Raw genomic sequence first — 140,022 nt, 5'->3', positions numbered from 1 at the left:
GTGTGTGAAACACTGGCTTCAAGTCCTCAACACCATGAAAGGAAAGAAAAACCCCAGTGAAATTCAGGTAGGAGACACACTTTCTAAATACACAGTGCTGGAGCACCGTATGGGAGAAAGTCAACCTTTGTTCTTACCTCACATGGGCCTGGAAAGATGGCTCACTAGTTAAGAGCATTTACTGATCTTCCAGAGGACCTGGGTGTAATTCCCAGCACTACATAGAGGCTCACAACCACTTGTAACTTCAGTTCCAGGGGATCTGATGTGGTATACACATATATTAGGCAAAATACCTATATATACAATGGATAAGTAAACTGTAGAGAACTGGGAAGTAGTGGCCTTTAATACCAGCACTCAGGAGGCAGAGGCTGGCAGATCTCTGAGTTCAAGGCCAGCCTGGTCTATAGAGTTTCAGGACAGCCAGGGCTACAGAGAGAAACCCTGTCCCACAGAAAAACCAAAAATAAACTGTTGAACACTCATACAATAAAATGTTATATAGTATTCAAAAAGAAATTGCTGATACCTCCAACTACATGGAAGACTCATAGATAGTGAAAAAAGCCAAAAAAGCTTAGTGGCTTCATTAATAGGAAGTGCATATGCAGGCAGATGGTCTAGGGAGGAACTGACTAGGAAAAGGCACAAGGAGAACATTTAGGGTAACCATGTTTTACACCTGGACCAGAATTGAGTCCATAGATGTACATTCAAGATTCATGGCAAGATGGCTCATTAGATAAAAGTACTTGCCCGCCAAGTTCAATTGCAGAGCCTGCATAACTGGAAGGAGGGAGAACCAACTCCCACAAATTGTTCTCTGACTTCCACTTGCATGCTGTGCTGTGTAAACACACAAATATACACATATAAAATAAATATAAATTAAAATTTTTAAAATTTGAATTTTACTAGGTTTGTAGTTCTATCTAAGCTATATAGACTTAGAGGTACAGCTGACTTTAAAAAAATAGCTCAAGTGTATCAAATTGTTCATATAAAATACTTCAATGTCTCTAGTGTTGTATTAACCTCTTAGTATACAATACAGCTCAGTCTTCAAAATAACGTGCTAATGGTCCTATGTGGTAGATACTGTTATCATGCCCATCCTGCAGATATGTAACTAGTAGGTTTACTTAGGACCAAATACTTCAAAATGTCTTTGAATAGCATAAAAAATATCAACTGCAAGGAAACATTGTATATCAACACTTGTTTCAACTTCAAAAGGACTTTTTTCAGACTGCTTATTAACACATTGTATCAAAACACAAATACAGGGCCCTTCCATAGCTCAGCCAATAAAGATCACTGTGACCAGACATCATCTTTTGGGTCCATCCCTGGGACCTACATGGTGGAAGGAGAGAACCAACTTCCTCAAGTTGTCCTCTCACTTCCAAATGTGCAGTGACATCTTGTCTGTACATTACATATGCACACACATTGGGGTAAAACTATATGCACACATATACTATGTAGCTCTGGCTGTTCTTGAAATCAGATTCACCTGCTTCTGTCTCCTGATTGCTGTGGTCAAAGGTGTGTACCATTACTTCTGGCTAATAAATGTAATTTTTTAGAAAAGGGATAGGTGATATTGTTTCTGTGATGTTAATGGAGGCTACTTTATGTTTTTCTAAGTATTTTGTTTATTTTTTGAGGTAGAGTTTTTCTGTTTGCTCTGGCTGTCCTAGAATGCACTCTGTAGACCCAGGCTGGCCTCAGACTCACACATCCACCTCTATCTGCCTCCCAAGTACTGGGATTAAAGGTGTACACCACCACGCCCAGCTGCTTTTCTAAGTCATAGTTCATTTTGTGCTGCTATAACGTAACATCTAAGACTAGGTGAGTGGAAATTTATTTCCCATATATGGAGGCTGGGATGGTCGTGATAAAGAGCGGTTGGGTAGTCTGGTGAGGGCCTCATGCTGCAGAGCAGCAGAATGCTGCTGTTCTTTCTAGAAGGCAGAAGAGCAGGATAGCCCACTACTGCTAAGAGTTGAGTCTCTTTCATAAGAGCTGGAATTTGGATGAGACAGGTAGGCGCCCTAGCTGCCGTGGTAAATAACACCTGACTTTTGGAGAGGCATTATGGCATTGCACCCTCTCACTTTGTGGGAGTTGTAATTTGGCCTGCATCACAACATAAAGTTGTATAGTGAGAAGCTCATTAACAGATTTTTGGTGTGCTTAATTGTAGTGGATAATTATTTGGCTAGCATTCTACCCTAATATTGCCAGGTATACTTACTGGTTCTAGCACAGTAATTCTAAATATCTTTAGCAAAAATTTCCTTTTAGGTTCCATGAAACCATTATCAGTAGGATTAAAATTAGGAAAAGGAGATTGGGGGAAAACTGGTAAAGGTTGGACTTGTCAGAAGAACCTAACTTTGTAGAGGTTGCAAACCCTCCTGAGCTGGTAACCCTGAGTAGCTGGTAACTGAAGCTTCAGTGCCCACAATCTCAAGTCAGGGAGGTACTTGGGTGGTTTCCAAATGCTAGTTTTTCTGCTCTTGCTTTCCCATAATGGTTTACTTCAGGAATATATACAGACACACAGTATACACACATATCTTTATATAGCATGCTAAAAAGCATATTTATTATATACAGCATTATACTTATATGCTTAGCGTGTTTAGTAAAGCTTCATGTGTATCCTGCCATCCAATACCTTTCCCAAAGGAAAGCAATATACAGCTGTCTGTATTTGTTTGTTTGCTTGCTTGTTTTTTTTGGGACAGGGTTTCTCTGTAGCTTTGGGGGCTGTTCTGGAACTTGCTCTGTAGACCAGGCTGGCCTTGAAATCACAGAGATCTGCCTGCCTCTGCCTCCCAAGTGCGATACTACCACCTGGCCAGCTGTCTGTATTTTATGGACCAGTGTTTGTTCATTCTTGTTGCTGTAGCTCAGGTAATCTTAGGGCAGTGTTCTCAACCTTCCTAATGCTGAGACCCTTTAGTACAGTTCCTCATGTTGTGGGGACCCCCAACCTTAACATTTTCATTGCTTCTTCATACTTTGCTACTGTTCTGAATTGTAATGTAAATATATATATTTTTAAAATTTATTATATATATATAGTGCTCTGCCTACATGTATGCCTGCAGGCCAGAAAAGGGTACCAGATCTCATTACAGATGGTTGTGAGCCACCATGTGGTTGCTGGGAATTGAACTCAGGTCCTTTGGAAGAGCAGCCAGTGCTCTTAACCTCTGAGCCATCTCTCCAGCCCTAATGTAAATATTTTTGGAGATAAATTTTTTTTTTTAAAGATTTTATTCTGTATACAACATTCTGCTTCCATGTATATCTGCACACCAGAAGAGGGCACCAGATCTGATAATGGATGTTTGTGAGCCCCCATGTGGTTGCTGGGAATTGAACTCAGGACCTCTGGAAGAGCAGTTGGTGCTCTTAACCCCTGAGCCATCTCTCCAGCCCCAGAGATAAATCTTTTTTGGTTGTAAATCTGTATGTGCACCTTCTACCTTGAGACAGGTTACTTTGTTGTTAGATGCTGTGTACACCTGACTAGCTGCTCCATAAGCTGGGGATTCTCCTGTCTACCTCCAATCTCACAGTAGTAACATCGGGATAGTAGACACTTGCCACTCTTGGAACTGAATGTGTTCTGCACATTTTGAACTCAGGCCCCCCTTCATGTTTTCACAGCAGCAAGTACTTTCCCCACTGCACCATCTTCTCAGCAGAGAGAGAGAGAGAGAGAGAGAGAGAGAGAGAGAGAGAGAGAGAGAGAGAGAGAGAGTGTGTGTGTGTGTGTGTGTGTGTGTGTGTGTGTGTGTGTGTGTGTGTGTGTGTGTTAAGGTGATTTCTCTGTGTAGCCTTGGCTATCCTGGAGCTCACTTTGTAGACCAGGCTGGTCTAGAACTCAACTCACAGACATCTGCCTGCCCCTGCCTCCCAAGTGATGGGATCAGAGGCGTGTACCACCACACCTGGCCCCAGCCCCTCTTGTGTTTTTTGAAGTGTATTGTTGCCAGTAGAGAATAGTCTTTAGATTTAAAGAAATTCAGAAATAAAAGTAACAATTTTATTAATTTCATACTAGTATAAAATGCTTTGCTGAAATTGTTTTTATTTCTACCCAGACTGATACTTTATTAATATTTGGGAGAGTGGAGTTTCAATTAGTGTCTGTGAATATACCCTTTTAAACATGTCAGGGCCTGTGAGCCCATTGTCTGACTGACTGTTCTTTCTGTGTGCAGGTATGTCATTGATGGTGCCACTGCTCTTTGGTGTGCTGCAGGAGCTGGACATTTTGAAGTTGTTAAACTTCTTGTCAGCCATGGAGCCAACGTGAACCACACCACAGTCACTAACTCAACCCCACTTCGGGCAGCATGCTTTGATGGCAGACTGGACATAGTGAAATATTTGGTCGAAAATAATGCCAATATCAGCATTGCCAACAAGTATGACAACACCTGCCTAATGATCGCAGCATATAAGGGGCACACTGATGTGGTCAGATACCTTTTAGAACAGCGTGCTGATCCCAATGCTAAAGCACACTGTGGAGCCACAGCATTGCACTTTGCAGCTGAAGCTGGTCACATTGACATTGTGAAAGAGCTGATAAAATGGCGAGCTGCAATAGTGGTGAATGGCCATGGGATGACACCGTTGAAGGTAGCTGCCGAAAGCTGTAAAGCTGATGTTGTTGAACTGTTGCTCTCTCATGCTGATTGTGACCGCAGAAGTCGGATTGAAGCCTTGGAGCTTTTGGGTGCCTCCTTTGCAAATGACCGTGAGAACTATGACATCATGAAGACATACCACTATTTATATTTAGCCATGTTGGAGAGGTTTCAAGATGGTGACAACATTCTTGAAAAAGAGGTTCTCCCACCCATCCACGCTTATGGGAACAGAACTGAGTGTAGGAACCCCCAGGAACTGGAGTCCATTCGGCAAGACAGAGATGCTCTTCACATGGAGGGCCTGATAGTGAGGGAGCGGATTTTAGGTGCTGACAACATTGACGTTTCCCACCCTATCATTTACAGAGGGGCTGTCTATGCTGACAACATGGAGTTCGAGCAGTGCATCAAGTTGTGGCTTCACGCTCTACACCTCAGGCAGAAAGGTAATAGGAACACCCACAAGGATCTGCTTCGATTTGCTCAAGTCTTCTCACAGATGATACACCTCAATGAAGCTGTGAAGGCCCCAGACATAGAATGTGTTCTGAGATGCAGTGTTTTGGAAATAGAGCAGAGCATGAACAGAGTTAAAAATATCTCCGATGCTGATGTCCACAGTGCCATGGACAACTACGAGTGTAACCTCTATACTTTTCTGTACCTGGTGTGCATCTCCACCAAGACACAGTGTAGTGAAGAAGACCAGTGCAGAATTAACAAGCAGATCTACAACCTGATTCACCTGGACCCCAGAACACGGGAAGGTTTCACCTTGCTACACCTGGCTGTCAACTCAAACACACCAGTTGATGATTTCCACACCAATGACGTCTGCAGCTTTCCCAACGCACTGGTCACGAAGCTCCTTCTGGACTGTGGTGCTGAGGTGAATGCCGTGGACAATGAAGGGAACAGTGCCCTCCACATCATCGTCCAGTACAACAGGCCCATCAGTGACTTTCTGACCTTGCACTCCATCATCATCAGCCTTGTGGAGGCCGGCGCTCACACTGACATGACAAACAAGCAGAATAAGACTCCACTAGACAAAAGTACGACTGGGGTGTCTGAAATACTACTTAAAACTCAGATGAAGATGAGCCTCAAGTGCCTGGCTGCCCGAGCAGTTCGGGCTAATGACATTAACTACCAAGACCAGATCCCCCGGACTCTGGAAGAGTTTGTTGGATTTCATTAAGTGACTGGATGTGTAAAATCGTTTAATGTGGTGCTAAAAAGTAAAGGACTTTAATCACAGACAATAGAAGTATGTGTTCATAAATTGTCCTTTTCTTTCCACTACCCTTTCAGCCTATCCGTCCTTGGTTCCGTTTGGCTCTTGTCTCATGTATTGATTTCAGCACACTAAACAGAAGCAGCACTGTTGAGGTGTAACTGGAAGGTGTTTGGACATTTCTTTGTTTCTTTTTCTTTTTTTTTAAGGAATGAATGTAAGATATTTTGTGTAATAGGGGGCATTTGTGATTTAAAATTGATGTTTTAAACAGCTGCCTACAAAAGTATTTCTGTTAAGCTGGTGTCAGCATGTCATCTGTGCAGCAGTTTTGAGGATTTCATGAAGAAAATGAACTAAAAAGGAACACTGAGAGCAATGGGAGATGCTCGTGCTCTGCGTGGATGGTTCTCACTCTCACTGTGCGTGCAGAGTGATACAGCACATTTTATACCAGGAGGACTTGAAACACGTAGCTACTGATTAATAATCTGGAAATTATGTGCAGTTATTGTTGGAAAGTTGAATTCATGAAAATAATTGCATTATTCTGGGTAGTGTCTTCTAACTGGCAATCTTAGCTCAACCTTGTGGACATTGCTAGACTCTATCCTTAGGCTTGAGTTCTTCTGGTCTCTGTTTTAATGATGGATCTAAATTGCAGTCATGCATTTGATTTTTGGCTCACAGACCTAAATAAGCTGTATTATGAAACATTGTCATAGTATAGCTAGATATTCTATTTTTTCCCTTTTTAGCCCTTTCCTCTTGTTTTGTATCTTTAAAATTTGGAAACTGCCTTTCCAGAGGGCATTTATTTCTGTATCCCTGTTAGGTGTAAGATGAACAAAGACACACTTCTGTCGTTTTTTACTTAGTCCATTGTGAGATGTAGGAAAACCAGGAGTTAGGGTATAGGAAATGAAGTATTCGATGAGGAAAATGATTCTCAATGCCACATGGAAGGTATGTCTCAGAGCTGCAGACTTTTCTACCACAGAATGTGGTACTGAGGTCTTCGTTTTTTGCTTTCTTGTATCAGCAACATTTCAATTCTCGAGTATTCTGTGATTTTTCTCTTAAGCATCACAGAAATTCAAGTTAAGGAACACTTGCTTCTACTGATGCTGGGAATGATAATGAAAGTAAAACTAGTTGTTCCTGTAATTTTTCTCTAGTGCCAAATGAATGCCCGAGCTACCCCTAGTGCATGGTACCATAAGTGGAGACCCGCAGCTTCTTGTTTTCCTTTAGTGAAAAGCATTGCCATGATGCAACATCAGATATAAACTTTAAACAACCTGTAAGATTTCACAAACATTTTACCTGTGGATATTGCTTTTTAAAATATATGAGGAAGGTTGCAGTTGGAGCAGTATAAAAAACTACAAGCCAAAATCAGCACCTAGGGCCTTAACAGAGATATACCACAAAATGAAATACCTGGGAGGCTGAAGAGACTTGAAAAACTTCCTGCTCCAAGGGTGTGAGACACAGTTGCTGTAGTTGTGCTTTGTATGTGTTCTTGCTTCAGTTAGGAATGTTTAATGGTGAATTCTTTCATGGTAATATATTTCTATTTTCCTAACTTGAGAGTTTACAAGGAATGATGGTTTAAAGGGAGGTGTTGGAATGACCCCAATTTGGGAACTTCTGACCTTAACCCTCCTGACATGACTCAATCACTCATGTCTCACCTTGCTCTGGCAGCTCTCAGTGGCCTAGAAGAGATGACCCACTGCACAGGTGAGTCAGTCCTGCCTCTGCCCAGGTTCAGGTCAGGTTTTTCCTTTTTGGACTCTAAGGCCCAATATGGACAGTGAGGAATAGCTGTGACACTTAGTATTCAGTTGGTTCCGTTTTTTAATATGTGTGGTTTTTAAGCACCTAAACTTAAAATATCAGATAATGTTGCATGTTTTAAAAACATTTTTCCCCTTCGTTACCCAGGACCAACACTGTTCTAGACATTATTTATATATGAGGATAATGATAATATGTGCATATTCAGAGATAGAATTTGAGGACAGCTTTGAAGGGGGGAAGACAGTGCTGATGAAGGTTGAGCAAACTGAACTATGCTGGTAGTAAACTGGCTAGATTTATTTAAATTGTAGTTGCACATTGTGCACTCTAGCTGAGAGTCTAATTCTGTGTCTAACGTCACTCCAGATTTGCATTGGGGAACACCTGTATAAAGCCATTATTGGAAGAAGTGATCTTCATGCCTGGTTTTTCCATTATTTTGTTTTTGGTAGAATTCTTTAAAAATAAGCTCAGCCAAATGTTCCATAAACTTCTGTTTTTAAAGAAAAATGAATAGGTGTGGAAGGTGGTAGCTTTATAGCTAGCTCACTGGGCTGTCTCCTGCAGCCATGTCTGTCATTTGATGTTTGTTATTGGTAGAATTATGCTTTGAATTGTAACTCTTCCTTGGCAGTGTTAGTGATTTCCCAGAACACTTTGTCGTGTAAGTTGTCACATAAATTTGGTTGAGCCAGGAGTGCAGAAGGGTGCTTTCCACTTTTTATGTAGTTAGGAATTGAACACTTGGTGTCAGTGACTAACTCCAGTCTGGGCAGCAAACCCATCCCCTTACTTGCTGAAGAAGGGGCAACTGACTCTGACACCATGGCTTTTTACAGTTCATCCTGATTGCTCTCATAGCCAAAGGTTCTCCACTGTGGGAACTTTAAACATGCAAACCCAAAAGCGGCCAGCCCATCTGCCAAGCTTTGGTTTTGCTAGTTTCTGAGAAGGGTTTTGATCTCATTATACTAATAGTTGATAAATGGTGATTGTGAGGACTTAAGCATGGCAGCATTGTTTGACTGACATAAACTATAATTTGGGAGCAATGCCTCCCTAAAGGCAACACTGTATTAGACAATTGTTTCTGAAAATTCAAGTTCCAGAGAGCAGTTCTGTGTTAACAGCATTTTTCTTAGTTGAGGGAACTCCTTGAAATCAGGCTGCTTTGTATAATTCAAGCTGAAGAGCTTCCTTCTTGGAATAGGGCAGTCAGAGCAGAGTTGTCTGTCCTTTGCTGGTTGAGAAGTGGCCAGTGGCTGGACTCTGAGTAGGTGGATGAAAACGTCTGTGCTTGATTATGACAGTTACAAAAATCCGAAGTGTTCTTTATCAGCTATCTGGATGCCAGTGCTCTCAGTAGTGCACCCTTCTCACTGACAAGACTTCCTGCAACAGTAATAGGGAGGAGTAAAACCTTCAACTCTGCCTTTTGCTCTCTGATTTCAGTCCAGATTCTAAGCTGTGCCCACTCCCACTTTGAAAGTACACAGCTCCTTTCTGGATATCATCTGACAGCCCCTCACTATGTACATACACATAGGGGCTTCCTTAGACGTTTCCGGTAGACCTGCCCAAACTTTGAGATGGGACAGGACATACAACATCCCTTTCTCAACCCTGGGATCTGGAACAAATCCTCCAGTGACTGTGCTGATACATTGACTTTTACAGATGTAAAGTAAATGTGGTCTCTAGTCCTAGGCCTGTGGAGTGTACCTTTGTGTTAGTGTATTGGGAAGGAGCAGTGACTTGATGGTTCTGGGGACTATATCTTTGATGTGTGCAGGGGTGACTACTGTTAAATTACTGTCAGCTTTCCTTTAGAGGTGAATCATGGGATGAATGGCCTCATCAGAAAAATGAAGGCATGAGGATATAAGCCTGCAAGGTGAGGAAACAGACAGGTTTTGTATCCCTTTCTTATTGGGTGTTGTAAAATGTGTGCATGGCTTTTTGTTGTTGTTGCTCAGTAATTGGTAGAGGAGAAAAGATGAAGGGACCCTCCCTGTCAGCTTTTCTAACCAGTCTTTTCAGAGGTACATAGCTGGGGAGTAAAATCTGGCCTTAACCTATTGGCAAGACCCTGTCCTTTGTAATGTTCACCGCTGTCCTCGGTGCCAGGAGCTAGGTAGTTGTAGTCTAGTAGTAATTCACCATGGTTTATTACAAGCCAGTGATGTCATTCTATCGTGCACTCTTGTCAAGCCATTTATGTGACTTTAATAAGCATAGTAACCTTGCTGACTGCACCCGAGGTCTATCAGTGATTTATATATTGCATGATGTCTTCTGTTTGAGTTTGACATGTAGAATCACTTTTGATTTCATGGCAATTGACAGTCCTAATGGCTCAGCTAATTTGAAACTAACAACTTTGCTGTGTAAAAGGAAAAATGGTGTTGTGTTCAGTAAATGTTTGAAAAAAAGTATCTTGAACTTTGTGTCTTTATTGTTCAATGTGAGATCTTTTGTTGAGTTTCTTCTAGAAGGGATGTTGAAGTTATATGTGTGTGTGTGGGGAAATCCTATATTAAAGAAAAGCTCAAATAGTAAAGCCAAGCTCTCCCTGTGTCCCATTTGGACTCTGTAGAGCCAGTCATTAAAAAACATCTTTTGAGTAGCTTCCTGTAAGTTTTCTGTGTGTGTGTGTGTGTGTGTGTGTGTGTGTGTGTGTGTGTGTGTGTGTGTGTAATTTCTTTTCAATTGAAAATGCAGATGGACTTACGTTTATTTAATATATTAAGCATGTTTTCATTTCCATATATATACATTTAAAAAACACAACTTAATAGCATTTACTCCAGTATATGGTCTTAAAGTTTGTTTATCCAGATTTTATTGGTGGGCATTTAGGTTTTCAATTTTCTAAGTAATGTGATAGAGAATACTCATGACTTACAGCCACGTAAGCTCATTGCTAGCATTGGATCTTCTGCTTTAAGTGTCTAAATGTATTTACAGTTCTGGCAGATTGTTAAATTGCCCACCATCTCCCCTGTTCCTATATTGACAGACACTAGGTATTACCCCATTTAGTTTTTGCCAGGGTGACTAATGAGGAACAGTTTCATTTGGTTTTTATGTGTGCTCCTTTAACACAGCCTTTCCCTTGTGTTTGGGCTGTGGCCATTTAGTGTTTGTTAGAAAGTCTGAACTTTACATTTTAAAAGTACATTTATTTTACATGCTTGTGTGCATTTGAGTGTGTGTGGTGTAGATTTTAACTGACTTTCAGAAGTCAGTAATCTCTTTCTGCCATGTGAGGGTTGAGCTCAGGTCATCAGGTTTGGAGGCAAGTATCCTTATCCACTGAATTAGTCCAAAATTTACAGTTTTATTTTGCCAAATTTACCTTGGTTTTTTTTTTTTTTTTTTTTTTTTTTTTTTTTTTTTTTTTTTTTTTTTTTTTTTGGTAAACGAATTCTGGGTTTTGTATCCTGCCTGTCAGGCTGTCGTCATTCTACGATCAGAACATTTTTTTTTTAAATTTGTATTTTCTCTGTTTGAACTACACAAGCTTTTATGACTTTTCTTTCCTCCTTCCTCCTTTTTTAAATTTAAACTTTTAAGAGACCTTAAAATTTTTATGTGTATGTGCCTGGGTGAATTATATGTACTATATTCATATGGTGCCCAAGGAAGCCAGAAGAGGGTGGTGGATCCCCTGGGACTGGAGTTCCAGGTGGTTGTGAGTCATCCAGTGTGGGTGCTGGGAGTCACACCTAGGCTCTCTGCAAGAACAGTAAGCATTCTTGACTGCAGAGCCATCTCTCCAGCTCTTTGACTTAAATTTTTGATCTACCAGGAATTTACGAAAGTATTCTGCTGATCAAGGAAATATTTTCCATAGAAAGTAAATTCCTGTAAAATAGTTGGGTCTTTTCACTTCCTCTTCTGCTGTGCTGATCTGGAAGCACAGGCAGCTCTTAGGACTGTTGACTTCTTCCTACTGTGGCCGTGCAGGAGGTACTTATGCACAAGCCTCAGGTTTTGTAAATTGGGGCAGTAATATTACCTAACTTGTACTGGAGTGATCCAATGAGACAGTTAAAATGCCTGGCAGATAAATGACAAGTGTTTTTAGATAGGATAGTGTCTCTTCATTTCTTCTGTGTGTGTGAGGGATGAACTGCCTTTTCATTGTTGTATGCTTATTTTTCCACATGAACATCAGTGTCGTGTTAAAATTTAAACTTCCACATTGACTTACTCTGTCAGTGTGTGCTCCTAGGCATATGTGTCATGCTGTGTGTGGAATCAGGAACTTGCAATAGGAGTTGTTTCTCTTTACCATGTGAGCTTCAGGGATCCAACTCAGGTTGGCAGGCTTGCTAGCTGGCACCTTTCTTTACCTGTTGAGCCAAATATATCAATGGCCCCTTAGAAGATTATTTTGTTGGGGCTGGAGAGAAGGCTCTGATAACAGCTTAAGAGCATTTGCTATTCTTGCATAGCCCCTGTGTGGTTCCTAGTACTCATGTGGTGGTTCACAAGCCTTAGTACCTTTATTTTCAGATGATCCAAAGCCTGACTTCTGAGGTCACCAGGCATGCCTGTGGTACACATACATACACACAGGCAAACCACTCATACACTTACGATAAAAAATACATCTTTAAGAAAGGATCATTTCGTTTAGCACTGAGTTAGTGGTCATTTAGAAAGTTGGGTTTGTAATTCTAAGCTTCCCGTCCATAACTCTGTTTCGGAGTCTCATGGAGACCCAGTAGTTGGTCTCAAACTCAGTATGTAGTGAGGATGGCCTGGAGCTTTCACTCTTCCCTCCACCTCCCAAGTGCTAGGGTGATAAGTAGATATATGACACCACACCCGGTCAGTTCCTGTGTTGCTATGCATCAAATCCAAATCTTCCTCCATGTTAGGCAAGCACCTGACTAACTGAGCCACATCTCCAGCTCGGTTTTTATTTTATTTTTATGTTGTTCATTTTTAATTGTGCCTATGCATGTGGACATGTGTACGTTGTGTATGTGCCCATGGACTCCCGAAGAGTGTCAGATCCTCTGGATCTGGTGTTACAGGTGCTTGTGAGTGCCTAGTGTGGGTTCTGGGAACCAAACTCCAGTCCTCCGCAAGAGCAGCAAGTGCTCTTAACCTCTGAGCCATCTCTGTGGTGCTCCTCAGCTGTACTTGAGATAGGGCCTCTTACATAGCCCAGGCTAGCCTAGAACTGTAGTAAGAGTTCCCACAGAGTTTTGCAGCTGGTTTGATTCTGAGCACCTGGGCTTTGATCTGCCTTTTGTGACCGCTACCTTTGGTGTCTACTACCTTCTGTTTGAAGTATGCATATCTTATCTGAGTTTCCTAAAGGTTCAAAGCCCATGCACAACTTGGTTACAGAAGAACTCAGAAAACCGAGAGGTTCTGTGGCTGAGAATTGCTTTGGCATTTGTCTCTTTGGGGAGCTTTAGATAAGAGGTTTTGGTATGTGGAAACTGACTTGCTAAGGTGTACATTGTGTAACAATAAAAAAGCCTTTTGTAAAGCTTCAGCCAGTTCACCAGCAGCTGAGTCCCTGGGGCTACAAAGGCTAAAATTCATCCTAGAGTGACTCTTCCACTGACCTGTGTGAACCAAACACCTGACACGACCTAGAACTCTTCATCCTGCCTCTGTCTTCTGAGAACTGGGATTGTGGATGCATGCCACCATACCTGGCACAATTATGAGCCCCCACCCAAAGAAAGATCCATCTCTTTAGTTGAGTCATAAAAATGTCTTTATGTACTGAGGTTTTAAAAACTTGCTTTTTAAGTTTTTACTTTTTCAGGACCAGGTGAACCAGGGTCTCATGCTGTAAGCAAGGTTACCACTGAGTTATATATTCCCAGCCTTCTTTTTTCTTTTATTTGAATGACCTTACTAGGTTGCCCAGGTAATCCTTAAACTTGGGTTCCTCTTGCCGAAAGAGTAGCTGAAATAGCAGGTCTATGCCATTAAGCCCAGTTTCTTGTTCTTTTCTTTCTTTCTTTCTTTCTTTCTTTCTTTCTTTCTTTCTTTCTTTCTTTTTAAAGAATTTATTTATTTATTATGTATACAACATTCTGCTTCCATGTATATCTGCACACCAGAAGAGGGCACCAGATCTCATAACGGATGGTTGTGAGCCACCATGTGGTTGCTGGGAATTGAACTCAGGACCTCTGGAAGAGCAGTCAGTGCTCTTAACCTCTGAGCCATCTTTCCAGCCCCAAATTAGGCATAGTGGGTTTTTGTTTGTTTGTGTTTTGTTTTTTTTTGTTTTTTTGAGACAGGGTTTTTCTGTGTAGCTTTGGAGCCTATCCTGGCAGTCGCTTTGGAGACCAGGCTGGCCTCGAACTCACAGAGATCTGCCTGCCTCCCGAGTGCTGGGATTAAAGGCATGTGCCACCAATGCCTCCTTTTCTTTTCTTTTCTTTTCTTTTCTTTTCTTTTCTTTTCCCTCCCTCCCTCCCTCCCTCCCCCCCTCTCCCTTCCAAGCCTAACAAGCATATTCCATTTATTATATAATTATATATACACACTTCTAACTGTTAATATTTTAGAGGACCAGATTTAGATTTGGGGTGGCTACCCTAACCTATAGAGGTCTGAAAAGATTACTTAGTGCAACCCTTTCATTTCATGATTGAGGATTCAGGCCCAGACACTTTTTATCCCTAGTTACAACTGTCAGGGTGGGAAGCTTGGCCCATGGTGCCGTACTTGCACTGACACTGGCTGTGGATGCCCCGATGCTTTCTGTGGGGCTGCTGCGGGTTTGCAGTGTGCCCCTGGCCTGAAGAATCCAGGTGGCTGCTCCTGAAGACCACAATCGTACACAACACCCAGGTCATAAAGTCTCCACTTGGGGACGGGGTTAAGATAGAGTTGGGCTCTCCAGTCTGTCTGTGTTTGTTAAATTTTGGTGTGTTCATACACCAGAGCAGATACGGGCTTTTCTCCTATATCAGGACCCACTAACTGCAGATGGTACCTTTGTGAGGGAGAGAGACCTGGCTATCCCTTATTTGGTAGATGAAATTGGCAGTGACTCATGCCAGGAAGGGGCACGATGAAGTCAGCTGTTTGTGTCATACACTGGCATCTTGGAACTTGAAGCCAGGGGACTGACTCAACTCCAGTGTCTTATTCTTGGAGAATATTGAGTGATTGTCTTCCTTGTGCTGACCTCTCGGGAGGGAGAGGTCTTTACCTTCTCAGCTGCACTCCCATGTTGCCTCTCTATAGCCTCTCTCCATGTGTCCTGCTTGTACTTGGCCCCTCCCAAGAACCACCACCTTTCTTAGCACAAGTAATGCCCACTGTATGTACCAGAAGGACAACTCGTAGGGCTTTTATAGACCATTGTGTCCCCAAGTTAGGTTTGGAGAGAAAGCTGAATGCCACAAGGGCAGGTTGTGTAGGAAACAGACACTGAATCAGGGAATAAATGCTGACTAGATGGCTAGGGAGAGCTCCGTGTACAAAGAATCATCTCACAGCACTGCATCTGTGAGGCCTGGGACTGAGGCCACTCTGGGACCACATTGAAACTCAGCCTGGACAACCTGCCTTGTGAGACACAAGGCACACTTCACCCTCAGCCCACAGGCCTCAGCATCTAATGCCAGGAAGTTTTCCTGACTGGCTTCCTCCTTTCAGCTCACAGCACACCTAACTGAGGTGCGCTAAATGATACCCACTCCCCAGAACATTACAGAAGTTTCTTCCAGTTTCTTCCAAGTTTACCCAGAGCTGACCCTCAGCTTCTGCGTCATCTCTGAGGGATGTCCCCATCAGGACAAGGGAGTGTTCTCCTCAGGGAACACCTCAAGTTCCCCCTGGCATGTCTGGCCCCTCTGCTTCTCAGCTACTTGCAGCTGTTTACTAGGTAGCAAGCTGAGACCTCAGAAATCCTGACAGCTGTGGAATAGCATCTATACCTCCCCCACCGCCTCCATGGTAATTTGGTGTAGAAGCCATCCTTGATTTTACTGCAGACTTACATATCCACACATGCTATTTAGAGTGGTGCTCGGGTTGCACACATAATGCTCTCCCTTCAAGGAACTGTTTTTTAGGTTAGTTTTATTTCCTGTTAACTTATCTGAATTTTATTTTTTGTGGTACTGGGGATTGAAGAATTGAACTTGGGACCTTGAATGTGCTTGGTAAGTACTCTACGCTGGTCTATATGACCAGTGTGGCAAAAGTTTTTTGGGATGGTCTTCTGTGTTGCTTAGACTGTCCTTGAACTTGCGGACTCAGCCTCCCAAGTGCTGGTAGTACAGTTGTATACACCCCTGAATGCAAATAATTATGAATTAGCAGCCAGAACACAGTTATTAACTCCCACCTGTGAGCTATTCAGTGTTTTTGTTGTTGTTTGGAGACAGGCTCTCACTATGTAGCTCTGTCCTGGAACTCCCTCTGTAGATCAGGCTTTCCTTGAACTCACAGAGATCCCCTGCCTCTGCCTCTGGAGTGCTGGGATTAAAGGTGTGCTCCACTATGCCTAGCTTCAGTGTTTCATTTAGATACAGGGTCTTATTTAGCCCAGGCTGGTCTTAAATTTACCTACCTTGACCTGTTAGTTCTCCTGCCTTCACCTTATGGTGCTAGGATTACAGGCATTTGCTACCATGCCACTATAATAGGAATTTCATGGTTGATTCCAGGTTGCATTTGAGGTTGTCACTAGCATGGTGGTCAGTCTCTTCCCAGTCAGCAAATGTGCCCAAACCCTTTCAGTGTTACTGGGGTTCTCAGGACCTTGAAGGGGCGAAATGATCACAAACCCCACCCTAGAGACTTACTGTAAGTAACCACAAAGCCTTCCAGATTAGGCTAGGGCTAGGCTAACATGACCAACCTTGAGCATGAAACAGTTTCCAGTATCCATCACAGAAAGTCTGTGTGTGATGAATTCCCTATTCCCTGCTTTGCTGTCTGTCATGTCACTTGCTTGGGAATTCAGCTCAGTACAAGCCACCCACAGAAGCTTTGCTCCCCAGATGATATCCTGGATCAGAATCCCCAGGGACCATGGCTCTTGCCTCCTAGATGAGGCTTTGTTCCCTCTCAAGTGCAGGCACTCTTGTGGTCATGCTTGGATGTTTCTGCTAAGAGCAAGCAGATTTGGAAAGGTAGAATTAAGAAAAAGGAGAGAGTGTAAAGTCTGAAGGCTGAGGAGGAACAAGTGGGCCTGATTCATTTGCCTTTTGGCCATTTAGTTGGTCTGGGGGTAGGCAGGGGACATGAGGAGATGGGAGTCCTGGGACTATCTGTCCCAGAGGTTATGACTGGAGCAGTTTAACATCACAGTAGCACAGGTGTCAGTCTCCAAAAATATGCCAAACTGTTGGTGTCAGGCAGTGCTCTGGTGAGATCTGACTGATGGTGTTGGAGAGAAGACATGCTGAGTCCAGTAACACACTTTTTGTTTTGTTTTTCAAAACAGTTTCTCAGTGTAACAGCCCTGGCTGTCCCGGAACTCAATCACAGAGATCCACCTACCTTGCCTCCTGGGTGCTGGGATTAAAGGTGTGCATCACCACTCCCGGCTTGATAACATGGTTGTGAGTGTGGGTTTTTTCATTCTCTTTTCCCCAGTGACCTCATTCATAAGGACAGCCACTGATATTCTGTTAGAGGGAAGTGGGCTTCCAAGTTCAGGGTTTAGTTTCACTGATTTACCTTTGGCTCTCGGTTTAGCCCATCTGAAGCTGGGGAGATGGCATTCCTGGCTTGAGTCTTGATTTTGCCATGGAGAATGGTGCCACTGCCGCCCTCTTTTGGCCTCCTTGGGCACCTATGTGATTCTCTCTCTCTCTCTCTCTCTCTCTCTCTCTCTCTCTCTCAAAAAAAAAAAAAAAACAACCCAAATAATTTCTGGGTTATTTGTTGGGGTTGTGAAAAGTGAATAGCACAAGAATAGAATGGAGATGCTTTGGCTTAAGAGTGGCCCCTCTCTAAAAAAGAAACACGAGTCAGTATGTGGGAGGGTTGACACTGAAGGCCCAGCCTGGAGGAACTGGGAACCTGTGAGGGGAGAGCACCTAGTCAAAGATGGGGTGGGTGATGGTGGTGGGGGGAGAAGCTCACTACTACCATGATACATAGATATCCTGGCAAGTGAGGCCAGATAGTCCTTGGGAGAGAGAGATGGCCACACAATGGATAAGACTGTCCCCAATATTTAGATAGAAGCAGACACCCAACTCCCTTTCCTCTTTAAGGCAGAATTCAGCCTTGCTCTGTCACAGAATGGAATGTCTATTGTTGGTTGTTTTTAAATGCCTTTTAGAAAATTTTCTTAAATAGATTTCTGACAGTAAAGGTTGTACTGCACAGGGAAGCAGATGGCTTTGATGTGTCCATTTCCATCTCAACACAAGAGCTAAGGCATAAATTACTCTGCTGGGCACCCAGCATGCCCCTTGTCTTTGGGGCTTGTCCTGAGAGCTGGCAGGTGAGATACCTGTCTGCCTCTGAGGTTTAAGGTTCTGAGGGGCCTTGCATGGGCTTTGTTCAGTGCATGCCAAAGAGGCCCCCCCCCCCGTAGTGCCCCTACAGGAGCCCTTCTCCCACATGTATGTGGGTGGGAGGTGTGTACCTGCATACTTGTGTATGCGTGTATGTGCATCTGTGTGTGTGTGTGTGTGTGTGTGTGTGTGTGTGTGTGTGTGTGTAGGAGCTGATGCAAGGAACAGAGGCTCCCAACCTCAGTGCATCTGTGCCAGGGACAGGCTGCAGCTGTAAGACAAGTGGATATGGAGAGCCATGGATTTATATCATCCACAGGCTCCCTTTGAGTTGCCTAGCAACCAAAGCAGCTGGAAGGAACTGCAGGGGAGGCAGGAGGGCAGGGCTGTGTGGGTGGTGGTCATTGCTGGAGAGCTCCGCTGCCTTCTGATGTTTGGAAGGTACCCAGCATCCTGGCTCCCACCTGTCCATCTGGCACAGTCCTTGAATGTCTGCTTTCACCAGTGGCCTGCAGTTGTCACATCAAGCCACACAACTTTGGTTCACTCATGGAGAACCTTGGGGTTTGTCTGGAGAAGGGGTAACTGTGGCTTGGAAGTCAAGTGCAGGGGTGAGGGGGAAGTTATGCTGCCAGTCTTTGGAGTCCTGAAGCTACAGGTCCAGGTGGAGCGTGCACAGTGGGCTTGTATTTGCCCTCTTCCCCTTGTGTTTCTTCAGAGATGGGCATGATAACAGAGCCCTAGCACCTTAGTGTTTGGGGCAGCAGAGTCCCTCCACAGAGCCTGGGTCTTGGAGCAGTCTTTAAGTCCTTAGGGATTGGTACTGGAGACATCTCAACCTCTAGGAGAGAAGTTGCTGCAAGCACGGGCTTGAGGTCCATCCCACAGGGATCAGGCACCGTCTCGCCAGAGATGAGCTCAACACAAAGTCCACAGGCATCTTCTTCGCTCCAGCTCTGTGGGGCCACAGGCCTGGGCCTGCACACCCCTGGACCGGTGCCTGACCCCGATCAACTTGAAGCCTCCAATAGTTCCTCACTCCAGTTCTTTGGGGACTGGGCCCAGTTTAGGCTCCCTCTTGCGCCTGGCACTTTTAAAGAAACCGAGCTGTGGGGTGGCAAAGGTGGACAGTTTCAGAGGTGGACAGACTAGGTGACATTTGTGTCACCTCCTACTGTTGCTGCACTAGCCCCCTGAGGTTTGCTCCCTAAGAGGGCATTTCTAAATACCCCAGCTCACTCTGAGTACCCCTACTCCCAAATTCAGTGTGTGGATTTGAGCCAGGTGGGTGGAGTCCTGGGCAGGGGACAAGAAGTCATGCTGTGTCACCCAGCTCTAGTTAACATCCCTTTCTGGGGCCTCCCTCACTTGATCTGTAACAGAAAGAGGTTGAGCCCAAGTTCTTAACCGGAGCTTCAGAGATGGAGGAAATTTTGTGCAGTTTCATTGCGTATTTATCTGTTTGTTTTCTGGTATGAGGAACCCCAAAGGCCTGCAACCATATTTTAAGTGGCCTCTGTGGAAAGGGCTTGGTGCCATGGGAACAGGCAAGCATTTGGAGGAGGCTGGGCAGTGTCGGCTTCCAGGGATGGGAGAATATAACAATAAGCACAGGGCCTAGAACTTTGAGATCACACAGGGATACCGTCCCTGTCCCCACCTGCAGGAGCCTCACCTTCCACAGTGCCAGGACCAGCAGGGCCAGCAGCAAGAGGCCCCCTAAAGTGCTGCCCACGATGATCCAGATGGGGACCTGCCAGTCTTCTTGCTTGGAAATTTCAAACGTGACCTGCAAGGGAAGGGGGCCAGGGCAATACTGTCACAACTGCAGGGCTTAGGCAGCCCAGGGCAGGAGGTGGCACACCTGCAGAAGGGAGCTGCATCTGCTCCTTTTGGACCTGTAGGGAGGGACAGGTGGTACAGCTGGCCAAGGTCTCTGAACAGCCAGCTCTACCCAGTGGGCGTCTAACTGGGTGAATGGTCTCCATGAACCATGCTCCTATTGGCATTAGCCGGCTGCTCCCTCTGATTCTCCTACATACAAGCTGCTCTTTGCTAGTCCTCCTGGTACTCTTAGTTTTCCAGTGTTGGTCTATGGCATGTGTGGTTTCTGAGCCCCAGGGTCACTTGAGGAACTCAGGGTTATGTATAGGAAGCTTGGGAAGCTGTTCTAATTGTTTTTTTCCTTCCTTCCTTCTTTTTTTTTTTGAGGCAGGGTCAAAGTGACCTTAAACTTTCTATGTAGCCAAGGATGACCTTGAACTACCTTTTAAAATATAAATAAAAAAATTGTTTTAACTTAAAATTACACTGCCTCGCCGGGCGTTGGTGGCACATGCCTTTAATCCCAGCACTCGGGAGGCAGAGGCAGGTGGATCTCTGTGAGTTCGAGGCCAGCCTGGTCTCCAGAGCAAGTTCCAGAGCAATACAGAGAAACCCTGTCTCAAAAAACAAAACAAAAAACAAACAAACAAAAAAGAAATTACACTGCCTCCACCCCTACAGTTTAGGCCAGCATTTCTGAGATACAGCCAGTGGGGGGCAGCAGAGGCCTATGCCCAGCTGCTCTATTTCCATGAGACTGATTTTTCTCTTAAGACTCTTGTTTAGAACAGCAGCAGTCTCCCAGAGTCTCACCTCCTTTTCTCTACCTTGAAGTCAAGGCCTTCCAGGTTTATGTGGTCCTGCCTATTTAAAAAGGAGCCCGGAAGCCTCTCACCCTCCACCTCCATTGCCACCCATTGCTGCTTGCACTTCATTAGCGCTGAGGTTCCAGGCTAGGGGAGGCAAAGGTGGGAAGATGGCCTAGGCTCCTCCATGCCCAAGACTGTGGAGCAGCCCATTAGGGAGCCACCCTTAGGTACATGGGTGTGGTTGTCCGGTCTCAGTGTCCTCTGTGTGAAACTCTGTGTGAGACACACAGAGTTCCTTCTTATCCAACACAGGTGTGTGTGTGTGTGTGTGTGTGTGTGTGTGTGTGTGTGTGTGCTTTTAGGACATGTCTTCAAGTCCCGAATGCTGGCATTACAAATGATCACACCTGACTTCTTTCTGTGGGTTTTGAGTGTGGGATTCAGATCTTCATGCTTGCACAGCTGAAGCCCCCGCTGAGCCCCCTGCCTTGGTTTCCCCCCCTTCTCAGAGGGGTGGACTTCCTGGGCTGGCTCACCTGGCGGCTGGGGTCCTCCTCTCGGAAGATGAAGGGGCTATGGAATTGCCTCTGCAAGGCCGCGTTGACAGTGATCTTCATAGATCTATACTTGAGCTGCACAAACAGGGCTTCCTCAGAGATGGCTCTGAGAGTCTTTGTTCCTTTCCCTCCCAGGCAGCCCCAGGCAGGAGACACCTGCTGAAGGGGTCTAACTTACTGCTTTCAGAGACCTCAGCCACAGGTTCCCTGTCAGGTAGAAGCTGATTTCCTGGTTGGGGGCCAGTCTCACATTGCAGATGATGGAGACCACATCGGAGTTGCTGTGGTTCTGGAAGAGAATTGTTGGGGGTGTGCAGGGGTCTGTGGGGACAGGGCTTGTGACCCGGAATGTGAGCAGGAGCTTGGGCCATCAGACAGACCCAAGGCTGGACCAACTGGGAGAGAGACGCGGATGGCAGGGACAAGGATAGTATAGCGATGTATGTGGGAAGAGAAAGGACACCGGGGAACAAACCAAGGAGCTGTATTTGAAGTTCCCTTTGAAGTTGTACATAATGACCAGTGTTCCAGGAACAGAGTCTCTGCTCAACTTTAAGGATTTGGTATTATCACCATATAAACAGGTTAATAGATGATACTGCAGCAGATCACCACAATAGATACAGAAAAAGCACTGCAGGAAGTCAAACTTCCTGATGCAAACCCCCAGAGAGCGTCTTAATCACCCAATCAAGCAGTCAATCAGTCAGTCAGTCAGTCAATCAATCAACCAATCACTCTCTCTCTCCATATGTACACACATACACACACCCATAGCATGTATCATATTCAGGATCAAGACTATCCTGACCACCCTGCCACTCCTATTTCCACTGCCCTGGTGATCAGAGCCAGAGTGATATGACAAGAAAAGCCATTTGTAAGGATTGCATGGAAAAAGTAACAGATGGATCAAATCATGGGTAAAGTGCAACAGGCTTCAAAAGATTGTTCAGTGGGCAGAGGTATTTGCAAGCCAGAACATCACCAAATCTGATGGCATGAGTTTGAACCCTGGAACCCACATGGTGGAAAGAGAGAAGTGACTCCTAAAAGTTGTCTTCTGTTCTCCACATGGGTGCCATAGTGCACATATACCTATGGGCGCACGCGTGCGCACCCACCTACCTACCCACCCACACACACACAGCAGAAAATGAAAGAATGGATGTGAAAAATTTTTAGTACTTCTTGTAAGAAATGTGTTTGAATAAATAAGCGATAACTCACTGAGAAAAGCTACCGAGCACATCTAGGAATTCAGAAAGCCCCCTCCCCCGATATTCGGGATGTTTGTATTTTGCCCAGCTGATCCTCCTGCCCGACCCTACCTGGTACTGGGACTACAGGGAGGTGCCATCACATCCTAGCACGTGGTCTAGAGATTGAGTCCAGGGTTCCATGCATCACATCCAGCTTAGTAAATTAATTTGAAAAATAATTCACACTAGGTGTGGTGGCTCATGCCTTTAATACCAGCATTTGGGAGACAGAGGCAGGCAAATCTCTGAGAGTTTGAAGCCAGCCTGGTCTACATAGTGAGTACCAGGACAACCTGAACTACATAGTGAGACCCTGACTCTGGAAAAAAAAAGTTTTTCACTAGCATATATTATTACACATTATACTGGGTTTCATCATGACTTTTACATACATGCACATAATGTATTTGGGTCATAGTCACTCCATATTACCCTCTCTTGCCCTCTTAAGACTATTGCTAACTCCTTCCCAATTTCAGACCATTAAACCATTTTTTTTTCTTTTTGAGACAGGGTTTCTCTGTGGCTTTGGAGGCTGTCCTGGAACTCGCTCTGGAGACCAGGCTGGTCTCAAACTCACAGAGATGCGCCTATCTCTGCCTCCCGAGTGTTGGGATTAAAGGCTTGTGCCACTACCACCCAGCCCATTAAACCATTTTTAATTACATTTTAAAGTGTATGTGTATGTGTTCGAAGGATGGAACTCAAGCCATCAGCTTGGCATGGTCCTTTACCCCTGGGCCATATCACTGATGGCTACTCACTCCTCAATAACTCTTAATGATACACACTTGGCTAAGAGAGAAGCCCCCTGGAATGAGGAGGCACTCTAACTCCATGCCTTGGCTCCTAGTTGGAAGACACTCACCTGCTGTGGGGCACGACTCAGGTCTTCCTCAATTGGGGCACTCCGGTACTCTGTGCTGTTCCCCCAGATGTTACAGGATGTGTTGACCTGTGTGGAGGGCACACACGCACACACACATAAACAATTCTGAACATCACCCAAGCTCCCCCTTTTCTTCCTCCACTCAGAGAGGCCCAGTGCCCTGGGAGCACCTAGATGGTGGGGGAATTGTTTGGAATGTCTGTTTCCTTCTCTCTCTCCCCCAGCTTGGCTCCTAAGGAACACAGCTACCTGGTTGGTGAAGAATTCCCTCAGCATCAGCAGGCGGTTGCCACCTCTGGTGGCAATGGGCACAGTGATCTTCATCATCACCCCATGGATGGGGAAAAAGCCCAGATTCTGCACCTGCAGCCAGAGGAGAGTCAGCACATGGCAGTTGAGGGATAGGGACAGAGAGCCTTCAGGGACCAGTTAGCCCTGAGGACAGGCCTCAGCAGGCTCTGGGTGTTAGCAAGACAGTACTGACAGGATGGGTTCTGGGACCCTGGCATATGCTCAGTGGGCACTGAGCTTGCAGACCAAGGACCTCCACTGCCACAGAATCCTCTTGGCCAGGGGGACTTGGTGGAGACTAAAGATATGATGTGATCACTGATCATGGAAGGAAGTCAGACTGAGAGTGTTGTCTACCTGGCAGGAACACATTCAGGGGACTTTGAGTTGGGCTTTGGGGGGGTCAAGAGGCTGCTAGATGGCTCTGGGCTTCCCCTGGATCAGCTGTGTGGCCTTGAGCAAGACAAGCCATGTGGGTGTCTGGGTGCAGCCCAGTTTTCAAGTTTTCAGCCATTAGCCTACTCCAGCCCTCATGCAGCTTCAGAGAAGCAGACACTCATGTTCAGGGTGAGGAAACCCAGAGTCCTCTGTGGCAGAGGCTGCTCAGTGACTCCCTAACTGTCATTCTCCCTTCTCATTTAGTAACAGAAGCAAGATCAAGAGCCACCCTTTCCAGCTTCCCTCGCAGCTAAACACCGTGTTATGGACGTAAGAGGTAACTGCAGATATGGGATGAAGCCGGTTTCTCTGGGTAGCCCTGGCTGTCCTGGAACTTACTCTGTAGATCAGACTGGCCCTGAACTCACAGAGATCGGGGCCTCTGTCTCCCGAGTGCTGGGACTAAAGGTGTGCACCACTACCACCCGGCTCAAGGAAGCTTTTTAACAGGAAGGGACACACTTCTCTCCTCTTCCCTGCAGTCTGGGCCTAAAATGTGAAGGATGAAGCTGCAGCCATCTTGGGCTGAGAGATGAAGCTGACCCTCTCATGTCTAGGATTCCTCAATGACTCTGTAAAGCCATCAACTCTAGGCGGAAAGGTTTTTCTTTTCTGGAGGAAAGTAAACCTTGGTGTGTTTAAACTGCTGTTTTTGTGATTTAAAATCTTTTCCATATACCCTAAACCGCACCCCCCCAGGCCAGCCTGGATGTCTTTCAGATGAGGGTGAAGCCCAGAAAGGGGAAGTAACTTTCTACAAGCCATACAGTGAGTCAGTGGCAGAGCTGAGGCTGAGCCCCAACACCTGCAATGATTCTAGATTCTTCGCTCCATCTGTGGTGTGGGGTTCTCAGTTCTGCTGCTTCACTGGTCTCCCAGGTGCCCTCCAGCCTTACCTTGAAAACACAGTTGAAGGGAGGCCCAATGCCGTCATATCTCTCCAGGGAGCTGTCGGCTTTGACCTCGTAGTGGCTCAGGCTGCTGCTCCTGCATAGACAAAGGGAAAACTGAGTGTGGGCAGAGTTAGTGCTGACCAGATGGAGAGCACTGGAGAGAGGCAGGCATGTGCCCACTTCCTGGGGCCTGTCTTTTGTGGTCGCTGTGTTGAGAAGGCTTCATAGGCTTAGTGGAAAAGCTCAGGGCCATGTGGGTAGGCATGAGCCTGAGAGTCCGGGTTGGGCATGGGATGGCCTCTCTGTCCATGGTAGAGCTTCTTTGTAACCTTACCCCCGAGTGCCCCCTACCCAGTGTTTCTGTTATGCCCTCCTTTCTCTGTTGGTGGCTGGGGACTTCCCAGTGGACAAGGGCTACTTCCTCAGCAGACTCCGCCTAGTGGAGAAAGATTAGGCAGTGTCTCTGGGGCCCGAGTTCCTTCTAGTGACAAGTGATGTTGTTGGGAATTGCTGGTGCAGTGGTAATAAGAACAGTTTGGCTCCCTCCCTCCCTCCCTCCCTTTCTTTTTCTGTTGGAGACGGAGTTTCATGTAGCACAGGATAGGATCACTACAGTACACCTGAACTTCTGATCCTCCTGTCTGTACCTCTGGCATGCTGAGATCTGAGTGCTGGGATTATGGGTACCTCTGGCTTTTATGGTGCTGTTGATGGAATGGGGGTTTATGTATACTTGGCCAGCACTCTACTAACCAAGCTACAATCCAAGACTGACTCCTTGTGTCTCTTGATTCTGCTTTTGTTCTGTATACTCCAGGCTAGCTATCCCTCAAGCTTTTAGATGATTCTCCTGTCTCTGCCTCTAGGAATTGAGCTGGGGTTGCTAGGCTTATGTAGTACCTTTACCCAACGAGCCATTTCACTGGCCCCACACAGGTTGACTTTAAAAGAGTTTTTCTTTTATTTTGAGCTATGTGTACATATGTGTCTGTGAATGCAGTGCCTACAGAATTAAGAAGAGGTGTCAGATACCCTGGGACCAGAGTTACCAGTGTGGTTGGGAGCTATCTGATGTGGGTGCTGGGAACTGAACCCCAGTCCTCCGGAAGCCATTGCTCCAGCCTGCTACATTGACTTTGAAGAGCTCTGTCTTCACTTCTCCCCCAGCTTTGTGTGCTGGGGGACCTCCTCCTGCCTTCTTCCATGCTTTTCCCTCATGCCCCTCCTTTCCTCCCTCCCCCAGATGCATATTAAACTCACCTGGTAAAGAGGACATCTGCTTCATATTTGAGGTGGAAGCGAAGGAGGGCCATGTTGTCATCTGTGGTGCTGTCTTGCTCATGACTGTCACTACAAGGGGGGAGAGGTGTGGGATCAGAGAGGACACTGGCACAGAGATTCTAGAAACTGAAGGAGGATGTGCTGGCTTTTCAGGCCCCTGGGTTATGATAAGACCATCAGGGAAAGCTGAGGTGTCTCCTAGAGGGTGGGTGGTAGGTAGGAATGGGTGCCAGCTCTCTCTGTGGCCAGGCCGTCAGGGTGGACTTTGAGCAGTTCATGGCCATTCCCTGGCTGTGCCGCCTTCTCAATGAGCCTGTCCAGATTCTGAGCTGAAGATGAGGAGGGACTTGGGACTGGGAGAAGGATGAGCCTTGAGGAAAGCCACCTGCTCTGCCCTGGGTTTACTATGAGGGAGCTCACTGATCTCTGATCCTGTAGGGTGCAGCTCCCACAAAATAATGTCAGGAGAAGCCAAAGGGTACTGCTCAGAGACCCTTGGAGGGAGCATGGCCTAAGATACTTGCACCTAACAGTGAATGCTGGAGCACCAGGGCAGGTACCCACAGAGGCTAAACCCTAAGATTCCAGCTTGTACGTAAGCTAAGTTTACTCTCCAGGCTAGGGGGGTAGGGCTACAAAAGGGGTCCTCAGAAATACACCGACATCTATGTCCCTTCTTGTCCATTACTAGTTCACAAATGCCATGAACATTGCTATGCAAGCATGCTCACTCTCTGTGAGAGGAGGACCTTCTAGCCCAAGGAGGAGCCGGGAGGCCCCAACATACAAAGACGAACTCAGTTAGTGTGTCAGATGAGGATTTTGTGGACATGTGGGGTTTGTTTAAGCATAGCTGGCAGCCAGCACAGGCTGGTGAGGGGTGTCCCCAGTCTGCCTGTGATGGGGCAGAGTCACTGATGTTTGGTTTGCTAGAGGCTTTCTTCTTAGCTGAGGATTTTGGCTGGGGACAGACACCACCAACCTGTCTTCTCATCTCACACGGAGGTGACTCTCTGAGAAAGGCCTAGGGAGGTTCACCATCAACCTGGAGCAAGACACCTCCAGGAAGTCTGAGGGACAGATAGACAGACAGACCCACACAGAGGAAGAAAAATTCTCTTAAAAGTGGAGAAATGCCCAAGGAGAGTGTGATGGTTTGTACTGAAAGTCAACCCGACTGGTCCTGGCTGTGAGGGGTTGTCTAGATCGGCTTAACTGAGGCAGGAGGACCCACCCCGAGTGTGGGCAGCACCATCCTCTGGGCTGGGCTTTCTGATGGAATAAAAAGGAGAATTGGATTTGAGCACAGGGTTTACCTCTCTCCTCCCCGGATGCAGATGCACTGTGCACCAGCTGCCTGAAGCCCCAGCCTTCGCCACCATGGTGGACCATGTCCTCAAACTACCAACCCAGACAAACCCCTCTTCCCTTTAGTTCCTTGTGTCAGGCATTTTGTTATAGTAATGAGAAAAGTAACTAAAACAGAGAGAGGTAAAACCAGGACTAGAGGGGCATCAGATGGGTGTCGGGACTAACTGTCCAGCTCCCAGTTGTTTATTTCCATGCTGTGTTGTTGGAAGTCCACACAATCTCCACTGATTGTGAGGGGCTGTTGTATGGACTGACTGATGAACCTGAAGGGGTTCTAACCACGCCTGTCTAAAGCTCTTTCTACAGGTTAAGGGACGGCCATTGTCACTTGTGGCTGAGCTGCAGGATAGTGGGTGTGCAGCTTCCCCAACCCCTCCTCCATGCACCTGCTCAGCTTGGGTCAGGGAACAGGTTTGACAGTGGGATACTGTGGGCATAGGAGAGCACAGGGTGAGGAGGAGCTGATGGGGGTGAAAGAGGGGTGGGCCTGACCTGCCAGCACCCAGCTGGATCTGAAGATGGTGCAGGAACACAGACTTGCTGAACTCAAAGTCCAGACGGAAGGCCACCTGTGGAGAAGCGGGCCTGAGTGGGGAGCTCTGGGGGGTGTGGTGATTTGCACCTGCCTTTGACCACCCTCAGAACCCCGCAGAGAATGGATGGAGGAGGGAAGGGGCTGTAGAATAATGGACTGGGGCCACCATGGGTACAAAGACAGCAGCTCCCCATGGGGGTGTTCACCCCCCTTTTTTTTGAGACAGAGTCATTGGCTGGCTTCAAACTTGCTATGTAGCCAAAGATGGACTTTACCTCCTAACTTTCTGTCTCCACCTCATCAATACTGGGGTTACAGGCATACCCCAGTGCTTCATGCATGCTAGGCAAGCACTCTACCAACTGAGTTACAGCCCCAGCCAAGAAAACTAAGAACCCCCACAAACCTCCCCCTGCTCCCTAGGCCTCTGTCTGCTCCCTGATTTCTGGGTCTCAGTTTCTGTCCCTCCCTGCTGGGCCCCCAGGCTCTACCTTGGCCTTGGCCCTGAAGAAGGGGTAGCTGACATTGCAGACTTTCTTGTGTAGCAGCCTCTCCTCGTTGACACACTCAATGCTGTTGTCTGAGTCATCCTAGGATGGGCAAAACAGTAATCAGTCAGGCTCCAGTCCCGGGTCTGGAGCTCACTGCATGCTCACAGCCGGCCCCCTCACCCCACCCCACTGGTCATGGAAACTGGGCACCTGGAATGCCACTTTCTGACTACCTGAACCACAGAGGGCTTCTGTGTCTGAGGCCAGATATAGCTGGTTCGGACTAAAGGCATGAGGTGACACAGGGGAGGGGCTTATTCAATGGCCAGGTTGGTACATAGGTGTTCAGATGCATGCTGATTGTCCCCTTGTGTCTGGGGAACCAGCTAGCTGCAGGTGGGACTCTGAAGTCTAGACCTCACTCAGGCTGTGGACAGTGGCTAGGCTGGTATTGACACTCAGTCCACTTAAAGGTTGGAAGCCATTCCCCAAGCTCTGACCTCCCTGCCTCCTAAGGCTCTGAGTGGCCATGCAATGTGTGTGTGTGTGTGTGTGTGTGTGTGTAAGGGAGATCCTGGAGCCACACAATTATATTGCCTGTTCTCCAGTGACTTTGTATGGACGGCACTATTCCACATCTGGGGTCCTGGACTGGATAAAAATGGAGAAAGTAAGCTGAACACTAGCATTCTTTTCCCCCTGCTTCCTTGTAGACACAATGAGACCCCCTGCCCTGCCATCCTGCCACGATGGACTGTATACTCCGACCGTGCTACCACTTCCTCCCAAGGATTCTGTGTCAAACATGTATTTAGTGTCTTCATGAGGCAGGGAATTGTGAGGGAATGGCACACAGGCAGGTACACAGAGTAAGCAGAGGGCCCTGGTGTGAATGAACAGGTCAGACTAGAAGGCAGTGGTGATTAGGAGTGGGTGTCAGGGTATCAGGGTTAGAGTAAAAGCAGGTGGGAGCCTTGACTATGACAATAAGGAATCTGAGATTTGTCGTGAAAGGGAGGGGAATAATGGGGGTCTGGTCTTTGTGGGATTGTACACATTGGTGGCACATGCATGCATGCTTCCAAGTAGGACCCAGATGACAGCTTCAGGTATTCCTCCTGCAGTCTCAAAAGATGCAGGCTCCCTAGTAACCATGGTCCCCAGCTCTGGATGCATGCTGAAGTCCAGAGGGAGCTCTCAAAGCTACCTATATATAGACCACTCACTGAGGACCCTCAGAAGAGGGACAGGACACAGCTCTGTCAATACCATCTTTGCTCTTCTGCCCTGTCCTTGGTCAGCAGGGTGAGCAGCTAAGGTCTTACCTTCTGGATCAGGCTGGCAAACTGCAGATTTTCTGACTGTGAGATGTTGAGGACGGTGCTGTAGGCATTCTCTCCTCTGTTCTCCAGCGTGGCCTCCACGGCCACCCGGCGACGTGTGCTCTCTATGATGAAGACAGTGGTGTCGAAGGACAACGTGTAGGTGGAGCAGTCCTGTGCAGTTTTCCTTAGCACTCGTTGGCAGTACTCCCTGGGGGAAGAGGCCGCTGGCTATCAGGAAGGCGAGATGGGGGAACGAGGGCTGGAGCTGAGCCTCAGGACTGGCACAGGGATATGGGAATGGGGCACCTGGCCAGCCTCTGCCTGTGGGAACAGCCACTGAGAGAAGGAGGTGGATGGTGGGCCTGCAAAGAATTCATGCTTCCAGCCTACCACCTGCACCAAAGCCCCTGCTCTCCAGTCATAGGCTATGCCTACTCTGATCTCAGTACTTGGGAGGCAGAGGCAGGCAGATCTTTGTAAGGTAGAGGCTAGCCTGGTCTGCAAAGTTGCCAGACGGCCACGGCTACACAGAGAAACCCTGTCACAAAAAAGGTGCCTATTGGCATTGCACCCTAGTTTACCTTGTGTTCTAGTCTGTTTCCTCCAGGAAACTGTGGGTTCTGTATTTGACCATGTCATGTGGAGGGCAGAGGACAATTTGTGAGGGTTGGTTCTCTTCTTTTACCAAGTAGGTCCCAGGGATCAAACTCAGGTCATTAGACATTTATCCACAAGCACGTTTACCACTGAACCATCTCACCAGCATCCCTTAGAATCTTTCCCTTAGAGAGACTGGAAAGCCCTGGTGGTCAGCTGGTGAACCCTACCCATTACCCAGGATCTGGAGTTAGAGGACAAGACTCAGAACTCTGGTTCATCTGTCTTTGCCTTCTATATGTTTTTGTTGTTGTTCTTTGCTTGTTTGTCTTTAAATTTACTTATTTCATGTGCACGTGCATTTCTTCTGCATGCATATTTGCATAGCACATGTGTGCCTGGTGCCCATGGAGGTTAGAAGATGCCATCATATCCCCTGGAACTGGAGTCACAGATGTTTGAACTGGGTCCTCTGAGAGAACAGCCAATGCTCTTAACCACTGAACCATCTGTCCAGTCCTGTTTGTTATTTGACAAGGTCTCTTTTCATTCTGGCTGGCTTGGAACTCACAGATAACTTGTCTTTGCCTCTCAAGTTCTGAGATTAAAGGTGTGTGCTACCACGCCTGAGCTTCCCTCCCCACTCTCTGAGAGGCTCTCATGTAGCCCAGACTGACCTTGAACTCACTAAGTAGCCAGGAATGCCTTGGATTTCTGACCACTTCCTTGAGTGCTGTCACCATGTATGGACCACCACATGTACTTTATTCTATGTTTGGGCTTGAACCTAGGGCTTTGTGCATGCTAGGCAAGCGCTCTATCCACTCAGCTACATCCCTAGCTCCCTGGCCCCACTTCCTATCTGTGTAGTAGCTTGGGCACCAATGGAACTGTTCCGTTCTCCAAGAAGCTGGAGAGGTTAGAGTAGGTTAAAGCAGCTACACTGGGACAATCCAGCCCTGAGGAGCTCCAGGGCCACCAGCAGAGAGGGGTCAAGATGTGTGAATCAAGGAGCCACTCACGTGGCGGTGGGGAGATCACACCGAGCATCCAGTACAAGGTCAGGGACACAGTGCTCATCCTCATTACAGCCATTCCAGAAAGGCACCTGCAGAGAGAGAGCCATGTGGGTGACTGGAGAGGGGACCATGACCTCCAATCCTAGAATCTAAAGTCCCCAGCCTTTGTCTCTGCCAGCGGATGGGGCTCTGCCTGCCTTGTCATCCCCCAACACACCTCCTTGCTGATTTCTTCACCCCTGCATAGATTCTCCCTTCTCTAAGAGAAAGCGCTCAACCAGGCTGGCAGCACAGGCTCCCTCGCTCGGGCAGCACAGTTCCAGTCCACAGGAACTGCCCATCTGTTGTGTTTAAGATGCTTAATCCTGGAGATGTAGGCTGCGAATGACACAGCGTCTGCTCTTGGATGGTGGGGATGACTGACAGGGGAACAAACAGCTATGGTGGGAAATGTGCAAAAAAGCAGAAACACAAGGGCCGGAAGAGGCAGAGGGAGGAGGACTGGCTCTTTGGGCCTGTAGGTGTGCAGGGAAATTTTCAAGGTGGTGACAGTGGGTCAGAGTATGGAAGCACTCTGAGTTGGATGCATCAGGGCAGTGGGAAGTCCAAAAGCAAGCCAGAAGTACAAAGGCCCTGAGGCTGAAGAGATGTGAATGCAGGAAATGACTCCATAGTCCAGAGCTGTGTAGAGAGGGGCCAGGCAGAGGAGAGGCCTTCCTATAAGGTCACCTCTTATACCTGACGGTGTCAGCAAGCACTCTGGCATGGGAGGGCCCTGTTAGAAAAGCATGCTGAGGGAGGTGGGAGGGTGGACTGGGAGGGGCCGGACTAGAAGCAGAGAGGGGAAATAGCTATAATACTCAGGAGGGATGAAGATGGCACAGGCTTGCCAAAGGTCTCAGAGGTGGGGTCACTAGGACCTAGAAGCTCTTGGGGCTGAGGGAGGGGCCTGGAGTGTTATCCCATTCTTGATTCTTTTTCACATTCTGCAAGGCAGATACAGTTCAGGAGCTTGGCTTGTGTGTGTGTGTGTGTGTGTGTGTGTGTGTGTGTGTGTGTGCGCGCGTGTGTGTGTGTGTGCGCGCGCGCGCGCGCGCGCATGTTTGTCCTGTGGCTCATCAACAGTACAGCTCAGTAGGGGCTGGGTGCTGAAGCCTGGCTCAGCCACAGTCACAACCCTCAGCACATGGATACAGTCTTGACTGGAGGTGAGGGACAGAAGATCTGGCCTCATTAGCTCCTCTCAAAAGACAGACTAGTGTGGAATATTCCTTTATACAATGTGAATATATGTCACTATGATTGGCTTAATAAAGAAGCTGACTGGCCTATAGCTAGGCAGGAGAGCCAGACTAAGTGAATGCTGGGAAAAAGGAGGAGTCTTGGGAGTTGTGAGCCAGACTCAGAACAACATGGGAAGTTCATAGATGTGGTAAATGAGCCTGGGGCAGTACATAGATTAATAGAAATGGGTTAATTTAAGTTGTAAGAGCTGGCTGGAGACAAGCCTAAGCTATCAGCAGAGCATTTATAATTAATATTAAAGTCTCTGGTTACTGGGGAATGACTGGTGGGACAGAAAAGTTCGCCTACAGACTGGGCCCTGGGTTTGAACACGTTGTTAGAGATACCCAGTCTACAAAGATACTGTATACTCTTCATTAAGTCTGGGCTGGGGTCCTGGTGGCTCAGGTCTCCAGCCCAGCCATCAAAGAAGCTCACAGAAGACAGAGCTGGTCCTCAGAAGTTCCAGCCAGGTGATGAAGAGGAATGGCTTTTGCACTCAGTGCCGCAAACTGTCTCAACCCAGGGTCTCATGTAGTCTAGGATGGCCTTGAATTTGCTATGTAGCTGACAATGACTTTGAACTTCAGATCTTTCATTTCCTGAGTGCTGGGGTTGCAGGCATATGCTACTACTACACCTGATGTATGTCATGCTGGAGAGAGAGCCCAGGGCACTGAGCATGCTAAGCGAGCCCTCTGTCAGCTAAGCCACATCCACAGCTCTTGTTGCTCCATAACTGGGTATGGTGGGGCACACCTGTAACCCCAGCACTCAGGTGGTATCGACACAAGAGACCACTCTGGCTCTACCTTTCACTTTCCCCTCACTTTCTCTCACTCCCTCGCCCTGGAAACACAGCAGCTTTCTGGGTTTTAAATCAGGTTCTCCTCAGCTCTGAGCTCCTCCTGCAGGAAGTTTTCTGGCTACCACCTGGGGTGGCTCACATCCTCCATCTCTACCTGCAGTCAGGATTCTGGGGTCATGAGGGTCCCGTCATGGGTGACTACTGCACATGAATCCACCTCATGGGCTTTGTGAGTGAGCGGTATGCACTCCTTCATCCCCTTGCTGTATAGGCTTGTAATTATGGTGTCAGGAAGCAGACAGCTTTCTTCCCCTGCCAGCCCAGTGACTCACACGGGAGAAAAGGGACAAGGAAGAGCAGATGGGCCTGGTGGGAGGCTGGGAGGGGCTGAGAGAGGATGCATGCTGTGGGGAGGGCTGGAAGGGTGTACGGGGTTGGGAGTACTGTGGAGGATGGGAGGGGCTGTGTGAGTATGGGCATGACAGTGAGACACACTCTGCTGCCAACCCTATAGACCTATCAGAGTGCTGGAGAAATCCAAGCAAGCACTTGGGTGACTTTGAGGCTGCGGGCTGGACTTTGCTTGAGTGCCTGGACCTCAGAAGCTCCAGGTTTCTGAGCGCTGTGCTATGATTAAGCCTTTTTCTAACATCTAGAGTCCAATGTCGCCTTCTGTAAATCCTGCCGGCTCTCCCAGCCTACTTAGACAGAAATGGGGAGACCTTGAGTGGATTTTCCAGGGAGCAAACTCCCCAAGCTATTAATAGAGGATGCAGGTGGCCTAGAGCTGGAGGCTAGATGCTAAGGGATGGGGCCTCTGCCACTGGCAAAGAGAAAGCTTTCCTTTGGGATACTTAGTAGCAAGTCAGGAGAGTTCATCAGAGTTAGTCTCTCTCAACAACACAAGAGCAAGCTCAAAGCACTTGAGTCCTCCTCTGCAAATGAGGGAGTATGAGCAGTCGTGGATCTCTTCTGGGCCTCTCTGCATTTCCCCAGGAGCCACTCAGTGCTCCCCTGTGCAGAGGACATGGGAAGCCCACAAAGGAGGCGTGTCCTGCCGTTACTAGCTGTGGGTCTCTGAGGACAGGAAGCAGGAGGGTGAGGGAAGGACTCCTCCCTACTTAATATACTACAGGTTTGGAGCTGGATATGTGGCAGAGGGGCCGCACGCACCGACACTCTGAGTGTAGTGGGCCAGCCGTTGTCTAGCATGGGGCCGTGGTCAGGATCCTCCAGGGAGTACTCCACAGAGAAGGTCACAGGCTTCACGTAGTCAGCAGTGTCCTATGGAGAGAGGAGGGCAGAGTTCAGAGAGGGAGAGGACCGTTTCCTGGGCCACACTCTAGACTAGAACTTCCACCCCTGTAGACTAGAGGACAGCGGCTTGTGGCCTTCAGGGTAAGTTGCCAGGTAGACAATGGTTCCTATCAAGATGGAAAGTGTGTGCCAGGTAAAAAGCATATGCCAGTCTTGTGTCCTGAAGTTTTACCACACTCCTGTTCACCCTTCAAAGTCCAACTCTCATGGCTCAGATTCCTTGGTCCTTCAGGAAGCCTGGCAGGCACCTTCCTCCTTCCTCCAGATTGCTTACTTTGGCTACTCCCATGGCACTGAAACTGCTTAACTGTTTTTGTCTTTGTTTTGTTTTTGTTTCACTATATAGGCCAGGCTGGCCCCAAACACAATCTTCCTGCCTCAGCCTCCCAAGAACTGGGATTACTTACAGCCATGTACCATGCCCAGCTAAAAACCCACTGGTGTGCCTGACTTTCCTCCCCATCAAGGAATATTCTCGAAACCTCTTCATGTGGCCCAACCATTGTGATATGGCCTTATAATGAGTGAATGAATGAACATGTGAACAAGACAAGGAGATTCAGTTTGTCCTGACTATGGATGACAAATGCCAGGGGCACTCAAAGCTGCCTAAAAGCACCTGTGCCCTAGAGCTATGGTCAGTACACTTGGTATTCTGTATAAAGGCTCTCCCCTCTCTTAGGGTGCCATTGGTCCACATGTCCATGCCTCTGCCTGCCTTACCAGGTCTTTATCTCCATCTCATCCTGCTCTTCTGACTTTCTGGCAATGGGTGGTGTCTCATTCTTTCCCTCAACTTCTCAGATGAACTCACTTCCCTGATTTCATTCCTTCTAGGGGTACACGTCTGGGAAAGCGAGGGTTTGTGGTATGGTGGGTGGTACAGCCATGAGGGCTTCTATCTGGGGCCTGAGGAGGGGCACTGGCCAAGGTTGGCCACACTGCTCTCTGGCTATCCCATGAGGGCTCGGCACTGGCCTGGCACTGATGGGGCTGTCACTTCCTACAGATATTCCTCCACTTGGTACCCTTCTTGTAGGGCTTAGGGCCTGCTCACGGGCTGCTGGGCTCACCAGGACATGGAAGTTGATCCTTTGGCAGTGGTCCTGGCCAGAGGAGAGTAGCACAGCCCTGTTGGTAAACTGGTCTCCACCCTCATCCAGATGAGCCCGTGGCATGTACCGTCTCTCATCCATGGTGGCATTGTACCTGATTCCTGGGAGAGGGGAGAGGGCAAGACCAAGCTGGGGCTTCATCCCTATCCTAGATTGTTTACCTCTGGGCTGGCCTCATCCCTCACAGGCAGCTGGAAGCTAGAAGCTTCCATATTGGGAGTAAGAGATATGGTGAGGAGCAAGGAGAGGAAGAGGAGGAGGAAGGTGTGAGGACAGCAGGAGGAAGGAAGAAAGGGAGAAAAGTGAGCCTTGCAAAAAGGAGAGGGACGGGCGGGGCTAATGTTGCTCAGTGCTGTTGACCAATGACCTCCCCAGCCCTCCCTCCAATGCTCCTGCTTACGCCATAGTCAGCCTTTCTCCCTGCAGCCTACAAAAATCTGACAGTTAGGAATGACACAGTGTCTTCTGTCCCCCAGGCAGCCCTCTAGTGGCTGTATCCTTGAATCTTTGCCCTGTCATCGATGGTACTTCCAAGAAAAGTGCCCAACCATCAGGCCGGGATGTGTCTTCATCTCCCCCTCACAGCTTTCTGTCCTCTGGTTTTGTGTCTCATCACTGGAAGGGACATATATACCTGTGGTCGCTATTGCATCTATCACTTCTAGGACTGCATAGTCCAGGAAGCAGGCACTTGAATCTAATCTGAGGTAAAAGAAAAGGACCCTTCCCAGGCCCTTGGCCCTGCTGGGTGGCACATGCCAGCTCCTCGATGCTGGCTCAAGGTTGGCTCCTTGGGTCTGTCTGACTCCTGTAGTCCACTGCCTGCCTTTGGCACCCCATTCAAAATACAACCAAGGGACGTTCTTTTTGTCCCTGGCCTTTCCCATCAGCTCTCCCCACTACCACTCTTGCCCTGTCAGGGGTCCCTTGAAAGGGGAGCATCAGAGAGAATCCAGCAGGCATTGAAGGTGGCTCAGAACCCGTTTCGGGAAAGTCCCAGGCTGTAAACTAGAACAATCACAAAGACCACAGAGAGATTGGAGTTTGGCTGGTGGCCCAAGGAGGCTGGTTTACCGACAGTTGCTGTCTGGAAGTGGGGTGCCAGGAAGATAGGCACGAAGCAGAGGAAAGCAGCCAGACAGGTGGCATCCCTCCCATTTCGATTGCAGTCTTTGTGGAAGATGTTGATCTTGGGCGGCTCAAAGCGGAGGCTGGCATTGATCTGAACCACGGGGCGGGCCCTGGAGAAGACAGGCAGGTCAGCTAGTAAGGGCTGGAGCTCTGACTGCCTCACTGGGACCCAGGGACAGAGGAACAGACTCAGATGGGAATGGAATCTGTAAAACCTCTCTAGAGGGTGTGGTGTGGTAGGTGGGGCAGAGATGCCTCAGGAAGCCACAGGACTGATTGGCCAAAGAGAGAGGGTGGTTAGGGGCTCAGCAACTTCAGGGCTCTGGGATAGTCCTCTCTCCTCTTCCTCAGGGTTGTTCTTACTGAGGACTGGATTCCCTTCACCCTTCATGTCCAACCCAACATATATTCAATCAGCTGGAGACAGAGGGGCTGAGGAGATGGCTCAGGGGTTAAGAGTACTGGTCACATTTTCAGAGGACACAGGTTTGATTCCCAGCACAAACTTAGGTGGCAGCTCAACCATGTGCAACTACAGTTCCAGGGGATCTGACACCTACTTCTGGCTTGTATGGGCACCAGTAAACACATGGTGCACAGGCATACATACGGACAAAGCATTTATAAAATAAAAATTAGAAAGAAGAAAGGAAGTGTTGTGAGCTTGACCAATCCAAGACTTTCTCAGAAGCCCTTCCGAAATGACAAAAGGAACCTAGCTCTGTGTCCTGGCTCAGGAGCCGACTTGACAAGGCCAGTCTGGGGCTGAGGCCAGAGCTTTGAAGGAGTTAAGGTTTCCGTTACTAGGAACTTGGCTTTTTCCCTGAAGAGACTGGAGTTGTCATCCAAGGCTGCCGTGTGCTGTAATGCTCTTGAGGTACCCTATGTTCCCTTTGTGCAACGCGGCTTGATTACCTTCCCACTGACTTCATCCCATTGGATGACAGTTTCTGCTCACTTTGTCCCATTTCTCCCCTGAAAATAACAGATAAAACACTACACTTCTAAATAAGCTTGCTTGGCATATGTCATAGCTTGTGCAAGACCTCCTGATCTTATCTGTCCCTTCATCTTCTGATCCCCTGGTCCTCTCTCTCAGGACCTGTCACTGAAGAATAGGTCAGGAAGGAACAGTGGAACAAAGCAAAGAAAAAAGAAAGAGAGGGGGAAAAAAGGAAAAGAAAACTCATGTCAGGGTCAGGTGCAGAGAATATAGCTCAGTTGGTAGTGAGCTTTCCCAGCACGCAAGAAGCTCTGGGTTTGATTCCCAGCCTCACATAAACAAGGTGTGGTGTTGAGATGGAGTCAGGAGACTCAAAAGTTCAAAGTCATCCTTGACTTCACGTTGAGTTTACAAACCAACCAACAAAAAAAATCCCATGCCAAGGCTGCACCCCAGGTCACACTAAACTGAGTGAGACATGAGCATGTTTAAACAGTGTCTCTCAAGTTTTAATCTGCATGCAGCACCACCTCCTGCAGATATCTAGTTACGGCACAGATCCAATGCGGTCAGTCAGGTCAGCACAGACCCTGAGAGTCTAATGGGCTATGGAGTGAGGCTGAGTGGATGGTGGCTGAGTGGAGCACCATTAGAAGACCAGTCAGTTGCCAAAAGTGTCAGTGTTAAGATGGTAGAAGTTGTTTGACGCTTTATTCAAATTTTAAGTTAGTTCAAAAACCCTAGAGAATGAAATCGATCCATGAACAAATATTTAAAAAGCTCCAATCAGCCTGGCATGATGGTATAAAGCCTTTAACCTTAGCAAAGATAGGTGGGTCTCTGTGAGCTTGAGGCCAGGCTGGTCTACATAGTGAGTTCCAGGCTAACCATGGCTACATTTTAAAAGTAGTAGTACACAGGAAAATGCCTGGGCTTTTCTAAAACATTGACATGGAACTACAAAAAAAAAAAAAAAAAAAAAAAAAAAAAAAAAAAAAAAAGGACCTGGGCAGTGGTGGCACACACCTTTAATCCCAGCACTTGGGAGGCCAAGGCAGGTGTACCTCTGTAAATTCGAGGTTAGCCTGGTCTACAAAGTGAGTTCCAGGACAGCTAGGACTGTGACACAGAGAAACCCTGTCTTGGGGACAAAAAAAGGAAATGAAGTCAGAGAGGGTTGGAAGAAAGAAACCCCTATTATCCGTGTCCATTCTGTGCTGGAGGGGAAGGAAATGCCTTCTAGAGGAGGCTCAGTGCTCCCTCTAAGTAGCCTGGGAGGCAGCAGGAACTAGAGTGTAGGAAAAGTTCTGGGGGTGAGAGATAAATTTTAGATCTGAAAGAGGTCAAAAGAATTAGGACTCCAAGGTCACACAGGATGGGAGAGGTTCAGGATTAATTTGGATCACAGCAGTTAAAATCAAGGGCAAGGAACCCGAAGCGGATCTTTGAAACACTCTATTCAGGTAACCCTCAGGGAAGTCTTCTAGTTAGAGAAAAACAGAGGAACCAACCACAAAACCACAGCATTGCCCAGGGCGCCCACTGCTAGGTCCACCAGCCCATCCTCATTGAGGTCCAGTTGTCCATGGATGCTGCAGCCGAAATGCTGCAGGCCGGGAGCCAGCTCTGAGGCGGCAATTCTCTGCAGGAAGAGGAGAGCAAGGGTGTGTGTGTACTGTGAGCCCAGGTTAGCTGGGGTGAGGGGGTGGGGCAGACACAATTCTGAGCTCTGAGAACCTGGCAGCTGCCTCATCAGAGAAACCTCTACCTTTAAAGTCACTGTTTTGGATGAAAATATTATGTCTCGAAATATTCTCCAACAAGGTTTGGTGGCTCACATTTATAATTCTAGTACTTGAGAGGTGGAAATAGGATCATGAGTTCAAGGCCAGCGTGGGCTACACAGCAAGACCTTGCCTCACAAATCTAAGGGGTGAAGGTGTAACTGAGTGCTGAAGTGCTTCACCGGAAGGTGAGAGGCCCTAAGTTTGATCCTCAGCACCACAAAAAGTAAAATAAAGTACTTGGTGAATGTCAATGTATTTTACCTGGGCAGATAACAAAACCCACCAATATTTCTACCTTGGTGTATTTATTTGACTGTCTTACTAATAAAATAGGTAAGCAAATTACAATATTTAGATCATTGACTCACAACTGCAGCTACCTGCCCTGGGCTTTATCAACAATCAGGGAAGGGAGAGGGGCTCATGGGGGTCTACCCTTTATCGTTTATCTATTGATAGATTTTTGTTGTGTACCTATTGTTGATCCACCAAGCTCCAACACGTAGCTCCCATAGTTACACAGTTACATGGCCCTTGTAAATCTTAGCCGGGGTTCCCAAAAACAAAATGAAGAGATATGCACGAGTGAGAGGTGTGTGTGTGTGTGTGTGTGTGTGTGTGTGTGTGTGTGTGTGTGTGTACAGAGGTTGTAGGGAGGTGAGAATGGTCAGTATGCATGGTGCACATATGTGAAATTATTCATAAAATGGATGGGCCATTTGTAATAGCACACACCTTAGCTTGAGAGGCAGAGTTAGGTGGAGTTCTGTGAGTTTGAGGCCAACCAGGGCCATACAGGTCAACTCCCCCCCCAAAAAAAACATAAAAAAAGAAAGAAAAGAGAGAAAGAAGGAAAAATAAAATGGTGTTGGAGGGATGGCTTAGTGTTAAGAGTAGTTGTTGCTCTTACAGAGGACCCAGGTTTGATTCCCAGCACCCATGTGTTGACTCACTGCTATTGCCTACATGTCAATTCAGTCATCTCTAACTCTGGTTCTAGGGAATCATACATCTTCTGACCTCCATGGGCACCAGGCATGCATGTGGTACACACATACATGCAGGCATCACTCATACACAAAATAAATAAATATTTTTTAAAACCCTGGCTCCCTTTGCAGAGAACCTGGATTTTGTTCTTAGCATCCAAATGCCAGCTCATGATAGTCTGTAACTCCAGTCCCAGGGGATTCAATGCTCTCTTCTGGCCTCCTTGGACATTGTAAACACATGCATGCAGGCAAAACATCCATACACATAAAATAAAAACATTTTTTTTAAAAAAAAAGAGAAAAGAAAAAGAAGTGTGGGCAAAATTATGATGGCTTTGAGGCTGAGGAAGGTCAGGTTTGAGCTGGGATGGTTCTGTCTGCAGTGAAAATGGAGCCCAGCTGGAAGTGTCCCAGTCACAGGGTTTCTTTGGAGTAATGATGTTTGGTGCCTGGGATTTTCGTTGGACTGATATTGTTGAGAGGATAAAGGTGTATATGGGGATAGGATGGGGGATACCCTGAACTTCAGTGTACCCATGTCAATCTTTCCCCTAGAGGTAGGCACAGCTAGGACAGATAGGATCCTTCTTGCAGGAGGGTATGCAAAGAAACTGAACCACTGGAGTACATGTATGCTGCTCACATTCCCCACTCTCTGTTCTACCTAGACTCCGCAGAGCCCCACCTGTATGGGCTTCTTCAAGATGCTGCTTTGGAAGCCATGGAAGATGTAGATGGCCCCTCTGTGGTTGTCCTCTAGAGGGGCCCCCACCACCACATCATTGTAGGAATCTTGGTTGAGGTCTTGAACAGAGGCGATGCATGACCCAAACCGGGCATTCTGGTAGCTGTGGGAATCTTTCAGAGTGCCGTTATACACGAACCGGTTCTGCAAAACCAAGGCCGGGGAAAGGCTCAGGGATCTCGATTCCCTCTGCCTTCACTACATTCCCCAGAACCCCTCCCAGTGGCAGGAGCCCAGAGATTAGAGCCCAGGGCAGAGAGGCTTCTATCCTTCCCAGCTGACTCCTGCAGGTGGCACTGTCCCTCCTGGGAAGCTGGGTTCCCTTGAGATTGACCAAGTCAGAGTAGGACTTGGTCAGAGTTGCCTGGCCCCTTCTGGCCACAGTACCTGTCTCAGGTTGTAGACATACACCTTGCCTCGCTCTCGGCCCTCGCTGAAGTACATGGGGGCTCCCACCAGCAGGACATCTGTCACTCTGTCGTCATTGATGTCCACTGAAGTGATCTCACTCCCAAAATAGGAGCCTATCTGTGGCACATGGATGGAAGAAGGACCAAGCTGGGTCTCCAGGTCTCACAATGACAGCCCTGGCCAGGAACCTGGGTCGTCCTTTGACCTGGAATGTTTGGGCCTTGGTGGGCCCTCCCTTCTCATGCTCCTTTCCCCTCAGCAGACTTACCTGATTTCAGGGTATCCTTGTCTCTTTCCCTAGCTCGGTTGGCAGCTCCTCCCCACCCTCCTGTATTTCCACTACTTTAATTATGGTTATTTATTCTTCAGAGCAGTGATGAATTATAATGACAAAAAGCAGAACTATTTATTATAATGGCAAAAAGGAAATTACATAAAACTATGAAGACAAAAAATGAGTTACTCATAGTCTCAACATTCAGCAAGTTTTACTGTATTTTCCTCTACTCTGTTGTACAGTCTTTACACTGTCAGTTCTTATATATAAAGATGTTTTTATTGTTACAATGAGACTACTCTTAATCTGTCCTGATTATTAGATGTAACAATGTATCCAGAGCCTTACTCCATTTTTTCCTCATAAAGGCCCTATTAAAACAATTATCCTTTGAGAATTTTCAGACAGGTATGTAACAAAACACAATCAATCCACTCTCCAGGTCTCTCCTCCAATTCCCCCCAAGTTCTCCTCAGTTGTTTCCCCCCACGACATTATCTCTTCTTTCTTTAAAAAGCAACCTACTAAGCTGGGTGTTGGTAGTGGCAGTGCACACCTTTAATCCCAGCACTCAGGAGGCAGAGGCAGGTGGATCTTTATGAGTTTGAAGCCAGCATGGTCTACAAAATAAGTTCTAGGACAGCCAGGTCATATCCTGTCTTCAAAAACCAAAACCAAAAAAAGCAACCTACTACAATCTGTTTAGCATTGCCCATGAGTGTACTAGTGGCCACACTCCTAAAGAATTGACTCTCCTTCATTCAGCAGCTATCAATTGCTAATAGTTCATCAGTTAAGGGTGGGGCCTTGTGAGCTCTCCCCTACTTGTGCTGAAATTTAGGGGGTTTGGTATTGTGCAGGTAACCTTAGCTGCTGTGAGTGCAATAGCCAACCGTGACAGATTATCTTTTATGATGTGATTGCTGCTGATTCAGAGTGAGCTGTATCCCCTGGTGGGTTTAATCAAGCTACAGTAGTTCATTTTCAAGTGTCATGGAGTACGCTGGCATTCCTATTGCTGATGGCGACTGGTGCTTTCTCTCGCCCGTCTGAGAGCTCACCCTCTTAGTCCTTCAGTGTAGCACTTCCCACATGGGCAGGGGCTCCATCCACCATTCATTAGAGTCTGAGGAAATCCCTGGCTCCACTTCCACCTTTACCATATGCAGCCTGACATTGACCAACATCTCAGTTGTTCCCCGACTGCTCCTCCTCTAGGCTTGGCTCCTCTCTTGTGGTAGCAGCCTGGCCATATACAAACTCGTGTTTGGGATAAAGCCTAAATTCTTTAGAACAAGCCTGTAGGATCTGCCTCCCTTCCCAGCCTCTGCTCTGCTGCCCCTGGCTCCCCACGTTGAGCCTCCCTCACCCGCCTCCTTCCTGTCATTCATCACCTATTTCTCTTCGCTAAGGCCCACTTCCCTCTCACAAGGTTTCCTCTTCCTTACATCACTGCGCCCCTCCCCTGCCTCATGCAGACATCCAGGCTTCAGCTGATGCTTCACTTCCTTGTAGAAGGCGCCTCTTTCCTCTCCACCCCACTGTGACGAGTGTGCCTCCTCCACTTGGGTCTGCTCCCTCCATAGGAGCCTCCTGAGGGTAGGCCCTTGTAGGCTTGGGGATCATGCCTGGCACACAGGAATGCTTGGAAGAAGGAACAGCATCTCCCTGTGGTAGGGCCCTGTGTGAGACACTGAAGTCTTGGGTTAGCTCATGGGGGCACCATGCTTTTAGGAGGCAGCATTAAACTCAGGGCTTTGTCACTGAGCTAACAGCTCAGTCTTATTAGTTTTTCTCACGAGTTACTTGAAATCCAGAGAATTCCAGTTGCCTGGCTAGGGTCAGAAGCCTGGTGATTGCTGGGCCAGGCTGCTCTGACACTGGAAGCCTAAATTCCACTTCTGCTGCAACCTCCAGGCATAAAACTATGTAGCTCTGGCTGTCCTAAGCTTGCTATGTAGACCAGGCTGGCCTTGAACTCACAGAGATCCACCTGCCTCTGCCTCCCGAGTGCTGGGATTAAAGGCGTGTGCTATCATGCTCAGCTCAGGAGTTTATCCTTAAGTCAAAAGACTTTAACGTGGTCTAGGCATGTGGCTTAGTTGGTAGAGTGCTAGCTTAGGATGCTGAAGCCCTGGGGCTGAGCCTCAGTGCTGCACAAACCAGATGTGGTGGTGCTTGCCCATAATCCTAACAAGGGAGGTGGAGGCAGGAAGATTGGGAGTTCAAGGCAATCCTCAGCTATATAGTGAGTTCAAGGCCATCCTGGGCTACATTAGACCCTGTCTCAAAAACAAAACAAAACAAAAAACCTTTAAGGAGGAAGATAATAATACAGACAGAAGAAAAAGGATAACAAGCCTGGGCTGAGGTGGGGAAGGAGAGAGGCCTCCATAAAGTAATTCTAAGGCAGACAGGAAAAGTCAACTAAATCTGTGGCATCAGTCGTGTGGTCATAGGCATCTGGAATCTATGTAATTTTACTGCCTTCGGCACTATGATTTCTTGTTTGGGTGTTGGAGGTGGAGCCAGTCAGGAAAGGGTCTTGGGTTATCAGCATATTCCGTGTAATTCCCAGGTCTAGCCTTTCCTTCCTGAAGGAGATAGCCTTGAGTGGGCTGGATCGGGGTGGGGCAGAGTTTGCCAGTCTGATCACGAGGGGGAATACCAGTGCCCCATTGGCCTGGAAGAGGAGTAGGAGAATGGTGACCTTCTCTAGCTAGGGCTCAGGTTGATATGAGAAGGCTGTATCCTGATGACAGGTTATGGGCAGGGAAAGCTGTAGGATGGGACTGTTCTCAGGCCAGGGCCTGGGTGGGGCTTAGCTAGGGTCCAGGGTACCAGGGGATGCTATCAGTCAGGAGATCCCAAGACCTGGTCTAGGGGCTGTTGGGAGGCAAGAGGTGACATAAGGCACATGACTTGGTCAGGAATCTGCTGACCGATCCGGAGAAGCTGTGTTGCTTCCCAGGACTGTGGCTTCCTTGGCTGCTGCAGTGAATCATTTTGTTCCTGCCACCAGTGCTCACTCACCAGCACTTTCTCATTGGTATCCTAACCATCTGACACAGCCTGTCACACAGTCTGGTTGTCAGCCATATCCCAAGTAGGACAGTGGCATTAGCAGTGAGCTTCACTTCCAGGAAAAAGGAAGAAGCTGATGTCCCTGTGGGTCTTGCTGTGGGATGGAGGGATGACATAAGAAGGCAGCTCAAGGAGTGTGACGGTCCTTTCAGGATACCCCAGGGCCAGGAGAATCCCAGGCCAGGTAGCTCTACACCGATGCTGCCTGGAGCTGCTATTCCTGAGTACACCAGGCAGGGACTGAGTGGACTGGGTGGCAGCAGAGGTCACCCAGAACTCTAGAGGCAAGAGGTCCCATAAGATGGAGGGAAGAAGTTGCCCCAGGCTTCCCTCAGGAGCTGGACAGACTTTGAGGGGAGGGGACAGTGCAGGTTCTATGGCTGTTTAGATTGGTAACTGTTTCTGCAGGCACCTTCAGTCATAGCGAAAATTGGAACTGCCCTTGCACAGGGGGTGTGGGACCTTCTTGTTGAGAGGGAAAAGCCCCTTTACCCACTCTGCCTTGGTCAGACCCTAACCCTTGCCCAGAGCCTACCCCCTGCAGCCATTACCTGCTCGCCCCGAAGAGCCTGGTGGATGGTGAGGCTCCGATTGTTGTGCATAGTGAATAGAATGACTTTGCCTGTATGGTTGAACCTGGGGGCTCCAGCCACATACACCCGCCCCTGCTTGGAGGACACCACTGATGTCACTGTGTACCCTGCGAAAGGAAGAAGCAGACTGGTCTCTGGTGCTAAGTGTTCACTACACCATGTCATGTTTTGGCATGGGGTGCAACCAGGCCTGAGGAGGAATGGCGAGTTCTGTTTCCCTTGAGCACATGGACTAATAAAACGAGCCTGGAGATGTAGTTCAGTGAGAGCATAAGATTGGCCTATGCAAGGCCCTGTGCTCAATCCCCAGCCCACAAGAATGGGTGTTGACAAGACTTGCACTTTGTCCTAGGGGAGACAGGTCCAGCATGATGTAGCTCCAGTTAGACCTGAAGCTTTAAGGACTCTGACAACTGACTGAGAGTCTAGAAGCATCCACTGAAGCCTGCTTATGGTATGGGGAGCTGCCTGCCATTTATTCTGTATGTTCAGAAGCTGGTGTGGGGGTGTGGGATGTAGCTAGGGAGAAGCCAGCCTTGTAGGTAGGCCCGGAATTGCCCACAGGCACACATGGGCCTCTCAACAGGGCCCTTCTCAGCTTCTATCACCAGACACACTCCCATGGACCTCACCTAGATATGCGCCATGGTTTTTCAGCTCCTCGGGGAACTCCTTAAGGTAGGACTCTCGGTGAGGGATCACCTTGCCTGCACTCGTCTCCTTCAGTACTGCCCCATTCCAGTCGTAGGCTCCCACAGCTCCCAGTAGGATCCCATCCTGGCACCAAGGAAGGACATGGCATCAGACTCTATTTCTAGGAACCTCTTGCTGAAAGCACCCAGGTCTTGCAAACTCTGAGGCATCTCGAGTCACCTGGGGTACTTTTGCCAGGGTGCTGACATAGAAACCCAGCTTCCAGCTGGGGCTTTTGACTTATACACAAGCCCCAGAGACCATCATGCCCCATCTCATCTTTAGCACAAAATGGGTCAAGCTGATCTAAAGGGTGTGAATTTAGAAACAGATAAAGGAACATTCTAGAAATAAACTCCAAACCCAGGACAAACCTTCCACGTTTCCTTGGGCTTTTAAACCACTCAGGTTTCTTGTTGCCCACCCCCCCCCCCACTCCCTCAAGCCTTGCTGTCCACAGGTGACTGACTGCCTTTGAAGTGATTGCAAAGGCCTGTGTCAGAAGGCAGAGTTTCACTTTCTAGGAAGAGAGCTTTAGGGTAGAAACAGAGTGGATTGAGACAGGTTGCACAGATAATCCAGGGCCATGGAGTTTGTTTCTTTACTGGATTGGAGGGTGTCTCTTGCTGTGCCCACTAGCTACAGCACAAGTGCGTGCTGCCATGCTTTTGTATAAGGCAGGAAGTGTCTATATTCCTGACTATCTGGTCATTTACTGAGAACTGGGTCCCCGTACCTCCTCACCCCTAGTGTGAACAACCCACAAGACTAGTGGGCACAGGAAGGCAAACAGCAAGCACTGAAGGAGGGTAACAGTACCTGGACAGCAGTGCAACAAGAGGGTGGTGAGAATAGTAGCTCCCCCCCAACACCCTACCGGGGAGATTCAGAAGAGGGCTGGGTACCACATATCTTAGCTTTGGGCTTGAAATCTCTTTTACGAAAAGGGTTTCTCTTTGATTAAGGGGTTGGGAAGATGGCTTAGTCAGTGAGGTGCTTGCTTTGCAAGCACAAGGCCCTGTGTTCAGTCCTTAGGACTCATGTGGAAAACAGTTGAGCATGAAGGCATGTACCGTAGACTCAGTGCTGGGGAGGCAGAAGCAGGTGATCCAGGCTTGCTGGCCAGCCAGACTAGCCTACTTGGTGAGCTTCAGGCTAGTGGTAGATGCCTCCTCAAAACAAACAACAACAACAGAAAAAAAAAAAAAAGGAAACCTGGGGTTGCTCCCTGGATTCAATGTACCCAAGCTGTGGCTCAGTGGTAGAGTGGTTGCCCGGCATGGGCAAGTCCTGGATTCTGTTCTCCACACCATATAAACTGAGCATGATGGAGTACACCTATAATCTCAGCACTCTGGTGGTGGAAGCAGAGGGATCTAAACTCAAGGTTATCCTTGGCTACATAGTGACTTTGAGGCTAGCCTAGGCTCTATGAGATCCTTACTCTCGTGTGTGTGTGTGTGTGTGTGTGTGTGTGTGTGTGTGTGTGTGTGTGTGTGTATGTATGTGTGTGTGTGTGTGTGTGTGTGCTGATAGAACCCAGGGTCTGATCAGTGCTAACCAAGCACTCTGCCAGCAGCAGCTTTGGACTTTTGCAGTATGGGCAGGTAAGGTCACTCCCCCTCCCCAACCCTCCATGAGTGTAGCTGGCTGTCTGGATTCAAAGATCCCCTGGCATTTTAGAGAGACAAGCTGATTTTATCCAACAGTTGAAAAGGACAGTTCTCGGGAGGGAGAACTTCCCCTGTGGAATGCGTTTGCAACTATAAATAAGCTGTCCTGGGGAGTGCCTGATGCCCTGTCATGTTCAAAGTCTAATGTTCTAATTAGCTCCCTGCTCCACTCAGCTGGGAGGCACTGACAGTGGGCTGGGCCAAGACTGAGGTCCGGAACTCAAATTCCTGTTGTCCACTGTCACTGCCAACATTCTTGATTTGGGAGGATGCTCCTTCCTGGTGGAGTACTTTCTCATCCGGTCCCAAACGCCCTCTCCCATGGGAGCCCATAGGGGTCTTGGGAGGGGGCAGACGGCTCTTATCTGCCCTTGAGGTTCAGAGAGAGGCAGTAGCTTTCCTGAAGTCACACAGCAAGTCAGAGGCAGGGCTGGGTCTTTGGCCAGAGGGTGGGTGGGGCAGCAAGAAAAGCCTCTACGGATTCTCCCAAGCCCCATGTGGCTCCTGCTTCTGGTTTTCCACCTGAGCCCCTCTGGAGGAGGGTCGTCCTTTCTTTCCATCTGGTTGCTGAGTCCAAGTTTGTGGCTGCACACTAGACTTTTGGCTTCTGGAGATGGTTTTGACTTGGCTGACAGCAGGGACCTCTGGTGTGCTGAGAAAGGCCAGCTCCACCCAGGTGCTTAACCCTCTAGAGAGGGCCTTTTCCACACTCCTGTGTGGAGTTTGAGGGCTACCCTGAACTTCAGGAGTGAGGAGCAAAGTGAGCTCCCATCTCACCTATGCCATTGTACCCTGGCCACAGATGGACCCTGGGTCCTCAGTGGGAGACCTTTCCCCAAAGTGGCTTTGTTGGGAACAGAGGTATTAGGAAGTGTGTACATGAAGTTCATCAAAACAAATCTCCCCAGGTCACAGTCTTTTCCCAGCTGAGGAGTTCCCAGGCATCCAGAATCTGGGAGGAAAATCTAGAATATCCATGGGAAAAAGGCCAGTACTTTGGTGGCAGAAGCCAGGCATGTGGCCCAGCTGGAAAATGACAGTGAATCATTTGGGAAAGACTGGCATCTGGCATCCATGTTTCTTTATGGGCCTGTCTGGATTCCCTGACTTATGGCCTCCAGGCCACCCTAGATTTATGGGGCCACTGAGCTTCAATGACACAGCCCATTAACTCTACCTGGGTGGCCTTAACTGCAGGGACAGTTCCAGAGAATATCTAGGGTCCTGGCTTTTGATTGGAGTAGTTCTGTCCCCCAGGTCATGCCTGGCAATGTCTGGAGATATTCTTGGCCATCTCGGTACAGGGTTGGGGTAGGATGTTACTGCAGAGGGTCAAAGTGGTGTTCCTCTCATGGAACCCTGTATAGGAAGTGTTCTCTAGGACCTCTCACAACTGGGCATCAATTGTTTATAATTTCCTCCAAGGCCTTGGAGCCCTAGACTTGGTTTCTTGGGAGACAGCTATAGTTCTCCTCATAGGACTGCTGTTTTGATAGTTTGTAGGTTGATTTTGGGTGGTAAGGTTCATTTCTGATTCCTTTTGGTACTTAGGCTGCATTTTAATCGGTGCTCCCTGTATTTCATGAAGTTGTGTCTTCCTGCTGTGTTTGGTTCCCCCTCTGCCCTTTCTGTGTGGTGGGTGCATGCGAGTATGCAGGAGTGTGTGCCCATGCAAGGGCCTATGCCTGCGCATTTGGTGGCCAGGGCAGAATATAGATGTCTTCCTCTGCCACTGTTAACCTTACTGCCTTGAGACTGCCATCTCTCACTGAACCGGAAGCCTATTTCTTGGCTAGGAACGCTGTCCAGTAAGCTCTCGTGATCACCATTCTCTCTCTCCCAGTGCTGAAGTTATGGGAGTATGCAGCCATCCTGGTTTTAAAATGGTGCTGGATATTTAAAATCAGAGCCTCATTCTTGCCCTTTCCCCAGAGACAGTACAGCAAGGAGGTATTGAGCAGGGATTGGCTGCCTGACCTCACACAAATGTAAGCTCCTGCCTCCTAGTGGCCCAGGGCCCCCTTTGCTTCTCCTGCATCCCAGCAATAAGAAGGCACTAAAAAGATCAGTGAACCCAGCCACCTGAATCAGGATCACTGTCACCACTAGCAGACCTCACAGGGCTCTTTTGAGCATGAAACGAGGTTCAGGGACCCCTGGGAAAGTTCACAGCGCTGTGCATCTGGCCAGGAGCTGCTGGGATGGCGGGACACCCATGTTCACATCTTGCTACATTCACCGAGGTGGGCTTGATACTGTACAGATGTGGCCTGGAAAAATCTGAGCCTTAGCCGCTTTTCCTAACATCTGCCTCCTGCTTGGCGTGCATGAGCCCCTTTTTTCAATCTGGGAGCTCTTACCCAGAGCTCCTGGGAGCCCCTCTTGGAACAGCTGCTGGCTGCAGAGGGAAGAGCTCACACAGTCCTTGTTCACATCACTTTAGCCCCAGCTCGCCTAACCTTGTTGTGAATCCATTCTTTATCTGCAGCGTGGGAGCCAGGAGTCCTGCCCTGGCCACATCGCAGAAGGATTCAGAGGATGTAGTGGAATGACAAGGGTGTATAATCATTGTGAGCCTGCAGACCTTTTCAGGAGACTCTCGGGGCTGGCAGGCCTCCCACATGGAATTTCCAGGACTTGACAATTTATGAAATGTTTTCCCAAACACTGACTTTGTCCCTCTGTGAGGTTCCAGGCTCCCTTCTGAGTCAAGCCTCAGGTGAACCTGGCCCCTGACACCACATGCTGTTAGTGACACCTGTAGCCTTTCCTTTGTTCAAGGCAAACCTGGCATTGCTGTAGTCCAGTGCAGAGTATGAACAGAGATGGGTGTTGCAGCCACCTTCTGGAGCTGGAGCCTACAGACACCTTCCCAACATGGATGCAGGCCCGGCCCCAGCTCGTACAGGTCACCTCAGACACGGAAGCTATCAAGTACTTGCTGTTGGTTTTGTCATTTGACCTGACTGCATACGTTTTTAATGGACTGAATGAGACTTCAGGCCCTGGGAGGTGCCCCCCACCCCCACTCTGTTTCTTGCCTCTGTGTGTGTATGTTTAACATGCGTAGTGAGCTGACTTCTGAAGCAGGCAGGAGACAATAGAAATAAGTTGAAGACCTTAATTTCCCAAGTCCAGTCTTTAGAAGATGCTAGGAGGCAGAGAGACATTGAGAAAAGACAGGAGAGAGCCATAAAAGGTGGGAAGACAGACAGACGTGGATGAGTAAGAAAAGACAGTGGGAGTGTGTGTCGGGGGGAGAGGGCCCTGTACCTCCACCACGTGCGAGGAAAAGCCTGTCTGCGACATCTCCAGCCCAAAAGAGGTTTCATTCTTGTTGGTGCCTAAAACAAGAATGAGAAGATGTTAGCTTTGTGCATCACTGGTTAGTCCTGGGGCATCTTGGGAACTGGGGTTCTTTTCTGAGAGGGCTCTGAGGTGAGACCTGCACAGACTCATCACCATCATCCAGATATTGGGTATTAACAATGACTATTAAAGTGCGTGTGTGTGTGTGTGTGTGTGTGTGTGTGTGTGTGTGTGTGTGTGTGTGTGTGTGTATGCAGGGTTACTCAGTTCTGCAATGAGCCTGGGATAAACCATGTTGCAGAACGTGTGCACTACAAATGACTGTTAAAGTGTATGTGTAGTGGGGGGCATCAAACAAAAAACGTGTGAAATTCACGTGTGTTTTGGGAAAGATGTGTTATTTCTTCTGCTCATTCCCATTGGTCACGGGATTTGGTTGCTAGTTCCTAAACATTAACAGAGGCTTGTCACCACTATGGATTCACAAGAAAGGCCATGTGTACTGAAAGCCCACTCCACAGAGGGGCTCTTGAACAAGTCATCAGAACCGTATTCTCTTCACTGAAGGTGACTATTCACAGGAGAGACTGCTGGTTTGACTCTGTGAGTTCCAGGACTGTGTCAAAGCCCAAGCCCAAGCTTGGGAGAACCATCGTGTCTGTTCATTGTCATCTCAACACATTGCCGACTTCTCAAGCTCAGGGATACTCATTGCCTTTTATTTCTTTCCATACATCCCCCCACTCCAGATGCCGAGAGCCCCACGTGAGAACGGTCCACCACAGAAATACACAGCAAGAATGAGATCTGCAAATGGAATTCTTTGCTGTGCTCTCCCACATGCTGCTCTACTGGGGAATAAACCGTGTCTTTATTTTTTTGAAACAGGCTTTGTTATAGCCCAGGCTCACTACGTAGCTAAGGGTGACCTAATTCTGTATCTCCTGCCACAATCTCCTGAGGACTGGGGTCACAGGCAAACACCTTATGTCTGGTTTTAATCCTGGAGGTTGAAACCAGGGCTTCATGCATGCTAGGTAAGTTCTCTTCCAATGGAGCTACATTCCCAGCCTCAAACCATGGCTTTGATTTTCACAAAAGTGGTAGAGTGAGAACCTGTAGGTTCTGTGAGAACATGTAGGGCCTGTGTCAGGAAATGGAGCCGGGCCTGCTGGGTTCAAACTGGGGTTGCCAGATAAAATATAGAGTAGCCAGTGAAATCTGACCTAAAGAAAACAATGCATAATTTTTCAGAGTAAGTCTGTCATAAGCACTTCTATTATATGTTTGCTAAATCTGGCAACTCTAGTTCAAACATGCCCCCCCCCCCCCCCCCACCCCTGACCAATGTCCTCAATAGTCAAGCAACAGAGTCACAGAAAACCCAACCCAGTTAAATTGTACACAGAGTGGTGCCCAGCAGTGGGCAGTTTGGGTCACGCAATGGTTTTTGCTAAGCCACTGTGCTCTGTGAAATTATAGTCCCTGGGCAGAGGTGTGAGCCCATGAGCCAGTCAGTCACCTTCCAAGCTGAAGATCCTCTCCCCAAGGGCATCAACAATGTCCTTCAGTGCCGCCTCATCTGTGACGTTGAAGAAGTGCTTGTCATCGGGGTCACTAGCGATGTATTTGATTTCATTTAGAAAAGTTTCTGGATTGATCCCCCTGCGGTTGTAGTAGCCCAAGACCTGCCAGGGAACAGGGGCAGGGACAACAAACCAGGACATAGACTGACTTCTCTACACATCCACAGTCCTCAACCCCAAGGACCTGGAGATGGGCTACAGCCATGAGCCTTTCTCAAGGCACCACTGGCATTTTGAAACAGATATTCTTTTCGGGTACCAGATAAGACCCTTAGATTAGCTGGGGTTTTGGAATCTGGGAGGATTGGGGGCGGGGGTCCTTTCTATTTTTTTGAAACTCTCTGGAAAGATAAGGAAAATGCAATCCCACACTTTTCAGCGTACACGTGTACAATGTTAAGAGTCAACTTAAAAACAAAAGTAGCCCCGGCTGCCTCAGAACTTGGCATGCAGTCAAGGATGACCTTGACTTTCTGCCCCTCCTGTCTCCACTTCCCTAGTGCTGGGATTGCAGATGTGTGCCACCATATCTGGTTTTATACATTGCTGGAGTGGAACACAGGGCCTCCTGCACACTCAACTTGTTCTTCAGAGGAGGACACAACTTGTGTCTTTGCTAGGGAAGCATCTCCTGGAATCCCCGGGGCTTTCAGGGTAGAGCCTCTGAGAGCAGCCAACTGCCCCAGGGCAGGGGCAGGACTTACGGCCACTGCATATCTGGTCACATTGTCCTTCTCGCTTTGCCGGATCACCTTCTCCAGGTCTGGGCTGTCATGGGATTCCCCATCGGTGATGACAATCATCACTTTCTTGGCCCCTTTCCTTCCACCCTTCTGGAAAGCCTCTGAGCTGGAACCAGATGGAGGGGTGGATCAGAAGAGGGATGTGGGAACCGGGCAGCCTGATGTCCTCTAGGGGGCAGCCACGGAAGCCGTGGGCACCCCAGCCACTCTAGCTCTGGATCACGATGCTCTCCCACCAGCTGGGTCTTGGATATGCATGCGCATGTGTGTACATGTACAATGTTGTGTGTGAGAGTGAACATTTGCATGTAGAAGCCAGAGGTTGATGCTGAGTGTCTCTCTCTGTCATTCCCATCATATCTTTTGAGACAGGGTCTTTTGTTGAACATGGAGCTCTCAGATTCAGCAAGACTAGCTTGTCAGTAGCTGCTAGGATCCACCTGTCTCCACTTCCCAAGCACTGGACTACAGGCTTGCAGCCGGTGCTACGGGTGCTGAAGAGCTCAACTCAGGTCTTCTTGCTTGTGTGGCAAACACTTAACCAACGGAGCCATTTCCCCAGCTCCAGATCTGTTGCATTTAAAAAGCGTGAAAAGGTTAGAGCCCTAACCCTGCTGTTTTGGTAGGCAGAGGGATGTGGGCATTATGGGCCAGCAACCTTGAGCGGGAAGTCAGTGACTCAGAAACATAGTTGCATGTTAGGATCTCTTGGGAGGTTTAAATATTTTTTGATGCTAGGGCCCTACCCAGACCCAGGCACTTAGGGGGTATAGCCTGGACATTAACATTTTGCCTACCTTTTTTTCTCCCTTCCTCCCTCTCCCTCTCCTTCCCTTCCTCCCTCTCCCTCTCCTTCCCTCCCTCCCTCCCTCCCCCTCCCTCTCCTTCCCTCCCTCCCTCCCTCCCTCCCTCCCTCCTTCCCTCCCTTTCCTTTGTATTTTTCCATGTGTGATATGAAATGCATATGTGTGTGTTCACACATATGTGAGTGCATATTCATGTGTACAACAGAGGTTGACATCCGTGTCTTTCTCCATCAGTCACCTTATATATGGAGGCAGAGTCTTTGACTTGTCTAGCTAGCCAGCTTGCTCTAGGGACCCCTCATCTCTGCCTCCCACTGGGATTACAGGAAGGCCCCATGTCCACCTGGCATTTGTGTAGGTTCTGGGGATCTGAATTCTAGTCCTCATGCTTGTACATCAAGTCACTTTGCCTGATGAGCATCCGTATTGGCTGCTTGACATAAGCTGGAGTCATCAGAGAGGAAGGAACGTCAGTTGAGGAAATGCCTCCATGAGATCCGACTATAAGGCATTTTCTCAATTAGTGGTCAATGAGGGAGGGCCCAGCTCATGGTGGGTGGTGCCACCCCTGGGCTGGTGGTCCTGGGTTCTATAAGAAAGCAGCTTAGCAAGACATGAAGAACAAGCCAGTAAGCAGCACCCCTCCATGGCCTCTGCATCAGCACCTGCCTCCAGGTTCCAGCCCTGCTCGAGTTCCTGTCCTGACTTCCTGCAATGATGAACAGTGATGGGGAAGTGTAAGCCAAATGAACTCCTCCCCAACTTGCTCTTTGGTCATGCTGTTTCAGCACAGCATAGAAACCCTAACTAAGGCAGCATTTCCTTAGCCTGGCACTGATACATTCTTAAAAGTCTAGTGAATGTTCAGAGTCACATGCCACTTCCCTAAGGACTGAGAAGGTGAGGTGCCCGGTTATTTAACATCCTAACCTCTGGCCTACAGCACATGTGGGATAAAAGCTGCACAAACTTCTGACTTCCCCCACCAGCATCACCTACTCTATTTGTGGAAATATTAATTACCAAATTCATGGGAAAATATTTATCTGTGTTTAAATTGTGATTCTGTGTTGTGTAAAGGGATTTACTCCTTTGTAAATTAGATTATAAATTCCTTGAGAACAATAAGGATTTTATACTTGCAACAGGTGGCAGCATTCTAGAGTGCAGACAACCATGGAAATGTAGCCAATTTCTTGCTCTAACCAGCACTGGCTCCATTTTTCTCATGGAAAGCCCAGAACCCTCTCTGTCTCTGTCTCTGTCTCTGTCTCTGTCTCTGTCTCTCTCTCTCTCTCCCTCTTTTAAAAGATTTATTTATTTTTTATTTATATGTATGTGTGTATGTCCACATGTATGTATGTATGTATATGTACCATGTGTGTGATTGATGCCTGAGGTTGTCAGATGAGGGCATTTGATGCCCTGGAACTGAGTTACAGATGGTTATGAGACACCATGTGGGTGCTGGGAACTAAACTTAGGTCTTCTGTAAGAGCAACCAGTGCTCTTAACTGCTGAGAATCTTTCCATACCAAGGCCTAGGACTTGACAAAGGTAAACCAGGTTCTTGGTGGTCCTCCCACCACCTCTGTGAGCTGTTCACTACCCTCTGCACAAACTGGGCCCCTTGCTGATTCTAGAAGGTGCTGGGCATGTGCTGAACCTCAGAGCTGACTACTCAATCCATGATGCCCCCTTGTAGCCCCCAGTGGGTCAGTGCCCTTTGCTCATGGTCACTCTCAGTGGCCTCTACCCTGCTTTCCTGTTGCCAGGTCTGCCTGGTGGAGGTCAGGCCTCTCAAATTTGAGTTAAGATTAGAGTTAATACTTGTCAGAACCCTGTGCTAGTTGGAAGCCACCAAGGCCAGAGACCACAAATCACTATGTTTGTTACCCCTTGAACCTGTGGTTTAGATCTTGGCCTGGTAGTAGTTTCACAGAAAAAAAAAGAAACACAAATAAGAAAACGGACAAAAACAAAAAACAAAACCAAAGGCAACAGTAGAATGAATTGGAGATAACCAAATGAGAAGATACAAGAGAACTAAGCAGCTAAGCTCAGCCCACTGTCAGAACTTTGGGAATTAACAAGTCACTGTTTGAAAGCACCAAATGGTGGGGGCATAGCAGGGATAGCCAAAGCACTATCTGAGATTTACACACACACACACACACACACACATACACACACACACACACACACACACACACACTCTTTTACCGTGCAAATTCAATGCCGAATGCTGTACGGGTCTCTGTCCCTCCTCTCTGCTCAATGTGGCTGGCGGCTTCCACCACGTCTTTAACAGATCTGTAGTCGTTGAGGTGAAACTCATGGACTGCATCTTCTCCATACTGAACTATTCCGACCTGCAAACCAGAGCAGAGGGTAGCAGGACCCTGACGCTCAGATCTGCATTTGTGAGTGTCCCCTCTCCATGGAGTCCTTCCTAGAGGAAACCACAGGCCGAGGGAAACAGTCTATTCTGGGAATGAGCAGATGGCTTGATGGGACAAATCAGGGTCACAGAGAGAAGGGACTTGGTGATGAGAGGGAAGGCCCATCAGGTTGAACATCTTCCTTAAGAAGATGGAGAATGAGCACAGACTAGGAGTCTAAAGCATCAGGAGCCAGGGCTGGGGAGAGACTCCAGTTGATAAAGTGCCTGCCATGCAAGGAGATTCTCAGCACCCATTTAAAAGCTGTGTGTGGTGGTATCTGCAGGGGTAGAAACTGGGGGATCCCTCGAGCTCTCTGGCCAGTTACCCCAGCTGAACGAGTGAGCTCCAGGTTCAATGAGAGACCCAGTGCCCAAAAAATGCAGAGAGCAATTGAAGAAGACACCTGGCATCAACCTCTGGCTTCCACATACATGTGCACACATATTTGCGTGCATATATGTAAATACCCACATGAACACATGCACATGCATCCCTACATCCCAGGCCTTAGTTCCAACTCTAACCCAAGTCACCACTCGGCAGAATTTATCAGGAGCAGTGTGTGGGTTTATCAGAATTTATCAGGACCCATAGGGCTGTTGACCAAACTGTTGACAAAGAGTCCCTGGAACTTGGATGAGAAGAGGTCTGACATTTTCAAAGTGGAGAATGCTTCGGCACTATTAATAGCTTCAAATAAATGCCAAGCTGTAGCGACTGGTTTCAGAGACTTGGTGATAATGTGCTACTGTTGGATGGGTTCACCAAGTTTACTGGGTCCAAGAACCCTTTGAATGCTGGGTACTAACCCCAGTGCACAAAGGAATGTCTTCTAGTGGGAGGGGGCTTGTCACTGGAGGACTTGGCTCCCTTTTAACAACCCCATAGTCAGAAGGTTTCTTAAAAAGACTGTGTTCGTGTGCGTGTGTGCATGCGTGTGTGTGTGTGTGTGTGTGTGTGTGTGTGTGTGTGTGTGTGTGGTGTAGGATTCTGTGGTATGTGTGTTGTATGTGGTGTGTATGCATGTGTGCGGTGTGTAGGGGTCTGTGGTATATGTGTGTGGGGTATGTTATATGTGTGTATGGATCTGTGGCATATGTGTGGGGTATGTGCATAGTGGGGGGGTATGTGTATGTGTGTGTATGTGTGATATAGGGGAGCCTGGAGGAAACTCTCGGGTGTCATCTTCAGGAATGCCATCCACCTCCTTTGAGACAGGGTATCTCATTGACTTGGAGCTCACCAATTAGGCCAGACTGACTGGCCTCGACCTTCCCAGCACTGGGATTACAAACACACACCAGCATGCTTGGCATTTTGGCATGGATTCTTTCTGGATATTGGGTCACTCCTCTGGCATAGAAAGAATTTCTTACAATTGACACCTGCGACTTTGGCACTTCTCTCTCTTGGTCCTCATCCAGCCAAAATACTAGGAAATAAAGGTAGTCCTTGTCCATCCGTATTTCACAGATGTGCTGGCAGCTAGTCCATTCCAAGTCACTTCATGCCTGACTCTTTCCAGCGTCCACATGCCTGGTGATCCCAGCGTCCACATGCCTGGTGATCCCAGGGTCCACATGCCTGGTGTTCCCCAGCATCTCTGCACACCCTTTCTATGCCTTTCTCCCCTTTCCTGACTCTGACTCTCTAGCCAGTCCTCTACCTAAGTGGAGTCAACCCCTGAAGGCACCTTTGGTGTGCCCACCTGAAACAGGCATCTGAGGCAGCAGGTTCCAGTGCTGGCTGGCCTTACCAGTTCTTACCATTTCATGGGAAGATGCTGCCTAGTGTTGTAGGACCAGCCACACAGGCAATGGGTTTTCAGAGATATTGCTCAGCAGAGGTAAGCCCTGGAGACACTCACCTGGATCTGACCAGGGCCAATGTAGAACTTTTTGAGGATATTGATGAGGAAGTGTTGGACCTCCACCCAAGGGTAGATGCTGTTAGAACCGTCTAGGACAATGATGATATCCATGTAGGTCTGGCACCCTGGAAGCAGAGATACAATTAGGGCCATCAAGGAACCAGTGCCTGAAAATCTCCAACATTCTTACTCAAAGACACCTTTCTTTTGTGTGTGTGTGCGCGTGCGTGCATGCGTGCGTGCATGCGTGTGTGTGAGATCAGAAGTCTATCTCGAATGTCGTTTCTCAGGAACCGTCCACCTTATTTCTTTTTTATGGGGTCTCTCCTGTAGAACACCTTTTTATTGTAAACTAGGTGGGCTGGCAGTAAGCCCCAGACATCTGTCCTGTCTCGGCTTCCCCAGTGCTGGGGTTGTGAATGTGCATCGCCATGACTGGTTTTCTACATGGGTGCTGATATGGAAGCCTCATGCTCACATGGTAAGCATGTTCCCAGCTGAACTACGTCCCCAGACCTAAGTCTCTCATGCTCCGAACGATCTTTTAGAGAGCAGCGGAAGAATGATTGCTGACATCTGTCATCCCCTGCATGGACATTGTCTCAGGTTAGGCACTCATTTGAGCCACACAGGCAAGGCAGCTAGGACATCCTGGTTCTACATCACTACCCAGTGGGCTATTTGAACAGAGATGAAATTGAACCTGGCCCCTTTGCTCCCCATCAGAGACTGATGGCTGTCGACTGATCAGTGCTTCCCTGGACACTGCCCCTGCCGACATCAGCACCTTAGGACCGTTTCCTTTACTGCCACGGGCAGGTGGTGTCTTCCACTAGCAGCCTGAATGAATGGGTTTCATGTTTTACAAAGGAGTCATCAAGGAAAGGCTGGCAATGTGAACTCTGGCATCAGCCTGTGACTCTTGGCCTGGTTACTCACTGGCAGTGTGGCCTGAGGGCAGTCACTCTCAGTTTTCTGTGCAGTAAGAGTGGCATAATAACTAAGAGTTGCCATTAAAGGTTAATGGGAAGGCGATTCTAAAGGCAAGAGCTCAATAAGTCTTAGATGGTCCTATTTTTACTCTTTTTTTTTCTTTTGAGGACAAGATCTCATGTAGTCCAGGTTGGCCTGGAACTAGCTCTTAGGATGAGGGTGACCTTGGATGTCTGATTCTTCTGCCCCTACTTCCCCAATGCTCGGATTACAGATTGTGACACTGTGCCCAGTCTGTAGTCCCCCAGCACACTCTCTCAGCAGACATCAACCTTGGGGTGTCTGTCCTTCTCAACAGCCAGCCACTTTGTGTTTTTGAAATAGTCTATCACTGAGAAATGAGATCTATTACTTTGATTTCTCTTTTAATTTCACTGTTTTTGAAAAGACAGCTTGTGAAGAGGGGTGGAGAGACGGCTCAGTGCTTAAGAACACTTGTTGCTGTTGCAGAGGATCCGGGTTCAGGTCCAAGTACTCTCATACTAGCTTACACCATCTGTAACTCCAATTCTAGGGGATTCAACACCATCTTCTGGCTTCTAGGGGCACCAGGTATGTATATGTACACATACCTGCATGCAGGCAAAATAGTCATACATATAGAATAAAAGTAAACAAATGTTTCTGGGTGTGGTGGCTCAAGCATAAGCCTTTAATCCCAGCACTTGGGAGGCAGAGGCAAGTGGGTTCAAGACCAGCCTGGTCTTCATAGTGAATTCTAGGATAGTCAGGGATACGTAAAGAGACCCTGCCTCAAAAACAAAACAAAACAAAACAAAAACAACAACAACACCCAAACCAAACAAACACAAACAAACAAACAAAAACAAAAAAGTCACTCACTCACTCAATCAACTGATGAATCTAATAAATAAAAATTTAAAAATATACCTTGGAAAGCACCTGCTTATGGGTTTGTGGCCTTTGTGTGTGTGTGTGTGTGTGTGTGTGTGTGTGTGTGTCTGTGTGTGTTATGTGTATGCACATGTATGGGTATGTGTCGACAACAGGTGTGTTTTTCAATCTCTCTCCACCTTATCTTTTGAGGCAGGGTCTCTCACTGAACTAGGAGCACTCTGATTTGGCTAGACTGACTTGGCTAGTCAGCCCCAGGGAGCCTCCTGTTCCTGCCTCCCCTGTGCTGGGATGACAGGCACATGACACCAAGTCCAGCGTTTGATGTGGTGCTGGACCTCAAGTTTGCACAGCAAGCACTTTGCTGGCCGAACTGTCTCCCCAGTCTTACTTAGGTCTGTGGTTCTTAAACATGGCAGTCCCCCTCCTCAGCCTTCCCCAAGCTCCCCTTAGTTAGAAACTACATAAAGGGCAGCTGCATTTGCAGAGTCCTCAGGGAGTGATGCCCTGGGCCAGGGCAGGAGGGTTCCACCACAGCCAGAAGCAGACAGCAATGTTAGGGCTGTGATGCTCCGCCCACTGAGAAACTCCATGGTGCCCTGGAGCTGCTTGGGACACTATGAATGGACCCCATGCCTCCCCACCCCACAGGTGACAGCTCTCTAGCCTGACTAGACAGTGTTTCTCCCCTCCCCTCCCCCAGCAGTGGGTGTTGAGGGGAGGCTGCCTGAGCCAGAGGTGCTAATCCCCTCGCCCTCCATAAACAGGCAACAGCTGCATGTTGAGGGTATTTAGCCCAGAGGAAATGGTGAGGCTCAGAGCCAAGAAGTCTAGGCTTCTAGCTCCCCAAGTTTGCTTGGAGGGAGGGGGAGGTTTTGTGTCCATGAGGCTCTGGGCATGCTGCCCAGGAGCTCTGACTTGGTGTAACCATCACCAGGTTATTTCTGTTCTCCTTGGCTCTTCACTCATGGGCTTCTCCACTGCGTGATGTCAAGAAACACCATTTACACTGTAGTCTAAATGGGTGATGCTCCAGCCTGGCCTGTTATACATGGTGGCCTGGCAACCTCCTCCAAGCTCAAGATTCTACAGGGAACTTACATGGATGCCAAAATTGTTTTCATAAATTTAACTAATTTGTTACCAACTGTCACTGTGGGTGAGGGCGGCCTGGGATAAGGAGCATTCAAGGGTCAGCTAGAAGGGATTCCTCTGCCCAGCTAGGAGAAGTGACTCCTCCTCTCAGATCTCCCAGAGGGCTGAAGCAGTCACAGAACCCGCATGCTGCTCTGTAGGTACAAGGTAGCCCCCGAGCAGAGCCCACACCTCCTCCCTCGACTGGCCCAGCATAGCTGGAGTCTCCAGGGTAGAAGGTACTCACTCTGAAGTGCTGGGGCTACTGTCTTGGAGAACCTGAAGTTCGAGTTGACTTTTGAGCACATGCCAGTGGTGTAGTAGGAGCTTCCGCATTCATGAGACCAGAGAGGGCTGCAGGCCTGCAAAGCAACACAGCATAGAGCCCAGCCACAGGGTTTCAGACAGGACTCAGCCTCAGCCTTCAGGACCCAAGACAGCCGTCTTTATGAGTACTGGCCTTTCTAGTGTGGAGGTCTCCGAGTCTCACTGAAGTTTCTTGTGCTTCAGTGCCCTTGACTTCAGGTGCAATGGGGAACAGTGGAACCTGAATCCCTGTCCCATTCTCCACTGTGTAATCTGGGGTGGTGACTTCCTCCTCTACTTGCCCACTCCATCTACTCCATGGAGTCTGAGGAAAACTTTTATCTGCAGGAGTGGACCTTCCAAGAGTCACTAGGCTGGCTCTTGTCTGCGAAGGCCCTCACTGGGCAAATTTCCAGGGTTGGGGCCTAATGACACTTTACCAAGAGCAGAAGAAAAAGAATGCCTCTGCTCCATGGATTTTGCTGCCAAAACCACCGTGTCAGGCTCTTGGCCAAGGGCCAAAGATGAGTTTCTCTGGGAGGCAAGGCCACTGAGAAGGGGGAGCACAGCTCCTGTGTCACTCCCCGGGCAAGGACACAAAAAGCTCAATCCTTTTACCTTCCTGCACTGTCCACTGAAACGAAGGGCCCAGTCATCAGAAAGACCCACACCCATGTAGGATCTGCCCCTGTTGGTCTGCAGGGATGGGCCATCTGGAAGGTGGAAGGGACATGCACACAAGGGGTGTGCTGAAGCACTGTGAGGGTGTTTGGCTGGGTCTCGCCACACCTGGTCAGTGGGTCTGTGCAGGGGGGAAGGCTGGGGATGGCAGCGGGACTGGTGATCTTACCAGGAAGCTGTTGTCCTTGGGGTTGGTGGCTAGGCTCAGGCCGAGGCGCATGTTGTCCTTCCTCTCAGACACATTGGACAGAGTGACCCTGCCTGGAGCAGAAGAGAGATCCTCAGTCTATACCCACTTCTGCTTGCCCTCTGCCCAGAGCCTGCTGCCCCTGGTTGCTTGAGGTGAGCCCATGGCCCTCGCTCGACTGGAGGGCAGCACCAGTCTTCCTTAGAATGTGTCTTTATTCCTTCCCCACTTTCTAGGAAATGAACACACTGAAGATCATAGACTCCTAGTAACTGCCCAAGGCCACACAGCAAGCCTACAGCGCAGCCTTCACCTCCTCGTCCAGAGCCTTCTCTAGCCAGCTAACTGCACTCTAGACATACCGCAGTGCCTGTAGAGGTGGCTTTCTCTGTACAGGGAGCCCCACCCCCTTCCTGGCAACACATACCATCTGAGGTTCAGTCATTCAGCACCCATTGTATACCCAAGTGCTCACCTGCCATGTGCTGAGGGTCTCTCACAGGGAGCAGCCCCCTGTAGCTGGTGGCTTCAGCCAGCTGTGGTGGGGACAGATGGTTCTGTGGCAGTACAGAAACCACAGGACAAGGACACAATGAAAGTTCTCTAGATCATCCTTTCAGGACACAGAAGGGATGGAAAAGAGCTTGGAATCCCCAGAAGCAAAATGTGTGTGCATGCATGTGTGCATGTGTATATGTGTGGGTGTGTGTGCATGCTTGTGTGCACGTGTATATGTGTGGGTGTGGATGCATGCACGTGTGCATGTGTATATGTGTGGTTGCGTTCACCCGTGCATGTGTATGTGTGTGTGGGCGTGTGCACACATACTTGGAAGACAAGGAGTGGGAGAGGCTGATGCATGTTGGTCCTAAGCTGCTGTCGAGAGACCCGTGTTCTCTGCTGTGGGCTTTGAGAGTCTGCAACCCCAGAGAGTCTGCACTGTGCTGTATTGGAGACTGACGTCTGACAAGTGGCCTGACTTCCAGAGCATTGATCAGCAGGGCTGAAGGCAGGCCAGGGCCAGGGCCAGAACAACAGGGGTGACCATGGCAGCTATACTGCAGCACAGACTGTCCTGGGGTGGAGGCGGATATCAGGTCCTTTCCCCCTCCTGCTTCTTTTAGGTGTTTGTGGGTTTTTGTTTTTGTTTATTTTATTTATTTATTTTGGGGTAGGGTCTCATATAGCCCAGGTTGGCCCATAGATTACTATGTAGCCAAGGACGGCCTTGTACCTCTGGTCTTTCTGCCTCTGTCTCATAAGGGCTAGGATTACAGATGCAACACCTCAGCTATTAGATGCTGGAGGTGGAAGCCAGGGCTTTGTGCACACTATGCAAGCACTGCAGAGAGCCACATTCCCAGCTCGCTACTCAGTGCTCTTTAGAGTGAAGAGCAGATCCAGAGTGTGATCTACCCAGAGTAGATCCTGGGGCCATCAAGTTCTTTACTTAACACCTGAAAAAAACCAAGGCACAAAGATGGATGGAAGCTTCCCAAGGACACACTTTGGGAACTGTACAGCTGGGAGGTGAAGCCCTCTGTGACCTGTTTCGGTAGCCTGTGCTTCAGGAAGGGGATGATGGGAGCACGTAAGCCACCAACCAGACTCCCTTCTGCTGTGCTCACTGAAGCTTAGGCCCCAGAAGTTCTGGGGTTTGAATTCTTCACCCAGGTAGTTCCTGGGAGTCTCTAGCATCATATAACAGACAACTGGTGACCTGGGAATTCAACTTCTTTGGAATTTCTCTTGGACGGTGGCCCTTCCCTCCATCTGTTTATCTCTATAACTACAGCCATCTCCTCTGTGGGCAGACTGCCCTGCCTGGCCCCTCCTCCTTGGATCCTCATGTGAGTTTCTAGGGCAGGGGCACCCTGTTGGAGAAGGAGAAAAAGATCTGGGAAGGCCAATCTTCCAGGAAAGGCCCTAGAATTGTGGCTTTGTGGCCCACTCAGGATTTTTGTCCCTTCTGTGGGCAGAACAAGCTCAACCACTATCTGTCTGCCCTTTAGGACAAGATGGAAGTGTTTAGTGGAGTGGTGTGTGTGTGTGTGTGTGTGTGTGTGTGTGTGTGTGTGTGTGTTCAGCATCTCCCCAGCTCTAGCACAGGCTGGAAAGTACTTCCATGGGGAAAACCTTTGATTTGGGCATGTAGCTGCACGGCGGTTGCAGAGTGGCCATGTTGAGTAGCTTGGAATCCTAGCCTACTGCTTACTAACCAGGTGGTCCTGGGCTTGTCCTCTTGCCTCCTCGTTCTATCACTGACACATCTGTTGGATGGTCCACTCTCACTCTGTGTGGTGGGAATTGAGTGAACAGAAATGCCTAGATGGGTGTGGCCAGGCCTATCTCCCAGGTGCACACTGCCGAAAACACACAGACAGAGCTAGCTGCTGACACTCCTGTTTCAAAATCAGAAACATGAACACATATGTTCTGTGGAGCCTGAAAACCCTGAGCATATGGGTGCTGGATGAGTTAGGAACATGTGCAGAGCGGGACACTGGAGGCCTGAGGCCTGAGGCCTGCACAGCGGTTTCAGGTCAGCCATAAATCCAGGTCAGCCCCTGTAGAATGGCAAGCCATTTGACTGAGTGAAAGATGCCTCATCTCTTAGGCTCCAGGTTGTTCCTCCGTCTCTGTCTCTATCTCCCTATTTCTCTGTGTATGTGGAGGTCTGGTCAGAGCACAGCCTTGGGTGTCTTCCCTCAGGCACTGCCTATCTTTGTTTGAGACAGGTCTTTCTCCTGCCCCGAACTTGCCAAATATGCTAGGCTAGCTATCGAGTGAGCTCCGACAACATGCCTGTCCCAGCCTCCCTGTCATGGGGATGAGTACCACCATGCCAGGCTTTTTTTTTTTTTTTTGATGTAGGTTTTAGAGTTTGAACTCAGGTCCTCATGCTTGCAAGGCAAGTCCTTTACTGACTGAGCCGTCACCTCAGCCTAGCTTCCTCATGTGCAGTGTGAGCATAGCAATACACCTCACAGGACAGCTAGAAGGTGACAGGTGACTGTAACGGTAGACATCTGTCAGTCTGCACGGTATGTAACATGGGCTGAGAGGAACCATGTGACTATGAACATGGGTGTATGCCTGAGTGGCTGTCAGGAAGAGGTCAGGGGCTGCTTACCCAGGTTGAGCTTGGTGCAGTTGCCCTGGGTTACTGGACACTTGTACACGTCTCCTGTCTTCTGATGGCCATTGGTTTCTAGTGGGGCACCCACAACCAACCTGTGAAGGGAAAGAAGAGGAGCCAAGTGGTTGGGGAGGCATTCCTTCCCTCAGAGGCTGGCCTTGGTGGTGGTAGGAGAGGAGGAAAGGGGTGGAGGACTTCCCTGATGAGGGAATCTGGGCTTTCAGTACCAAGTTGGGGCAACTGGTGCCAGGTCTGGGGATACAGAGGTGAAAACCTGCAGCATCCATGGGGGGGTGAAGCATGGGAGAAACTGAGGGAGTGATGGTGGCTGCAGGGCAGAGGAGCCTCAGGAGCCCATTCCATCTCATGGGGAAGTCCTTTGGCTTGCTCAGTGTGGGTCAGGGTTGTTGCTCAAGGACCATTAAATCTGATTTAGGTGATGGTCAAGGCAGGCCAGGGAAGCCGCCTACCTGTGCCTATCTGTTGTTATGTGGAGGAAGATGGAAACAAGGCAAAGCTCCAGTTTGAGATAATCTTAAATGATCCTGGTGGCCCTAGGACCAATGAAGGTGCTTTATGAGGGACACATAGAGGAGAGACACGGGAAGCAGAGGAAGCTAGGCCATCCAAGACGCTATTGCCACAAGCCAGGGGACACCAGGTGCCCCTGGCATCTAGAAGGATTAAGGAAAGAGTCTGCCCCAGAGCCAGGCAGGAGGCAGCATGTCCCCATGTCTGTGGGAGACCCTGTTCCTACTGCTGAAGCCACCTCGTTTGTGGGTCTCTGCAGCCTCCCACCCCACAGGAAGAGCACACCTTGCTCACTAACACACATCCCCAGGGAAGTGAGCCACACACAGTGCGGAGAGGGAAAGCTTGTGATGGTGGGGACATACACATACAAACTGTTAGAATAGCATCCCCTGTGGGCAATGAATTCCACCTGGACTTGATGGCCCCAAGGGAGTCCAGATGTGCATTCTTAGCCTTTATGTCTCATTCCCAGCCCCTAAGGGGGCAGTATTATCTCAGGAGGCCACAGGAGCCTATGACCTGAGGTGAAGCCTAGATAGCCACCTGCCCATCTGTTAGTGTGTAGTGTTCTGGTACACCTGGAGCCCTCTGGGCCTTGGGCACCTGTACAACTCCTTGCTCAAAGATGTACAGCTAATAGTAAGCTAAGAACAATGCTCTCTGAGCTGGGGAAATGGCTCAGTCGGTAAGAGCTTACTGTGTAAGCAGGAGGATCCAGGTTTGATATCCAGAACCTAAAATTAAAAGGTCAAGAATGACAGTGTATTCTTGTAACCTTAGCACTGGGGTGGGGTGATGGAGATGGATGGATCTCAGGGGCTCAGTGGCCAGGGAGTCTAGTCTCCACAAAGCAATATAGATGGTGCCTGGAGAAAGCACCAGGGTTGATCTCTGGCCTCTACACATATGCATGAGTGCTCAAATACCCATACATAGGAGTGTATACACACACACACACACACACACACACACACACACACACACACACACACACACGCACACACACCAACCCTTTCTGGGAATAGTGTGTTGTCATGGGATGGGTACCCCAGTTCACCACAGTGAAGCTGACAGGCCCCAAGAACTGCAGAATATACAAGAGTAGGCTAGAGGAGACAGGCAGGAGCTCTCCTGACCCTGTACATGCAGCAGCTACCCACCACTCTGCCTCTGGGGCTCTGACTACACAGGACAGAGGCGGCTCCTCATGGCCAATGTTCCACCTCCAGGCTGACAGACAAGGATGCCAGGCTGAAGGGGGCTTGACAGAGCTTTGTTAGAAAGGAAATGTCTGTGAAATAAGAGTCATGGTTTCTCCTCAGGGAGCCAGATAATGACAGCCTCTAAATATAGCCTCTTATTAGGTGTGCCTATGTCTGACTGGCAGGGGTTAATTGGGCCTATAAAATCTCTTTGTCTAGACAACTTTTGGCTACTTAATTCTGGGACAGATTGCATAGGCAATGCGGCTCCATTCTCTCAGAGAGAGGGAGGAGGGTGAGGGTTTTTAGATGAGTGCTGAAACGTCAAGAAAGATCTGCTGTAGTGTGTTCTAGACTAGGGCAACCACCACCATCTTCTAGGACACCCCCTCCATATGTCTTCTAGAACTCACAACCAACCTGCCCTGGGTGGGCTCCTCATTGCCCTTCCCACTTCTAAGTGGAACACGGAGGTCCAGGGCTACTTGGAGGGTCCTGGCAGTAGATGGGGACTTAGTTGAGAATCCCAGAGCTGGGTCTCCATCCTGGTCCTGTTACCAGTTTACTGCTTGGTCTAGAGAAATTTAACCAGCCAAACCTCTGTTTTCCTGGCTGTGAAATGGAGCTAACCATTGTAGGGAGTCACCCTAGCCCCGCCCAATAGTCCTGGGGCAGGTACCAGGTGGATCCGGGGACTCGCCCAGAAAGAAGGGCGTGGTGAAGGAAAGCCGTGGTGACTTAAGGGAGCTTCTTAAGGGGCTGCACGTGGGGACCCGGGGCCCTTTTGTTCTGGCCGCGCTGGCTGGGTTCTATAACCTAGCTCTGGCCTGTGTTTTACCTTGGTGTATTCTGGAATAAAGAGACATTAATCTTACAAACCATTGCTGCATTGCTAACCTCTCACTGTCTCACTAATGCTAAGAGACACTGAGATGCAGAAGGGGGACTGTATCTGGGTAAACTGTGCATAAAGATTGGTGGCCACTAGCAGTTGGTCGTGTGTCCTGGCAGTGGCGAAGATGGAGCAAAATGGCAACAAATCCATTAAGTCCTCGCAAACAAATCTGCATCAAGACTGGCTTTGTGCTTCTCAAAGAACAAGAGTGGTCCCTGGCACTTTCTGGGGAGCAGGGCAGGCTTTATTGTCCCCATAATACAGATGCAGAAATGGAGGCCCTGAGAGGGAAGCTGATGGGCACTCAGTTTGTGTTAGGATTAGGACTAGTGGACTTGTGGGACAGTTTCCTCTGCAGTGCTCCAAACGCCTCTGCCAGAGAGGGAGACTGGGCCACCTCCCCTCCCTGCCGAGTCTGGGCATGACGTGTGCCTGGTGGGGTTGAGGTTTGGAGGGAATGATTCAGGCTTGCTTTGAGGGGCTAACTGCTGAAGCTCTGGGGAAAGGTCCACGTCATCACCAAAAACAGCCAAATTGCTCGTGGGGTCTGGCAGCCCCTCCACCCCCTGTGGCCTCAGCTTTATATAGCTATATGCAGCCTCGAAGCTTGAGGGGCCCTTTGGGCTGGATACTCAATACCTTCTGGTATGGGCATCAGACGGCACGGGAAACCAAAAGGTTGTGGCAAACATGGGCCTTCCATGGCTGAGGGCTGTGCGTCACCAGCTGTGGGCTCCCAGCATTCTTCCTAGGGAAGTGATGGCTGGAGTGCTTTGGCCTGGAGGGGAGCTGGCATCCAGCATTGTAGCTGTGAGCCTGTGGGAGCACCTTCCCCTGGTGGCTGCCTATAACTAGGGCTGTGCTAAGGGAGAAGTCCACCTATGGACAGCTTGGGCTCCTGGCTCCCAGCAGGACATTGTGTGATTGTGTGTGTGTGTGTGTGTGTGTGTGTGTGTGGCCGTAGCCCTCCTCCTGACATCCCACCTCATAGCCTCTCCCTGGAGACCCTACAGGGATGCATTCTTACATCCATTTAGTTCAGGCTGTGGATGTAGCTTCTTTGTCAGAGCACTTGCCTTGCAGACTGTGATCACCTGATTGTGGTCTCCAGAAACTCTCAAGCACACCCACCCAACCCTGTCACAAAGAAAGGCATGGCGATATGTGTTTGTAACCCCATGACTTGGAAGGCAGAGACAGGTGAATGGATCCTTGAGGCTCACTGGTCAGCCCATCTTAGCCTGTTTGGCAAGCTCCAGGCCAGTGTGAGACCCTGTTTAAAGAAGACAAGATGCACGGTGGCTGAGGAACAAAAGCTGAGGTTGTCCTCTGGCTTTCATACGCATGAGCACATGCAAGTGCATACACTCCACCACATTACTGTGCTGTGAGAAACATGGAAATGAGGAGCAGATTCCTGCTCCCGGCTCAGGTGGTGGATAGACCATTAACATCATATACACTATTTCTGTTTTTTTTTTTTTTTTAATTACCTCTGTGTGCCTCTGTGTGTTTGTGTGCCACGATGCATGTATGGAGGTCAGAGGACAGCTTGTAGAGTTGGTTTTCTCCTTTTCTCATGTGGGTTCCAGGGATCAAACTCAGGTTATCAGGCTTTATGGCAAGCACTCTTACCTACTGGGCCATCTCACCTGCCCTCTTCTGTTGTTTAACTGAGCACCTGGAACTATCCCCCAGCTAGTCTCAGGAGAATAGAAACTCTTTTGTTTTATGTATGTCCTACTTACAACAGCCCCTTGAGAGGGAACCCTGCACTCCAGATGTTTCTAGGTACCTGGTAATGGGTATTAAGGCCACGGGAGCTGGAGGAAAACTTATAGTCTTGGAGGAAGCATCCAGAATCCAGAGCAAGGACAAACTGGGTGCCAGGTACAGGTACAAAGCTATATTAGGACCCAGTGTCCTGCCTCTGGGCCTCACTCAAGTCAAGGAGGGTAGAAAGCTGGTGGGCAGGGGCCAGGCTCTAAGTGCAGCCAGGTCTTTTATTGCCTGTGTCTGCCAAGGCAGGTGTGAGCAGCTCAGCTCCCACACAGATGTTGGAAGCCAGAGCCCGTGAGCACTAGTGGCTATTGGGTGTCCAGGAAGTCAGACAAGAAATTCCAACAGAGGGGCTGGCCTCTGCAGGGGATCCTGAGTCCAGGGCTGGTAGGAACTGCTTACGAAGAGAAGACTGTAGGTTCAGTTCCCTCTCTGACCATGGTAGTACCTCTCAATAATACTTGCACCTTATATCTCAGGAACCCCAATAATCAATGAAGACCCAATCTATTTTAATGAGTCATGTGTACACAATGTATGGACACATGGTTTTGGTTATGAAGTCAGTTGTACACATTAGAAGCCTGTTTAGAGGCAGTTTCAGAGCCAGGACTCCAAGTTCAGTGTTCCTTCCCCACTGTGAAAACTTAACAAACTCAGAGTGGCCACAGGGCTGCCCTCCATAAAGCCAATGGACCCATTTCTCCTGGCTTCTCTCCCCTCTGGACACATTCCTTCATCATTTGGTCTTTTCTCCACGACTTTGGACTTCAAAACCACACCTGGCTATCTGTCCCCTCTTCCTTTCTTGCCTTCACTTTCCCTTCTGACATCAGACAGAGGCATGGTGTGTGCAGAGCTCATCAATCTACAGAATGAAAGAGAGTCCTCCTTCAGTGAGGCGCTCCCCCCTCCACACCCTTCATGGAAAATGTAATCTCCTCCAGCCAGTGTGAGCCCGGTGGCTAATGTGTTCAAGATGGGGCCTGGGAAGTGCTGAGCATAGCAGGCAGAGCGCTTGTGGCATGAGGGCTCAGGGCTGCAGGGCTCTTGTGTGTGTGTGTGTGTGTGTGTGTGTGTGTGTGTGTGTGTGTGTGTTGGTCTGTGTGTCCTTGCGCATGCACAGTAAAGCCTACCCTGGGCCGTCAGAAGAGCACAGTCAGCACTGTGGTTCCTGTCCGGCCAGCAGCAGCAGCAGCAGCAGCAGCAGAAGCAGCAGCAGCATCAGCAGCAGCAGCAGCAACAACAGGGGTTGTGCCCACCTTAGCCCAGACATCTGGCAAAGCCTGGACTCCTAGCAGCTGGGAAAATGAATTAGTTCACTCTTTGCTAGCATTTCCCTTACTCTCCCTGATTCCAGAAAACTCTCGTAAGAGATCAGAATCCTCTGTGTGTGTCTTAAACAAACACATCTACTGTGTGAGTTAATGTTAGGTATCAATGTGACTGGCACAGGGAGCTCAGACATTTGGTCAAACACTACCCAGGTGTTCCCGTGAGGGTGTTCTTGTACATGATAAACAATTAAATCTCTAGACTGAGTAGAGCAGACTGTCTTCTAGGACATGGGTGGGCCTTGTTCAGTCTGGTGAAGGCCTGGTAAGAGTGGTAGGGTGTCCCAACTAAAAGAATTCTTCCTGCTGGAGTGCCTTTGACTTTGATGCACCAAATCGAAGGGTCCTTCAATAGGCCTCTGGTTGGAAAGAAGGGATGGGTCCGACAGCAGGCAGTGGCCACTCAGTAGTGATTATCAAACTGGGTCCCAGACCCCAAGTAGCATGCATGAGTCCCCTCAGGAACTCTTTGGGATGTGAAGTGTCTTAGGTCCAAGCCCAGACAGCTACAGAGTCAGGTACTGGAGATGAGGCCCAGCCTCTGTGTTTCCCCAGTGCCCTTGAATGTGCCCTTGAATCTGAGGACTGTAGGGTGCTTTCATGGGAGAGTAGAATTGGTGGCTTCTCTAGATGCAAAGGGCTAAGTCCCTGTTCCCTTCCCTCATCTGCCCTAGCCTCTGAGGCTCACTAGTGCTACGCTGCTGCTGGCCTCTGTGCCTCATTCCCTTGGTCACCCATCATTTAGGGTCTTCTCCAAGGTCGTCTTCTCTGCCACCTGTCTCAACCTGCCTCCTCCTCCTTGCACTTTGTCCAAACTGGCACTCTATTCTTTTGAAGTGGAATCACTATATAGGCCAGGCTGACCTGGAATTTGTGATCCTCTGGTCTCAGCATGGATTACATGTGTGTGCTGTTTTCTTTACACACTTTTTTTTAACTGTCTATGACCCTTTAGATGATGTCCTTAATTGTCCAACAGCCTTGACAGACAGTTTTCAAGTAGAGATTGGAAGATGACTTGGAGTCAGTTTTCTCTTCTACCATGTGGGCTCCAGGGATGGAACTCAGGTCGTCAGCTTGGTGCCCACTAAGCCATCTCATTCCTGCACCCAAATCCTCCTTTATCTAGCCTGAACAGTAGCACTAATTTATTTTTAAAAGAACGATTCCATGCCAGGCAGTGGTGGCGCACACCTTTGATCCCAGCACCTGGGAGGCAGAGACCTGAGGATCTCTGTGAGTTTGAGACTAGCCTGGTCTACAAGAGCTAGTTCCAGGACAGCCTCCAAAGCCACAGAGAAACCCTGCCTTGAACCCCCCCCCCAAAGAATGATTCCATTCTGTTTAGATTACAAAGGGAATCCATGTTTATTGAGCAGACTTCATACCTCAGATTCTGTGGGAACTGAAACCAGAAAGGCCCTGGCTTCCTTTTGAACCCAGTCAGCACCTGCAGAATGTCCAGGGATGTGAGGAGGATGGGAAAAATGGAATCTGTTCACCTGTGTGGCTCTCCTTCCACTTGGAGGCTTGAGGCTCTCCTTTCACTTGAAGCCTTACATATGGACATCTTTCCATATCAATTTATGTCAATGATCCCATTAGGCCCTGAGGTGGGCCTTGCTCCAGCCCTTCCTGGATATGCTCTTTCCTGTGGAATGGGAAGTCCTAGGGTGATGGGGACAGGACCCAGAGTCCATGTCTCTTGCCAACATTCTCTGAGAGCCTGGGCCTCCTCTCTGGGTCTCTCTCTATGTGCACAGAAGTCAGAGGTCAACTTCCAGGTGCCATCCACTTTGTTTTCTTTTGAGACAGGGTCTCTCACTGAGACCTGGAGCTTGCCAATTAGGCTAGGCTGACTGGCCAGGGAACCCACCTGTCTGTCTTCCCCAGCACTGAGATTGCAAACATGCATCACAATGACCCAGATCTAAGAATCAAACAGATCCTCATGGCAAGCACTTTACCAATTCATCCTTCTCCATCCCACTACCCCGGAATCTTTCTGATGAAGTACCATATTGCTAAAGTTGGTAGCTAAGCAGTTTGCCAGGGTGTAAACAGAGGGTGTGTGTGGCCCCTGAAGACCCGCTGGAGAAGGAGAGTGGGTCAGGAGAAAGTGTTAGCTGAGGCCAAAATCTTCTTTTGCTACCCTGCTAGTGGTCTCTCAGCCTTGAGGGGAGCATCTAATATAGATGGAGAATACAGTCCAGCCCAGGTCTTCATGGTGGTTAACTGTGGCTACATTTTCATATTGGTGGTACATCCGCTGATAGATGCTCAAGGAAAGTTTCTATTGAATGGGCTGTTGCCAATACTAATAATCAATGCAGGAGCTTTAATGTCCCAACAGCATGGTAGACACAACACCAGTAGAATTGAGGGCACTGTGAGGGCTGGCTATGGAGGTGGCCCTTTGTATCTTGGTGCCTTCCCTTCTACTGACCTTAAGGGTCTGGCTCCCTGCCTGGGAGTTACCTCTGTATGTCCATTTTGTTTTCCTCCCCAAATCATAGAAGTGCTTAGAACAGAAGAGGGAATGAGTGAGGGAAGGCAGCTGGATGGAAGATTCTCAACCCAGCTGATGTGAAAATGAGAACCCTGCCTGCTGTCTGCCAGCTTTGTGCCACAGCAGAAGGGTGTCAGCCTCTCAGCACCCTCCCTGTCACACCCATGCAGAGCACATGTCCATTTCTCAGCATGTCATACTGTCCTCTGAGTGTGTGGTCTCCTACCCCAAGCCCTCTGACTGTTCCCATTCCACCCACTTTCCATGCCCCTTCCTCAGGAAGTCTTCCATGATACCTCAGCCAAAAGTCCTCTTAATTCCCATGATGCTTTGCTCGCACCTCTAGTATGTCTTTTCTCTTCTGTAGATAACTGGCCTCTAGGAAGCAGAGTTTTCCATCCACTTTTAAACTAGAGTTGGTCAAGCTTGGTGACTACTGAATGAATGGATGGACAGGTGGAGGAGGCACTCACACTGCTGTGCCAAGCTGAGTCCTCTTGGTTACTTGGGATAAAGCTTCCTGATGAACTTGGCTGAGCTCTCCTGGGCTGAGCTTTGCAGAGACTCCTGCCCTGAGCATCCTTTGTGTGCCCTGGGCCCTGTTTTCCTCCACAGAAAGGCTGAATGCCACATGTAAAAAACCCTTCCTTCTCTTTCCAGAAGGCTTGATAAGCCCTGGCTTATTTGTCCAAGCCACACTTGGAGAAATTTTTTTTTTTCCTTTCCATTTTGTAACAACGCCTTTCCTTTGAAATGAAACCTAAGCACTAAGGCCGTTTAGACAGATGTTTCTCAGTGGGACGTGCGGCTCTAATTTCTTGATGTGTGCAGCTCTGATGGCTCCCCAGCTACTGCCTGGTTGTCAGGAAGGGCAGCCCCTATGACGTTCCTGCTGCCCCCTGTGCAGGTACTCACTGTTAAGAGCAGTGCACAGCGTACCCCCAACAGCCCTTTTTAGGGTGTTCCTGGTCAGGGAGATGGCCAGACAAGGAAGGAAGCATGCTCACAAACCTCCAAAACCACACAGCTGGCAGAGGCTGAGCACTACAGTGTCCCTGGTGAGTCTAGCACTCTTTCCTCCAGCACACAGATCTGGGAAAGGGGAAAGGGCTTGGGGGCTACAGGACAAATATTCTATTGTTCCCAGGTCCAGCAGAGTGCTTGCTGTTAACTCTGGCCTATTCCACTTGGGCTAAACAGCCTGGGGTGAATCTCCTTCCCTCTCCAGAACTCCATTCCTCATCCGTAAATGAGGGCCTTGGATAGACTTCAGTCTGAGTAGTACCCAGGGAGCAGGCCCTGTGTGCAGGGTACTGTGAGCTTGAACAGAGGGGAGTGGAGGGTCATGCAGTAACGGGGCCTAGGTAGGGGCACAAGGGATGGCTCTTGTTTGGCCATTTGAGAATCCATCTGTGAACAGTGGCCCCTGGTAGAGGCTTGCATCATGAATAGTGTTACCTGGGGATGGAGGTCTAGGCCCTTTGGGAAGAGTAGAGTGACTTCCAGGTCATGGTATAAGTGCCAATCAGTGTGACTTTTAATGTGCCTCCCCTGGTAAAGTTGTGCCAGGATAAACCAGAGAGACTGAGACATTCCTGCCTTCCAAAGAGCTGAGGCTGTCATCCTTTCCGACCCTTCTCTCCCTACCTCACTGACAGTTCCATCCACCCCTTCTCCTTTCATAAATCCAAAGAACTCCAGTCTAAACACTTCTACATATCCAGCCATGCCCATCCTTTAAATCTTGTAAAACGACAGCATCATCTACAAAGTTGACTTTCAAGAACAGTGCAACCAAGTCACAAAACAAAACAAAAAGTCTTGGTGTTTTAATTAAGCTTATGATTTTGTCTTGGATCTCATTCACAGCTATCCTCTGTCTGTATGGACTGACAGATGCCACACTCCTCCTGATTGGGCTGTCCCCTTGTGCTTTCATGAGGCCTGTATCTCTACCATTAGTCACATACTTGGATTCAGACACTAAGGGTGCCTACCACGATAGCTCAGTCTCTGACACCACAAACCTCTCACCAAGGAGGGGATTGGTGGCCCTAGACACGCCTTGAGATGGTTAAAAGCAGAAGCCTCAGGCATCTCCTCTAGCAAGTCTGCCCTGGTGTTTGGCTGAGAAACCCAAGTGTTGGTTCCTTTGTTCTGCAGTCCACTCTGGGAGCCCTTGGCTTGTGTTTACTGGTGCTCACCAGACTTAGGAATGATGAAAACCATGTCACCTGGGCATAGAGGGCAGGATGGCCTATCAAGAATTCATTAACATGGTGGGGGGTGGGGCACCCAGTGGTGGGTCACTTGCTTAGCATAAGCAAGGCCCAGGGCTCATCTCCAGCACTGTCCCTATCTTCAAATTAACAAATACCAGGACTCATGTTCATCAATTTTCACCTAAGTTCAGTGTACCGACTGACTGGGCCATTGGAGCTCCCATCCATCCATCCATCCATCCATCCATCCATCCATCCATCCACCCACCTACCCACCTACCCAATCATCCTCAAAGCCCTCCCTCCAAAGGAAGAAGCCATAGGAAGTGGTGTATGAGTGGATCCTTGGTGGGAGTTAATTCTCTAATAGGGATTATGCTAAGGGATTCCCCTGAGGTTCACTTAGTCCTCACAAAGTCCCATGACATTATTTTTTTCTTGTTTGAGACCTAGTCTCATGTAGCCCAGGCTAGCCTTGAACTGCCTGTGTAGCTGAAGCTTACCTTGATCTTTAATCCTCCTGTCTCAATCTCAAAGTGCTGGAATTACAGGTATGTAACACCACGTCCAGTTTATGCGGTTCTGGGGAATCAAACCCAGGGCTTCCTGTATGCTAGGCAAGTGCTCTACCCACTGAGCTTCATCCCCAGTTCACGATGACCCCACAGAAAAGACAGAGATGGCACTCCAATTTTTCAAAGTTTCAGAAATGACTAGAGATGCTAAGTCACTCAGCTGGAAGCTGGTGAAGACTCAACTCTTAGGTCTCCCCCTTTTCTTGGTCCCTCCTTGAGAGGCAGACGGGGTACAGGACAGCTGCCAACGAAGTATAGTGTCATGGCATCCTTTAAAACACTTTCTGTTCACCTCAAATCTCAGATGCTCTTCATTTTCACCCTCTGGTTCACGATGAATAGATATTCTTTTAAAAATTGTTTATTTTATGTGTAAAGTGCTTTGCTTGCCCGTGTGTCTTCCCACTTGAATGCTCTGTGCCCATGGAGGACGGAGATGGGTGTTGGATCCTCTGGAACTGGAGTTATAGATGGTTGTGGCTGTCATGTGGGTCCTAGGAAACAAACCCAGATCTTCTGCAAGAACAAGTGCTCTTAACCACTGGAGACACCCCTGCATCACCCATCCCTATTCTTACAGAGTCATTCTTATTCTGAGAAGCCCTAAAGAAACAGAAAGGCTGAAGACTCACTCAAGCTACTGGTGAGTAAAGTCTGTCATTACATTTTTAAAAAATGACCCCATCTTGCATTCCAGAGTCATGAGCTCTGTATTTGGGAAGGGGTAGAGGACAAAGAAGAGGGGAGTTGCAGCCCCGCTGTGCTGTCTGGTGTTGGTCAGGCTGCTGCCCTCTCTTACCTACCTGGTTGCCTGGCTCCACTGTGGCTGACCTTTCACTACTTGGCCGGGAAAAGGGGTCTCAGTGTTTCCTACACTGGAGCCATGGTCCCAGGACCCCCATCTAATGGGATGTCTAGCTTTGTGTTTCCCTGAAATTTAGTATGGATCTCACTCGGAGTTCTAGAACCTTCTTCTCCCTTCTTGCTCCTTTCTTTGGGCTTGCATTTCACATTGAGCTACAAAGACTAGCGTGAGGTGAGCCCTACTCTTGGGGCTCACAGCCGTCCTTCTATACCTCTTAACTTTGCATCTCATTTTCCCCTCTCCTTTTCCATTTCTCCTAATTGGTTTTTCTTACAATGCTCTTTCCAGGTGGCTCTGCTAATAGTTCAGACTGACTCCTGGCAGCTGAACCAGGAGGGGAACATTGTAGAGGTTAGTGATAGGTTTAAGAACTCAAGAGAAAACCACAGAGACATCACTGAAAACCAGCTCAGTTTATAAACCAATATGGCACCACTGTGTGTGGAAGCAGGAGGTGGGCGGCGGGGTGCATCTGAAAGGGCTTGGAATCCCAAGCTCTTGGTAGTGTTGCAGTCAGAAATAGTTAGAAGGAAGCATTCTCTCTAAGCCTGGGGGAAAAGCCTGGTTAGGTTAATGGGGGTTGATCACAGGTAAGATTATTGAGAAAGACATTTACAGTACATTGCTATGTTTTTCTAATTGTATACAACCACTGAAAACGTGGCTGCACTCTGATTGTCCATGAAATGTCAGGTTTGTTTGTTTGTTTTCTTTTGGTGCAGCCTGCTGAGGGAGACGCTCATGCTACTGGGCTGTCACACTTATGGCAAACCTACAGAACTGGATAGAGGAACCATGAGTGGGCTAACTTGTGCCCTCTAGTGCCAGTTAGGGTAGATGCAGCTGAAGCTGTTTGGTGTCATAAAAACTATCAGGAGATGGGAGACACCTTTAATCCCACTCAGCACTTGGAAAGCAGAGGCAGGTGGATCTCTGTGAGTTCCATGCCAGTCAGGGCTACATAGTGAGACCCTGTCTCAAAACAACCCCCTCCCAAAACTGACGATAGTCATCCCTTAGTGTTCATAAAAATTGACTCTAGGAACTGCATGGACACCAAAATCTGCAGCTGCTCAAATTCCTACATAAAATAGTTCAAGATGGGGCCTGGCAAGACGGCCTGGTGGTCAGAGTGCTGCACAAGCATTGGAACCAGAATGAAAAGCTGGCATGGCCGTGTGCCCCTGTAACCCTAGCACTGTGTGGGGTGGGAGTGGAGACAGGAGAGTTGCCCAAGCTTGCTGCTTCTAGCCTAGCTCCAGGTGCAATGAGAGGTTCTGTGTTGACAGAATAGGGTTGAGCGTGAAAGAGCAGGAACCCGATATCTTCTGTCTTTTCAAGGCACACACAGGGGCATGCACATCCATAATACATGTGTGTGTATTCAACATACCCCCACCCTCACACACGCAAAATGGCTTAGCATGTGTATAGATCCTACACACACCACCTCATATGCTTTAAATCACCTCTAGGTTTAACTTTAATGCAATGCAAAGAGCTATTTAAATGGTTACTGCAATATATTGTTTAGAGGATTAATGATAAGAAGATAAACCGGGAATGTCCAGTATGGATGCATTTTTATATAATATGTTCAATCTATAATCTATTGGACTCTATGGATTCAGAACTCACAGACGTGGAGGGCTGAGTGTACCAGCCTTGAAGTGGTAGGAATCTGCTTTGAAGATGGTGTGGCTTTCAAGCTGAGTTTATTTGTGACCTCATGTGAGTCACTCTCTTTGCCTCTCTTGCACTGGACTTAGGAAGGATGTAGGGAGTCACAGAATGGATGGTATTGGCTTTGGAGAAGGGGGTAGGGCAAGGAGGCTGCAGGGGTGGGAAGAGAGGGTAGAGGATGGGAAGAGGCAGGCCAAGAAGATGCTGAATTGGCAGTTCTCCCTGGCTTCCCTGAATGGGCCAAATCCAGTTTCTTTTCTTTCTTGGGGCTTAGTAACCAGGAGGCCTTCTTTCAGCATTTCCACTCTTATGACTGTGTGTCTTCTTACCCATAAAGCATACTGTTTGGCCCCTGCCTTTTGGAGTTCAGCACTAAGAATATTCCTAAGGCTGTAAGGCATGCCCTTGGCTCCAGCCCTGCTGCTGTGTGAGGAGTTACCTGGGCCATCACTCATACCCTTCAAGTCCAGGCACTTTCCTGTGTTGATTTCAAATTAAAAACATAAATAAATAAAAAGGAAGCAGAGAAGGAAATGACATGGGTGCCTTAAAGAGCCTTGAGAACTGCTTCTCACATCTATACCCTGCTCCTGAGTTTGCACTGGGTTCTGGAGCCGACTGTCCCCCTCCCACCTCCCAGTGGCTCCTCTCAAGACTGCTCTGTGTCATTTGGGGTCATAAGGTGCTCCTGGCCCCATCAATGAGGACAACTACCAGGCTTTCTACTCCCTGCTCTGAGCCTTCCACAATCCCCTCTCGTCTTGCCTGCCTGCTGTGCCAGGGCCTGCCCAGTGGCTTGTCCTGGGGCCTAAGCCAGCATTTCCCTAGAATATGGTTTCCCCCCTTCTTTCTAGCCCTCATGCAATGGGTGTCATCCTACCCACCAGCTTTGCCTCTGTCGTGACTTATCCTCTAACCAGCATGAGTCAGGGTGTGGATTTTTTATTTGTTCCAAGGGAAAATAGCAGAGGGCATTTCTGTGCTTGTGGGGTTGGGAGCCTGCTCCAGGAACCTGAGTTGGGAACAAAGCAGAGCAAAATCCTTAGTGACTTCTACAACAATAAAGGTCAAGGTTTCCCCAGGCCTGTCACCAAGAAAGGGGGACCAGATTGAAGATCTGTCATCTGCCCAAGCAGTCATTCAAGCGCCTTTTCCTTGGAGCCTCCCTCTCTTGCCCCAGGGAAGGACTGTGATAGACACTCTATGTCATCTCCTCCTCCTGCCTCATAAGGATGCTCTGTGATTTGCATCCCTGGGCCCTTTTGTTGGATGAAGAGACTGTGGTACAGAAAACGGCTGTGATATGTTCATGTCCATGGCTTGGGGAAGTGCTGAGCTGGGAAGACAGCATTTCATATAACCTGAGCTGTCCTTGAATTTGCTATGTAGCCAGGATTATCTTTTGATCCTTCTGCTTTCACTTCCCGAGCACAGGGATAACAGGAGTGAGCATCACGCCAGATATACATGCAGTGCTGGGAATTGAACCCAGGGTATTGTGCATGCTAAGCAAGCACTCTATTAATTGAGCCTGCATTCCCAGCCCTGTTGTGTGACTTTGGAGACTAGATTTTTTCCAGCAGTGTGTAGAGGTGGAGAACCCTAGGGTGATACAAGCTTACTAATAAAGGGGGCTGGCACAGAAAGCTCCAGGGAAGAGCTAGTGCCTTGTTCTGAATGGGTATCAACCAGAGCATCTTGTGGCCTGGAACCCAGGATGGTAGGTGAACTGTCTCTTTGGTACTTCTCACCTAAGTGCCCATTAATCCAGGTGGAGCTGTCACAGGAGGTGGAAGCTGGTAGCTGGAGATGAGTTTCAGCCCTGGCTCTCTCCCACTACTTGTCATGGGACTCCCTCTAGTATCGTCCTACCTCTGGGCCTTGGCTTCCTTATCTGTGAAATAAGGGGGTTGGGAGAACCTCTCAGACCCCTCCCCCAGTGTGGTGGAGGTGGCACAGAGGTACAGCAGCCCTGAAGGCCCACCCATGGTACTGTGTGGTCCATCTGGGCCTCCTGGGGCTGCTCTCAGCCCTGGACCACCTCTATTCCACCTCTGCCTCTGAGATCTGTGTTTCACGGAAGGCTTTGGCAATGGCGGTCCTGGTCCTGCTTTTGGGACGAGGAGCTGTCTGTCTGCCTGGCATCTCCACAGCACAGACATCATGCCTGATAGGACTCTGGGGAGAGACTAGGGTACGTTCTACTTCCAAATAGGGCACTGGGGAGAGTCTGGGGTACCTTTTACTTTTTTTCCCCTGTCACTGTGCTCAAACACTCTGACCAAAAGAAACTTGGTGAGCAAAGCGTTTATTTGACTTTAACTTCCAGGTCCCAATCACTCGTTTATTGAGGGAAGTTAGGGCAGAAACATAAAACAGGCACTTGAAGCAGGATCCATGGAGGAATGCCACTTTCTAGATAGCTCACTGTCTGCCTTGCTCAGCTGGCTTTCTTAGCAGCCCAGGATCACATCCGTAGGGATGGTGCTGCTCACCGTGGTCTGAGTGCTCCCAAATCAGCCATCAAGACAGTGCCCCACTGACATGCCCAAAGGCAAGTCTGACCCAGGCAATTCTCCAGTTGAGGTTCCCTCTTCCTAGGTGACTCTAGGTCATGTGAAGTTTGTTTGTTTGTTTAGGTTTATTTATTATTCTGGTTTATATATATGCATATGAGGCTGTAGGAGTTTGTGCACATCACATACATGCAAGACTAGGGGTGGCAGATCCCTTGGAACTGGAGCTACATTTGGTTGTGTGTGCTGGGAACCTGGTTCCTCTGCAAGGATAGGAAGCACTCTTAACCACCGAGCCATCTCTACAGCCCTGGTTGTGCCAAGTTGACAATAAAAACTAAGCAGAAGAGGCACATGTGAGCTGGAATCTGTGTCTGTAACCATGCCTGTCCCTTTCTAGCTGGGTGTGGCCCTGTTCCTTTTGTATATGGGTATGCATCTTCTTAGTTCAGGAGTCCCCAGGCCTGGCCCCCACGAAGCCAGAAGTGGAACTGGGGACCGGGCAGGACAGCAGAGGACTGTAAGTCTTGGACTACACTCAGTAGAACTGCTTCTGTTGTGTCCTTTTGGGCCTAGCCAGGACCCTGCCTGGGGAGATCCAGGCCCCAGGCTCATTCTGACATTTGCTATGTCCTCTCTTAGAGTCTCAGTTGCCTCTCCTGTAAAATGGGGACAAGCTTATTTCATTTGCAGATAGCCTGATTCTCTAAATCTGCACTGTGATTGTTAACTTTGACTGTCAACCTGATGGCATTTACGGTTGTAATGGAGACAAATCTCTCCATGTGTCTATGAGGATGTTTCTGGAAAGGTTTACCCAAGGAGGAAGATCCAGCCTGAATGTGGCCCTCAGCGTTTCATGGGCTGGGGGCCCAGACTGAATACGAAGTATGAAGCGAGCTGAGCGGCAGTGTTCATCTCTCTCTGCTCCCTGACTGCAGATGCCATGTGACCGGCTGCCTCACTCTGCCACCACGCCTTCTATAACGTGATGGACTCCACCACTCTCTGGGAGCCAGAATAAACCCCTTTCCCCTCCATTGCTCTGCAGGCATTTTGTCCTGGCACTGAAAATGTAACTAATACACACACCAGGGTAATTTACCATGAACTTGTGTCATCAAAGTCCACATAGTCCTGACAGTGAGTATCTCCTTTAGCAGACTGTTGTGCTTTGCAGAGAGCTGAGGTTTCTCCAGCCAGGGGCAAAGCTTCAGGAACAAACGGGGACCTTATGGGGCCCGGCTCTCTTTCTTCCCAGCATCAGGAGGCTTCCTGCTCCAGAGGATGCAGGCAGGAGCTTCTGCAGGCGGGCACTGGAGCATGGGGACATCAAATGGTCTTAATGACTTCAATGTAAACGCGCTCAAGTCATGTGGATTGAATTTCTCTGAAAATACACAAGGGCTTAAAGAGCCGGGGCAGAGAACACTCAGTCCCGGAGGAATTTGTTTTCTCTTTCCCTTTTGTGTGCCTATGAGTGTTGTTATTGTTGCTGAGACTGAAGCGTGTCAGAAACGGTTCAAGATGGCCTTCAGTGTCCCTGGATGCTCAGCAGAGTCCATGAAGGGTTCTAAGTCAGGCATGGTGGGCAGAAGGTGAAGGACTAAGAATAAAAAGTGCTGGCTACCTCACTAGGCCTGTTCCCTCATCCTCTTAGTGCTGCTACTAATGCTCCATAAAGATTCAGCATGATGGCTGGGGCGGGGTCAAGGGTGCTCCCTGTGGGTGCCTATGGTAGGTAGCAGTGGGCCAATTCTTCCCTGGGATACATTGGGATCTGAGAGTGATACTTTCTGTCTTGGTGGCGTCCTCTTGTCTTATATTCATGGTGTGGTATAGATGGTGAGGTGAGCCTTAGAGGCCCATCACCCTGCTGGAGACTCCTGGGGAGCAATTTGAGTAACACAGATCCCCTGGGTCTGACCAAGGAGACAGCGTGTGGGTATGAGCTTTGTTCAGGGCTGGGTGCACAGGAGCCCCTCAACCCCCAGCTACTGTCTTGATTTCAGGCTTCCCTGCCTCCAGCTGCAAGCCACTTCCTGCTTTGTGGATTATGAAACACGCATTCAGGGTACTCTAAGCTTGTCCAACACTCCCAGATGGAGTGAGGGAGGGTTCGAAAAGTTGGAGTCTTCCAAACTCTGTGCTTCAAGTCCTCTCTTTTGTCCCTCCTTTGAGGGACCTGCTGGCATATAACCACATCAGCAACTGCCAGAGACCACGCACAGTGATCAGCCAGTGTCCCTGAGTGACACTGCCATCAAGCTTTCACCCAAGGTCCTCCTACAGGTCCTCCCTGTGACTTAAACTCCCGGAAAGTGGCTGGCGGGAAAGGGAAAGGCGGGGTGAAAGGAAGAAGAAGCAGAGAAGGGAAAGTAGTGCTGGGTCATGATTGCCACCTTGATAAAGTTTAGAATCACCATGGGAACACATCCCTGGGCATGTCTAGGAGGGATCATCTAGATTAGGTAAGACCCAGCCTAAATGTGGATGGTACCATTCCATAGGCTGCCCCTCCCCCGACTGAGCTGCAGCCTTCCCTGTTCTGCTTCCTGCTGAGATGCAATGGACCAGCTGTCTCTGCCGCCATGCCTCCTCTGCTGTGCTGGACTGTGCCTTCAAACTGTGAGCCAGAATAAATGCTGTATTCCTTCCTCAAGTTGCTTTTCTCAGACATTTTGTCACAGTAACAAGACAGGTAACTAATACATGGAATTATTAAATATGATAATGAATAAGGCTCCTGTCACTGAGGATAGGACCCCCCCTGAAACACCCAGCTAGCTGCGGTCCACCTCACATGTAGTGCAGCTCCCTGAGTCCCTAAGGCTGCTCTCTCTGTTTCTCTCAGTCAGGAGTGGCTGTAAATAAGCTCAGGTCTAGGGGCCCCAGTGGGTGTGGCCCTGCCCATTCACCTGGGTCATAAGCTCCTTCCCACAAGTCTCTGGGCCATGCTTGGATCAGCAAAATCACCTAAGAAGTCAAGTCTGTCACCTCCTCAGATGCATCTCCTTTTCAAAGGCCTCCCAGACACCCTGGCCAAGGCTCCCTGCTTTTAGAATCTGTCTGAGTTTCTGCCTTGAGCAAGGTGCTGTGATGGCTGTTCTCAGATTGCAGGGATGCCACACTGGTGTCTCATGGGGGACAGCAGCATGGGAGTGACAGGTTGGTTCCCTTGCTATCTTGGAAGTGATATGTCAAAGGGAAGGGCTAGGGAGTGAAAAGTCATTCCAGGACAGAAGAAATAGAGAAAGTAACCCCACAGAGATGGGTCCAAACACTAGCAGGCCATCTTTTGTCTTGCATTCTTCTTTTAAAAATCATTTGAGTCATTTCCTCCTCAGTGGGCCTAAGATGCAGCCCTGAGTGAAACCATGCTTTTAGCATTCCATTGCTGTGCAGTCTGGGAGCTTAGTAACAAATACTGCTTAAAATAAGGTCTAGCTTGAAAAAGTCTATTCAACCTAATTTTTTTTTTTTTGAGATATGGTTTTATGTATCCCAGGCTGGTCTCATTATGTTGCCAAGGACAACCTTGAACTTCTGATTCTTCTGCCTCCACCTCTTGAGTACAGAGGTTACAGGTATGCACCACTATAGACTGCCTATGTAGTGCTAGGAATTGAACCCAGGGCTTTGTGCTTTACCAGCTGAGCTATATTCCCAGCCCCTTGTGTGTGTGTGCGCATGCGTGCACACGCATGTGTGATGTATGCAAGTGTACAAAGGCATGTATGGGTGTAGTTGCACATGCAGGTGGTGTGTGTGTGTGTGTGTGTGTGTGTGTGTGTGTGTGTGTGTGTGATATATGCACCTAAGGAATGAATGCCAGTTGCCATGCCCCTGACTCCACAAAGAATTATGACCCTGCTTGAGAGAGAAAGGTGCTATGAAAAGGGAAATACAGACTTCTGTGGGGACAGCTAATCTGGGGAAAGGAGGGTCACAGAAGGCTTCTCAGGGGAAATGACACAGAGGTCACACAGAACAGTGTGAAGGAGGGCTTTTGATTTCAGCTGTGAACTGCTGGGAAAACTGCACAAACCATTCGAAACAGCCATTTTCAGGCACGAGGTAATAACCAAAGCAGAGCCTGCTATCAAAGGAAGCCACTGCAGCATCTAGCCCATACTCACCCCAGCTTCCCCTCTGAGGGCACTCTCCTATGGAAGCCCAGCAGAGACAAACATCAGAGCCTTACTGAAGGCAGAGGTCTTGAAGATCTGATGTGATTTACCAGTGACAGACTCAAGGAACTTGGAAAACCCTAGGCAGAGAAAATACCAAGAGAAGTGCCCCAAGACACACTAGGTTCAGACTCTTGACACTAGACACAAGCAGAAAAGTAGCCACAGGGAAGTGACACACCATATTCAAAAGAAAATTGATGTCTTCACAGGTGATGCAAAGTCAGAAGGCCATGGGAAGTCATTTAAAATGGTAGGGTCATTGAAACGGCTCAGTGGGTAAAGGTGCTTGCTGCTAAACCTGTTGACCCAAGAGTTCTAGTCCTAGAGTCCATACAATGGAAGGAGAGAACCAACTCCTTCAAGCTGTCTTCTGTCCTCCACACATACACCATAGCACATGGGCATGCACAATAAAAAAAAATGTAACATAAAGAAACATTAAGATGGTAGAAGAAAATCTATCAAAAAAAGATGCACTTGAAAAAAATCAGAGTGAAATAAAGTTATTTCAGGCAGATGAATAAACAAGTCCAAATCCCAAAGTTAAGGACAAGAAATAATAAGGTTGTTGTTTTCCAAAAGAAAATTATGCCAAACAGTGGCACAGAATTATATGAAGATTACGAAGAGTCACAGAATGGTAATTGAGTAAGGAGATAGGGATAGACAGTTTAAAGGCCTTGTAGAATTTATAACTATGTAAAGGTAAAACCCTATGATAAAAATGGGCAAAGAAACAGCACAGGTGGCTGGAATCAATGTTATTTAGTCAGTGGTAAAAGCATTAATTTAATGCCAGCAAGATGGCTCAGTATGTAAAGGTGTTTGCTGCCAAGACTGACATCTGGAGTTCCATCCCTGAAATCCACATGGTGGAAGGAGAGAACTGACTCCCAATTAAAGTCATATCTAGTTATGTAATTGTGATATAAAATATTAAGATATAACATAAGATATATTAGATGCCTTAGGTGGTCTCCGATCTTCACATGCATGCCTTAGTGTCCCCTCCAAAATAAATAAATAAATACATGTAATCTTAAAAATAGACCATAGTTAAAAAAAATAGACCATAGTAAATCAAGAATGCTCATTTTAATCTCTAGGTTGAACCATAAAAGTAAATGAAAGAAGGAATATGTAAGGCAAGGGGAGTAGCTCAGTGGTAGAGTGGCTGCCCAGCATACATGAGACCCTGGACCAAGTATCCAGCACTGGAAACAACAGGACAACAATAACAGGAACAATAAAAAAGCAGAAAAGAAAAAGAAGGCCACGAGACAAGCAGGCATGTCACATGAACAGACTACGTTATTAACTCAACTATGCTATTATATTAAATGTCCAATTAAAAGGCAAGGCTCATCAGGATTATCCAATTAAAAGGCAAGGCTTATCAGAATGGATTAAAAACTCACGTGTCATTTAGAAGACAAACGATTTAAATATAAGGACTTGGGGCTGAAGACATGGCTCCGTGGTTAAGAGTATGTATGACTGTTACAGATGACCTGAGTTCAGTTCCTGGAATCCATACTTTGTGTATCACAAATGTCTGTAACTCCAGTTGCAGGGGACCCAATGCCCTCTTCTGGCCTTTGTAGGAATTTCTACTCATGTGAATATACCCACACATAGACATACATGCATATATATAATTAAAAATAAAAATAGCTCTTCAAAAAAAACACCCCCCCTAAGGTTACATAAAGTCTGAAAGCAAGAGCCTAAAAAAGAGTAGACAGGACTTTACCAAAAGATAGCTACTGTGCCCACAGTTGTCCAGACAATTATATATACATATACCTGCATATATATGCAATATAATTACAATGTAAACATTAAGATATAACATAAGATGTATTAGGTGCCATAGTCATATTTACTGTCAGTTTGGCACAGTCTAGACTCCCCTGAGAGGGGAGTCTCAAGAGAGGAATTGCCAGATCACACTGACAGACCTGTGGCCACATCTTGGGAGGCAGTTGTCATGATTGTTAATTGATGTATGAGGGCCCAGTTCACTGTGAGTGGCAACATTCCCTGGGCTGGTGGCTCTCAGCTGTATATGGAAGCCAGCTAAGCATGAGCCTGAGTGCAAGTCCACCAAGCAGCGTTATCCCTTGGTTTCTGCTGTACTTGCTTGACTGTGACTGAGTTCCTGCTGGAAGGATGCTGTGTGGACTAGTAAGCGGTCCTGCCTTCTGGTTCTTGTCCTGACTCTCCTCTGAGGGACCTTGACCCGGAAGCGTAGCCAATAAACTCTTTCCTTCCTAAGCTGCTTTTGATTAGAGTGTTTTTATCACAGCAATAGAGTAGAAATAGAATATTAGGCTATAATGCTAAATTGGTACACCTAATAACAATAACAATAACAATATATATATATATATATATATAATTAACAATTTCAAGATATATAAAGCAAAGCTGACAGAACTAAATGATGAATTCCCAATGATCTCTGGAGACTTTATTACATCTCTCTCAGACACTGATAGAATAAGCAGACCAAAAGACTCTCTCACCCCTCCCCCAAACACACAAGACTAAAAGGTGAAGTTGTAGGCATTTGAACAATTCAGCCATGTTGATATAACTGACATGCAGGAAAACACCTAGTAAAAAGCAGAACAGACTGATCAAGTGACATGGGAATTTATTAAAATAGACCATATCTTGATTTATACAATGTGAGGCTGGAGAGATGGCGCAGCAGTTAAGAGCACTGGCTGCTCTTCCAGAAGACCTGGGTTTAAGTCCCAGCATCCACATGGCAGCTCACAACTGTCTGTAACTCTAGTTCCAGGGATCTGGCACCTTCACACAGGCATACATGCAGTTAAAACACCAATGCACATGAAATAAAAATAAATAAATCTTTTAAAAAAACCCACCAAAATCTCCAAATTGATCCTTATAAAACTTTAATGAAATTGGTACACCTATAGCAAGACGTACTGTGACTAAGGGAGACAGCATTAATTACCAATGAGAATCGTGAAAATGAGGACATGCTACAGAAATTAAAGACCCTGAAAATATAAACAGGAGACCAATGGTTTGATATTTTGTCAGTAGCACTTGAATAAAATGGGCAGATCTCTGGAGAAACGCTATCGATACTAACACGAACGAGCAACTGGAAATCTGTGCGGCCCATTATCTTCAGGAAGTAGGATCTCTACTGGAAATCTGACCACAGCAGTGTACAGAGTGAGAGACTTTGGAGCGCTCAGACCTGAATGGGAGGTCTTCATCAAGCCCCGACCCCCAAGCCTGGGGGCCGGTGTCTATTCGGAATGAGTCAGTGGAAAGAAAGACTGTAAGAGGCAGAGATGGTGGATGACTCCAAGGAAAGTCTTCCAGGTACAAGTCTGATGCACATACACTCTCACAGAAACTGAAAGCCCACACGAGGCCGGCACAGGTTCACGCCAGATAGAATCCCGGCACGGAAAAGGGGAGAGGATGCAAAGTCCCATCTCTAAAGGAGTTACTTACACTTGATACCGCTGGGAAAGGGAAAATCAGTTTTCTCCAACGGAGTATCTCTGGGTTTATTAACCACGCTCCAGTGTAGGCTCCATGCCCAGGAGTAGTCGGCCAATACAAAACAAATTTTGTGGTTCTTATATGTATGCTTTTTGTTTTGGCATTCTTTTGTCTTATTGGCTTTGCTTTGTTTTTTTGAGAGAGCGAGAGAGAGAGCGAGAGCGAGAGAGAGAGAGAGAGAGAGAGAGAGAGAGAGAGAGAGAGAGAGAAGGGTGGGTAGGAAGGTGGAGAGGAGTTGGAGGAGGGAAAAACATGACTAAAAATTACATAAAATTTAATGAAATTTTGTTCATTAAAAAGAAAGAAAATCTATCCACAAAGAAAACCCCAAATGTCACCCTGAAGGACTCCTGAGAGTCTGAGGGGCAGAGGATAGTTTTCAGCACAGTTCTGGAGCATGAACAATGGAGATGCCATATAAAATATGATAGACAATATAGACAAGAAAGTGAACAAGCCAATCTACTTCGTGAGGCAAAACAGAAACAAACTACCTAAAGATACAGCTGCAGAGACTTGTAGTGAACAAACTGTTAGCCCATCAGTGCAAGCTTGAATTAAAATTACAGAAAAAGAAAAGAATAAAATAAAAGAAAGAAAAAAAGAAGGAAAAGACAAGGGCCAAAACAAACAAACAGAAAACCTAAGTTAAAAAACCTCAACCCATCTGTCAAAAATACTAACAAAATATAGAAAAATTAATGTCTCAATTTTTACAAGGAAAGCACCTGATCAAATTGAGTACTTACTTGCAGACAATGTTTACAAAAGAAAAAAACTGGTGTCAGGGAGCTAGGGATACAGCTCAGCAGGTAGGGTGCTTGCCTAGCACACACAAAATCCTAGGTTTGATTTCCAGCACCACAAGAACCAGGCTTGGTGGGACATGCCTGTAATCCTAGCACTCAAGAAGTGGAAGCAGGCGGACCAGGCCATCCTTGTGTATAACCAGTTTGAGGCCAGCCTGGGCTATGTGAGACCCTGTCTAAAAAAAGAAACACACAAACTGGGACTAGTAGAATATTTCTTTAACTGGGTGGTCTCTACAACCAACAAATGAATAAACCACAGCCACCAACTTATTTCATTATACAATATTCAACACTCCCTCCAGGAAAACAAACTAAGAGTGCTTGGAGTCAACTCTTCTATAGTCACTGCAACAAGACAGGAAATAAACAGATGTGAAAAGAAGAAAGAAAGTGTGCTAATGTGAGATGACCCAACTAAATCCTTAGAAAACCCAAAAGAAGCTGGGCGGTGGTGGCGCACGCCTTTAATCCCAGCACTCAGGAGGCAGAGGCAGGTGGATCTCTGTGAGTTCGAGACCAGCCTGGTCTACAAGAGTTAGTTCCAGGACAGCCTCCAAAGCCACAGAAAAACCCTGCCTCAGAAAACCAAAAGCCAAAAACAAAACAAAACAAAACAAAACAAAACAAAAAAACCAAACAAACCCAAAAGAGTCACAGGTTCAGATAGGGTGAGATGCTGGGTGGGTGAAGACACTTGCCACACAAGCCTGGCAATTCAGGGTGGACACCTGAACCCATGTAAAAGTGGAGGGTAAGAACTAGCTCCTCAAAGTTGTCTTCTGACCTCTGTACAAGGGTGTGGTACATCTCCTATCACACACACACACACACACACACACACACACACACACACACAAATAATAAATTGAATAAATTTATAAAAAAGAACCCATTAAGACGCTATTAGAAATGATAAATGAGGTGGTAGTGCCTTTTGGGAGGCAGAGGCAGGCAGATCTGTGAGTTCAAAGCCAGCCTGTTCTACAGAGGGAGTTCCAGGACAGCCAGGGCTACATAGAGAAACCCTACCTTGAAGACAAACAAAAACAGAAAACAACCAACCCTCTCCAAATCAATTACATTTTTCTGTAGCAGCAAGACTAGAAAACAAAACAAAAACTTCATTTCTATCAACATAAAATGCAAATATGTAGAAATTAGTATAATTAAAGAGGGTCAAGACTTTTACACCAAAAACTGTGAGAAAAAACTTAAAACTGAATAAATGAAGGAACCAGGACACTTGCTCTTATTATGGCTTCATTTATCCTCAAATTTATCTATGCATTTAGTTTAACTATAATCAAACCACCAGCAAACGTTACTGGAGCAAAGTTGGCAGAAAGGAGGACACAGGGTTTAAAACCGATGGAACAATCTCTCAAAAAACGAACAAAGAAAGAGAATTGGCACGTCTGACTTCAGGTTTTATTTTAGTTTTTTTGAGATAGTCTTACATTGCCCAGGCTAGCCTCAAACTTGCTATGTATCCAAGGATGCCCTTGATTCATGATCTTCCTGCCCCACCTCTCGATTGCTGGGATTACAGCACGTGTCATCACTTCTGGTTTCTGTAGTGCTGGGGACTGAACCCAGGGCTTTGTGCACACCAGGCAAGCACTGTATCAACCAAGTCACACCCCAGCCCCAGTCTGAGCTGCTTTTTTTTTTTCTGATACAAGTTTTGACAAATAGATAAATAGAACAGAAGTGAGGCAAGCTACAGACCTGCAGGAATGTGATCATGGTTGACAAAGGTGACACTGGAATTTGGTGGAGAAAATGAACTTTCCACAGATGCTGCCAGATCAATCCCATATCCATACAGGCAAGCAAAACAAAACGGTGTTTAGTCTTTAGTTCACATTGTATGCAAAAATTCATTGGAATTCAATCACTGATGTAAGTAAGAGGACTAACAACTTCTCAAATAAAACAAAGGTGAAGATGTTTAAGATGTGAGAAGAAGCACAGATTTCCTAAATGGGGCCTGTGAAAAGAACTAACCATGAGGTGGTCAATAATAAAAGAACTTAAGCCGAATGTGATGTAATCCCAGGGGTCAGTCAGGAGGTGGAGGCTAGTGGGTAGCCTGGTTACATGGGGAGTCCTAGGTCAACAAGGGCTACATGAGACTGACTCAACACACACACACACACACACACACACACACACACACACACACACACAAGTGTGATCACACTTCATTGTATACATGAATGAAATTCTTAACAATAAAGAAAAAATTAAAAATAGATATCAGCATAAAAATAAGGCAAAAAAATTCAAGACAGATTAAAAGCTTCAATTTATTAAAAGAGGTTGAGAAGACAAGCCAAACGATAGGGAACACATTTGCAATCTTTCTGACACAGGGTGTATGTGTGCAATGTTTTTAAAAGTCCTATAAATCAATAATAAAAGATGCATATTACTCTTCTTAAGATAGGCAAAAGAGGGCTGGGAGATGGCTCAGTGGGTAAAGTGCTTGCTGTGCAAGTGTGAGGACCTGAGTTCAGATCCCCAGCACTCATGTAAAAGCCAGGCACGGTGGTGAGTATCTGTGCCATGAGTCCTGGGGGTGGATACAGGGGCTCACTGGACAGCCCCTGCTGAAATGGTGAGTTTCAGGTTCAATAAGAGACTGCATCTCAACAAATAAGGTGGAGAACAATGGAGAAAGACACTTGATGCTGACGTCTGTTTCAGCATGCACAAGCACTGCCAAGTGCACCTGAATATAATGCATACAACACACACACACACACACACACACACACACACACACACACACACGTAAAAGGCTTGACCAGAAGCTTCATTAAGTACAATGTCAGAATGTTCAACTTTTGAAGAGTTGTTCAATACTATTAGTATACAGAGAAAAAGCAACTCAATCTACAATGCACCAGCACCGTGTGCAGTTGGAATGCTTAAAATTAAGATGATAATACCCCATGGTGGTGAGGATATAGGCTAATTGTGGCTCTTTTATTTTACTAGAGAGTTAAAATTAACTCTCTAGTAATTGGAGAAAATGCTTGGCAGATCCACCTAACGTCAATCATATGTCTACCCTTATCTCTAACCAGTAAAAAGGATGACAAATGTTCATCAAAAGACACGCCCAGCAGCAAAACGACAAGAGCAATGACCCCAGTAGAGCAGTGCAAATCAGAAATAATTCCAGTATCCACCAGTAACAGAATAAACCAAGAGTGACATAGTGATACAACAGAATTCCACAAGCAATGAAGAGGCATGACGTGAAATACTCAGGATGCTGTGGTAAGCCTCACGGACAGTGTTAAATTTAAAAGGCCAGGTAGAAACGAGTGCCTTTAGAATGACACCATCAACTCTCTCTCTTTCTCTCTCTGGCTCAGTGTATCTATGGCAACGGGAATCAGAATCATGGTTATCTGGAGGGGCACTGACTGGAGAGGGGTGCAAAAGAGCCTTTTGGGTACTTTTGGTCTATATCTATACTGGGAGCTGAGTGTTTGCATGCAGATGTATGGAAAGGTTCATTGGGCTGTACACTGAGGATAATCACACCAGAATGTAAGTTAGACTCAAATAAAAAAATAATAAAAAAGGCAAAGAAAGAAGAAACGAGGATGTAGAGAGTGAGAAGCGGGGAGGACAGAAGAGGAGGAGGAGGAGGGAAAGGGATATATAGAGGAGGAAAAAGAAAATGAGAACTGGGAGGAGGAAGAGGAAGAAGGAGAAGGAAGGGATGGCAGGGGAGAAAGAGGAGGAAGGGGAAGAAAGAAGGGAAATGAAGAAGAGAAGGAGGAAGGGTAGCAGTGGAGGGGAGAAAGAAAGAGGGGGATGAGGATTGTCTGGTTGGGGGCAGGGGTGCAGGAAAGGCCATCACAGGAGGATGGAGGGTCTACAGGAAGGTCTAGAGGACTGGACAGTGAATGCTGAACAGAAGAAGGAAGGGGAGCAGAAAGGTCAGAGGTGGGAGGCCAGTCAGGGCTCAGATTGGGAAGAGCAGGGTGTGAAGCATCTGTGGCCTTCCTAGCATCTCCTGGGAAGGCACCGAGAATATTGAAAAGTGCTAAGCATTCACTGTCTGTCGGCTGAAACCCCACCAGGGAAAATAAACCGAGTTGAACTGTGCAGGTGTGTGCTGAATATGCTTTAGGGAGATGGAAATGTCCTAACAGTGACTTATGGGGACAGTCAGGGAACCTAGTAAACTAACTACAATCACCGTTGATTTGTACATTTGACATGATTAGATTATATGATCAAATAAAACTGTTTCATAGCAAAGTTGTTAAAAAACATAGAGGTCGATGTTCATAGTAGCATTATTTGTAACATCCAGAACCTGGAAGAAATCTAGGTGTCCCTCAACTGAATAATGGATGGAGAAAATGTGGTACATTTACACAATGGAGTACTACTCAGAAGAAAAATAAACCAATGGAATCTTGAAATTCGCAGGCAAATGGATAGAACTAGAAGAAACCACACTGAGTGAGGTAACCCAGTCACAAAAAGACAAACATGGTATGTACTCACTCATATATGTATTTTAGACCTAGAGCAAAGGATTACCAGCCTGTAATCCATACCACCGGAGAAGATAGGAAACAAGGAGGACCCTAAGAGAGACATACATGGTCCCCTGGAGAAGAGGAAAGGACAAGATCTCCTGAGCTAATTGGGAGCATAGGGAGAGGGAGAGGGGTTAGGAGAAAGAGAAGGGGAGAAGAGGAGGGGAGAAGAGGACATGAGGGAGCAGGAAGATTGAGTCAGGGTAAGAATAGAGGGGAGCAAGAATAGAGATACCATAATAGACAGAGCCATTATAGGTTTAAAGAGAAATCAGGCCAAAACTAGGGAAATGTCCAGAGATCTACAAGGTTGACACCAACTAACAATTTAAGCAATAGTCCAGAGGCTACCTTAAAAGCCCTTCTCCAATGAGATTGATGACTACCTTATATGCCATCCTAGAGCCTTCATCCAGTAGCTGATGGAAGCAGAAGCAGACACCCACAGCTAAACACTGAGCTGAACTCTGGAATCCAGTTGCAGAGAGGAAAGAGTGATGAGCAAAGGGGTCAAGACTCATCTGGAGATATCCACAGAAACAGAAGACCTGAACAACAGGGAGCTCATGGAACCCAGACTGATTGCTGCGAAACCAGCACAGGACTGTTCCAGACCTCCTGAACAAGGACGCCAGTTTGGAGGTCTGGTTAATCTATGGGGCCTCTGGTAGTGGATCAGTATTTATCCCTAGTTTAGGAATGGACTTTGGGAGCCCACTCCACATAGAGGGATGCTCTCTCAGCCTAGAAACATGGGGGAGGGTCTAGGCCCTGCTCCAAATAATATGACAGACCTTTTAGATCGGCATGGAAGGCCTCACCCTCCCTGGGGAGCAGAAAGGGGACTAGATAGGGGGTTGGTGGGGGACAGGGGAGGAGGGGAGGGAGAGGGAACTGGGATTGACATGTAAAACAAGCTTGTTTCTAATTTAAATTTTAAAAATTACTTTAAAAATCTTAGAGGTTGAAGCTTTTTTCTTTATTGTCCCACCTGGTGGTCCTGGGCTATTTCTGGCTTTCTCTCCTCTCCCACTTATTCCCTCCCTCTGTCCCTATCCTCACTACCTCTGTACCTCACAAGCAATCTCACACCCACCTCCAGACAGCCCAGCCACTCTCCAAGCAGTTGAGGGCAGAGGTGCTGTTTCACCATTGAGACACCAAGTTCTGAGGACGCCTTATCAGTGGCTCCTTTTGGTCATTTAACCTGAAAAAGGGGTTTTGCACCCTCCTATTTTACATATGAAACAATGAAGAGATATAACATTGGATGTTCAAGGTTCCAGGTGCAGAGCCTACCAGATTCTGACCTGCTGAGATGGAGAGTCAATTCCCAGGAATCAAGAAGCCTGGGAGAGCCAGTCTGGGCAGTTGGCAGACCAGGGGTAGGAAGGAGGGCACTGGATATGAATAGCTCTGGGTTGGGGGGGCAGCTCTTACTCACCACTTCTTGCCACTGATATCATGCTGCTGTACTGTATAGCCAAAGAAGGCAGCACTGGGACCAGCAATGATCCGGGGATTCCTGGTATCCATGTTGAAGGTATCTGTGAATCCTGAGTGGGAGCAGAACAAAGAAATAGATGAGTTTGGAGAGTGCAGGTATTGTGTCTGGTAGGGGTGTGTCTGGGACTTCTGGCTGCTCATTTACCTCAGAGAGGCTGGGCTGTGAAGTGGGTGGTGCCCTTGTCTTTGAAGAGTTCCTGTGTGAGATGATTGGCAAGAGTCCCTGTTGTGAGGTGATTGGCAAGTTTATGTTGGAGAATCCAGAGTATGATGGTGAAGGGGTGGCCTCAGTGTGGGAGGCAAAGACCCTACTTTGGGGAGATATAGTTTGAACCGAGGACTGTTTCTCTCACTGCAGGTGCCTCAGTGCCTGGAGTCAAGATCTTGTTTTTGCATAGTGGTGGACTGACACCCATTGCTTTTACAATGAGCACCTAGATTTCACGCAAGCCCTGTGAGGTGGAAGTCCTGTACCTCTGTGAGGTTAAGCTGTGGAAACTGCTCAGCAGGTGAGCTAGGAATGAGATTGAAGAGCTTGGGGAGCAGAGGCAGGGTCCCCTTCTTTAGAGGCCAGACAGAGGGCTGAGGAATGAGGCTATTTGCAGAGAATGGGGTCTCCCTCTTAACCTCAGGGACCCAGAGCACAGTGTCCATCATGGAATTCAGTCTAGAACTGGTTGGGCCTCCCTCTTCCCCTCACCCATTCTCCCAGGGGAAGAAAGGAATAAAGCCTGGCCACAGAAAAGAGACATTTAAGTTACCAGAATCCAGTTACTGCATGCATCTGCTCAAACCAAACTAACCAGAGGGTAGATTTCCTAAAGACAATGTTGAGCCTGTCCCTCTGACCTTGGCTCTCACCAGTCCCTGGTTTTTCTGAAATCCATGGCTTTCTTTCTCTGGTGGTAAAGTGGGGGTGGATATAACCCTTCTCAGGGATTGCTGACCTCAGATATAAACAAGACAAAACAAAACAAAAAAGTTGTTTTTGATGGGAATCAGTAGGCTGGCTGCGGAGATGCCAGGAGGCTGGCTGGGCCATGGGCCACTCTTCTGTACCAAGTTTGGTGACAGAGGGGGAATCCACAGTTCCTTGATGGCTGTCACTCTGTGTCTGATGGCAGCCCTGCTCTGTCTCAGATTCTGATTTGGCTTTTGAAAATTACCAGATGGTCCCAAGAGGTCAGAGCCACAGACAGACTTAAATGTCAGTGGGAGGTCAGTTCTCAAACTAGTTGGTGAAGGCTCACATGGAACCATGGCTTCCCATCAGGCCTCCAGGGCTGAGGGATATGGGCCAAGGTGACCCTGGCTACTGTCAACCCAGTGCTCCCTGATAGCTCAATGCATGTGTATTGAGTGTCCATGCTGTGATGGTCTTTTCTTACCATATCCCCTCACACTCCCAAATACCTTCCCAGGGATCTTAGGAGACAGCACCAAAATCTCCTGTAAGAGCCAAGGGATTGGCCTAGTTGTTAAAGTGCTTGCTGCACAAGGTTCAACAGCAGAGGCTGATGCCGACAGTAAGGGCAAGGAGCAGTTCTGTAGAACGCAAGGATTCTTGGAAAGCACTTTGTGGCCCCTTCTTATGGGCTTCAGACCCTTGTTACAAGTGTGCAAGGTAGACACAGAGGGGATGGGACTTCCCCAAAGTTGCCAGCATTTCTTCATGCCCCTCTTTATTTTTTATGTATGTATGTGTGCATGTATGTATGTGTGTATACATGTATGTCTCAGTGCATGCATGTACATGTGTGTGAGTGTCTGTGGGGGCCGTATGTTGTTTTGCAGTTGACTTTAACTTTGGCTCTCTCATTGGCTTGAAACTTCACTAGGGAGGCTAGGGCAGCTGGCCAGTGAGCTCTGTGCATCCACCTGTCTCTCCATCCTATCTCACTATTGCTGGGATTACGAATACACACCACCACCACACCTTCTTACACGGCTTCTGGGGATTCAAACTCAGGTCCTCAAGCTTGTGAGGCAAGTGCTCTACCAACAGAGCTAACTCCCCTACCTTTTCTCTGCCACTTCTTTGGTGTGACTTTCTCTGCAGATCTCCACTTTGCAAAAAATGTCTGCTTGCGGGGTTGGAATGCTTGCCTGGATGAGACACAAGGTTGCCAGGGTCCTCAGCCATGCTAAGCGTGTCAACAGACTTGTTTGTAAGTCAATGGAGTCCAAGAGAAGCGTGGAGAGGGTGGGTCATCTGAGTGCTAATCTCAACTTTGTCATCATTTGGCTGTGTGCCCATGGAGACTACTTCTGCTTCTCTGTGCCCCAGGTTCCATGGCATGAGAGGGTTTAATCCTACATCGTAGGTATGCCTCCACACATTAGTGGTTCTCTGTGGGCACACATGCAGCTGACTTCCAGTTGTCAGCGAACAGGCATCTGCCTTGAATCTCTGCAAGCAATTGAGACTTGGAGACCAGGCAGCCAGAAGAATGCGAGCTCATCTGAGTGTTGGCTAAGCACATCTGGGAGGGGAAATCTCCAGGCAAAAATGATAATATTTTGCATTCCCAAGCCAAGGGGAAGAATTAAGGGAAACCATCAGCTCATATTCTGCACTATTCAAGCTTGGCTCTTCCTCCACTTGTTTGCACCGTGGAGACTTGGCAACAGGCTGGAGCTTCTGGACACATCAGACATCAGAAAGATGGAGGCCATGGTGGGTGACCAGGGAGTGTGGTCATCCTTCCGTATAAAGCCTAGCCTCACCCCAGAGCAGGGTGGTGCTAATAAAACCTCAACGAGGGGGGCTAGAGAGATGGCTCAGAGGTTAAGAGCACTGACTGCTGTTCCTGAGGTCCTGAGCTCAATTCCCAGCAACCACACTTCCCACCCTCTCTAGGTGCTCACAACCCTTGGAGATGCCTAGGTAGCTCACAACCATCTATACTGAGATCTGGTGCCCTCTTCTGCCATGCAGGCATATATGCAGGCAGAACACTGTATACTAAATAAATAAAATCTTAAAAAAAACTCAAAACCTCAACGAGTTCTAGAGCAAGAGAGCATGCCTGGCATCACTGAAATGGTTCATGCTGATTGCCAACAGGAAAGGATCCAGAATCACCTTGGAGACAAACCTCTTGGATGTAAGTAATTATCTAGGTTATGATAACGGAGGTAGGATGATCTGATCTAAATGTGGTAGCACCATTCCCTAGGCTGGAATTCTGAACCACGTGGAAAGGAGAAAGTGAGATGAGCACCAGTGTCCCTTGCACTCTGCCTCCAGACTGGGGATGCAATGTTACTGGCTGCTTCAAGCTCCTGCCACCATGAATGGACTGTATCCTCACACTGTGAGCTAGGATAAACCCTTCCTTTCTCAAGTTGACTTTCTTGAATATTTTGTTGTAGCAACAAGTCACCAGTACACAGTCCCCACCAGAACTTGCAACATTCCAAAGCTGCCCACTGTGACCCCCTTGGGACATGGCTATGAGGTGCTGGAGTCACTAAGGAGTCTGTTCCCTGGCATCAAGGGTTGTGAGCACCTAGAGAGGGTGGGAAGCAGTCATGGTTGGAGAGCAAGTGCCAAGGTCAAGACACAGGAGTGGACTTCTCACTGTGAAACAATTCGTTACGAGGCTACAAGAAGGGTGCATGGGTACAGATTGGATCCTTCTTAAGAGCTGACATTGCAGCTGGGCGTTGGAGCAAGCCGGGCATTGGTGGTGCACGCCTTTAATCTCAGCACTTGGGAGGCAGAGGCAGGCAGATCACTGTGAGTTCGAGACCAGCCTACAAGAGCTAGTTCCAAAACAGTCTCCGAAGAGCCATAGAGAAACCCTATCTCAAAAACAAAAAACAAACAAACAACCCCCCCACCCAAAAAAAAGAGCTGACATTGCTATGGGAAGATCTAAGCTGGGTGTTAGGAGACCTGGTCTCTTCCCTGCTTCCACTGCTTTCTGGCTGTGTGGTCTTGAACAAAGTGTTAGCTCTCTCCCGGATAACCATTGCCAGTCCCGATGTCCTGAATCTGTGTGCTCCTCTGTCCTCATTTCCTACCATCGAATCAGAGGAGTTTCAGACCCTCTCTGGGAGCCTCCCTGTGGGCAGACAGGTGGCTTTTCCCCAGGAGTCTCCAGGGGTGTTCCTTTTCCTCCCTGCTAGCACAAGTGTCCCTCAGCTTTAGGGTTCCTGTGAAGGGGAACTGCATCCCCCACATCTCTGAGTAGCTCAGCACCAAGCCTGGCCTGCCTGCTGTTATATTCAGGGGATACAATGGAGTCAGGCAGGGAGGGTGCTGGCTTTGTGACAGCAGGTCCTGTCTTATCACAAGTCTTTGGCTCTACAGAGGAAACTTTTCTCAGGAAAGAGACTTAAGGCACTGTTTATTCTTACAAAGCCCACTGCAAACTCTCTTCCTCAATCAATTCAGCAGTGCCACACTTCTTTAGCTAACAACGCCCCGCAGGACCTCTTGCCTCCACTAACCATGAATTATCCTAGCCTTCTTCTTCTCAAAGGCAATGCCATGGGGTCTAACTTTACATTCCTCCAGCCATTGGTATCAGCAGCCAACCACCACACACCTTTCTTCCCCCCCTACTTGTCCCCTCCATTCACCTCCTCTTCCCCTTTTTCCTGTTTAGAAGCAGGAGAAGGACAGAGCTGTTTATGGGTAGGGCTTGCATAGGTTCCCTTCCTCAGGTAGGTACAGAACACCATGCTCTAATAGCGGGCTGTGTGCGCATGTGTGAGCACAGTCAAGGGATTGGAACAGGATGGGGGTATGCTACACAGGGGAAGCAATGACTTCTTCCATAAGATCTGGGAAAGTACGGGGGAGCTTAAGGTAGGAGGGTGTCTGGGTGAGTGTTGGGGGTGAACAGAGAAGGGAGGAAGAGGGGGTTAAGCTGAGGGGGGAGGCTTCCATGGAAAGGCGTCATCTCTCTGTACCTCATATGAGTCTCACAGGGACATTATCTCATTTGGGAAGCAGCAGGTCCCCAGGCCACACCCTCTGCTGCTTCTGGCAGAAAGCAGCTCTGATTGTGCCAGCAGGGAGAAGCAAACCCTGGTCCCTGCAAGGCTGAGGCCTCAGTGGCATCTCCTCTGTTCTCTATGGACCTGTCTCTATATGTGGAAAAAGATACACCAGGTGTCTGAAGACTCCCTCTCAAGGATAATGAGAGGGCTAGGCATCCTCACTCCAGAGGTGATAGGACCCACTTTGAGAGTCTGGAAGACTCTGAGGGCCTGACGGCCACCAGAAGGAGTGAAGAGTGAACACATCTAGAGGGTCTCACCTCTAGAAGTTTCTGAGAAGTGTCATAGAGGGTTCCTTTCCCTTCCCACTCCATGTTCTCCCTGCCCTCTGACGATGAGGCCTCCCATCTTGAGCCAGGCCTGCTGTGGCTAGCCTACCTCTCTTCTTCCTCAGTTTCCCTTCTGAGCAAAGACTTACCTCCACTCTGCTCATTCTCTTAGGGACACAGTCTATGCTAGGTCAACTGCTTGCTATAGTTAGTATGATCTCCCTCAGCTCTCCTTGTGGATCTACATGAGGAAGAACTTCCTGGATGGGAAACATCCAGGTGGGGACTGGCCAGCCTGGATGATACTGAGGTATCTTCACTTGGGCTATAGAGACCAGGCGTTTGCAGGCCAGGTGGCACGCCCCTGAAATAGAGATGCATGGAGGAGCACCCAGAGAGGCAGAGGAGAGGAAGGAGGAAGAAGCAGGAAGAATCACAGTGGCCCTTTCCATTTGGGGCAAATCAGTAGTTTGCCAATGTGCTAGTTAAGCAGATGTCAACCTCATAGAAAACAGGCCTGGAAACTGAAATCAGCAAGTGGCACACTGAAGTTGGCTAAAATTAACATAGTTTTCCTTCCCAGCCTGAGAACTGTCCGATGCCTGCAAAGGACTCATGTATGACTCCATTCAAGAGTAAGAGCCATAGCTGGGGGATGGCCAGGACATCTTTCTTTCTTAACACCACTTTTCCTCTTCTCTAGGGAGGGAAAGTGATCAAAACAGAACTCCATCTCCAAGCTTTCAATAGCACCTTGGTGGTTCCAGGCTATTCTCTTCACACAGTTTGTGTGATTTAAAACCAAACCAAACAATACAAAAACCTGTATGTATCTAGACTTTCCTGTTCAAAACCTCCTGGAGTCCCCTACCCTACCCTACCCTACCCTACCCTACCCTACCCATACACACACACACACACACACACACACACACACACACACTATTGTATCTGGAGTAGATTGCCCCATTCCCTTCTAAATCAGTCTTTATCTTACTGCAGACACAGGACTTTCCTTAGGGTCTCACACACTCCAACTCCTTCTACCTTGAAGCTGTTCTCTTTGCCTGCAACATTCTTCTCCGAGATGTCTGTCTGTGTGTGTGTGTGTGTGTGTGTGTGTGTGTGTGTGTGTGTGTGTGTGTGTGTGTGCCTGACTGCCTGCCTGCCTGCCTGTCTGTCTCTGTGGTACAGGTGTGTGTGTGGAGGCTAGAGGACAGCCTTAAGTGTCCTTCCTCAGGATGTTGTACACCTTGTTAACTGAGACAGGGTCTCTCACCGACTTAGAGTTCACCAAGTCCGCTGGCTGCTGGTAGGCAAGCCCCAGGGATCCACCTGTCACTGACTCCCCAGAACTGGGATTACAAGTTTTTATCCCCCACCACTGTTTTTTATTTCACGTGGGTTTTAGAAATCAAACTGAAGTCCTAATAGTCATAATGTAACTTTTCACTAACTGAGCCACCTCCACCCCCCAAAGCACATTTCATTAACTGAGCCATGTTCCTGGCAAGTTCACTAACTAGGCCACCCCAGACCCCAAAATGCATTTCACTAACTGAGCCATGCTCCTAGCAAGTTCACTAACTGAGCCAATGCAAGTTCACTGAGCCTTGCTCCTGCCAAGTTCACTAACTGAGCCTTGCTCCTAGAAAATACTTCACTAACTGAGCCATGCTCCTAGAAAACACTTCACTAACTGAGCCATCCCCATTCTTTTCTATAAGATATTTATTCAGCTTGTGGTTCTTAATCAATGTCGAGTTTGAACGTCAAGCCTCTGAGATTGTTTGAGCATCTTATGAAGAACCCATTTTTCTTCCTCATGGTATATTCTTACTTTCTTCACAGTCAGAAATAATTGCAGGTTATTTAAGTCACACAAGGGGAAGGGGCCAGTATGTGCTGGAGCCTTCTCACAAGAGATGGTAGTATTCTAGTGGAGCCCATTCTATATGGAGAGATACCTTTCTCAGCCTAGACCACAGGGGTGTGGAGAGTGGAGAGGTGCCTTGGTCCTGCCTCAATGAGATGATGGGACAGACTTAGTAGACTTCCTAGGGGAGGCCTTATCCTCTCCGAGGAGCAGATAGGAGGTCAGGGGAGGAAAGTGAGGGGAGTGGGAGGAGAGAAGGGAGGGGAGGGTGGGAAGGGAGGGGGAACTGGGACTGGAATGTAAAAAAAAATAATTATGAAAAAAAGAAAAAGAAAAAAAGAAGTGGTAGTATTCAAACAGAAACTGGCCAGTGTAGGAAGATATACACAGGGTAATTGGCAGATTCTTCAAATAAGGATTCTCTCCACCCCAGAGCTGGGGCGATGGCTCTGTCAGTAAAGCATTTGCATCATAAGCATGAGTACCTGAGTTCAGATCCACAAAACTCATGTAAAAGGCCAGGGATGTGCTGCTCACCTGCTGTTATGGAAAACAGAGACAAGAGGAGCCCTGCAACCTTATAGGCCAGCCAGCCAGGTTCCAGGCAGAGATACCTGTCTCAAACAAGGTGGAGGGTGCTTGAGGACTGACATTCAAGGTTGTCCTTCAAATGGCTTCATACATGTGCCATGCATGCAAGCACCCCATCAACACCCACATCTGTACACACACACACACACACACACACACACACACAAATTCTCTCCACTTCATCCCAAGAGACAAAATAAATTGATAAGCATTTCACAGCACAGCACTGGAAGGGACTTTGTCTTTTCTTCTATATCCTTAGGACCTAGGACAATGCTTAGCACACAGCAGGTCATGGTACATTTGTGAAAGATAGAAAGAAAGCATACAAGTGTGATACACTAGCCTGCAATAGAGGTTAAAGGGACTGTGAGAGCCATAGTCTTAGGGAATGGAGAAGCTTAGTGTGGTGTATTTGGCTAAAGAAATTTTAGCTCCAACTCCATTGGGGCTCCTAGTTTGTGCTGCAATTGTGGGCCAATCCCTTCTTCTTCCTGGCTCTCAGTTTCCTTTTCTGGAAAGGGTACATGTTGGACCAGATGCCCAATCTCTAAATCCTAGCATAGGGTTTAAAGAAATCCACGCATGCTCACTTCATCCCTTCACTTCTGGGGCCACTGTACAGCACAGCTGCTGGGGTGCTGTTCGTCCAGATGAAAGTGGTACAGTATCCAGACTCAACAGCTGTCCCATGTCCCCCAGTTTTCTGACACACTAACCAGCTCAAAGAGCTTGGTTTGATTTCCAGGGACTGGGCTTGGGTCTCATTTGCCTTGGGTGTGTAAATGAAGAGATCTGTGCATCCAAGATTAGCCTCAGCTGGGGAAGTGGGCAAAGCTGGGCAAACAGCAGGGCAAAGCTGGAGACATGCAATTTGCGGCAGGGCTTTCCCTTCGACAAGAGGAAGGAGGGTAATGAGGGCACAGAGGACTGCCGGCCACCCTGTTCTGTTCTTTGAATGTCAACTAAAAAAGGAGCTGTGGGGACCTTCCCTTTCAAGCCAGCAGGCTCGCCCAACAGTGGATGCCCACACCCATCTAGAAAGTTCTCTGGCTGTATAGGGCTCAACATAGATCTGCTAGATGCCACTGGCTTGTCTTGGGCATGGAAGACTTTGAGGAGGGGAAGGCTTGGCTCCCTGAGGCTCATGTGGAAGTCCTTCTGGGTTTGGGTATAGGTCAGGGTTTTTTGCTTGTTTTTGTTTTTCTCTGTAAAACAGCCTTGGCTGTCATGGAACTTGCCTCTCAAGAGGACAGCTGTCTGCCAAGGGAGCTTCAACAAACACACATGGGGACAGACACAGCAGCCACGAAGTTACATTGTAGCAATGGAGAACATCTAGGTCGATCTCTTAAAAAGTTCCCCCGGTCAAACTGGATGTCCCATAGTTTCTAAGTTCTTGGGAGCAGAGGCTGAAGGAGATCTGTCCTTTCTGGGGACCATGTGGCTACACCTGGTATACCTATGTTGTGGTGGATGAAATAAGTCTAGGTGAAGCACACAGAGATTCGCCAAACTTGTGTGAATGAAAAAGCAAGAAAGAGGACTGGAGAGATGGCTCAGAGGTTAAGAGCACTGGCTGTTCTTCCAGAGGTTCTGAGTTCAATTCCCAGCAACCACATGGTGGCTTACAACCATCTATATGGTACCCTCTTCTCTCATGCAGGCAGAACTCTGTATGCATAATACATAAATGGATCCTTTAAAAAAAAAAAGGCAAAAAAGAGGGGCTGGAGACATAGTTTAGTCTGTAGAGTGCTTGCCTAGCAAGCATGAAGCCCTGAGTTTGATCCTAGTGCTGGGTAAACTGACTGTGACAAACTTGCCTGTGGCCCCGGTACATGGGAGGTAGAGGCGGGAAGAACAGAAGCTCAAGGTATCTTTGGATACATAGTGAATTCAAGGCTAGCCTGGGCCATGAAACCCTGGAAATGGAGGAAAGGGTAGGAGAAATAATGGAAGGGATGGAAAGAAACAAAAGAAAAAGAAAATCTAAGAAGAAAGGTTCCTGAGATGGTTGAACTGTACTGAGCTTGGGGCCCATTTCTTTTGATTGACAGCAGTGGTCTGGCTTTTGGAAAGCCCTTCCTAAACCACCTTAAAATCAGTCGAAAGTTTGGCTGCATGAATTCAAACCCCAGGCTGTCCTGGGTGATTTTGACTAAGTGACTTCACATCTGCCTTAGCAAATATTGCCATTGCTATTAGAATTTACTGGATATCCAATATTCTGTTGGGCATTGGGTAGTATTTCCTTAAGTTTCTGTGATCAGAGTGTTTTTTATCACAGCATCAGAGTAGCCAATGCAAAATAACTAATACACATGGTGTCTGGGGCAGTGGGGCCCTGGGATTAGCTGAAGACAGTGTCTGAAAAGCAGGGATTTTCTTCTCAAGGTAAGAAGGGGCCCTGGAGGGTTTGCAGCATGGCCCAAGCTGACTTATCAGCATCCTCCTGGTTGTAGTGTGGAACAGCCATCAGAGACAAGGGAAAAGTCGGGGAGACCCGCTAGACAACTATTAACACAAGCCACAGGAACCACTCCAAGACTTCCTTGTGGTAGCTCCTCAGGATCTACCTGCTTCCTGGTCTTAGTCCAGAGTGGGGTAAGGAGCTAGGTTTAAGATGTACCTGATGGAACTCAGGCAGGTCCAGACTGAAAAGGCCAGAGAACATCTGGGTGGCAATTTGGTCCCATTTGGGATAATGGGCAGGGCCTGTTTCAGGGCCTGCCAGTGCCTCTGCTCCTGGCTGGCTTCACCGTCAGCAGCAAGCACATTCCATGGCTGATGACTGGCTTGCGGTCTGGCCTGGCTCTTTCGATGGTTTCTTCTGCTCTTTAAAACCAGAATTGGAGTTCTCTTTAAGTTTAGGGCATGAATCACTGCTTGTGGAAGGGGGATGGAGGGACAGTGTCTCTGTGCTCTTGGGTACTAGCCCTCACTCAAGTGTATAGGTCTCTGGGGCCAGCTGTGTGATGGATCCCAGTTCAAACACTGGTCCTACCAGCTTCTGAGCTTCCAGCCAATGTGGTCCTGAGTGCCCCTCCACCCACCTCACAAGCCCACAAGTCCAGAACCAACTCAAAGCCCCCTGTTTGAACCTCCTCACTTCTCATACCCTCCTCAGGCCAGCAGCCCTGACCCTTTGCCTCCAACACCGTTACTTCTCTTAGGACCCTGCTCTGTGAGACTTCATCTCCTCACCGCTTCTCTTTCATTTTACTGATGCTTGTCTCAGGCTCTGGGTTCTCTTGCCTGGGTCACTGGAGTGGCCACACTATCCTTCTACCTACTTGTCTTTGTCCTATGGTATTGGCTTCCCACTAATCCCCTCAGGAAGTATCTCACAGATTGGAACATCTCTCTACCCTCCCTCAGATACCATCAGTGGCTCCCATCTACCAAACCCAAATGTTCTAATTGGCATTTATGTCCCTCTCAGTGGCCTTAGGTGGCTGTCCCATTCCTATAGTCGCCCACAGAACATTCTCCAGCATCCTGCTGATGGAGCATCAGAGAGTTTGCCGAGGTATGCTCTCTAATGTGGGCCCTTCCTTCCTGATGCCAGATTGGTCCTTATCTGAAGTCTGCCTCTTACCTCTGAGTCCTCCATCTGAAGCTCCTTTATAACTTTCTTATATCTTTTCCTATATTGTAGTCATTTATCCCAAACTCTGCCCACTCCTACAATACCATAAGTTCCTCCGATAAGAGCTTTGTCATCTGCACCAGAACACCCGATACAGCACCTAGTTCCCACAGGCTACTGTGTTAGGACATCCGGAAGTGATGTGCAAAGCCAGCCATGGGGCCTGCCTTGTCCTCAGATATCTTTCAATTTTTCGTGGATGTATAGACAGCTTTTTCCTTCACTCTTCATGCATTGGGTGCCTGCTGTGGTAGCACAATGTAAAGGATGAGGATACAGGCGATCAGAAATGTACCCTCTGCACTTGTGATGCTCCCAAAATGGCAGGAGAAGATAGTCAGGCAGTTGGAATAATGTGAGGTGAGGAAGGACTAGCCTTGGGCTTAAACAAGTGGAGTCCCCAGACTGTACCTTCAGGGGTCAAGAGGCTTTCAAAAGGCCTGAGATTAGGCAGGGGCAGTCAGCAGAAAGGAGGGAAGGTACAGGGAACTCTAGCATGGAGGCTGGAGGCAGCTGGTATGGTGTGGGGCTATGAGGCACCCATGCATATGTTCCTGCTAGGGCTGAGTACTGAGCACAAGCCATAGTTGATCACACAGCATCTGACTGGCTTTGATAGTCTGGGTACAACCTAATAGCAGTAGAGAGCCAGAGAAGGCTTAAAGCTCAGAACCAGACAGGCTCGGTTTGTATTTCAGCTTTTTTTTTTTTTTTTTTTTTTTTTTTTTTTTTGGCTGCTATTCAGAAAGGTCTGGATGGATGGGGTAAAAGGGACAATAAAACCTGAAGTTGAGGAGCTGGGGAGATGGCTTAGTTGGTAAAGTGCAGGAGGATCCCTGGAGCTTGCTGGCTAGCCAAACTAGTCAAATTGGAGAGCCCCAGGCTCAGTGGGAAGCCCTGTCAAAAAAAATTAAAAAAAGGTGCATGGGCTGAGGAAATGACTCAGTAGGTAAAGTGTTTGTGCAAGCATAAGGACCTACAGATCAGATCTCTAGAAGCAATGTAAAAGCCAGGCAGGTATAGCAGATACTCAGGGGGCAGAGACAGGATCCCTAGGGCAAGCTGGATTGCTAAATTAGGTAGATTGGTGAGCTCTAGATTCAGTAAGAGACCATGCCTCGATAAATAAGGGTGGAGAGCAATCAAAGAAGACACTCATGCAAACTTTGAGCCTCCATAGGCATGCACATATATGTGTATGTACACTTGCACACAGTGTGACACACACACGTCAATATGCACAGACACATGCATGCATATACCATGTATTTCAAATAAGGTGGAGAAACTAAGGAAGGCACCTGTAGTTGAACTTTGACCTCCCCCTCCTCTGCCTTGAGCACACAAACAAAGCTGAAGGTGGCCTGGGACTTCAGGGTCCTAGGGGCCCTGTACCCTACCCCCTAGAACACTGCTTCTTCCTGAGCGAGCACTTTTTCCCTAGCAAGTCTGACCTTGGCTTAACAGTGCCATGCCCCAAATCATGCTTTCTTCATTGGAATACTCAACCCCAGCAGTGCCTGCAATCACAGAGTGGGAATGGCCCTCACCAGCTTTGTCCCCCCGCCCCCACCTCAACTCATACTGCCCACCTCCTGGTGCACCACCCCTGCACTGCTCATCTGTCTACAGAAGCTCTGCCTGGGACCTTTGGCAAATTCAGTTTTCCCAAGGCTCCCTTTGGATTTCCTGGTTTTCCCACCTAGTAGCTATTTAGCGATCAAATAGTTTATGGCCTCACTAGGGGACACAGATAGCTTGTCATCATTGTATAGTTCTTCAGCTCCTTCCCCAAATTCCAAGCTACTCCGTGAAGTGGGAGCATGGTTGTATTTCTTGCCAGAGGACAGGCCTGTGGGGGAGACCCATGTAAGCAAGACTGGTCTGCTGAGTATGTGATTGCAGGGGCTTAGAGAATTCCGTACTTGGGTTTGTTCCCTATTTCTTGGACATTTCAATAGTTTTGAAACAAGGCAGCCTTGAGTTTGATTTTATATGAATTCCCACAGTTTGTATGGTGAGTAGGGTGACCCAACTGACAGTAGCTTTGTCTACATATCATTTATGAGTTTTATAATCTCCACCAATTACCACGAGAGGCTATGATTTCCAGGAAAAGAGCAATTCCAGAAGAAGGGGAAATGAAGACGATTTTGTGGCTCCTTTTCTGGAAGGAAGACAGAATGAAGGGCCTGGGAATGTGCCAGACAGAGAAGGGGGTGGCAAAGACTGAGAGAGGTCTACAGAGAACCCCCTGTGGTCTACAGAGAACTCCCTCAGTGATCTACAGAGAACCTCCCAGAAGTCTACAAAGAACCCCCCAGAAGTCTACAGAGAACCTTTCAGCATTCTACAGAGAACCTCCAGTGATTTGCAAAGAACTCCTCACAGTGATTTACAGAAAACCCCCAGTGATCTACAGAGAACCCCCTGTGGTCTACAAAGAACCCCATGATCTACAGAGAACCCCCATGTAGTCTACAGAGAACCCTCAGTGATCTACAGAGAACCCCCCAGAAATCTACAGAGACCCCTCAGAAGTCTACAGAGAACCTCTCAGTATTCTATAGAGAACCCCCAGTGGTCTACAGAGAACCCCAGGCAGTCTACAGAGACCCCTCAACTGTCTACAAGAGCCATTTGAATGGCCTTATATTACCCTTCTGCCACAAGTGTAGAAAACCTACCAAGCATTGTACCTTGGCATTATTCTTTGTTCAGTTCCCTTGATGGGTGTAGCTAGTTAGGTTCTAAATCTCACCTCTGGCCAGAAGACCTGGCCCTGGTCCCCATGAGATGCTGGAAAAATCATGGGAATCACTCAACCATTGCATCTCAGTTCCCCCGTCTATCTGAGATACATCACATCTCTGGCCTCTCCTGGCACACAATAGAAACATATGGAATGTTCATTTCAGACTGTTAAGAATGGCACTCTCTAGTCCATTTGTGACCTTCCTGCAAAGAGCAGGTGAGCCCTGGAAATCACTGTCAGGAGTTCTGGAAGTCTGGCTCAGTCCTGTGGTTCTGGGGGAAGAGAGCTAGCTATTGGCCTCTAACACAGAGGCAGAAATACCTTCCCTTGTCATTCTGTTTGGCATCCTGGAGTGTGTTGCTATGGTAATTCCTATAACTTGCCCCACATGTCATAGGGAAAAATCTCTGCCTACTTTTGAGCAGCACCAAAGCCCCAGGCTGGGTTTTTCCTCCCTATAGCATCAGGGCGTCCATTAGAAGCAGTAGCTAGGGAAGGACCTGTCAGACAAAGAGGCTGAGGGGCTGGACCATGCAGAGCATATTCCCTGCTTCACCTGAGTTCTACCACTAGCCCTTAGTGCCTTTGGCTCAAGGCACCACTCAGTCAAAATGCAAATGCCTTTGGGTAGGACAGATCAAATTGTCCTCACTCATTAGAGATGTTAAGCATCAATTAGCTTACTAGGCCTGGAACTCTGAGCAGGTCTTGATTGGGGCAGTGGGAGGGAGAGTGGGTTATGGGACCACCTGGGCATTCAGTGTTTCCAGTACTTGGAGGCAGGAGATAGAACCCTTGGAGGTTGGAGGCTGACTCTGATGAACCACCACTTGGGGACTACTCTACTGCTCTCTCACTGTCCTGGAGGATTCTCTATATAGCTGAGAACGGAGGGGAGGCTGCTCTACTCCCGGTCAGTGAGAGCAGGTATCTGCCTTCTGATCCCATGTCCACTGAACAGAGCCTTCACGAGAATATCATATTGTTTCTCTATGACTCCAAGGCTCACTTTCTAAAGAGAACATCACGCATTAATTAAGAGCAGAGGCTTGTTGGTCCAGAGATCCAGCTCAGTGCTTGCTCAGGATGTTTGAGATCCTGAGTTCAATACCACTACCATACCAGGGGAAAAAAAGAGCAGGGGGTTGGAGAGATCTTGGCACTGCCTTTGGTTGTATCGATGTGACCTGGAATTAGCTATTTGACTTGTCTTGTGGAACCTGGCAATCAAAGGTGTGACTCCATGAGGCCTATATGGAATGTGAGAAAGAGCTTGCCACAGTGCCTGTCATAAACCAAGTAACTGATGAAGTGCTATGGAGATAGCTCAGCAGTTAAGAGCACTTGCTGCTCTTCCAGAGGACCTGAGTTTGGTTCCCTTCATGTTCAGGTGGCTTACAAACACTTGTAAGTCCAGCTCCAAGGGATCTGATACACTCTTCTGGCATTTACAGGCACACACACACCCCACACACAAAAAGAAAAACAGAAATGATGAGAATGACATTACCAGCTCCCATGGACAGAGGCTTACAGTCTGCCAGGGACCATTTGGTACAATGAGCATGGACTGATGCCTGAGAAGTGGTTATTCTCCTCATTTTACAGTTCAGGAAACGAGCCCCTGGTGGGGGGGGGTTGCCCAGGCTCACCCACCTAGAAGAGATCTGAATCTGGGCAGTCTGGCTCCCCGGAGCCAGTGCACATACAGGTTATTACTGCTCAGTAAATGGTAAGCTGCTAATGTTCCGATGAAAGAGATGAGAGACAGTAGGGAGGGACTGGGCCACAGGGACTGCTCCCTCCAGGTGAGATTTCACACATATTATAACCTAGGTATTAAAGATGCCATAGGAAAACTTCCTGTGAAAGTTTAATTTATAGATGACTCCAGTCTTGTTAACAAACTGCTGGGCATTTGGCTGAGAATGGGATCAATGAGGATTGACACATTGGGATTGGGACTGTCCCCATTTTAACCACTGTTCCCCAAGAGGCATTCCATGTTGAGGGTGTGTGGGTGTCTCTGGAGCTCACAATGCCTTTGGGAGAAGGTAACTTCACAAGGCTATGGCTCCTTGGTGACAATCTTCAGTGCAGGGGTAGAGAGGGTAGGAATGGACTAGGCATTAAGTGGGCAGGAAAGATGTCATGTTTGAGATGTGGGGTGTGTGTGTGTGTGTGTGTGTGTGTGTGTGTGTGTGTGTGTGTGTGTGTTTTGTGTCCACATGTTCATGTGTGTGGTTGTATGTATATGTATATGTGCAGATGTATGTAAGACCAGAGGTCAAGGTCAGATGTCACTCAATCACACTTTACCTTACTTTTTGAGGCCATGTCTCACTGAGCCTTGAAGCTCTCTGATTCAGCTCTCCCTAGCCATCTTCTATCTCTGTCTCCCCAGTGCTGAGATAACAGGCATGGTAGTCCATGTTTTGTTGTTGTTGTTGTTGTTGTTCTGTTTTGTTTTTTAACATGGGTTCTGGGGGATTGAACTAGGGTCCTCGGACTTGCATGGCAAGCATTTTACTGACTGAGCCTCTTTCCAGCTCTCAGATGTGAGTTTTTGATTATGACAATCTCTTCTCTTTACAGCTACAATACAATGATCAACTTTGACTCCAAAAAGAACTTGAAGCTTGCGGAGAGACAGTAATACCCCAAATTGGGCATTGTGGAGAGGAAAGAGAGTTCCTCAAATTCTCCAAGTAAACTCCCATCCAAGTGAACTCCCAGCCAAGCCAATCAGTCCAGAACATAGTTTTAGTCAAAGCACTGGGGCAGTGTATGGAGATGGGGAGGATGAAGGTGGGGCTTCCCTACTGTTGCAGGTGGAGGAAGTTTCTAGTCCTGGAGGGGAGACAGCGCGATTCAGAGAGGGCAAGTGGGAGGAGAGAGCTGAGTGAGCTCCTTGAGGGCCTCCAGTCCTGTATGGCTCAGACCCAGGGGAAGGCTGTGGTTTGCATCTCCTCTTTGAGGGGTGGGGGACACAGGTATTGTAGCTAAGCAGAAAGAGAGGGGAATCGGCCTATTTCCTTAGGAACTCAAGGCCCAGCTTGTGGTGACTGAGGGCCTTGGACAAAGGCAGGCAATGTGAGCAACTGCATCTCAGACTTAGCCCTTCTGAGCTGGAGACCAGGGCCCAGCCCTTTCAGTTTCCTCATAGCCACAGCGCTAGCATTCCACCTGGTTTTCCTGTTGAGAGGGACCTCTACCCATAAGGACACACCTTCTCCTCCCTAACCCCAAAGAACCACCTGCACCAAGATTAAACTGATTTTAGGAAAACTTCAGGGCCAAATTATTAAGCCTTTCAGATTGTTCTGGGACCAAGAGTTAGGGCCAGGTTCTTGCCAGGAGTGGGGAGAGTCTTGGTTTATTGAGGGTCCCGCCACATGTGTCTCTGAGCCTCCCGTATACCTCTCTAGAATTCTCCTGTGGACTAGAGCTTGAGCGGGAATGTATCTGAGCAACTTTAGATCCTTAATGATAGAGCCTTGACTTACAATATGGCTGCTGGGGAGGAAGATGGCTTAGTATGGTAGCACTCACCAGGCACTAGGTAAATTGCTTACTCAGTTTTTAAAAATTCTGTTACTGTCCCTATCTTGTAGAAGAGGAAACTGAGGCACAGGTAGTAATTTGGCAGGGCCAGTAAGACCTAGCTGCAAAGTCCAGGTCAATTCTAGACAGCAAGACTCTGGGGTCTTCATTCCCACACTGCCTGATCCTGGGTCCTCCCATCGGACCAGTATGCCTCACAGGCAAGGGAAATGCCCCAAGCATCCTTCAGACCCTTCCAGTTTACAGAGTCCAGACCAGTCAGGCACCTTTATGGTTTTAAAATGAAAACTGGTGTTATGGCATGTGTTTGCCACCCCAGTGCTGGGGATGTGGACAACAGGCAGATCTCTGGGGCTCATCGACCAGCTAGCTCAGCCAACTTGGCAAGCTCCAGGTCAGTGAAAGACAGTCTTAGATGGATAGTACTAGATGATGCCAGGAACAACACTTGAAGTAGTTCTAAGGTCTTCACACTTATCTACACAGACATGGAAGCACCATACACCCAAAACACACATACACACACACCACAGACACACACAGACACACACTTACACTTGAGCACCCCCACACAAATTGTCACCCTTTTGTTCTTTAGTCCTGAGAAATATAAACGATGTCATTTTAGGTCCCAATCACTCTCTGCTTTGTGGGGATCCAGTTCCTCCTCCAGGAAGCCTCTGTTACTTATCTGGTAGACACTGAATCTCTCCTGTCTGAACACATGCAGACTCTAGTTCCTCTGCTCTGTTCACTCCCTCGCACCTCTGCCTAGCTACTTAGTTCTTGCTTTACTCTTAGCCACAGCAGTGTCCAGCCACAGGCGCGTGTGAGCTCTACCTTCTGGCAAGCAGATGCCCCTTCTAGCCTTGCCTGATACAGTTAATGAACCCCATATTTCAAAACCCCAAACTGACCAGACATGAGGCAGAAGTGGTTTTCTCCATAAAAAGGGAGCAATGAGTCACAAACCCTGTCTTGAGAGGTCCTTTAACACCCCATCCGTCACTGCTCCACCCCCTTCACCAATGTTAACACCCACTGATGGAGCCCCACTGTGGGCCAAGCTTCAATCAACCAGACAGCTTTCATAACTTCGTAGAATTCTGCCTCCATTGTCCCCAACGAGAAAAAACTTATGCAGAGGTCACAAAGTCTGTGTGGAGTTAGATTCCAAACTCTCACTCTTAGCTTTGGGGTGTTTGTACTGTCTCCATTTTCTGGGGCCACCTGTCTGGAGGCACCCAGGAGCTTTCATATCCTTCCTGTGACTAGATCTCTAGCGATTGCAGACAGTTCCTCTCCTGTGCAAGTGCACCCACAGAGGGCTTCCATTCCTTGAGCTTTCTAGAAGCTGCTCTTACGGCAGCAACGCTTCCCCTGCCCCTCCCCCCAACCCAAACCATGCAGGAATGTTGTTTCCAACTTGTCCCTGGGATCAGAACGAAATCCAGTTTGTTTCAAGAGGCCTTTCATCTATAGGTGCTCCCAGAAGCAGCAAAGGACAGGAAGGCACACTTGTGTCCCCAGACTGGGATAACTGACCAGTTTGGAGAGAGCCGCCCGATTGGGTGGAGGTGGGTCTCTACTTACACTCCCCCAGGGCACCTGTCCAACTGTCATCACTTCTGTCCCCTCCTACCGGTCTCAGCTAGGGCCAGTGCCACTCAGAGCGTCAAGGCCGGCAGCCAGGTCCCAGCTAGTTGGTTCCTTGGGTTTTGGCTCGATTCTGCCACGCTGTGAACCGGCCAGGAAAACTTTCCCTAGCCGCAGCATAGTGCTGCTGGCTGAAGCTGCGCTGGGTATGGCAGTGTGGAGGCCTGAGCCGGGGTACCCCAGGCTTAGAGCCCAAAGGCTCGCCTTTCTTCCCTTCCTGCGAGTGCCGGGGTTCCCGCTGCGCCCCCACACCTGGAGAACATTAAGCGGTGGCGGGCGTTTCAGTGGCGGCGGCTTTCCCCGAATTACTGAATAATTGCATAATTCCGAGTGCGAGTTAGGGACGTTGTTCTGTCCCTACGCTAAGGGTCAAGTATCTATCCCACCGATTCAAGGTTGAGGGGTTGTGCTCGCTGCTTATGGTCGGGCTGAAGAGGGCTTGCCAACGCCTAACTGTTGAACTGGAGGACTCGGGTCTCTTAGGGCTCCTGGGTCTCCGGGGGCTGCCACCGTCTGGCTCTCCAGACTTCGGGATGCTTCGCCTGGCTCTCCAGACTTCGGGATAGCAGCAGAAGGGCAGTCCGGTCATGCTCTCTCTGAGCGGATCTGTCCCCTTCCCCAGCTGGGAACTTGGGCCCTTGGCAATGGAGGAATCCCCCAGTGGCCCGGTGGACACGTGGGAACTTGTTCCCACAGCTGCATGGGGGCACCCAAGGTGCTCACTGGTTCCAGCAACTTAAGTCCCTCTTTCTCTTCCCAGACACACCAAAAGTCCTAGAGTTTCCTCGGCACACCTCTCTTTGCTGTCTTGGCGGGACGGTTTTACTGCAGCCGGTTCCCTGCATACCTGTGTCCCCAAGTAGTGCCAAGAGAGGGGCATCTCATCTTTCTCCTCGCAGTTGGAGCGCAGTTGGAGTGGAGGTCCTGGAGGACCAGGGAGGGGCTCCCGGAAGCAAAGGGAGGCGAGGGGTAAACGTACCTGGCCAGAGGCTGAGGGTCCAGGCCACCAGGAGGCCCCTGGGCAGGTCCATGGCCCGCGACGCAGCAGTGGGTGTCGCGATGGTGGCCGGCTTGCGAGCCAGAGCGACAGCCACAGTCCGAGCCTGCACTGCTCCGGGCTCCCGCTCCCTGTCAGCGGCGCAGAGGAAGTGGGAGGGCTCCGGAGGCGGGGAGGGGCGCAGACACGCGGCGGCCCTGGCTCTAGGCCAGTTTTGGCCCCTCTGCCACCTGGGCCGGCAGCAGGCTGCTGCCCCGACGCCCTCCCCATGTCGCTTCCACCCAGCCTCATCTAGGCTCAGGGTCATAATAGATGATGGCTCCTGGGAGTCAGCCACCTCACCAGTGGAGCACCTGCCTGTCCTTCGTCCCCAACCAAACCAGGGTCTGCCCAAGAAAAGCGAGTTAGAGTGTCCATTTTCTAGGGGAAAAGGCTGCATAAAGACCATAGGGGAACCTAAGATGACCCGGGGCCACTCTGGAATAGGTATCTTTTGGACAAGTTGAATGGATTCCCCCTCCTCAAACCATGTTTGACACACTCCTTTGTCTCCCTGTCTCCTGGGACTTAAAGTGTCAAGGCCACGGTGCTTCTTGGAACCTTGGAACAAATGCACAGTATCTCCAGCTTCCATTGTCCCAGACTCCACACCTGAACAATTCCAAAGCAGCCAGGAGGACCAGGGACCACCACTGATGATCCAGGAAGCCTCTCTTTGGGACCCAGACACTATTCCCTAGCCACTGTAATCTTGGACAGTTAACTTCAATGCACATTTATTGCCCAAGCTTTTAATCAGGCTTTGGGCCACAGTCTGAGGATGTGGAGTCTGGCCTTCCCAGCAGAGGAGGAGCAGAGGAAACCAGCAAGGCTAGCCAGCGTAGAAGCTAGAGTAGAGTGAACCTTCCCAAGGCTCCATGTCGATCTGAAGACACGTGCTCCTGTTTCTCCACTTGTCGTTCTATATTTCACAGAAAAAACTAAACAGCAATAGATGTATTTGTCTTCTCTCTCTCTCTCTCTCTCTCTCTCTCTCTCTCTCTTTCTCTCTCTCTCTCATCTCCTTGGTTTGTAAGAATACTTGCCACTTCCCCTTTCAGGAGCAGCAGAGGTCAGTGGATGGACGGACAGATGGATGAGAACAAAGGATGTGGAGGAGCAGAAGGAAGGTGTCAGGGAGAGATGAGGACTTCCCAGAAGAGTGGACATTTAGGGAGGGTCCTTGAGGATAAATTAGGTGTTGAAAAGGTCCACTATCTGCAAAGGCTGAGGAAGCTGTTTTTATCCTGGGGGAGTGGAGAGAGAGAGAGAGAGAGAGAGAGAGAGAGAGAGAGAGAGAGAGAGAGAGAGAAGGAGGAGGAGAAGAGAAGAGGGGAGGGAAGACGAGGGAAGAGAAGAAAGCAAAGGAGAGGAGAGAAGGAGGAGGGGAGGGGAGAATGGGGAGAAGAGGAGGCATGGGTCTTAGGACTGAATCAGTGTTCTCACCCTCAGGGCCAAGTTTCAGAAAAGGATGGTATGATAAAGGGTCAGGTTTCTTGCTGTTATAAAAGTGTCCATAGAGCAAAATAGCCAACTTCTCTCTCTGCCTCTTTCCTACTTCTATGTTCTCTGCCAGGATAGGACAGGGGTTGGGACAGGCATGGGCTGGAGGGAGCAGGCTTGGTCTTGAGATGAGGCTGACACTGTATGGCCTGTCAGGGAAACTGGGTGCTTGCTGGTAACAATTCAATCCTTGTAGCGTCTGGTTTAATTTTTAGGCAGTCATTATTAATATTATTTGACAATCTTTTTAGTTTGCTTTGTGGTACTGTAACGGAACCCAGGGTCTCAGGCATGCTAAACAAGTGGTCTGCCACAGAGAGACATCCCCAATCCTTTATTATGAATCTTTATTTATTTTTGTATATGTGTGTGCACATTATTGTGTGTGTGCTCACACACATGTGCAGGCCAGAAGGTAACTTCAAGGAATCTTCCTTGCTCTATCTCCACTTTTACTTTTATTATTTAATAAATTACGTGTGTGTGTGTGTGTGTGTGTGTGTGTGTGTGTCTGTGTGTGTGTGTGTGTGTCTGTGTGTGTGTGTGTGTGTGTGTGTGTGTGTGTGTCTGTGTGTGTGTGTGTGTGTCTGTGTGTGTGTGTGTGTGTCTGTGTGTGTGTGTGTGTGTGTGTGTGTGTGTGTGTCTGTGTGTGTGTGTGTGTGTGTCTGTGTGTGTGTGTGTGTGTCTGTGTGTCTGTGTGTCTGTGTGTGTGTGTGTGTGTGTGTGTGTGTGTGTGTGTGTGTGTGTCTGTGTGTGTGTGTGTGTGTGTGTGTGTGTGTGTGTGTGTGTGATCACAGGTACCCAGGGAGGCCAGAGTCATTGGAGCAGATGAAGCTGCATGTAGGTGGCTGTGAGTCACCTGACATGGATGCTGGGAACTGAACTCATGTCCTCTGGAAGAGCAGCAGGAACTCTTAACTGCTGAGCCATCTCTCCAGGCCCTCTCTACTATAAATTTTGAGATAGGCTCTCTCATTGAACCTGGAACTTACCAATTAGGCTAGGCAGGCTGGGTGGCCAGCTGCCAGGATCTTCCTGTCTCTGCCTTCCAGATACTGAGGTCTCAGATGTGCTCTGCCATACCCAGCTTTTATGTTCATGCGGGGAGCTGAACCAAGTCCTCACTTTACAGTAAGCATCATTTACGGCACACAGACAGCAGTAGATAAGTGAGAATTAGACGAAGTGGATCCCAAGGCTTTGAGGAACTCCAAGAGTTGGACGAAGAGCTTTATGGGAGCTTGGCTTTGAGCTGGTTAACAGCACCACAGCACCTACCAACTCTTTACATGCACGGTGCTCATATATCCATCTGTAATTGTGATGGAAACACGTCATGCAATCCACTAAGTAGTTCGGCTATATTTGCATAGTCACAGGATTGTGTCACCATGACCACTAATTTCACAATGCTGTCATCATCCCCCAAAGAAACCCTACACCCATGAGCCACTAGTTCCCTCACACCAGCCCCTGGCAACCACTAACCTTTCTGTCTCTGTGGATCTGCATGTTCTGAGCATTTCACGTAAATGGACTCATGCAGAATGAGGCCTCTGTGTCTGGCTTCTCCCCTTTTGTAATGTCTCTAACATTCAAGCATGACTTAGCGGTGTCCACATTTCATTTCTTTTTGTCATAAGTGGAATTCTGTTGGATGGCAGCACCACAGTGTTTACCCATTCTGCAGGTGACATTCTTTGGGGTGTTTCCATTTTGGGTTATGGTAATGCTGCTTCAGACATCTGGGTACAAGTTTTCATCTGAACGTATATCTCTGCTTCTCTGGGTAACATAGCCACACAGTGTGACAGTGGTTCTGGCTTAGGTGGTACCACGAAGCCTGGCCCTGTAATAAGCCATGCCATCTGGGTTTGTGTAAGGTCATTCTCCAGGATACTGGTATAGAAGTGACAAAGCCCAGCGCTGCACGTCCACCATTGTGGCCCTGTCTTTAAGTGATGCATGGCTGTACTTGGGAGTAGCATTGCTGAGAGTAATTTTATATTTGATCACTTGAGAACTCCTAACCTGTTTCCACAATCTCTGTGCCATGTTGTGTTCCCACCAGCCACCTTGAATGCTGTAGGTAGTGTTTTTCTCTTTTGAAATCCACCTCACAACAGTGACCTCATTTCACCCTCCCAATAGTCCTGCAAGGGGGTTGGTCCATTTTTCTGTAGATAAAGACATTACATAGGTGAAGATTCTTCCAGGTGCAAGGGATAGAAACTCAATACTCACTGGAAGAAGCAGAAAAGCAAAATAAAAATCCTCATGTAAGAAAGTGAAACACTGGGCTAGCTGTAGGCACTAGGCTAGCTGCAGGCATGGCAGGACCAAGAGAGTCAAATATATACCCCACTTTCTTCTCTTAGGTTTGTTTAATTCTAGTCTCCTTTCCCACAGCAAAGTTTTCTTCACCTTTCTAGAAAGATGGGCATCCAGCTTTCCCAAGATTTGTCTTCTTTGATTCTAAAGGGACAGAAGCAATCTTCCCTCCTAGATCCAGCGGAGAAGCCCAGGATTTGGGCTCACACCCTTCACTGAACAAATCACAGTGTCTGGAGGACATGATATTATAGCCAGCCCAGTCTGGGACACACACCCATCCTTGGGGACTTGGGAGGAGATGGCACAATGACTGACAGTTCTGACAAGAACACATATTATAGGACAGGAGTTCTCTAAGAAACCAGGAAAAGGGGTGCTAAGGCCTGCTGGACCCACAGCCCATAATTGCCAAAGCCACTACAAAGATCTATGCTTCAAGCAGTGGCAGGAGAGTCACCCAAGTCCCCATAGCACCTACAAGCTGAGCTGTGAAGGGAGCTCAGGGATGCTGTCAGCAGATTCAGAACTTGTCACGTCTCCTCTAGAGGAGGAGGGAAGCATTTAACAACAAGACTGCAGGAGCCTGGGCAGCCCAGAGGAGGTCCCATGGATGGCTTGTCTAAGAAAGAACTTGTAGTGGGCAGGGACCAATTGTGGGGGCTTGGGTTCTCTAGGACTGTTAAGCTTTTCTTCCAGCGAAGTTCTTGGGGCAGCCTGGTCTGCCTTTGCTTTGGCGAGGTGCCTCTTTCTAGTCTTTCTCTGTATTGTCACCTCTGGGACTGTGATCAACTGCCCCAGTTTGCTTTGGACTGATGGATTTCCTAGGTTGCTGGATGTTCAGAGTCAAAATTGGGAAGATGGCAGGGAATGATGGTGCAAACTTGTGTTCTCAGTGCTTGGGAGCCAGAGGCAAGGGTGTTGTAAGTTTGAAGGCAGCCTGAGATGTACAGTGACACACACACATACCAGCAAAGACACAGACAGACAGACAGACAGACAGACAGACAGACAGACAGACAGACATGCACGCATGCATGCGCACACACACACGGCTACTCATCCATTTCACTTTCTCCAAAACTTTCTCTGGCTCTTCTCCAAGTCTCTGTCCCAAATTCTCTTGGTTTCTTTTCTCCAGCCCCTTTTCTCTGCTCCAGGGGCCCCCAGTGCAGCCAGTCTCCCTATGTGCAAGACCCCTTGGAAATCCTCCTTGGCTTCCAGGTCTCTTTCTGCAATCCAGTCATCTCTTGCAGATACAGCCTCCTGTTCCTGTACCATGAGTTGGTTTGTGTTTAGGAAAGGCAGGTTCTGTTTTGTTTTGTTTTTTAAATAAACTTACAGTTCCTGGAATACTCATCTTAGTTTTAAAAGGAGAAGGAGGAGGAGGAGGAGAAGAAAGAAGATGAAGAAGAAGAAGAAGAAGAAGAAGAAGAAGAAGAAGAAGAAGAAGAAGAAGAAGAAGAAGAAGAAACTGATAAACTCAGAAGCCCTCCATGCCCACCAAGAAAACAAAAACCATACATTTGTTAGCTGTAGTTTAATGACATGCTACTGCTCTGGGCTAATATTTGTGCCAACTCAGGAGTTGACTACATTTCTTAGGCACCCCTTGTTTTCTAACAGTGAAGTGAACAGGACTAACTCTGAAGACAGGCACATGCCCCAGCAGAGCATGCCACCCAGCCGCTTCCTGCTTCAAAGTCTATTCTGAACTGTTGGGCCAGGTGGGTGCCAGCACTCACCATACTCCTGTCCCCCAGCCCCAGTTGTATTCCCACTGCTGAGGGCAATGACTGAGCTCTGTACACAGTCTATACCGAAACAGGGAGTTATTCTGAGATCTCTGCTTCTCAAGCCACAAATATGTTCAGTATTTGCAGGAAAGATATCAAAGGGAAGAATTATGTCCCGAGCACAAACAAGACACGCAGAGCAGAGGAAGCACCCGTCAAAGGAAAAGCAAGGCGCAGAGTATGGAGAATACAAATGGCCTGAAAGCCTTCAGGTGCAAATCAGCATCCCGAGAAGCCACTTCTCTCTCGTTTTTATGAATGTGTAAAAAACCATTGTTTATCTATTCCATACACGTATCCAACATATCTTGTTCATAGCCACACCAAACCCCCTTCCATTCACCTTAGGTGCTTCCCCCCTCACCTTCATGTCCTTACTTTTCCTTAACAGTCCCCTGAGCCCTATCTGTGCTGCCTGTGTGTGCATGGTGTGTAGAGTCACTCACCACTGGAGCATGGGCAATCTGGCAGTGGCCATGCCCCCAAGAAAATGACTCTTCTTTCTCTAGAAACCATCAATTTTCACTATCTCTTCAACTAGGCATGGGACCTCATGAACACTCCCCACCCCAGTCTAGAATACTGACTTGTTTGATCTTTATGGGGGGCGGGGCACGGGTTCAAGACAGTGTTTTTCTGTGTAGCCCAGACTGTCCTAGAACTTGCTCTGTAGACCAGGCTGGACTCAAACTCAGAGATCCACCTTTCTCTGCCTCCTGAATGCTGGGGTTAGAGTTGTGTGTCGCCACACCTGGAGAGGCTGGCTTGATCAGGTTTATGGGGGTCACTATAGCTTCTGTGAGTTCATGAGTGCAGCACAAGCCATGTCCAGAAGACAGCATGATACAACACTCCTCCCCACCTCTGGCTTTTACATTTTTTCTGTCTACTTTTCTATAATGTTCCCAGAGCCTTGGAAAAGGGTTCATATAGATGTTCCATTTAGGGCAGTGCACTGATGAGACTTACCTGAACAAAACCTTTGACAGGTATTGGGGTAATGCATGCCTGTCAACCTAGCATTTGGGAGGTAGAAGCAGGGGGACCAGGCATAATCTTTGGTAAAGGCGGGGGTTAATTAATTCACTAGACCCAAGATAAATGATAAATGGGGGTTTTATTAGGGAAAAATTTACACAGAACAGTAAAGAACTGCAGCAGCTTTTTTCTGCCCTTCTGATCGGATCCATGATCCAAGAGAAAAAGCACGTGAGAGGTACCACACCTCATGCTTTCCTCTTTCTGCTTCTGAAGCCACGTCCAAAGGGGTGTGGCCAACATTACAGGTTCACAGGCAAGACACTGCTACACTTTGGTTACTTAGGGAGTTTGAGGCTACATGAAACCCTGTCTCAAAAATAAACAAGTAGAAAGGATCACCTCAGAAAATCACCATGGCAACACCAACACCTTAGCAAAGCGCTTCCCATGGACTAAAAACTGCCCATACCTCATGTTCATTTTCTTAGGGAGGTCTTCAAGACATCCCCACTAGAGGTGCATGAGCTGAGATGTCTATCAGGAAGCAGCTGTAAAAGTTAGGGTCTGTTTGAGCATGCCAAGATAAAGATGGACGTAGCAAGGACACTCAGAAATCAGTCATCACATCAATATGATGTGAGCAGAGAAAAGAATTCCCATGATGCACAGGGTTCATGGCCAGGCACAGTGGGGCTAGAGATCAGCAGCTGAGCCATCCTCTAAATGTATTTACTGAACATCATGCTGAGATGCAGCGGCAAACCAGATGTGGTTCCTGGCTCCCTCAAAGTCCAAATCTAGGAAAAGAGACAAACGTGGACAGCAATGGCCAACACAACAGCCATGGTTGACTGGCTATTTGTTGATCTGGGCGCTTCCCTCATCTCAGTTCCCGTTACCATAGTTCTTCCGTTAAGTATCTAGTATCGATTCTACAGATGAGGAACTTGAGACAAATTAACATGGGCACGGAACTTGGAACAGGCAGAGCCAGGATTTGAACCTGATACTGCTTGACTCCAGATTCTGAGTTCCCAACTTGTAAGCTTCATTACTTTCCTGGCACAGGATGGGGAACGGGACTGTGATGGGGGCTGTGACAGGAGTGTGAACATAGTGCTGGGGTGTGTGGAGAAGTCAGAGAGGGTGGCCACAGCTGAGAGGACCTTGCAGTGGGAACTCTTTAGCAGAGGTGTAGACATTCTAAGCAGGGGAAGCTACAGCATACTAGAGTTTAAAAGACAACAAAGACTCAGTGTTCTGGGGTGGGGAGGTGGAGACTCTGGGGCTCAGGTGGTAGAGTGATTGCCTAGCATGTACAAGGCCCTGGGTTCAATCCATAGCACTGCATAAAGCCAGTGAGGGAGTGCAGACCTGTGATCCCGGCACTTGGGAGGTCGGAGCAGGAGAATCAAGAGTTCAAGGGTGTCCTCAACTATATGTAAAGGATGAGAGCCATCTGAGCCATTTGAGACCCTGTCTCAAAACAAAACAAACGTAAAGCACACCATATGGGACAAAAGCGGTTAGAGGTGGCAGATGTGTAAGAACAGGGCGAACCCTGGTTTCTGGCTTCTGAGCCGGCCGGTGTCAGTTCCCTCTCGCTTCCTGATGGAGCCCCTTGTGATCGGCTTCTTCAGTCTTAAGCCTCTGCATCAGCAGGGGAGGACTATTCAGATCTGCCTCACATGTGGGACTCAGGAGGCATGATCAGAACACTCACATACATGTGAGTGTGTGCATGCACACATACACACAGACATGCAGACACACACCACAGCACACCAGGAATTACACTGTTTGTGTCCAGCACAGTTCAGATCCACGTCACAGCTGAGAAATCGCTCCTAATGGAGTCTTGCAGGCATCCTCAGGACTGCTTCCTGTTGTTCCTCAGGTTGGCACTGAGGTCTGTGACTCTTTCCCTCACTTTCAGCTGCTACCTGGGGGTTATAAGTCATGGGAACCATGTCTTAAGTGTCAGGGACAGAGCCCCCAAAGGACACTCTTTGGCTACACAAAAGGTCACAGACAAAACCTTTAAATTTTCACGGTTTAAAACCAAATTCTAAGGAGGCAAATCTTTTGAGAGAGGGTTGATGAAGAGGTAAGCACAGTGACAGCACTCCAGGCCAACTGTGGTGACAAATGCGGTCTTTATTTCACAGGTAGTGAGAAAGTTTGAGGGGCTGAAGAGATGGCTGAGCAGCTAAGAGTCTTTACTGCTCTTGCAGAAGATCTAAGTTCAGTTCCCAGGACCCAACATGAGCAGCTCACAACCACCTATAATTCCAGTTCCAAGTGATCTGATGCCCTCTTATGGCCTCCAAGGACATCAGCACTCATAACCACACACAATTTTAAAACACAGTATTTTAAAAGGCTTTCAAAGGTTAGCAGGGAGAAGCGAGTTCTACACACCCTTGACAAACCAGGAGGAGACTGGCTGCTGATGGGCCATCTTAGGCACCATTATCACTTCTGGTTGTTGAGTGCTCTGTGGACATTGCTCAAAATTCTGTAAAGAGGTGAAGTAACTTTTCTCAGTTTCCACAGACAGAAAGTGGCAGAGGCAGGATTTGAACCCAGGGATAAGTGCAGCATTGATGGTGGCCCCATCCACTCCAATTGCACTGCTTTCAGACCCTCTCACACATGGCCAAATGTCTAGAATGTTGAAGAATGCTGGACATCTTGCCTTTTGGGAGTCCAGCTCTGGACCCTGAAGAATACATTCATAATACATACATACATACATACATACATACATACATACATACATACATACACACACACACACATACACACACAATCTGAAACTATTATCAGCCACTTACTTACTCACAGCGTGAACATACTCGTTACTTTTCTCCAAGATCCCTGAGCAGAGGAGATACCTTAATAAGAATTATGGAGATATTATGATGCAGGAGCCCCTGGCCAGGAAGAGAAGTAGACCTATGCAGGTACAACTGAGAATGTCACAAAAATCAGCAGGTCCTGGCTGTCCATTTAGCTGAGAGCCAGCCTGGCCCCCCTCTGAGTCGATGCCCTGGGAGGATGTTAAGAGGTCAATCAACATCCTCAGCTGCATAACTAATCCTGGAAGATGATACTCAAGGTAAATACAGACTCAGACAAACCATGAAAAACATTCGTGACTGCGGACCAGTAACAAAAGCTATGCTGTGATCTCCGACGCCAGCCAGCCAGACTTCCTGGCTAATTTCACTAAACCTAGCATCCAGAAGAGAAGAAAAGGGCTGTTCCTCCTCTATGTGTACTTCTGCCACAGGCTTGAGGGGTTTGCCTTATCCTTGAGAAACAAATGCCTGCCAGGCTGGGGCAGCCACCCATGGGAACTTACTTAAAGCTAGCTGGTTCCCCATTTGCTTCTGCAAGGGTGGTGGCCCACTGTCCTGTGTAGGTCAATCCAGATTGCCCCAGCTGCTGCTGCTCATCTCAAGCATTCTGCAGAAATAAACATCCCCCAAGCATTCTGCAGCTGGGACCAGAGGTCAAGCGGTGGTGGCTGGAGGTATGCTGGGTGGGATGTTACAGTTGATGCTTGAGAAAAAGATGTTTCTGTGAGTGTTCTTTCTCCCTTTGGGGTGTTAGTGAGAAAAAGATGGGTACCAGTGTTGGGACAAAGATCTCTAGAGAATGTCTCCTTCAGTAAAGGCTAAATCCTAAGCACATCAAGGAAGATTGCTGCGAGGGAAATGGAGACAGTTACCTTTGTCTTGACAGAGCTTCAAACAGGCTCAGCCAGTGAGCTTCTGTCAACGTTACAGAATCTGGTATAACCTCTGGGCATGTCCTTGAGGGGGGTTCTTGATTGGGTTAACTGAGGTGGTAGACCCATCCTAAATGTTGGTGGCACCTTTCCATGGACTGGAGTCCTAGTTTCATTTCTGTAGCTATGACAGAAACACCCTGACCAAAAGCAACTCAGAGGAGAAATGGTTCATTTTTAGCTCACAATTCCAAGTTATAGTCTGTCATAGGAGGGAAACTAAGGCAGTAGAGACTTAAAACAACATGTCACAACTCATCTAAAACCAAGAACAGAGAGAAATGAAGGCACACATATCTCACTATTCAGCTCACTTTCTCCACTGTTAAATAGTGCAGCGTCCAAATCTAGGAATGGTGCTAATCACAGTGGCCTGAGTCTTCCTACATCATTTAAAACAACACAGACCATTTCCCATAGACATACCCACAGACTAACCTGATCTAGACACTCCTTTGTTGAGACACTTTCCAGGGTGTAGACCAATGGTTCTCAACCTGTAGGTCCTGACCCCTTTAAGGGGTCAGACAACCCTTTCATAGGGGTTGCATATCAGATATCCTGCTCATCAGATATTTACATTATGATTCATATCAGTGGCAACATTAAAGCTATGAAGCAGCAATAAGGATAATTTTACGGTTGGGGATCACCATGATGAGAAACTGTGTTAAAGAGTTGCAGAATGAGGAAGGTTGAGAAGCATTGATCTAGACTACGTCAAGTTGACAGTTAAAGTAACCACCACTGCTGAGGTCCTGGGCTTCGTAAAAAAAGAGAAAGCAAGCTGAGCAGCAGCGTGCCCCCTCTCTGCTTCCTGACTGTGGGTGCCATGTGACCAGCCACCTCACAATTCCACTTTGATGGACAGTACCCTCAAACTGTAAATCCTTTCTTCCTGAAGTTGCTTTTGTCAGATATTTTTTGCACCAGCCAGTTGTAAAGTAACTAATGCAGGGTCTCAAGGAGCTTAGGCTCTGGGTCAGAGGGACTCCCTCAATGGCTGGAGGACTTCTCATTTACAACCAGCATACACCATCTGTAAAGTGAAAATGACTTAGCACCAAGATCTTACACAGCGCTACCCAGGTGTCAGAGTGCTAAACTAGGCATTTGATCTATTTTAATCCGCATTGGTATCAATAAAATAATGTCATTTCCAAAAATATTATTTTTCAAATTAATATCAATAATTTTAACATTAATAAGCACAGCTCTGAGAAGCTGGTGCTATCTTCAACTCCCATTTTACAGATGAGAAACTAAGGCACAGTGATACTTGCTTGAGACTCTTAGTTGGTGCTGGTTGGAACCTGAAGATGCCCTTAGGCAAACTGGCTGTGCAACTCTTTGTTTTTTTCTTTTTCCTTTAGATTTATTTATTTATATGGGTAGTTTGGCTAACATATACATCTGCACACCAGAAGACGGCATCAGACACATGTGAGCTGCCATGTGAATGCTGGAAATTAAACTCAGAACTTTTGGAGGAGAAATAAGTGCTCTTAACCACTGAGCCATCTCTCCAGTCCCATGGCCGTGTTACTCTTGACCACTATGCTTCTGCCTCTGAAGCTGCCATAAGCAACATACGAAATTAGGCCTAGCAAGGACTAGGCTTGGTGCCCACCCTGTGGCAAACCCTCAATAAATGTTAGCTTTTATTATTAACAGCACACAAAGCAACATAAAGCAGACTAGACAAGCTTCCTGCCTCATCTGAGATTCTTAATGATGCCTGACATTTATTTAGATGTGTCTATAATTCAAAAAGCTTTCCCAAGGATGTGCCCTATAATCCTCTCAGAAGTCCATGAAGGCAGCAGATGGCTTAGAAGGCAGCAGAAGGTCAGTGGATAGCAGGAGTTCATCCCACCATCCAGCAAGCCTTTATTGACATCCCAGAGTTTGTGTGGGCTGAAAAGACACTGAAGGCCCAAGGGCATGTGACTTATAGTATGGCTAACTCAGATTGTGTTTACACAATCATTTCAATGCTCAGCTGTCTAGACTGTGATACAATTCAGTCACTGTTGAGGCTCTGCTTGTATGCAAAAGCGATTGGAAGGGATCACCAAAAAGATACATGTCACAGGCTCACAAGGTCACCCACATATAAAGAATAAAACTCACTGATCAGGTGTCAGATAATAAAACCTAACATTTGAACAGCAGTTTCTAGCTCATAAACAGCTGTGATCTCATTTCAACCTTGTGATACCCCAAATTTTGTCTTAAAGTTACTAAGGGCTTAATGTTCATGACACCTACTGTATTCTAGCCAGAATTCTTGATTTTTCTTTTGAAGCTCCTCATCTGGACCCCTCTTACACTCGTCCCTATACATCTGTGATGGTTGATTTTAGGTGTCAACTTGACTGAGTTAAAGGATTCTCAGTTTGTAAATAATTATTCCTAGGAAGAATGTCTGGTTTCAGCTGAAGTGCTTACAGATTCTGTGACTTTGGGCCAATTAATGAAGCTCTTAGTGTTTCGGAAGCCATATGTAGTAAGTAGGAGCAGCTGCTTCCTGTACCTCCTGTGAAGATTAAAGGAACTAACATATATACAGTGTTTGGAAGAGTGCCTTGCCTGGAGTAGTGGACGCTTGTTTATATGAAATAAAAATACTGTATAGTTGTAGCCTACACATATTGTGGAAATGTAGCTCTCCTTAGGGTTTGGTGCATTTTCTGCTTTATAGATTTTTTTAAGGCTAAGTTGTTAGGTGCATACAAAGTTAGTATTGTACTGCCTTCTCAGTGACAAGATTTTTTTTGTTTTGTTTTGTTTTGTTTTTTGCTAGTACTTTATTTATTTTTCTCTCCAATTTTTATTTAAATTAGAAACAAGATTATTTTACATGTCAAACCCAGTTCCCTCTGCCTCCCCTGCCTCCCCTGCCCCCCCCCTCAATTAACACCCTACCTATCTCATACCCTTTCTGCTCCCCAGGGAGAACGAGGCCTTCCATAGGGGGTCTTCAGAGTCATGACAAGAATTTTTTACATTAATTCTCTAGCAATTTATTTTTCATGAACTCTGCTTATCTGGTATTAACATGATTTTACTGCTTTCCCTGTGGTCCGTGCTTGCATGGGCTTTCATTTTCCAGTCTTCGCTCTCAATCATTTTTAGCTTTGTGTTTTAGACACACTCATGTAAGCAGTCCAGAGTTGTTTTAAAACCCAACCTGTTGAACTTTTTAAATTGATGCGTGTGTGAGTTACATTTCTGATACTATGATAAACCACCATGAACAAAGGCAACTTAGATGTGAAAGTTTTTATTTCGGATCACAGTTCCAGAAGGCTAAGGGTTAATCCTGGTGGAAGGCCCCACAGCAATCCCAGAAACAGGGAGCCGAGGGATAGCATCCCAGCTGCAAAGAGAAAGAAGGGAGGAAGGGAGAGGGGAGAGAGCAGGGTAGGTGAGGCTATCAGCCCTCAAAGCCCGCCCTTTAATGATGCACTTCCTCCAGCAAGGTTCTACCCCCTAAAGGTTCCATAACCTCCCCAAACAGCATCACCAGCTGGGGACCATGTGTTCAAATATATGAGCCTGCGGGGAACCGTTCTCAGTCAAACTACCACAATGCACTTAGTTCATTTACATTTAAACCCAACCATGGCAACAATGAAACTGAATCTACTGTCTTAGTGTTTGTTCCTTTCCCCACACCTCCTTGTTTCTTTGGAGTGGATATTTTGTGATCATTCTGTTAGGTTAGAAGTAGTAAACTCATTTGCTACTCTTTAATGGTCCCACTATGTATAATTGACCTGTGAAACTCCAATAATGAGAAGCACTTTGCGCTTCTTCTCAGACAGTTCTTCAAGACATCGGTGTTGCATTTATTACACTTACAATTTGATACAAGTGAAAAGGATTTATTTTATTTTTAAGTATGTGTGTGCATGTGTAGGGTATGTGAATACGAGTGCAGGTGCCTATAGGGGCAGCAGAGGGCGCTAGATCCCCCAGAGTCAGGAGACTGAACTGTTACACGTGGATGCTGGGAATCAAACTTCAGTCCCTTGCAAGAGCCGCATGGACTCTTCATTGCTAAGCCGTCTTTTTAGTCCTCATTCAATTTTTTTTTTCCAGCTGGTCAGTTTTCAACTCATCCACATAGTTCCCCTTTTTATTGCTTTTCCAACTTCTTTGATTTTCCAAATAGAATCATATTACATTTGTCAGGAGAATGCTATTCAAGCCAGGCTTAGTGTTGCATGACTGTAAGACCAATGACTTAGGATACTGAGGCAGGAAGATCACAAGTTCAAGACCTGTTTGTGTTTCAGAGTGAGTTCAAGGTTAGCCTGGGCCACTTAGTACGACTCTGTCTCAAAATGAAAAACGAGGGGGGAATGGGTAGAAGGGCCTGACATGTAGTTCAGTGGTAGGGGATTTGTTTAAAGTACCGGAAGAGACAAAAGATAGAGAATCCATTTGATACTTCCTTTAGGATTGGATTTATGGTGTCAAATATTCTCATTTAAATGAAAATATTATTTCACTTATATTTTTTATTTCTTGAGATTTATTTTTATTTCATGTATATGGGTGTTTTACCTGCATCTATGTGTATGTACAACTTGCTCGTCTGGTGCCCACAGAGGCCAGAAGATGATGCTGGATCTCCTGGAACTAGAGTCCAGGTGCTTTTGAGCTGTCATGTAGATGCTGGGAAGTAAACCTGGGTTGTCTGCAAAAGCAGCCAGTGCTCTTTAACCACTGAACCACCTCTCCACCCTCTCACATTTACCCTTAAAGGTGTTTTCTTGGGGCATAGAATTCTAGGTTGGCACTGTTCCTTTCCCTCTAAGTGCACCCAAACTACCCACCCGCTCCTGAGTCTTGTTATTTCTGTTGAGAAGTCGGCTGTCATTTTAAGCCTATTGCCCCTTTAAAATGAAATATCATTTTTCTTCTCTATACCTGCCTTTAAGATTCTTTTTAATAGTGGCTTTGAGAAGTGATGCTTTGTTGTGAGTTTATTTTTATTTATTCTCCTGAAATGAGTTTGGCTTCATTTACATTTCAACTTAATCCCTTTCTTGGCTTTGGAAGCTCTTCAGCCATTGCCTCTTACAAACTTTATGCCCATCCATTTGCTGTCCTCCATCACCGGTGTCCTCAGTGGTGGAGTGCCTCTCTCCCCTCTCTCTCTCCCTCTCTCTCTGTGTGTCTCTCTCTGTCTCTCTCTCTCTCTCCCTCCCTCTCTCTCCCTGTCTCTCTCTGTGTGTGCATGCATGTGTGCAAACACACACACACACACACACACACACACACACACACACACACACACACATTCATGCACTTTGGATGTCAGAGGACATTCTTGGGTGTCAGTCCTTGCCTCCCACTTAATTGAGGCAAGGTGACTTGTTCAAAGCTACATATGGCAGGCTAGCTGGCACATGAGATTTGGGGACTCTCCTGTCTCCACCTCTCAGCTCCCAGTCTCCATCACCAGCTGGGTGCACACACACACACTATTGCCTCCAGCTATACTTGGGTCCAGGACTCTGAGCTTGGATCCTCACCCTTGCACAGCATACATTTTACCAACTGAGCCGTCTCCCTAGGCTCCAAAAAACATTCCTTAAATTCTAATTTTTTGACATTTCATTTTTTAGTTTAATAATTCCTATTTGATTTTTTATAGTCTTTAAAATTGTAATTCTGACTCTTTTCCATCACAACGAACCTTTTAAAGTCCAAGTCAATAAGCTGGAATCTTAGGGTTCTTTTTCTATTGTATGATGCTTCTCCCAATCTTCATACAACATAAGTCATTAACACTGAAAATTGTGAGATTAGATTGAAGTCTTGAACTTTACTCTGTAGAGAGGATTATCTGTTACTGGATTCTAGAGGTTATTCAGATCACTTGACATGTTAGTTATATTACAGGGCCTGGAACTCTCTTGCCAGATACCTTCTAGGCAGGCCAGGGCCAGGGTCTATGTGAGGCCTGGCTTTCCAACAGTTCTTTTTCTGTGCTTGGAATAGCCTTCAGGGCTTGGAAGATCTTCATCACAAACCACAAACCATGACATTTTCCTCTATACAAATATCACAGAATGTTTCCTAGTCTCTCAGCCGCCTCCTCTGGACTTGCAAGTGTCTCTAGGACCACAGCAGGCACTCACGCTCTGCCAGGCTTGCTTCCTTGAAGTTCTTTCCTCCTTCAGGTCTCAGCCAGACCAGTTTTTTTTTTGTTTTTCTACCTTGATAGTTTTTCCATACTTTCAAGCTATCTTTTATAGGAAGCATTTTGCCCAGTTTTGCAAAGTCTCCTTAGAGGGAAAATTTGCCTAGATCACTTAAGCTGTCAAAACTAGAAACATGATTCAAAACATGATAATGTTGTTTCATCATGGTGACCCTTAATAGCTCATAAAGCGTAACAAGAATCTACTAGACATTTCCTATTTCAATTCAACCACTTCTGGGACAGTCATTTTGTCCAATAATATCTAAATGATAATTCAAGGAAACGAGTATTTTATCTATTTAAAGAAATGTTTATCAAACATGTGCCGTGTCTCAAGAACTGGTGTAGGCAAAGCAGGTATCCTCTCTTCTTTCACAAAGAGTAGAACGATAGGCGGGGTGTGGTGGCGCACAACTTTAATCCCAGCACTTGGGAGGCAGAGGCAGGCAGAATTCTGTGAGTTCGAGGCCAGCCTGGTATACATAGTAAGTTTCAGGTCAGTCAGGGCTACATATTGAGAAGGGGGCAGGGTTGGAGACACGAAGTGTTTTACTTTTTAAAAAGCTGCTCTGAAATGCGATTCGAGATGGAGAGGAAAATTGGTTGAGAACAATCGATTGCGACAGGAAGGTGAGGGGATTGCCAAGTGCTGCATTAATTATGCTGTTTTGTTTGCAAGAACCAGAAAATTAAGCCTAAATGGACTTCAGTAATGCCTGAATGCATCATCCATCACAAAATAAGATGCCCAGAGGCCTCTAACAGAGGCCATCACGTCTCTTGCGTCTCATTGTTTTTGGATTGATTCAAGATGGCAGCTGAAGTCCTATCTATTCTGTGTACCCATGCCAACATGGGATGGAGAAGGCTGCCCATAATCCCCTAGCACACCTTTCCACTTTTTTCCCTGGTCAGAATTGGCATCTATGCCCACTTTGGCTCTGAGGGAATAAAATTACTGTGAGGAAGGCTGGAGACATGGCTCAGCACTTAAGTGCATGTACTGCTCTTGTTCTCAGCTCCCAGTACCCACATCAGGTGGCTCGTACCCACCTACAACTCCAGCTCCAGGAGATCGGACACCTTCTGACCACCATGGGCAACTGCACTCACCTGTGAGAATCTACACACATAAGTAATTATAAATAGAGGAAATATTTTTAAAAATATTCCCAAATTGTCATGATGGCTTAGACAGATTATAACCTGATCCTGCCTATGTGGGATGCTAATTCCTCAGCAAAATTGGAAGGCTTGGGCAAAGGAGTGGAGGGAGGAGGAGAAGGAGGAGGAGGAGGAAGGAGCTGAACTGGGTTTGGAAAGCAGCCAGTAGTGTCCCCTGTAGGTAGATGATGGCAAAGGCGAGACAACACCAAAAGCAATCATTAGGTCCACAATTCCCAGAGTTATCCCCATATGTGCGTTCCACTCTGACCCTGAAAACAGCAATAAAAACCCAGCATGACTGTACACATGCTAATCACACAGACTTTATGTTAGCCTGATGATATAGACCCTGTTGCTATCCTTTTACAATGACAAAATGGAGTCACAGAGTGTTAAGAAGTCTATGGTGGAACACATGGTTGGTAGAGCCTGGAGTTAATCCAAGGTTGATTTTGGCTTCTTTGATACACTGTTTTGCGGAGGTTGCCATTATTCTGGTCTTTTGGAAGAGGAAATTTAAGTTCAGAAACATGACGTTCATTTGCCTGTCTATTCATTTCCCAGAAAACTCACCGTTCCTACTCCAGGAGCTATATTAGACCCAGGAAGGTGTTGCCTTTGACCTTATGATGTAAGAAGACTAGCGGGATGGTATGCATTGGATGTATATGGCATGGAAGGAAAGGGGGCAGCCCAGAGGCCCACAAATGTGTGGCATTAGGTGAGTCAGTCTCTTATCAGCTCCTCTTTATCCCATTGATGAGGGATGATTTCAACCCTTGGGTATGGGGAGAGCTGAACATGGCACACCCAGTTGATATCACAGCTTCACAGCCCGGAGGAGGAATCTCATACTATGGAAGAGTATACAGATGCATTTGAAACAGAGTGAGTGTCCCGGTTTGAAAGAAAATGGCCCCCAAATGGAGTGGCACTATTAGGAGGCGTGGCCTTGTTGGAGGAAATGTGTCATCGTGGGGGCGGGCTTTGAAGTCTTTTTCTCAAGCTTCACTCAGTGTGACAGTCAATCGACTTCCTGTTGCCTGTCTATCAAGATGTAAGATAGATCCTCAGTTTCAGCACCAAGTCTGCCTGCATGCCACTATGCACCCTGCCATGATGATAATGAACTGCACCTCTGAAATGTTTTCTCTATTAGAGTTGTCATGGTCATGGTGTCTCTTCACAGCAATAGACACCCTAACTAAGGCAGTGACTGACAGGGGCTGTGTGAGGCTGGCTTTGTAGTATCCAGCAGATGGGGTGCCTCTAGGATGAGGTCCTCTAGGATGAGGTCCTCTAGGATGAAGTCCTCTAGGATGAGGTCCTCTAGGATGTGGTCCTCTAGGATGAGGTCCTCTAGGACGAGATCCTCTAGGATGAGGTCCTCTAGGATGAGGTCCTCTAGGATGTGGTCCCCTAGGATGTGGTCCTCTGGGATGAGGTCCTCTGGGATGTGGTCCTCTAGGATGTGGTCCTCTGGGATGAGGTCCTCTAGGATGTGGTCCTTTAGGATGCGGTCCTCTGGGATGAGGTACTACAGAAAGATAGGAATGACATGTTTGAATACTTCTGTGACTGAGCAGGGAACTGAAACTTGCTCTTCTGGGATAAACAGAAACTTCAGCTAACCTGTCTGACTTACACGACTCTGCCTAGGGAACAGAATGGGAGGACAATTTGTAGTAAGGTCATTTAGCAACTTCCTGATGTCACCCGTGGCAAGGCAGAATATAGCACCAAGCTTGGACTTCAGGCCTGATATTACATCACTGGTTCTTTTTTAAAAAATATTGTTTAGGGGGCTAGAGAGATGTCTCAGTGGTTAAGAATGCTTGTTGTGCTTACAGAGACCTGTGTTCAGTTCCCAGCACTCACACCAAGATCTCTTAACTATTCACAACTCCAGTTCTAGGGGATTTAAGGGATTTGATGCCCTCTTCTGGCTTCGCAGGGCACTTACATATGTGGTGCAGAGACATACGTAAATAAATCTTTAAAAATCACACACACACACACACACACACACACACACACACACACACACACACACACACACACACACACAATCTTGCCTTGGTATGTAGCCTTGGCCAGCCTGGAACTTGCTATGTAGAATAGGCTGGCTTTGATTCACAGAGATTGTCTGACTCTGTCCTCCTGTGTACTGGGATTAAAGGCAGAGGCCACCATGCCTGGCCCTTTATATTTTCTTGAGACAAGATCTCATATAGCCTAGACTGGCTCCAAATTCACTATGTGGCAGAAAATGACCCTGAATTTCCCATCTTCCAGCCTCCACCTCCCAAGTGCTAGCATCACAGGTGTGTATCACCACACTTGGGTTCATGCAGTGTTGGGGATGGAACCCAGTGCATGTCGCTCACTGTCTTAGTTGGGGTTTCTATTGCTGAAGCACTTTACCAACTGAGCTACAGCTCCAGTCTAACCGTGGGTTCTGCACCTTGGTGCATCTGTAAAAGAACAGTGGTGCCTGATTCATCAGCTCTCTGTGAGTTTTAAAGGACACGATGTGAGTTAACAGTTTATCATGAGAACAGACACAGGGTGAGAGTCGTCACCAACTGCCAAGCACAGGGCTGTGTCACTTGCATAGAGTCATGTTGCTGCAAGCAGAGAGTGTTCATCCTTTATTCCAGGTATAGGAAGCTGCCTGTAACTTTAAACAGGTCTTTTACATGATAAGTACCAGTCTACTCATCTGTTGAACTAATGTGATTGCATGCATCCCATTACTCATTCACATGCTCAACATGTTTTGAGTACCTACTGTGCGACTGGTGCTGGTACAGCGAGATGGTCTTTTAGAAGCTCATGGTCTGACATGGAAGGCGTGGCCTGAGTACTGTGTGTGCTACACCTTTGGAAGTCAGTGTTTTGGGTGACACAGGGGCCAGTCCTGGAGGTGAGAGATGGATTGTAAAGACACTGAGACTATTCTCGATGAAGTTCCACCACCATGACACTTTGGGCTGATGACCGCTGTGCCCCACAGTGAAAGAGCTCTTTCACTGAGATCCCTATTAAATGTCAGGCTTTGAGTAAAAGGTATCTCGGATGCAAGGTATTCTGAGCCCTAAGCTGTGGCTGTGGCTGTGCCTTGCTGGTGTATGACCACAGGCATGCCACTTCACCTCCCCGTGCCTCAGCTTCTTACGACAATGAAGGATGGGCTCTGCAGTCCTGGAGAGTCCTTTTTACCTAAGGCTAGAGGCCATGACGCCAAGAAGCCACCGGCTGTTCCTAGTACTGGGTGTCTCTTTCCTCCTTCACTCCCTCCATAAAACTGCTGCACAGTGCTTGCTTTGGCAGCACACATGCAAAAATTAGAATAATACAGAGTAGAGGAGGATGGCCCTTGTGGAAGATAACACCACGCAAGCTCTTGAACTGCTCCATATTTTAAAAATATATAAGAGACCCCTCCTACACATCCAGGCATCCTCTCGTATGCACAGCGCACTGCTGGGCAGGGACCAGCTCCTCTCAGAAAATTGTTCCCAGGAGGAAAATGAAATGAGACAACAGCAACCAAAACACAGAAGCAGTCAAAACAGAAGGCCACTGCTTGCCGCTCTTCTGTGTCTGAGGCAGGCACATTTGGTTAGCCTGGCTTTTTCCCGAGGAAGACTCATCTTTCAGTGTGCCATGGCCTGGAGGCTCCATATTTCCAAATTCTGTGTTTGGAATTCTCTCTCCACAATATTTCAGAAAGAAGAGCCAACTCTGCAGTTTTCTCCAAATCTACTTATTGCCCCGGGATCAGGGAGGGGCTGAGATGGGATGAGAAGATGGAAACCCAGCTGGACCCCATAGTTTCCATGCTGGGCAGCTTCCCAACCACAGCAGCAGAGGGAGGATGGAGAGGGGGACCCGGGGCACCTGCCTCCAGCAACCGGCTGTGTAACAGTATAGAAGAGTGAAGGGCAGCTTCCCACAGGCTCTCTTGCTCCCTTTTGTCTGGAGTCTGACTGTAGTCAGAATGTCAAAAGGGGCAATGGTGTGTGGATGCCTCCTCACCCTCCCAGCCTGGGCTCTCTTTTCTGTCTGTGGGAAAAAATTAGGTTCTTTGTTTTGTATTTATTGTTTTATTCTTCTCTCATACATTATATCCTGATTACAGTTTCCCCTCCGTCCTCTCCCTAGTCTCTCCTCCCCACCCTCCCTCTTCCCAAGATCTCCCCCCCACACTCTCACCGCCCCCCCACATCCCTTCTTCCTTTAGAAAATAGCAGGCCTTCCAGGGACATCAACCAAACATGGCATAATATGCTACAATAATATCAGGCACATAACATCATATCAAGGCTGGAAGAGACCACCCACTAGGAGGGAAAGGGCCCCACAAGCAGG

The 140,022-nt window shown here is 47.8% G+C and overlaps 2 protein-coding genes and 1 non-coding gene across 3 annotated transcripts in view; 2 read left to right on the top strand and 1 right to left on the bottom strand.

Annotated features, from left to right (window-relative positions):
- Positions 1-10,163, top strand: part of Fem1b (fem-1 homolog B) — a 19,489-nt gene extending 9,326 nt beyond the window's left edge. The window contains exon 2 of the mRNA XM_027414806.2: positions 4,251-10,163. Within this exon, the coding sequence (XP_027270607.1) occupies positions 4,251-5,886 (1,636 nt within the window). The 3' untranslated portion in view covers positions 5,887-10,163. The remainder of the gene's footprint in view (positions 1-4,250) is intronic.
- Positions 10,164-19,235: 9,072 nt separating this feature from the next.
- On the bottom strand, positions 19,236-98,143 carry Itga11 (integrin subunit alpha 11). The gene is made up of 30 exons (XM_035444221.1): positions 98,140-98,143; positions 97,378-97,489; positions 66,683-66,783; positions 63,532-63,623; positions 62,623-62,737; positions 59,391-59,518; positions 57,303-57,451; positions 54,235-54,379; positions 53,467-53,632; positions 51,909-51,979; positions 46,902-47,046; positions 46,228-46,376; positions 42,292-42,432; positions 41,845-42,048; positions 39,892-40,022; positions 37,381-37,547; positions 36,265-36,407; positions 35,048-35,158; positions 31,786-31,871; positions 30,167-30,374; positions 28,842-28,940; positions 28,308-28,384; positions 26,424-26,513; positions 25,167-25,257; positions 23,791-23,904; positions 23,521-23,607; positions 21,569-21,679; positions 21,370-21,465; positions 19,876-19,989; positions 19,236-19,307 (listed from the first exon to the last, which is right to left on the bottom strand). Exons 1-30 carry the CDS (start codon positions 98,141-98,143, stop codon positions 19,236-19,238), a joined length of 3,519 nt encoding a protein of 1,172 aa, XP_035300112.1.
- Positions 98,144-138,965: 40,822 nt separating this feature from the next.
- Positions 138,966-139,074, top strand: LOC113835561. Its single transcript, XR_003485207.1, has one exon. It is a non-coding gene; the product is annotated as a U6 spliceosomal RNA (small nuclear RNA).
- The last annotated feature ends 948 nt before the right edge of the window (positions 139,075-140,022 follow it).

Source organism: Cricetulus griseus, chromosome 4 (assembly GCF_003668045.3).
Source record: "Cricetulus griseus strain 17A/GY chromosome 4, alternate assembly CriGri-PICRH-1.0, whole genome shotgun sequence".
In the NCBI taxonomy this organism is placed as follows: domain Eukaryota; kingdom Metazoa; phylum Chordata; class Mammalia; order Rodentia; family Cricetidae; genus Cricetulus; species Cricetulus griseus.
This window is presented reverse-complemented; position numbering and strand designations above follow the sequence as displayed.

Coding starts and splice junctions, on each gene's coding strand:
- Itga11 (XM_035444221.1), bottom strand. Junction 47,047..51,908: donor TTTCCTCGCACGTGGTGGAG/GTACAGGGCCCT, acceptor CCTTGGTGCCAG/GATGGGATCCTACTGGGAGC. Junction 26,514..28,307: donor ATCCAGCTGGGTGCTGGCAG/GTCAGGCCCACC, acceptor CCCCCCTTGTAG/TGACAGTCATGAGCAAGACA.